This window comes from Serinus canaria, chromosome 2, assembly GCF_022539315.1.
Source record: "Serinus canaria isolate serCan28SL12 chromosome 2, serCan2020, whole genome shotgun sequence".
NCBI classification, from domain to species: domain Eukaryota; kingdom Metazoa; phylum Chordata; class Aves; order Passeriformes; family Fringillidae; genus Serinus; species Serinus canaria.
Window position 1 is genome coordinate 1,321,743 of NC_066315.1, and position 141,688 is coordinate 1,463,430.

Below are 141,688 nucleotides of genomic sequence, written 5' to 3' on the forward strand. Positions count from 1 at the left end.
TTCATCCCGCTTTTCTCAGACATCAGGGATACCCTGACAATGGGATTTCTCCCCAGGGTCATCCCATCACTGGGAGGAGAATCCTTCCAGCCACTTCCCACTGCAGATCTGGGCGTGTCCTTCAATCCATTGGTCATTCCCAGAACAAGCTGAGCCTGATTTAGGCACTTCAGGCCTGGCTGAGCTTGGGCTGGCTGTCCCACATCAGGGAATCATGGAATAGTTTGGGTTGGAAGGGAACTTAAGGATCACTCATTCCCATTCCTGCCATCTGCAGGAACACCTCCCACTGTCCGAGGTGCTCCAAGCCCTGTCCAGCCTGGCCTTGGACACTTCCAGGGATCCAGGGGCAGCCACAGCTGCTCTGGGAATTCCATCCCACCTCCTCCCCACCCTCCCAGCCAGGAATTCCTTCCTTCCCCAAATCCAATCTCAGTGCACTCTCCTTCACCTTAAAACCAGGGGAAAAAGGGATATTTAAGCCTCACATTCCCAGGTCTGGTTTGGAGTTTTCCAAACCCAAGCAAGTCTGGGGCTGATGAAAATCCAACATCCACTGGCATCTTCCCTTTGTTCTCCTCATCCCGGAGCTGGGAAATGCAGGGCTGCATTTTTTTTTCCCAGCCCTCGGTGCTATTTTCCAATCCCTATCCCAGCGGGAACGGCGCAAATCCTCCCAGCGTTCATTCCCAGCCCCTCCGAGACACGGCAAGAAGAGCTGGAATTTCGGCCGGTGGAAATCGAGCCGCCCCGCTGACGTCAGCTGGGGAAGGATCCCTTACTGAGACCCCAGCCCTGAATCCCGCAGCCACAATCCGGGGTTTGTGTCCAGGAATATCCCGACGGAGCCGGCTCTCGGCACGTGCGGGTATCGCGTTACTGGTGCCGCGGTTAGGAACGCTCGGAGCACCACCGGGAATTTCGGGGCGCGCCCAGGCCCGTGACTTTGGGGTGATGAATTTACTCCTGTCTGGGCCTTAAATTTAGCACAGACTCCTCTCCATCCAAAAAAAAAAAGAAAAAAAAAAATAGATTGGATGCCTCCCGAAAAAGAGATGGGGATCTAATCCGTGAGAAATGGGCTTTTTTCTGGAATAACGGCGGGAATTCCGTCTGGAGTTTTGTATCTAGGAATAGTTCACGCCAGCAAATCCGTGAGTAAACAATGGATGCAGGGAATTCCAGTTTATCCCAGCCTGGACTCTGGATGCCTCCCTGGCTAATAAAACCAAGGGCAGGTTTGAGCTTTAAGCTCTCAAGGTCACCAGCGGATCCATTTCTCTCCCCTCACTCCGGGGGGATTTTCCAGACTCTGACCAGCTTCAATACCTCAGCTAAAAATCAGATTGATTCCAAGTTTTCCAATAGATTCCAAGCTTCTGGAAAGTTAGAGTTGCAAGGGAAGGTTGTGGCACGGTCAGGGTTGGAAGGGACCCTGCAGATGATCCATGTCCAACCCCAGATGTGCAGGAACACAAAATGAAATAAATCCAATTCCTCTAGAGAGTTCAATTAAAAAACCTCAGATTTTGGGCTGATTAAAGACTCTCCGGGATTCTGGTTTTTATTCAGGAGTCAGAGGTTGGAAAATAGACACGGATGGAGGAGAGGCAGGGAAGCTACACCACATATTTTTACGATGGAATTTCTTCTGTATCTCCTAAAATGTGGAGTTTGGCCCCTTTGGAGCCAGGAATGGGGATGGAAAAGCCCAGCGGGGTTTAGCTGAGCCTGGGCCTGTTTTCCCTGGGAGAATTCCCACTGCAGTCCCCTGTCACCACCGTGGGACACCGGGCCCAGCTGTTCCCAGCGGGTGACAAATCCCGACTGGGAGCAAGGAGCACGGAAAGAGGGTCTGGAAAGGAGAAGGGGAAAGGTGGCCTCTGGCACCTGGTGTTGGTGACCCCGAAGCAAAGAGCTGCAAGGGGAAACCACTCCTGTTAACGCAGCCCAGACAGCCCAAAGGGCTTTAGTCCTGAGCCTGATCTAAGCCAGGCTTAGGGAAGCAGATGGAGGAGGGATGGAAGGAAAAGGCGGGAGGGGAGGGAGCTCAGGTTTCCCGGGACACAGGAGCTGGCTCAGGGTCTTGGTGGGTTCACAGCAGACCTGAGGGAAGCTCCTCCACCCCTTTGCCCACCCCGGGCACAAACTGATCCCTTCCCATGGGAATTCAGATGGAAATTCCAATGGGAATTCAGATGGAAAATGGATCGCAGCATTCTCTCTAGGCATGGATCCAAGAGCACTTTGCTTCCCCACACCAAATGTGATGGGATTCAATCCGTGCTGATGGATTTGGGCTTCTCTTGGAGGTTCCCAGCCAGGAGATCACGGCTCCTCATGGCTTCAGCCCATCTGGGGGGAATTCCTACGGCTAAGGAGGAGCTCCCTGTGCCAGGAGAAATCCTGAGGTACTTGGGAAGAGTTTCTGGACATTTGGAATTGTCAGAAAAGCAGTTCTGGAGTTCTGGGGATGTGGGGGAATTTTGGATCATGGTGTGCTGCCCATCCGCAGGAGGTGGAGACGTGTGCTGCAATGCCCTGAGGAACCAGGCAGGAATTCCTGGTTGGGAACAGAATATTCCGGAGTAAATTGGGATTTGGGCTTTAATTCCAAGCCATGGAGGTCCAGGGGTTTGGTTTCCTTTCCAAAACACCACGGCCACAGCTCTGATCTCACCTCACCTCCCAGGGCCCGAAATCGGGAGCGGAGTTTGTGGCAGGGATGGGCTCTGTGGGATGAGTCAGCCCAGCCCAGCCTCGGCTCCTCTTGGAAAAGCCCACAGTGCCTGCTGGGAAAAGCTGGATTTGAGCTGGACTTGGGAAGTTGTGGCTGTCTCATCCCTGGGATTGATCAAAGCCAGGCTGGACGGGGTTTGGAGCAGCCTGGGATAGTGGGAGGTGCCCCTGCCCTTGGAATGGGGTGGAATTCCTGAACAGAACCCAGAATCCTGAGGAGTCTTTAATCAGTCCAAAATTGGCATTTTTAAATTTAATTCCCTAAAGAAATTGGATTTATTTCGTTAAGGTTCCTTCCAGCCCAAATCATTCTGGGATTCTACAAATCCTGATGGATTTCTCCCTAAGGGCAGGTGTGAACTTTCCTCTTTCTGCTGGAATTTGGAGTCAAAATCCAGAGTTTCTAGAAAAACACTGACAAAATCATCGCTGGCCAGTTCAGCCTGGAATTCCTGCCTGGATTAGGGAGGAATTCTCAAGGACAATCTGGAGCCATCCACACATTTTGGGCTTGGCTTTTCTCGTGACAGGAATAAACCAAAACAACTTCCCAGCCTCCTTTGTGTCCCAAACAAACCTGACTGCTCCCTCTACACCTCTGCCAGGGGCAGATCCCGCTTTTCCACACCTTTTCCAGAGGTTTCGGGAGGAGAGGATTCCTCACGTGGTGTTTGGAATGCCAGCGCTTTCCTGTACCCCCACAGGAGCTCCTGGGGAGCTCCAAAGGTTCAGAGAACTTGGAATGTTGGACCTGGCAGGGATTTGGAGTTTGGAACAAGAGGATTGAGCTGCCCTGGTGGGATTTTATTCCAAAGGCTGCCTTTGGTTCCCCTGTGCCAGGACAGAACAATGAGGGTCTCGCTGGATTCTGGGAATATTTCCTGTGGAGCCAGAGGAATTCCAGCCCAGAGCTGATCCCTGAGCTTTGAAGGACAACATCTCCTGGGGCTGCAGAGCCTGGGAGCTTTGCCCAAGGCTTGGGCAGCACAGGGGGCTCAGAGAAACCCTGGAGCAAAAAATCCAAGGCTGAGGCAATCTCTGGGTGGTTTTCTTGGGAAAGAGGGAGAACTGATATTTGAGAGCCACGATTCCATCCCCAGACAGTGATCCCAGATACAGTCATCCCAGAATTCCCACACTGAGCAGGTTGGAAGAGACCTTCCAGACCATCCAGTCCAGCCCAGCCCCAACAGCTCAACTCAGCCCTGGCACCCAGTGCCACATCCAGGCTTTGTCAAACACACCCAGGGATGGGGACTCCACCACCTCCCCGGGCAGCCATTCCAGAACTTTATCACTCTTTCTGGAAAAACTTTTCCCTGCTCTCCAGCCTGTATTTCCCTGGGTGCAGCTGGAGGCTGTGAGCTCTGGGTGTGTCAGTGCTGCTGCAGACAGAGCCCAGCCCCAGCTGAGCACAGGCACCTTTCAGGAGCTGTCAGAGGGATGGGGGCACCCCTGAGTCTCCTTTTCTCCAGGCTGAGCACCCCCAGCTCCCTCAGGGCTCCTCTCAGGGTTTGTGTTCCCAGCCCCTCTCCAGCCTCGCTGTCCCCTCTGGATGTGCTCAGTGTCCCAAGGTCCTTCCCGAGCTGAGGGCCCAGAGCTGGGCACAGCACTCCAGGTGTGACCCCAGCAGTGCCCAGGGCAGGGCAGAGTGACCTCCCTGCTCCCATCCCATCCCATCCCATCCCATCCCATCCCATCCCATCCCATCCCATCCCATCCCATCCCATCCCATCCCATCCCATCCCATCCCATCCCATCCCATCCCATCCCATCCCATCCCATCCCATCCTATCCACAGCCCCAGGCAGTGGAAGGGATTGTCCAGTCCCTGAGACACAGGAATGTCTCCGTGGCTGGAGACAGGAAATAAAGTGGGAACAAAAATTTTCTGGGAGAGGAGAGCAGGGATGAAGCAAACTGGGAGAAGGGAGCAGAGCCATAAAGCTGGGAAAGGGATGAAGCCAAAGTTCAGTGGATCCTTTGCAGCTTGGGAGAACATTCAGGAACATTTCAGAACCGGGATCTCTCCTCTGACACAGATTCACGGGATGAATGGGAGCATTTTCCAACTGCAAACTCCCTGGAATAAAACCAGCCCTGTGGCTGGAATGGAGGAGATTTGGAAATCCAGATCAGGATGAGATGTGGAATGGAGAAAGAGGGAAATAAAGAAAGGGAGGAGCCAAATAAGTGAGGAAAGTTTGGGACTGGGTTTGACCCCACACCCTGACTCCGGAGTATCCCAATGTCCCAGGAAGGCAAAGGATCCCAACCCTGCACTTCTCCCAATTGGAAACAAATGGACGCTGTCCCTTTTCCATTCCCTGGTTTTACAACAGTTTGGAATTAGGCTGATGAGGAGTTTCCTTGCCAGCTCTGTCTATCTTGGGCTAATTACAGAGAGAAAACGATGGGAAAATTAAGCTAATTGTGGGACAAAACCTATGGAACCACAGCATTCCTGCTCTGGGCTAATTACAGAGATCCTGCTGATTGTGGGACAAAACCTATGGAACCACAGCATTCCTGCTCTGGGCTAATTACAGAGATCCTGCTGATTGTGGGACAAAACCTATGGAACCACAGCATTCCTGCTCTGGGCTAATTACAGAGATCCTGCTAATTGTGGGACAAAACCTATGGAACCACAGCATTCCTGCTCTGGGCTAATTACAGAGATCCTGCTAATTGTGGGACAAAACCTATGGAACCACAGCATTCCTGCTCTGGGCTAATTACAGAGACCCTGCTGATTGTGGGACAAAACCTATGGAACCACAGCATTCCTGCTCTGGAATTCCAGAGGGGATTGTATGGGGGAATCCAGACTCCTGCTCAGCCCATCTCTCCCCTCCCTGGGTGGTTCTGCTCCTGAGAGGAAAATGAAAGGAGAAGGGACCAGGCAGGAATCAGCATTCCAGGCTCTGGAGAAGAGCCAGGGGCTGAGCCTGGCTAAGGGAATGCCCAACAAAGAGCTGGAGGGGGAGAATCCAGGGATTTGGGAGAGTCAAGGCAAAGTGAGGAGCAGCAGGGCTGGCTCTCCTCGGTGGAGAAGGGATTGGGAAGGTGTTGGATTCCCTGCTTGGATGGGGCTTGGAGCAGCCTGGGATGGTGGGAGCTGTCCCTGCCCATGGCACAGGGCTGGAATGGGATGGGTTTTAAGGTGCTTCCATCCCAAACTATTCCAGGATTCCAGGGAACTTGGAACATGGCTCCACTCTGGAAATGGGATCCAGGGATCTCCTGGTAACTGATCCCAGACCAGAGGGATGGCTGGGAAACACTGGGAGCCTTCCCAAAATCCCTGGAGACGGGGCCCTGAAATGACAGCAGGGGTGGGAGAAGGGGAAGGATCACCCCCAACAATTCTATTATTCCTCTTCCCGAACACTTGGGAATACCCTCTGTGGAATTAGGGCCCTGGCTGGGCAGACTTTTCATGGAATCACAGAATCTGAGACTGGTTTGGGTTGGAAGAGACCTTAAAGCTCATCTTGTTCCAGGGACACTTCCACTGTCCCAGGGTGATCCAAGACCCAGTGTCCAACCTGGCCTTGGACACTTCCAGCTGCTCTGGGAATTCCATCCCAGTCCCTCCCCACATTCCCAACCAGGAATTCCTTCCCAATATCCCACGTAAATCTCCCCTTTCCCAGTCTGAAACTGCTGCTCCTTGTCCTGTCCCTGCAGGGCCATCCCTCCTGGATCAGCTCCAGGACCATTCCCAGGGATCTCCCCAGGCTTGGCTCCCTCCACACCCCCCAGTTCATCCCAGTATCCAGGAGCTAAGGAGCCTGGAGCTGCTGCCGGTGGTGCCAGAGCTGCTCGGGAGATCCCGGGATGGGAGCGGCTGTGCTCCCTCTCCCTTTGGAGAAGGGACCCTTCCCACACAGCAGGGGGATGCGGGAATTTCCCGGGATGCGGGAATTTTCCCGGGGATGCGGGAATTTTCCCGGAGATGCGGGAATTTTCCCGGCTGCAGCCAGCTCAGCGGGAAGCTCCGAGACATTTGCTGCCATCTACGGCCAATCCCAAATAATGCAAAAGCCGGGAGAGACCTGGCTCTGGCTCCAGGCTGGATTCTCCCGGGATGCTTGGAGGAGGCTGGGAACGGGGAATGGGGGAGCAGGGAGGAGCTGTCTGCATAGGAATTCCTAGGAATCCTTTTCCATGGAAAACTTCCCTCCCAGGATCCACACAGCCCACCAGGAGTGGGTATAAAGTGCAGGGTGGGAGAGGAATTTCCCGGGATAATCTGGGATTGGGAATGATGCTGCAAAGCTGGTCCAGAGGGGACGCAGCTGAAAGGCTTTGGAAAACATTCCTGCCCTTTTCCTTCCTTCTCGTTCCCTTTTCCCCCGTTTCTCCTGAGCAGATGCCTGGAAATCTTCCAGTCCTGACGGTGTTTCAGCAGCATTTCCCTGGGAATTTGCATCCCCCCATCCTGACCCAAATTCCGGGAGCAAGGGCTGAGTGAGCACCGGGATTTGGGATGGGAGCACGGAGAATTTGGGATGTGAGCACCAGGGTTTGGGATGCGAGCACCGGGATTTGGGATGCGAACAACGGGATTTGGGATGGGAGCACCGGGATTTGGGATATGAACACAGGGGATTTGGGATGGGAGCACGGGGAATTTGGGATGTGAGCACCGGGATTTAGGATGGGAATACCGGGATTTGGGATGGGAGCACTGGGATTTGGGATCGGCGCAGGGAGCGGGCGGTGCTTCCCTTCCTGCCCCCCTCCCTCCCTCCCTCCCTCCCTGCAAGGCAGGAGCGCATTCCCGGTGTGGAATTCCCGGGAATCCCGAGCGCCGCTGTTTGTCCTGGCAGGATCCCGAGCCCGCGGAGCCGCTTCCCTGGCAGGCTCCGCTTCCCGAGCTCGGGATCGGGGATCCCCCTCTGGATGCTCCCGGAGCCGCCTCCACCGCCTTCCCAGGGAGGCGGGAGCTCCTTTCCAGGGAATCCTTTTGGGATCCTGGGAAAGCCCAGCAGGGCTGGGACAGCCTTTGGGGACAGCGAAGGACCCCGGGCCGATCCCTTTCCCTCCCTTTTCCCTCTCCAAATCCAGGACCCTGGGACCCTCTGATATCTGGGAGAATCCTGTGGGAAGCTCCAGCCCTGGCTGGGAGACTCTGGTGTGGGATTGCTCTGTTGAATCCCAAAAAATCCTGGAAATGGGAATGGGATTGGGTGGCAGGGTGAGCTCGGAGCCCCAGGGAAATGTCCCATCCCTCCAGCTTCCCTGGAAAAGGCTGGATCAGGGATCAGCTCTAGGGAGAGACCAGCTCCTCCACAGCTGATCCCTGATCCAGGGGAATTTCCCACGGAAAATTCCCATAGAAAATTCCCTCGGAAAATTCCCGCATATTCCCGCTCCTGCTGTGCTGATCGTGGCGTGTCCAGCCCCAAACCATCCCTGGGATGTTTCCCTTTGTACGAATCCTAGAGGAACCAAAGGAAGGTTTGTGGATTCCCTGCTCCCGAGTTATTTCCAGGTATCCAGGTTTTTAACTCGGCTCGGCTCTTTATTCCAAGGGAAAAAAATTTGGGATGTTGAGTGTGGGAAGTGAAAGGAGCTCAGGCACAGCAGGGAAAAGCCAGAGCTCCAAAGGATCATCCCTGATCCAGGAGGATGTGTCCTGATCCCACCTGGAATTCTGAACACAATTCCTTTGGGAAAAGGAATTGGGATGCCCAAGCTTCCCCTGGGAAATCCAGGAATCAGCTTCCTCCAGCTCATCCCACCAGCCTGCCTGGGTGATTCCAGCTCTGCAGGAGTTCTGGGAAAGCTGGGAAAACTTCTGGGTGTAAAACCCTGTGGATGCCAAAACTTTATGGGAACAGATTCAGGAACAAACCACCAAAAATCCCACTCGGGTCCTGAATTCCCTGGGAAAAGAAAGCCTTGGGCAGGAAATGCCCCAGCTTTGTCTGGGATTTGGGAAGGAAGTTTTCCATTATCCTTGACCCGGGATTTGTTTCCAAAGCTCTTGGCCACCTACAGAGAGGAACAGAAATGTTTGGAATATTTCATGGAGCAGGGCTGGGAATTGTGGCATTTTCTGGGTGTTTTGGGAGCTGCTGCTGTGGAAACTCTGGGGTTTCCTTCTTCCCTGAGAGAGCCAAGTGCCGGAAAAGCTGCCCAGGGAAATGATGGAATGACTGTCCCTGGAAGTGTTCAATAAAGCTGGAAATTCATGGAATCATGGAGTGGTTGGGGTGGGAAGGGAGCTTAACGATCATTTAATTCAGCATTAATTAAATAATTAAATAATAATTTCATTCCTAACCCTATCCCAGGGTGCTCCAGCCTTCCCTGGGACACTTCCAGGGATTTGGGTGATGGATTTGTGGGATAAGGCTCCTGTGGGAAGGTTTCTGTTCAAGGAAAACTTTTCCCCCAGGGTTGGGATGGGGATTTCAACAGGGAACTGGAGCAGCCTCCTGGAATTGTGGCATTCCCTCCACTTTCCTGTCCTCCCTGCCCTTGGAATTCCCACATGGCAAATCCTCATAAATATCCCACAAATTCCCTAAAAATGAATATCTCCTAAATTCCCTAAAAATGAATATCTCCTAAATTCCCTAAAAATAAATGCCTCATAATTCCCTTAAAAGAAATACCTCATCATTCCCTAAAAATAAATATCCCACAAATTCCCCAAAAATAAATATCTCATAATTCCATAAAAATAAATATATCCTAAATTCCCTAAAAAGAAACACCTCAGATTTCCCTAAAAAGAAATCTCTCATAATTCCCTAAAAAATGAATATCTCCTAAATTCCCTAAAAAGAAACATCTCACAAATTCCCTAAATAAATACCTCACCATTCCCTAAAGGGAAATATTTCCTAAATTCCCTAAAAATACAATATCCCATCGGCTCCCACTCACAGAATCCAGGTGCAGATGGGATCAGGAAAATGCTGCTGGGATATCCCAGATTCCCAAACAAAGCCACCAGGACTCAGCATTCCCATGGGAGTGACTCCGTGTCTCTGGAGAGGGCATTGCTGGTAAAGGGATGCTTTGGAGGAGGTTTTTTCCTTGGGATATTTATCCCAGATTTTATCTATGGATAGGGAATAGCAGGGGAGCCCATGGAGAGGGAATTCCAGCTGTGCCTGCTGTGTGTCCCCATCGCTCCTCCCTCTCTCCATCCCTTCTCCAGCTGCTGCCTTTGGAAATCCTGGACCTGCCCTGCCTGGCGGGAGCCGACGGAGAAGGAAGGGGCTGGTTCTGCATCTCCTTTTCCTGCCTTGGGTCAGGGTCGGGATTGAAGCTCTCAGGATGGAATTTCGTGTTGGACTCAGGTGTTTATCAGCTCTTATCTCTGTCACAGCCTCACAAACCCTGAGCTCTGCAGCACTTCACTCTCACAAACTGAAAATGGAGCCCCAGCTCTCTCTCTCCAAGGCCTTTGAAGGATCAACTGCCCAATTCAGAAATGACACCTCAATTATTTTCACTTTTAACCCAATAACCAACACCCATGGCTGCAATGGGGACTTTTTATCCAATGACACAAAACCACCCAAACCCATGGAGGAGAAGGAGAAGGAGAAGGAGAAGGAGAAGGAGAAGGAGAAGGAGAAGGAGAAGGAGAAGGAGAAGGAGAAGGAGAAGGAGAAGGAGAAGGAGAAGGAGAAGGAGAAGGAGAAGGAGAAGGAGAAGGAGAAGGAGAAGGAGAAGGAGAAGGAGAAGGAGAAGGAGAAGGAGAAGGAGAAGGAGAAGGAGAAGGAGGAGCAGCCCCCACCCCAAAATCCCCACCTTGCTTTATATCCATCACTGCATTCCAAACCCTCAAACTCTGAGTTTCCCACCCTGGGATATCACACACTTCTATCCCAGCTCCACACCCACAATCCCAGTTCTGCCATTCCATTCTGGAAGCTTCTCCAGGCCCTCAGGTCAGTGCAGTGTTCTCCTGGGGGTCAGGGCCTGGCAGCACAGGAAGTCTGGAATTCCCAGCAGCCAGGGCTCCAACGGGCAGGAGCAGATTTTGGGATGGGAAGGATCCTGTTTATCCAGGGATATCCCACTCAAGGTTCTGCATCCACAGCCTGAACATTCCCTGTCCTTGCTACGTTCCCATCCCGTGTGGGAGAGGGAGGGATCCCTCCCATCACCACCGATGGAATTCCTTCTGTTCCTGATTTGTGGGAGCCAGAGCAGATCTCCCACCGGGATAAACACTGGATTTTCCACCAGTTCCTGACCTCAGTTCCAAGACCCTCTCTCAGCCTCCATTCCAGCCTTCCCAAAGGCTCTGGAGAGTCATTCCCTGCCTTTGGAGGAAGCCTTGGGATGAGGAGGAACAGATCCAGCTGGGACATGAATCCTGTCCCACGGAGCCCAGCATGGAGCGTTTGGATCCTGGGGCTGCTGAAGCTCTCTGGGAACTTCAGACTGGAACATTCCGTGTTTGTGATGGATTGAATTCCCTGCTCCCTCTGGAATTCCAGCTCCACCCCTGAGGAGCTGGAGTGGATCTGGGTTTTAAGAAGTGCAGCAAAGCCTTTTCCGAGGCCTATCCCATTCCCCAACCTTTTATAGGAAAAGGATTCTCCTTCTTTTCCCCCAGTTTAACTGAAACCTACAGTTCAGGCTTCCTTTATTCCCACAATTCTGGGAATTAGAATTCCCACCTGCCTCTTTCCAGCCTTTTGCCTCTTTTAGGTGCTTTGCACTCTGAGAGAAATCAGATGGAGAAGGGAAGGAAATGGAATTACAAATGGATCAGCTCTGGCTCCTGGGAATTCCAGGAAAAGCAGCATCCCAACATTTCCTGGATAGAATGGCAGGAAGGAGAAATGATATCCATTAAAAAGAGGGAAAGAGGAGTGGGAGCCTGAATTGGATTGGAAAAATCCATTGGTTGCACTTTCCATGATGGAGCACAGGATCATCCTGATCCATAACTGGGGATATTCCCAAAAAATGCTGGTGCCCGAGGGAGCAGGACTGGCACCAGTTTAGGCAGGCTTGGTTCTCCCTCTGGAGATTCCCATTCAGGAGATTCCAGATTTATTCCAGTGGAAATGGCGCAGAGTTGTCAGGAAATCCTGGCCTTTGGGGCTCTGGAATTGCAGCGCCTTCAGAGGGCCTGCACTTCCATGGAGATGAGTGGAAAATACAGATCAACCACCTGGAAAACAGGTCCAGAGCCAGAGGACACAGAATTCCTCTTGGAATTTCCAGAATTCCTCATGGAATTTCCAGAACTCCTCATGGAATTTCCAGAACTCCTCACGGAAAATGAGCAGAACCAGTGGCTGAGCCTGGTCCCAGCTCTGTCCGTGCTCCCAATTCCCACATTCCTGTGCTTTGCTGGGACATTGTGGAATCGAGTCTGCACATCCATGTGGATGCCTGGAAAATACGGATCATCCACCTGGAAATCAGCTCTAGACTCAGAGCGCAAAGATTTCCTTATAGAATTCCTGGATTTCCTCATGGAATTCCCAGATTTCCTCATGGAATTCCCAGATTTCCTCATGGAAAATGACCACCAACAGAGGCGGAGCCAGGTCCCTGCTCCCACGTTCCCACATTCCCACGTTCCCACATTCCCACGTTCCCACATTCCCACGTTCCCGTTCTCTCTGTGACACTATGGAATCCCAGGATCATTTCTGTTGGATGATCCCGTAGGATCATGGAGTCCAGCACTGCCAAGGCCACCACCCCGTGTCCCCAAATCCCACACCCACACTTTTAAATCCTGCTGGGATCAGGATTCCTCCACTTCCATGGACAGCCTGTGCCAGGCCTGACATTCCTTTTGGGAAAATCTTTTCCCTGTTATCCAATCTCCCCCTGTCCTGGCACAACTTGAGGATATTCCCTGTTATCCTGCCCCCATTCCTTGGGAGCAGAGCCTGACTGTTCCTGCCTGGAAAACCGGAAGTTGAAGCAGATCTAAATATCCTTGAAATCCCAGAAATATGGGAAACCCCGGGAATATTCCAGGGAAAGCTTTGCCTGGCCTGCATTAAGTGCTTTGCCGGGCTCTGGTGATGCAAAGCAGCTGGAGCTCGGTCATTCCCATGAAAAACCATCTGGGATGAGCCAAGCCTCACACGTGGGGCTGGGAATATCGGGAATGTGCTCCAGGGATTGCACCCTCCTCAGGTCACTGAGGGGTGTCCTCTGCATCCTTGGAATGCTGGAAGTGCCTGGCAGCTCCGGGCTGGGGATTTGCCATCCCATGCTCCGGAGAGTGCAATTCCATGGTTAAAACTCCGGGAGTTACAAAACAAAGGAGAAGCAGCCGGGCTGCAGGGGAAGCGCTTTTGTTCCGCTCGGGAAAAGGAGGATTTGTTGACAGCCCCGGGATCTCCTTCCAGCCAGGAACACTCAGAGAATCCCATTCTCCTTCCAGGAGATCCTTTCTCCAGCGCTTCCCTGTGTTTGAGGGCTGTCCTTCAGGGATGGAGAGATCAGCTCATCCCACCCCCCGTCGGTCCCAGCCTCTGGAAAACATCCCGGGGTTTATCCAGGATTGTGCCCTGCTCTCCTTCCTCGGAGCAGAGGGAATTGTTTGGGAGATGCTGCTGGCTTTTCCTTCGAATCCCAGAATTATTGAGGTGGGAAAAGCCCCTTGATCGAGCCCAGCTCTGCCAAGGCCACCCCTGACCTTGTCCCCAAGTGTCACATCCATGGCTTTTAAATCCCTGCGGGAATGGGGACTCCAGCACTGCCCTGAGCCGATGTGCCAGGGCTGGACAGCCAATTCCAGGAAGGAATTTTCCCAGTATTCCACTTGAACCTTTCCCTGAGGCCGTTCCCGTTCCTCCTGTCCCTGTTCCCTGTTCCCAGAGCCCAATTCCCCCCGGCTGTCCCCTCCTCTCAGGGAGCTGTGGAGACCCAGAAGGTCCTTCCCGAGCTCCTTTTCTCCAGGAACATCCTTCATCCTCCTTTTCTGGGAAGTTTCCTTCGGGCAGGAGGTAAAACTGGGCTGGAGGGGGGGTCTGGGATAATCCTGGCACTGCTGAGCTGTTGGAAACACGGATCTGTGGGAAGCACTGAGCCCGTTTGCCTAATTAAACCTGGATCAGCTCTGCTTTAATTACTTTGATGAGGTTGTGGAGCTGAGACCCCCCCGTGAGAACCAATCCCTCCCTTCCCAATATTCCAGCCCCACCATCTTCCCAGGAATCTCCTGACTTTTCACCCAGTTTCCTTCCCAGCAATCTGAGGTCATCCCAGCCGATCCCTGAGGGACTGAGGAAGGGTTTTCCCCTCTCCTTTCATGTGTTGGGAGTTGGGATCATGTGTCCCCTTGATCTCCTCCAGCCCAGACATCTCCCTGTCTCCTCTCTCCCGGATCATGGATCACGAGATCCCGGGGCTCCGGGGCCACCTCAGGACACAGCCGGCTGACCTTGGCCACGAGGAATTGATGGCAGCCAAAGAATCCCGGGATTCTCCACGTCTGCACCAACACTGAAAATTTCCCTGAAGCTCTGAATGGAAGGAGCGAGGTCTCGCCTTGGAATCCAGGTGGAAAACCCAAAGGACCTGGGATTTTCCAGCCTTGGATGCCTCCATGTTCTCAGGGAGGTGTAAGGGTCTGGAGGGGTTTCTCCAACAATTCTTCCCTACCTCTGGCCACGAAGGGATTTACGGGAAAGAAATCCAGGGATGGAATGTTCAGCCGTGGCCTGAGGGGGGCATGTTGGATCCAAAGGGAGCCGGGAGCTGCCTCTCCTAAATATTCCCCAAGTTCACAGGTTTTCCATGGGAAATAAGGAGAACCAGGAGAGAATTTGGGATAAAACAAAACCCAAACCCAGCATTCCCTGCTCAGCTGACCAGGAGTGTGGAACAATATCCAGGAGCGCTCTGGTGCAGGAGGAGAGGGAAAAATGGGGATTTTGGGAGGGATGTTCTCTCCAAAGGCTGCTGGAGGGAGGGAGGGATGTTGGATCCAAAAGGAAATGGGACCTGGCCCTCCTGGATATTCCCCAGGTCCACAGGTTTTCCATGGGAAATAAGGAGAACCAGGAGAGAATTTGGGATACAAAAAAAACCAACCCCAGCTTTTCCTGCTCAGCCTGAAGCAACACCCAGGAGCACTCTGGTGCAGGGGGGAAAGGGAAAATGGGAATTTTCCAGCGGCTGCGGAAGCCACGGCGCTGCCGGGCCCGGTTCCTGTCCTAATGATCCCTCAAATCCATTAGCTGGGATTCCTTTCCCCCCCTCCTTCCCATCCTGGCTCATTTGCAGGGAGCAGAAAGCTTCCCTGGCCAGGCTCCATCCAGCCCAGGGACACGGAGTTCTCCCCAGGGAATTCCAGCCCTATCCTTGTTTTTCCCTCAGATTCCCACTGTGTCTGTGCTGCTGTCAAAGCTCTTGGAGCAGGACTGGCATTCCCAGGTCCGCATCCACTTGGATGTTAAAGATAATAGTCCATGAATATTCCATGAGGAATATTCCCAATATCCAACCTGGCACAGCTGGAGGCTTTTCCTCTTCTTCCACCACTGATTTCTTGGAAGGAGGGACCAAACCCCACCTGATCACAGCTGATTTTAGGGAATTGTAGGAAGTGAGGAGGATTTGGCAGCTGGATCTCCGAGTGTCCCTGAATTCCACACCTGTGGATCCACCGAGGATCCTTCCCCACTGGAAATCATTCCTGCCCTGCCCTGAGCCACTGGATCCCCACAAATCCACAGGAAACGCGTCTGACCTGGGAGGAACTCCTGGCTGGGAAGTTGTTCTGGGGAGAATTCCCTCAGATCTCAGGGAGAACCGGGATGCTTCCAAAGCCAAGAGGGAGGGAGGAAGGAAGGGAAGGAAGGGAAGGAAGGGAAGGAAGGGAAGGAAGGGAAGGAAGGGAAGGAAGGTGAAGGAAGTTTCAGGAAGTGCAGGTAGCTGCAGGACGGCAATGAAGGCGGAATTAAGTCATGACGTCATGAATGAAGCTTACATGCAGGTAACTGAATTCCGTCCGTACCGAGGCCATCAGTCCGTAAGGAAGGCAGGCAGGAAGGACCGTGAAGTACCTGAAGGCAGGAAGGACAGGACTTCGCTTCTCAAAGCCACCCCAGGGCCTGAAATGATGAGCAGGGGTGGAGCCATCCAAAGGCTGAACATCCAGCCCAGGATGTTCCCATGGATCTCAGAAAAAAGCAGGAATGAGCAGCAGGACGCACAAAATCCCATGGGATGAGAACTCTGGAATGCCATAGGAAAAACCTCCATGATTTATAAGAGTTGGATCAAGTGAGATGAAATATTCTCATCCCTGTCCTCCTGCAGGTCACCTCCTGCTGCTCCCACGCCATCATCCACAACTGATCCCAAATTTCCCTCCAGACCCGGAGTAACCCCTGGGATTTGGAGCTAAAGGTTGGAGGTTTCAGATCCTGGTGGCCTGAAGGGAATATTGAGGATTAACTGTGGGCAGAGTGGAGGCTTTCAGCCTTTATCCATCATTTTTTTGGGAGATGTGGACCTTGTCTCACAAGCTGTGTCTATTAATGATGGATTTGGGAATTTTTATCCATCCTTCTCCAATCTCTGTGGCCAATGGAGCCGAGCTCAAGCCCAGGGAGGCAGCAGATTTTATTTGTGCTTCCAGACATTCCTGAGAATATTCCTGAAGTTCAGTCTCTGGGATTGGGCCAACCGCTCTCCAGAATTCCATGAAAATGCAAGGAGGGGACAGGGATGTGCCATGATTTTCCTGCTCCTCTGGGTGTTTTCCTCCCGCTCTTTGAATTCCATTTACAACCAGATAAATCCCTGGATTCCAGGTGTTTCTTTTCCCCCACCTAAATCATTTTGGACATTCGATCTCATGGAATCACCAAGGCTGGAAAAGACCCCGTTAAATCTGGAGTCCAATATTCGGGAGAGAAAGGAAGGATAAAATTCCCACCCGTGCTGCAGTCTCGGAGGAATTTCTACTGGGATAAAAACGGAATTGCCGCACTTTTGGAGCGGGAATCGGAAATCTTGGAGCAAAATCCCACCAAATCCGGAGCCGGCCCAGCTCAGTCAACAGAGAGAGACAGACCCTGCTTGTGAGGGTGCTGCTCCCTTTCCAGGGGCTGCCCCGCTCCCCGACCACAGGCGGGAAAATCCCGACTCCTGCTTTTCCAGAGGCGCGTGGGAGCGAGGTGTCGAGTGCTGCCTGACGCTCCAAGGCTTCCTGCTGGTCCCCAGCCAGCCCTGCCTTCCCTGGGAAGGTTTCCTGGACACCCCGGGTGCCTCTGGAGGACTCTGGGAAGGCCAAGGAATGAATGGAGCCTTCAGTGCCTCCATGGAAAGAACTGGATCCCTCCCCAAATTCCCACCACAGAGCCCAGGAGACACCTGGACATCCCAGGGAATCTCCTTCCCATGGGGTGAGCTGGGAGCAGGGCAAAAGGAATCTCTGCCTGGAAAATGTTCCAGCCAAGAGGAACCAGGAGCACCCGGAGGAGAAAGCAGCTTCCTAATTATCCTGGTTGCCCTAATTATCCTGATTGCCCTAATTATCCTGCTGGGAGATGCTCACACAGCTCCTTGGAATATCTGGGCTCACTTAGGCCGGGCTGGTCTCTGAAATCCCTAAAAAGCTCTGAGAGACAGCAAGGAGAGGTGGGATTTGGGAAGGGATTCCTGGCTGGGATGGAATTCCCAGAGAAGCTGTGGCTGCCCCTGGAGCCCTGGAATTGTCCAAGTGTCCCTGGAGCAGCCTGGGACAGTGGGAGGTGTCCCTGCCATGGCAGGGGTGGCACTGGATGGGATTTAGGATCTTTTCCAGCCCAAACCATTCCAGGATTCCTCGGCAATTCCATCCCTTAAAGTGCCTCAGTGGCCATATTCCCAAAGCAGGAAGGAAAGCTCTGAAATTCCAGAGTTCCATGGGAATATCTGTGAGACCAAAGGTGAACCAAAGCCTGGGGAGCTGCTGGGGCCGTTCTGGGAAGGTTCTCCTGATTTGTCACATCCAGACAGGGAATTCCTGGCTGGGAGGGTGGGAGGGAATTCCCAGAGCAGCTGTGGCTGCCCCTGGATCCCTGGAAGTGCCCAAAGCCAGGTTGGACACTGGGCCTTGGAGCAGCCTGGGATAGTGGGAGGTGTTCCTGCCCTTGGGAATGGGATGAGCTTCAAGGTCCTTCCAACCCAAACCATTCCAGGGTTTTCTGATTCCTTTTGGCTCTGGGGTTCTGACTGGAACTGTCCCCTTCATTCCCTTCAGGACCCATTTTTGGAATCTTTTGAAATTTAATTCACCCCCAAACTCAGCTCCTGCTCTTTCCAAAGATGTATTTCCCAAATCCGAGGGCATCTGGGGAAAATCCCACAAAAGCTCTTGGCACCCAAACCTTCCCACTGTCATCACCACAAATACAACAAAAACCCAAACTGCACCCAAAACACTGAACAAACCCAGCTCGTTCCCTGTTGAGGCTTTTCCGGGAGAATCCCAATTCCTGCACACGCAAATCCCCACAGGAATTAAAATGTGGATTTTTGGGATCCTTCTAATTTGCCCTGGCGCTTCCCTCTACCCCAGAGTGACCAAAGGGATAAGGTGAAATAAAAAAAATAAAAAACAAACAAAAAAAAAAAACCAGCAGCAAGAGAGCTTTTAATTCCAGGAATTCCCCCCAAATCTTTGGATATCCCCTTTGCTTCCAGAGGGGGAATTGCTGAAGGATGCATAGGAAGGAGATAACGGGATTTCCTCACTCCTTTACCCTTTAAGGACATGGGAATGCCAGGATTGTGGGCTCTCCTTCCTTTCTCTGCCGTGTTTTAGGAGGGGATTTCCTCCAGCCTCGACTTCCAGAGTTATTTATGGAGAGATATAAAATTCCCAACTGAAATTTACCTGCCCTGGCAACAGGGAGAAGCTGGAGATGAATTCCAGAGTGCCAGAATAAGGGGACACAGAGGAAAAGAAATCAAGGAAAAGGCTCAACAGGTGGCTTAAAAACCAGAGAGGCCTCCCAGAATCCTGCAGCAGAGCTGGGAAATCCATGGAAAATTTCCCTTTCCTTTCCCCTTTTCCTTTTCCCTTTCCTTTTCCCTTTCCTTTCCCCTTTTCCTTTCCCCCTTTCCTTTCCCCCTTTCCTTTCCCCCTTCCTTTCCCCTTTTCTTTTCCTTTTCCTTTTCCTTCCCCCTTTCCTTTAACTCCTTTCCTTTCCCCTTTTCCTTTCCCCTTTTCCTTTCCCCCTTTTCCTTTCCCCTTTTCCTTTCCCTCCTTTCCTTTCCCCTTTTCCCTTTCCCTTTTTCCTTTCCCCTTTCCCTTTCCCTTTCCTTTCCCTTTTTTCCCTTTCCCCCTTTTCCTTTTCCCTTTCCTTTCCCCTTTGTCCTTTCCCTTGTCCTTTCCCCTTTTCCTTTTCCCTTTTCCTTTCCCCCTTTCCTTTTCCCTTTCCTTTTCCCTTTTCCTTTCCCCTTTTCCCTTTCCCCTTCCCCCTTTCCCCTTTCCCGTTTCCTTTCCCTTTCCCTTTCCCCTTTCCCTCCTCTCCCACTTTGTCTTGTTTTCCCCTCTTTAACCCTTTCCCAGCTGGATTCCTGCCGGAATGCCGCAGCTCCCACTCCAGGAGCAGAGTTTGGTGTTCTGGCTCCAGCAGTGCCTCAAACCACAGGTATCCAACCCCATCCCGATCCCTGGAATGCTGCTTAATGTCCCGATTCACAACCCCCCGGCAGAGCCGGGACACCCCCCCCTCCCCTCTCCCTCTGCTCCCTGCAGACCCCTCTGTCTCCCTTTTCTTGGGAAGGGCCGTTCTGTTCCCAAAAAAAACCAGGCGGGAGCTGCCAGGAATGGGATTGGGATGTTCGGGACAACAAGGGCGGCTCTGTGCGGGGCATCAGAGCCCTCAGGGAATGCTCCACGTGCTCCTGCTCCAGAGGCACATCCAGGATATCCCTCACATCCCAGCTCCAGGGGCACATCCAGGGCATCCCTCACATCCCAGCTCCAGGACATCCCTCACATCCCAGCTCCAGGGGCACATCCAGGGCATCCCTCACATCCCAGCTCCAGGACATCCCTCACATCCCAGCTCCAGAGGCACATCCAGGACATCCCTCACATCCCAGCTCCAGAGGCACATCCAGGACATCCCTCATATCCCAACTCCAGAGGCACATCCAGGACATCCCTCACATCCCAGCTCCAGAGGCACATCCAGGACATCCCTCACATCCCAGCTCCAGAGGCACATCCAGGACATCCCTCATATCCCAACTCCAGAGGCACATCCAGGACATCCCTCATATCTCAGCTCCAGAGGGTACTTCCAGGGTTTCCTCACATCCCAGCTCCAGGACATCCCTCACATCCCAGCTCCAGAACATTTCACACATCCCAGCTCCAGACAATCAGCTCAAGGATCTCCTTCTTCTCCTGAATCCAGCCAGGCAGCTCTGGGATCCCCTCATATCCCAAATCCAGCCAACCAGCTCTGGGATCCCCTCATATCCCAAATCCAGCTGATCAGCTTTGGGATCCCCTCATATCCCAAATCCAGCTGATCAGCTCTGGGATCCCCTCATATCCCAAATCCAGCTGATCAGCTCTGGGATCCCCTCATATCCCAAATCCAGCTGATCAGCTCCCACATTCCCTCATCTCCTCACTCCAGCATTCCCTCATCTCCTTCTCCTTCCAGGCAGCTCCAGAATTCCCTCCTCTCCTCCCTTTCCTGGGAAAGAAGGGGAGATGCTGCTCCTGGAGCTGAGGGAAGCCCCAGGATAAGGCAGGAGAGGAGAAAAGCTGGATTGGTTTTTCCACAGGAGATTATGGGATGGAGAGGGAAAATCCCTGGGGAGAGAATACCTGGCTGTGACCCATTGGAAGAAGCCAAATCCAGGAAAGGAAAAGGAAAAGGGGAAGGGAAGGGAAAGGGAAAATCCAGGCTCAAAGGGAGTTCCCAGATCCAGCAGTCCTGGCCTTTCCAGGCAGAGCTGAGGAATATCCCACTCCAGGTCTGCTCCCAGCCCCATTCCCAGGTTTCCTGCAGGGAATGGATCCAGAGATCTCCTGGAATGCTGCAATCCTCACAGCCAGGTGGACAAATCCAGGCAAGAAAGTGGTTAAATCATGGAATTGTGGAACAATCTGGGTCGGGAAGGGACATTTAAAGGCCCCCCCTTATCCATCCCCTCTGGAACGAGCAGGAAAATCCCCTAAAAGTGGCAGAGACTCCTGAAATCCCACAAATGGCAGTTCATGGATCATTTGTCCTCTCCTAGGAGGGAATTCCCAATATCTGCTGAAATGACAGGGGGGATGGGAGAGTGGGGGATTCACCTCCGTGGGAGCAGGAATAGGAAAACCGGGAAGCAGAAGGACACGGGAATGTCCCTGCTGTGGCCTCTCCTCAGCCATCCCGGGGGTGACAGACGGGTCACCCTGGGGCTTTGTTGTCCTTATCGGACCCTTATCAGAGCCCTTATCACCCTGATAAGGGGTGCTGAGTCAGGGGAGCTGGCGCAGCCTGCATTATCTCACATGGAGATTCTCCCGGCCATCCCATTCCCTGGCACAGCCCCAGCTCCTGCCCCGGATCCCAAACACGGGAACTCTGCTGCTTTTCCAGCACCTGAGCTCTGGCCCCTCCCCTTTTCCAGCACCTGAGCTCTGGCCCCTCCCCTTTTCCCCTTTTCCAGCAGCCTGAGGCGCCTCGGGCTGGTGGCACAGAAAATTGGGAATACACAACACTGATTTCCTGCATCCAAACCTCCAAAATCCATGGAAAGGCAATTAAAATTCAATTTATTGATCACAGGGACTTTGCTGATGACACTGAGGCAAAATTAGGAAAAAATGTGGGGAGCAGAGAAGAAAAAAAAGTAATTTCCTGACCAATCTGTTTTAAATACTGAAACTCAATTTGCCCAAATTTCCAAGGTGATTTGGCAGCTCCAAATCCACAACAGGATCCTGTCCTGTAATTTGGAAAATCCACGATTCCAGCGTGTCCATCCTCATTCCCAGGGTCAGGAGGGACATTCCTGCCTTGCTGAGCCCCCACATGGCTCTGCTGGGAATTATTTCAGGGAAGTTTCATTGCCCAGGACAGGGAGGCACCACAGGAGGTGCCGGAGATCACCAGGGCTTGGAGATGTGGCTGGAAAACTGGGAGAATCCTCTCCCTTCCCATCCAACTGGGGTCTCTCCATTGGGAGAATCTTTTCCCTTCCCCTCTCCTCTCTCCTTTGGGAGAATCCTCTCCTTTTCCATCCAGTTTGGATCTCTCCATCAGGAGAATCCTCTCCTTTCCCATCCAACTGGGGTCTCTCCACTGGGAGAATCCTCTCAATTCCCATCCAAACCAGATCTCTCCATCTGGAGAATCCTCTCCCTTCCCATCACCCTCTCTCTATTTGGAGAGCTCCAACTTGGACCTCTCCATTTGGAGAATCCTTTCCCCACCACCTTCTCTCCATTGAGAGAATCCTCTCTTTTCCCATCCAACTGGGATCTCTCCATTGGGACAATCCTCTCCCTTCCCATCACCCTTTCTCCTTTGGGAGAATCCTCTCAATTCCCATCCAGCTTGGATCTCTCCATCTGGAAAATCCTTTCCCTCCCCATCCAGCTTGGATCTCTCCATCGGATTCTCCATCGGGAGAATCCTCTCCCTTCCCATCCAACTGGAGTCTCTCCATTGGGAGAATCCTCTCCCTTCCCATCACCCTCTCTCTATTTGGGAGAATCCTCTCCCTTCCCATCCAACTGGAGTCTCTCCATTGGGAGAATCCTCTCCCTTCCCATCACCCTCTCTCTATTTGGAGAGCTCCAACTTGGACCTCTCCATCTGGAGAATCCTCTCCCCACCACCCTCTCTCCTTTGGGAGAATCCTCTCCTTTTCCATCCAGCTTGGATCTCTCCATCTGGAGCATTCTCTCCTTTCCCATCCAACTGGAGTCTCTCCACTGGGGTAATCCTCTCAATTCCCATCCAACTCAGATCTCTCCATCTGGAGAATCCTCTCCCTTCCCATCACCCTCTCTCTATTTGGGAGAATCCTCTCAATTCCCATCCAACTCAGATCTCTCCATCTGGAGAATCCTCTCCCTTCCCATCACCCTCTCTCTATTTGGAGAGCTCCAACTTGGACCTCTCCATCTGGAGAATCCTTTCCCCACCACCCTCTCTCCATTGGGAGAATCCTTTCTTTTCCCATCCAACTGGGATCTCTCCATTGGGAGAATCCTCTCCCTTCCCATCACCCTCTTCCCATCGTGAGAATCCTCTCCTTTTCCATCCAGCTTGGATCTCTCCATCAGGAGAATCTTTTCCCTTCCCATCTAACTGGGGTTTCTCCATCTGGAGCATCCTCTCCCTTCCCATCCAACTGGAGTCTCTCCATTGGGAGAATCCTCTCAATTCCCATCCAACCCAGATCTCTCCATCTGGAGAATCCTCTCCCTTCTCATCACCCTGTCTCTCTTTGGAGAACTCCAACTGGGATCTCTCCATCGGGAGAATCCTCTCCCTTCCCATCCAACTGGGATCTCTCCATCTGCAGAATTCCTTTCCTTCCCATCCGACCCAGATCTCTCCTCCCCATCCCGAGCCCTGCAGGGACACCCTTGCACTCTCTTGGAGACACAAACACATCCCGGTTTGTACCAAATCCCACAGGTTTGTACAGCCACGGGAAAAACATCCCGAGGAAAACCCAGTCCTGGCCCTGTCCCAATCCAGGGGCTCTCCTGGACAAGCAGTCCTGGGAAATCAGGGCACAGGAAAACCAGCCATGTCTGTGTCACCCTGCAATGGTTTGGGCTGGAGGGGACCCTAACGTTGGAATGATTTTATGGGATCATCCCATCCCACCCCTGCCATGGCAGGGACACCTCCCACTGTCCCAGGCTGCTCCCAGCCCTGTCCAACCTGGCCTTGGACACTGCCAGGCATCCAGGGGCAGCCACAGCTGCTCTGGGAATTCCATCCCAGCCCCTCTCCACCCTCCCAGTCAGGAATCCCTTCCCAACATCCCATCCATCCCCCACCTTTCCCAGTTTAAGGCCATTATAGATCCATGGATCATCACCCTGGAAGTCCCACCTCTACCAGCTCCCTCCCACTTTTATTTTAGGGATCGTTTTCCTGTGTTTTTATTGAGCGGAGTCGAGTTGCAACCCACAAAATAAAAGCTGCTTGTAATGGATATTGATCCGAGTCTCGGAATAAACCTGGGACAAAGAGCTCGTGTCCTTGCTCAAAGTCCCAAAGCCACCCGGATTCCTCCCTGTCCAACAGGAAACATGGATTGGGATCAGAGAAGGAAGTCAAGGTGACGATGAGGAGAGCCAGGGCTTCAGGCAATTAAAGAACATGGAAATCAGTCCAGAGTTTTTGGGGAATTTCGGAATTTGATTTGTGAAATCAAATTCCGAAAAATAAGAGACACCTGAATACTGGGATGAACTTCAAGGTCCCTTCCAAGCCACTCCCCCCTGGAATTCTGGGATTCTGGGAAAGCAAATTAGTCCTCAGCTCTTTTGAGGTGCCTTAATTCAGAAGACCAAGTAATTAATTAATTAATTAATGATGCCATTGTTTCCTGCAGCGGAGCGTTCTCTGCTGTATCCCTAAACTGTGTTCCAGATCATTCCCAAGTTTTGGGGTTATGGAAAACGAAGTAACGGGGCTGGGTAGGGGTGAGGCTGAGGATGAGCCAGGGCCAGCTTTTCCTTGGGGAATTCCGTGTCCCACATGGATCAGGCAGGATTCAGCTCCGTGGCCCTTCCAGAGCAAAAACGTGGATTCTTTGTCCCCAGAACTGTGACAAAAGGCCCAAAGCCAGGGACAGGAATGCTGGAGAAGGGTCTGATCCCGATGGGAGATGGAGCATGGGAATGGTGAAGGGAATGGGACAAATCCAGGCTCAAAGGGAGTTCCCAGATCCAGCAGTCCTGGCCTTTCCAGGCAGAGCTGAGGAATATCCCACTCCAGGTCTGCTCCCAGCCCCATTCCCAGGTTTCCTGCAGGGGATGGGCCCAGGGATCTCCTGGAATGCTGCAATCCTCACAGCCAGGTGGACAAATCCAGGCAATAAAGTGATTAAATCATGGAATTGTGGAACAATCTGGGTTGGGAAGGGACATTTAAAGGCCCCCCCTTATCCATCCCCTCTGGAATGAGCAGGAAAATCCCCTAAAAGTGGCAGAGACTCCTGAAATCCCACAAATGGCAGTTCATGAATTATTTGTCCTCTTCCAGGGGGGAATTCCCCATGAACTGCTCATCCCCAAATCCATGAAAAGCAAGAGCTGAATTTTGGGTATTTTGGTAAAACACAGAAAAAAATCAAGTTTAAAAAAACCCAAACAACCCAAACTTCCAAAAACCCCAAATCCCGTTTCAGTCCCCAGCCGAAACTCAGGGAAGGGAAGAGAAGGTTTCCTAAGGACTCCGACATCCAATCCTGCCCTTCCAGACCCAGCTGGGGCTGGAGAACCCCTGGGAATTCTCAGAGAGAGGGGGAGGGAGCCAAGATAACATCGGGAGCCCGGATCAGCGCCGGGGCAGCCGAGTGGAAAACCAGATAAGGAGCCCGAGCTGCTGAGTCGGCAGTTCCTGACCCCTTCCCTGCCCCAGACACGGATCCTGGGATCGCTTCCCAGAGGCCAAGATTCCTTTGGATGAGTTTTTCTGGGAGAAGTTTGAACCCTTGGGATTGTTATGGTGGAAAGGCTCCAAACCTTGGGATTTGGGGGATGGTTTGCACTTGGGATGGGATGGGATCCATGGGATCCATGGGATGGGATGGAATCCATGGGATGGGATGGGATGGGATGGGATGGGATGGGATGGGATGGGATGGGATGGGATGGGATGGGATGGGATGGGATGGGATGGGATGGGATGGGATGGGATGGGATGAGATGGAATCCATGGGATCCATGGGATGGGGTGGGGTCCATGAGATCCATGGGATGGGATGGGATCCATGGGATCAATGGGATGGGATGGGATCCATGGGATGGGATGGGATCCATGGGATCCATGGGGTGGGGTGTCAGTGCCAGGACAGTTTTCCCCCTCACCCCACAGCCATAAAAGGAGCCAATTAAACCCCTACAATAAACAATGCACAAACCAATACAAAAACCAATAAAATCCCATAAAAACCAGGATTTCGGAGTGACCAAAGGGACCTTTGATTCCCAAATCCCTCTGCAAACAGGGCCTGATTCCAGCTGGCTTGGATGGAGGGAATTCTCCAAAGGATGGGAATCCTCCAGCAGGACAATCCCTTATCCTGGGAAGAGCTCTGGGATGTCCCTCCCAGGGAGGGACAGGGGGTGGCCCCGGTGGCTCCAGCTGTCCCTGCCCAGGGGATCCCTGCAGGCACAGCCACGCTCCAGCCAGGATAATCCCGCTGATCCCAAAAAACCCCTCCGGGCTATTTCTGGGACAACACAAACCAAACAACAACTGCCGGGACCCAGGGCCACCCTGGGCTTTCGTCTCCGTGGGCTCAGCTCTGCTCCTGCTCCTCCCAGGGACAGCAGCTCCCACGAATCCAGTGTGGATTTGCTGGAATTTTCTCGGCTGCTGAGGGCCCAGCTGCCAGGCCGGGCTTTGTCCCCAACCCAGGGGTTTGTTGGCTTTGCCTTTGCTGCTGGAGAGGGTCAGATCCAGGGATATCAGAGGTCAGATCCAGGGATATCAGAGGGTCAGATCCAGGGATATCAGGGGTCGACAGGGTATCAGGGTCAGATCCAGGATATCAGAGGTCAGATCCAGGGATATCAGGGGTCAGATCCAGGGATATCAGAGGGTCAGATCCAGGGATATCAGAGGGTCAGATCCAGGGATATCAGAGGGTCAGATCCAGGGATATCAGAGGTTCAGATCCAGGGATATCAGAGGGTCAGATCCAGGGATATCAGAGGGTCAGATGCAGGGATATCAGGGGTTCAGATCCAGGGATATCAGAGGGTCAGATCAGGGTACAGAGGGTCAGATCCAGGGTATCAGAGGGTCGATCCAAGGGGGATATATCAGAGGGTAGCAGGATAGGGTTTCAGACAGGGATATCAGAGGTTAGATCAGGGATATCAGAGTTGTCAGCAGGGGGGTATCAGAGGGTCAGACCAGGATGGGGCAACAGGAGGGGTCATCCAGGGATACAGAGGCAGTCCAGGGAATCAGAGGTCGATCCAGGGATTCAGGGGTCGGTTCTCAGATCCGGGATATCAGGGGCGTCCAGGGAGGGTCATCCAGGGATACGGGTTCGATCCAGGGATTCAGAGGGTTCAGATCCAGGGATATCAGAGGGTCAGATCCAGGGATATCAGAGGGTCAGATCCAGGGATATCAGGGGTTTCAGATCCGGATATCAGAGGGTCGATCCAGGGATATCAAGGTTCTGATCCAGGGCTATCCCGTGGTTCTGATCCAGGGATATCAGAGGTCAGATCCATGGTTATCAAGGGTCCAGATCCGGGATATCAGAAGGTCAATCCGGGATACAAGGGTCAGAATCCGGATATTCATGGGTCAGATCAGGGATATCAGGGGTTCAGATCCAGGGATAATCATGGGTTTCTGATCGCAGGGATATCAAGGGTCAGATCCGGGAATATCAGAGGTTCTGATCCAGGGATTCAGGAGGGTCGAATCCAGGGATATCAGAGGGTCAGATCCAGGGATATCAGAGTGTCAGGATCCAGGGATATCAGAGGTCATCCAGGGATATCAGAGGGTCAGATCCAGGGATATCAGGGGTTCAGATCCAGGGATATCAGGGGTTCAGATCCAGGGATATCAGAGGGTCAGATCCAGGGATATCAGAGGGTCAGATCCAGGGATATCAGAGGGTCAGATCCAGGGATATCAGAGGGTCAGATCCAGGATATCAGAGGTCAGATCCAGGGATATCAGAGGGTCAGATCCAGGATATCAGAGGGTTCAGATCCAGGGATATCAGGGGTTCAGATCCAGGGATATCAGGGGTTTTGATCCAGGGATATCAGAGGTTCTGATCCAGGGATATCAGGGGTTCAGATCCAGGGATATCAGAGGGTCAGATCCAGGGATATCAGAGGGTCAGATCCAGGGATATCAGAGGGTCAGAACCAGGGATATCAGAGGGTCAGATCCAGGGATATCAGAGGGTCAGATCCAGGGATATCAGGGGTTCTGATCCAGGGATATCAGGGGGTCTGATCCAGGGATATCAGAGGTTCTGATCCAGGGATATCAGGGGTTCTGATCCAGGGATATCAGGGGTTCAGATCCAGGGATATCAGGGGTTCAGATCCAGGGATATCAGGGGTTCAGATCCAGGGATATCAGAGGGTCAGATCCAGGGATATCAGGGGTCCTGATCCAGGGATTTTGGCTGATCCTGAGTAACAGTGGGAGAATCCCTTGGAAATCCAGGAGCAGGGATGGGCTCCTTCCTGGGAATGTGCTTGGGAAAGGGCATTTCCCATTGTTTGGGGCTTATCTTGGTTGGGATTTATGGGATTTTTATACAGAACTCTTTGCTATTTTAATTATTAATTTTTATTATCTTTATCATTTATTATTTATTTGTAAAATTTTTCTTGATTATAGTTTTTATTTTATTTTTAATTTTAATTTTTTTGCTTCTATTCTTCTTTTTTATTGTTATTTTTGGGTTTTTTAATTATTTTAATAGTTTTTAATTATTTTTACTAATTTTAAATTCCAATTTTAATTTTAATTATTATTTTATTTTTATTTTTATTGTTATTTTTTATTTTTATTTTAAACATTTTAATTATGGGTTGTATTCTGAGGACGAGCATTTTCATTCTTTCCTTCCACCCAACTTCACACCATTCCCTTTTCCCTGTTTCTGGAGATCTTTGGGATTGATCCATGCAACAAGGAACGAGCCCATCCAGCACCTCCTGAATCCAAACCTTCCTCAACAGCACAGAATTCCAGAGGGCTTTGCCTTGGAAAGGACCCCAAGGATGGTCCCATTCCAACCCTGACACCTTCCCCTATCCCAGGCTGCTCCCAGCCCCACCCAGCCTTTCCCAGGACACTTCCAGGGATCAGGGGTGGATGTGGAATGGGGAATTCTCTCCAGGTGTGCCAGTGCCAGGAGAGATTCCCAATCCCCCAAAGATCAGGACTGGAATTTTTGGGATCGTCCCAAAAGCAGAGGGAAATTCAGCATCACCCAAACACCCTGAGCAGGCTGGGATTGCAGCCAGGAAAAGTGGGAATGGTCCCTTCTCCCACCCTTTTCCCACCTGGATCTGCTTCCCTGAGCTCAGCCCACCACAGCCTGGCAGCTGCTTCCCAAAATCGGGATAATCTGGTCCCAAGTCCTGCAGGAAGCTGCTGATTTATAATTATTGATAATTAATTCATGGATTGATTGATCGGAATATCTGCTCCAGTGATCCAGGGATGGATGTGGAATGGGGAATTCTCTCCAGGTGTGCCAGGAGAGATTCCCAATCCCCCAAAGATCAGGACTGGAATTTTTGGGATTGTCCCAAAAGCAGAGGGAAGTTCAGCATCACCCAAACACCCTGAGCAGGCCAGGACTGGGATTGCAGCCAAGAAAAAGTGGGAATGGTCCCTTTTCCCACCTGGATCTGCTTCCCTGAGCTCAGCCCACCACAGCCTGGCAGCTGCTTCCCAAAATCGGGATAATCTGGTCCCAAGTCCTGCAGGAAGCTGCTGATTTATAATTATTGATAATTAATTCATGGATTGATTGATCGGAATATCTGCTCCAGGGACAGCAGGGCTGGGATCTCCCAGGCTGAGCAAAAGGAGGAAACAAAGGGAAAACCAAAAGGGTTGGAAGAGCAAAACCTTGGAGAGTTCGGCTCCGTGAATCCCAGGATTAGGCTGGAAAGTTTTCAGATCCCAAAGTCCAGCCTTTTAGGGCATGGGGAGGTTTTCCCTCTGCCAGCCCCTTCCCAGTAAAACCATTCCCACGTTTTCCCGTTCCCTGAGCTCGGCTGGTGTCGGACCCGACTTCCAAAGCTCCTTTGGACACAAATTCTCCTCAAGCCCATCCTGGCTGAGCTCTCTGCCTTAGGCCGGTCTTAATTCCTGAAACAGGGACTAAAGAGCAGACTGATCCCAGGTTCCCACCTCACCCTGCCGGATTTCAGCCACTCCATCCAGGTGGAATTCCACCCTTTGCCCAGGCAGGTGTTACTGGGCTGTTCCAGGGAAATGTTGGGAAGGTTTCTCTGGATTGTGGGGAGAGCTGGAACCAAGCCTGGCCTTGCCCAAGTCTGGCCCTAAAACCCCAGGATTGGGAAGCTGATCCCACAGGGATCTGAGCCTCAGGGAAGAGGGCCCTGATTTCCAGACTTTTCTCTCCTTCCCAGAGATTTTTCCTCTGCTGGATTTCCCTCCCTGCTTGGAATGCAGGGCCAGCCAAGGCTGCTGCAGAGGGATCCAGGGACCAGATCCCAGTCCTGGGGTATCCCAGGGACCAGATCCCAGTCCTGGGATATCCCAGGGACCAGATCCCAGTCCTGGGATATCCCAGGGACCAGATCCCAGTCCTGGGATATCCCAGGGACCAGATCCCAGTCCTGGGGTATCCCAGGGACCAGATCCCAATCCTGGGGTATCCCAGGGATCCAGCTCCCAATCCTGGGATATCCCAGAGATCTGGATCCAGCTCCCAATCCTGGGATATCCCAGGGACCAGATCCCAGTCCTGGGGTATCCCGGACCAGATCCAATCCTGGGGTATCCCAGGGACCAGATCCCAGTCCTGGGATATCCCAGGGACCAGATCCCAGTCCCTGGGTATCCCAGGACCAGATCCCAGTCCTGGGGTATCCCAGGGACCAGATCCCAGTCCTGGGATATCCCAGGGACCAGATCCCAGTCCTGGGTATCCCAGGGACCAGATCCCAGTCCTGGGATATCCCAGGGACTAGATCCCAATCCTGGGATATCTCAGGGATCCAACTCCAGCCCAATCCTGGTTCCCACAGATCAGCTCACATCCGGATATCCCAGAGTCTGGATCCACCCCATCCTGGATTCCCGGGATCATCCCATTCGGGATATCCCAGGGATCCAGCTCCCAGTCCTGGGTTATCACAGGGATTCAGATCCCAATTCTGGGATATCCCAGGGATCCAGCTCCCATCCTGGGATCCCGGATCCATCCAATCCATCCCAGGGACCAGATCCCACCTGGGTATCAGGGACCAGATCCCAGTCCTGGGTATCCCAGGACCAAATCCCAGTCCCATGGGGAAATCCCGGGACAATATCCCGTCCTAGGGTATCCCCAGGAACCAAAGATCCCAGTCACCCCCCTGGGATATCGCCGGGCTAGATCCCATTCCTCCTGGGATTCTCAGGGATCCACATCCGGTTCCCACATTCCTGGATTCCCACAGATCCAGCTCCCAATTCTGGGATATCCCAGGGATCCAGCTCCCAGTCCTGGGTTATCACAGGGATTCAGATCCCAATTCTGGGATATCCCAGGGATCCAGCTCCCAGTCCTGGGTTATCACAGGGATTCAGATCCCAATTCTGGGATATCCCAGGGATCCAGCTCCCAGTCCTGGGATGTCCCAGAAAGGATTTCCCAGCCCAGCTCCAGCGCGATTCCCTCAAGAAGTGCCTTGGGCACGATCCTCGGCGGCTCCAAGGGGAATTCCGGGAATGCCAGCGCCGGCTTAGGGACCCTCCGTGCTCTGCCCCACCCCAGCATCCCGGAGCTCAGAGACCCCGGCAATCCCGGCCCGCATTCCCAGGGCTCAGCCGGGAATTGCGCCCCGGAGCCGCCTCTGGCTGCGGGAATCTCCCGAGCCAAGCCCGCGGCTGAGCCTGGCTCTGCTGAGCCCGGGGGAAAGCTCGGGAATGCTTTAGGCTCAGCCCAGAGCCGGAATTAAATCCCTGCATCCCCATCCATCCATCCATCCATGGATTTTTCCTTGTTGCTCCCAGGAAAGGGAAAATTCAGGGCAGCAATTCCCTCAGAGCCAAATGTCAAATTTATTTCTGGCCCTCCCATAAATAACAACAACAACATTTATCGTAAATATTAATAACACTGCATAATAAATAATAATAACAACGAATTTTAGCATAAATCCATAAAATCTCTCCCTGCCCTGCTGACCACTCTGGCTCCCACCCCCTCTTTCCAAAGTCCCTTTAAAAATCCAATCAGCTGGAAAAAGAAGGAACAGCTCCGGTACAAGCGGGGCTGGAGGCGATCCTCGGGCAGGGGTGACAAGGGGGGACATTGTCCTGCCGGAGGGGGGACACTCGGGATGGCTGCAGCTCCCGGATGGTCAGGATGGATTTAGGAACCCCCTGGGAATTCCTTCTGCTCTCACGAATGGTTGGAAAAACAAGGGAAGTGTCTAAACCGGGAATTTAAGCCTGGCCTAACTAAACCCAGCGGGATTTGGAGCAGCAGGACCTGAAAGCAGCAAAATTCCGAGTGGGAAGGATCCATGGGATCAGCAAATCCAGGTCCAGGAGGGGTTTTAGGGACACTCCTGTGCCTTCCCAGCAAACCCCGAGGATTTCTCAGCCCTCTGGGATTTGGGAAGAGCTCATTCCCAATTTTTGCCAGGTCCAGCTCGCCCTGAGCTGGTGCTGGGGACATGGGGACACCTCCCAGCCTTCCCTTGGGATGGAAAGGATCTCTTGGGATGGGGGATCCCAAAGAAATCCCACTGTCAATTCCAGGCAGCTGACACTGGGAGAGGGGAGTGAGCCGGGAACGGGAATGGGAATGGTGGGAATGGGAATAGTGGGAATGGGAACAGGAATGGGAATAATGGGAATGGGAACAGGAATGGGAATGGTGGGAATGGGAACAGGAATGGGAAAAATGGAAATGGGAATGGGAATGGTGGGAATGGGAATAATGGGAATGGGAACAGGAATGGGAATAATGGAAATGGGAACGGGAATGGGAATAGTGGGAATGGGAATAGGAATGGGAATAATGGAAATGGGAACGGGAATGAGAATAATGGGAATAGGAATAATGGGAATGGGAGCAGGAATAGGAACAGGAATGAGAACAGTGGGAATGGGAATAATGGGAGTAGGAATGGGAGCAAGAATGGGAACAGGAATGGGAGCAAGAATGGGAACAGGAATGGGATCAGGAACGGGAATGGGAATAACGAGAATAATGGGAATAATGGGAATGGGAGATGCAGCCTTGCCCATGTTTTTTGTTTTTTGCATCCTGACATTTCCCCAGCTCCAGCCTGGCTGGTTCCCAGTCCTGATTTTCCCAGTCCCAAAGCAGCAGGAATTGCAGGAATGCTGGAGCAGGGGGCAGCAGGTGCTGCAGGACCTGGACACGGCCCCAGAGCCAGGAGATGCTGATCCAGCCCTGGAGTTTGGGAAAAGCCTCCTCCACCCCTGGAATCCCGACAAATCTCCAAGAGGTTCTCCTGATTTCCCCAGTTTCCTTTGGGATTTGGGAGGTTTCTCCACACGCTGAGCAGGGATGGGCTCAGACAGGGATGGTTTTCCAAGGGGCTGCTCCTTCTCCTCTAGTGAGGAGAAATTTCCCTCTGGAAAAGCTGGAAAACCTCCCCCAGCTCTGCACAAGATTCCAAGCTACCAAATCCAGGGATAAGGCCCAGGCTGGTGGATCCTGGAGGGTCAGGAAGGACCTGACTGGAGCCAGAGTGATCCCGATCCCAATCCCAATCCCAAATCCCATTTCCATCCCTCCTGGAGAGCAGATCCCACTTCCCATGGGTGTCCTGGCTCCCTCCTGGAAAACGCTGGGAAATGGGAGCAAGAGGGAGAATGCCAGGGATGGGGAAAGCCAGGAGAGCTCCTGTCACAGGGAATTCCAGCACTGGCTCCACATCCAGGGGCTGATTCCCGAGGAAATGTCCCTTCCCTTCTTCCTGGAATTTTGGAGCTGCAGGTCTCACACCATTTCCCAGTTTGGATGGATTCATCCCGGTTTTCCAGCCTTGGGAATCCTGGTGTGTGCAGGAAGGGGATTGGAAAGTGCCAAGGAGCAAAGGGTTCCTACCAGTTCCCTGTTTTTCCCGAATTTAATTCCAGAGGAGAGGATCTTTTTCATTGGGATGAAGGAGATTTGCAGGGAAAGGAGAATTGGGAATGAAATTGGCTTGGAGGGGGTGGAGAGGAAGGGAAAGGGAGGAGGAGGAGGAAGAAGAAGAGGAAGGGAAAGGAAGAAGGAAAAGAGGAAGGGAAGCAAAAGGTGGAGGGGAAAAGGGAAGGGAAAGAGGAAGGGAAAGGGAAGAGAAAAAGTGAGGGGAAAGGAAAAGGAAGAAATGAAAAGGAAAAAACGAAAGGAAAAGGAATAGGAAAAGAAAAAAAGAAGAAAAAGAGAAAAATTGGAAGATAAATTAAAAAAAAAAATAAAAGCGGAATAAAAAATTAAAAAGAGGAGAAAAAAAAAAGAAATAAAAATACGAAAAAGGAAGCGAACTCGTCCTTTCTGCACAGGCAGATCCCGGAATTCTGCCCCGGACGCTGTCCCAGATCCCTGTCAAAGCTCGCACGTCCTGCCCAGCGCTTCCCAAGCCATCCCAACTCCCGGGAAGCACAGACATTTTCACTGCAGCGCCTGCAGCCCCGCCAGCGGATCCCAACAACCCCAAACAGCTTTTGAATCCTTCATCCCCTCCTTTATCCCTCCTGGCGGCAGGATCCGCGCGGATCCTCCGGGAAAAACCATGGGGGGAAAAAAAAAATAAATATATAAAAAATCTAAAAAGCGGGACTCACCAGCGCGTAGACGGAGCTGAGCACGGAGCAGCAGAGGATCAAACCCAGGCTGGGATACACCAGATATGATCCCATATCCAAGGGGCTGCTCCCAGCATCCAGCCCCGCGCAGGGAAGCGGGAGGAGGCGAGCTCGGAATTCCAGCGGCGCGGGTTTCCCCTCGTCCTCCCTGGCGTGCCCCCGGGATCCGCAAAGGGATTTCTGCTCCTTCGGCTCCCCAGCTTTCAGCCCGAGAGGCACATGACGAGAGATCCCGGGGCTTTTCCTCGCTTTCTCATGGCTGGAGTGGCGGGCAGCTCCCAAAATTCCGCCGCGGAGCCCATGGGCAGAGGCAGCGGAGGCGCTCAGCGCCGCGGCTCCCGGTGCCGCTGGATCATCTGGGAGAGGGCTGGGAAATCACATCCATATGGGCCCGGCTGCGCCTCGGGATCCCGGCTCGCCGCGGCTCCGGGAAGTTCAAATCATTTCTTTGTCAAACGCAAACACGGAGAGGCAGCGGGAGAGGGAGGGAAGGAGGGAGGGAAGGAGGGAGGGAGCAGGGAGAGGGCTGGAAGGGGTGGGAGATGCCAGAGGGAGGGGGAACCTTTAACCACCGCTTTATTTTTAGCCGCAGTAATTTTATCTTTTCGCTCGCCGAGGGGACAAAAAACCCCAAACTCCCCCCCTTGCTCTCCGTCCCTTTTATTTTTGGGGTTTTGCGTGGTTTTGGTTGTTTTTTTTTTTTGCCTCTCCTCCTCTCTGCCGCACGCAAACAAATCCCAAATTTCCCAAAAGCCCCAAAAGTTGGGAATGTTTTCCCTCCGCAGTTGCCTTTGGGGCAGCGGCGGCACCGGGGGGGTTTTGCTTGGCTGTCCCAAGAAGTTGGTTCTGCCAGGCAGGGAATTCTCCGGTTTTAGGGGGAAAATCGGGAATTTTGTGCTTCTCTCTCCCTCTCTGCCTCCAAGGAGCTGCAGTTTGGAAAAGCCGATTGCAAACGTGGGGCTGAAAATTCCCGTTCCCTCCTTCCACCCCTTTTCCGTCCTTAATTTTAGCGGTTTTGGATTTTTTTTTTATTTATCCCCCCGGAGAAAAAGGGCTTTGCCTTCACTCCGAAATTCCCTGAAATCCTCGGGATTTGGGGCTATTTTAATTTTGGGAATTAATTTTTTTTTTCCACCCACATGGGCGCAGAGTTCTCCGGGAGATTCCAGGATCCCTGAAAACCGGGAAAAGGGTTTGGAACCGCCGGGATTGGCCCGAGCTGAGCCCCCCGATCCCATCCCGCTGCTCCCCCTTTCTCCCAGCCTGGATTTCTCCAGCATTCCCAACTTCCAGGGCTGGGATATCACTCCCAGCTCAGCCGGGAGCTTTCATTCATAAAACTCCGCTGCGAAAAAAAAAAATATTAAAAAATTCCAACCCACCCTCTCTTCCCCCAGAGCGAGCCGTGGGGGGGATAATTTGGGAATTGCGGCGGGATCCAGCATTCCCCGCTCGTTTTTCCAGGCTGGAGGAGAAGCGAGGCTGGGAAAGGGTTACAAACCCTGCCAGGGATGCACCACGCGGGCAAACACGGAGAGGCGCCGGGCTCGGGGCTGACTCACTCAACTCTAAAAATCAAACTCTGAGGGATCTTTTTTGTCGTTTTTCCCCCCTTTTCTCCCCTTTATTTCCCGCTTTTCTTGCGGGTATTTAGGAGCTGAGGGGCGAAAAATTCCAGTCTCTCCTCTCTCGGGGAGCAGACGGTAAAAACATCAAATTTTCGCTGCGAGCATTTCTGGGTTATTTTTTGGAGCGCCGAAAAAAAAAAAAAAAAAAAAAGAAAAAGAAAAGCGAGAGAGAGGGAGAAAAAAAAAAAAAAAAAAAAAAGAAGAAACCCCAAACTCTCCGCTTGCTGGGGTTGGGTTTTTTTTTTAATTCCCGTTTTTTTTTTTCCCAGCTCCATGGCCGTGAATGGGAGCCTTGAGCTGGGTTTATGAAAGGCTCTTTCCAAGCGAAGGTAGAGTTGGGCTTCCTGTGAGAGGGAGCGAGGGGAAGGGATAAAAAAAGGGCCGCTCTTGGTGCGATCTCTGCCTCCTCCTCTTCCTCCGCCTCCTTCTCCGCCCTCCCCGCGCCTGGAATCCCACAGGATCTCCCGGCTGCGGGGGGATCACACCGGGGTGAACCTGCCCCCCCCCCGCTCCGGATTGCAGAGGATCCAGGGCAGATGGGTTGGGAATGAAGGGGGGGGTTCTGAATTCATCCCATGGCATTCCATCCCATCCCATGGATCCCATCCCATTGCATCCCATCCCATTGCAGTCCATCCTGTGGATCCCATCCCACCGCATCCCACTGCATCCCATCCCATCCCATGGATCCCATCCCACTGCTTCCCATGGCTTCTCATTGCATCCCATCCCATTGCAGTCCATCCCATGGATCCCATCCCACTGCATCCCACTGCATCCCATGGATCCCATCGTGCTGCATCCCACTGCATCCTATTGCATCCCAGGGATCCCATCCCATTCCACCCCATCCCATGGCATCCCATTGCATCCCATGGATCCCATCCCACTGTATCTCATCCCATTGCATCCCACCCCACTGCATCCCATGGATCCCATCCCATGGATCCCATCCCATCCCATGGATCCCATCCCATCCCATGGATCCCATCCCATCCCATGGATCCCATGCTATCCCATGCCATGCCATGCCATGCCATGCCATGCCATGCCATGCCATGCCATGCCATGCCATGCCATGCCATGCCATGCCATGCCATGCCATCCCATCCCATCCCATGCCATCCCATCCCATCCCATCCCATCCCATCCCATCCCATCCCATGCCATCCCATCCCATCCCATCCCATCCATCCCATCCCATCCCATCCCATCCCATCCCATAGGTCCCATCCTACCCCATTCCCATTCCAGCTGGATCCCAAATCTGCTTTTCCAGCAGTGATTCCAAAGTTATTCTATAGGGAGAGTGGGGAAGGTTGAGGGAATTTGGGATTTTCTGGGCAGCTCTTCCCAGCTCTGTCAGGGATTTTGTGGGATCTGGCTGCTTTTCCCACTGAGGGAGGCCTGGGATTGGGGAAATCCTTCCCAGGGATTCCCAGGATTCAGGATCCAAGGCCTTGGGAAAAGGAGGGGGAAACTCCCCTGCAGCATTCCAGGGCTCCGTGGTGGATGTTCCTCTGGAGAGGGGGGAAGCAGGAAAAACCCCATTCCTAGATTTAGAGACATTCCAAATGAGGATTTCAGAGGGGCCTCGTCCTGAGATTCCAGTGCCAGGAGGGGACGGGAATAAAGGGGGATCTGGGATGGTTTGGGAATGGCCACATCCAGGATTGGGAATGGCCACATCCAGGTGTGGGAATGGCCACATCCAGGATTGGGAATGGCCACATCCAGGATTGGGAATGGCCACATCCAGGATTGGGAATGGCCACATCCAGGATTGGGAATGGCCACATCCAGGATTGGGAATGGCCACATCCAGGATTGGGAATGGCCACATCCAGGATTGGGAATGGCCACATCCAGGTGTGGGAATGGCCACATCCAGGATTGGGAATGGCCACATCCAGGATTGGGAATGGCCACATCCAGGTGTGGGAATGGCCACATCCAGGTGTGGGAATGGCCACATCCAGATGTGGGAATGGCCACATCCAGGATTGGGAATGGCCACATCCAGGTGTGGGAATGGCCACATCCAGGATTGGGAATGGCCACATCCAGATGTGGGAATGGCCACATCCAGGTTTGGGAATGGCCACATCCAGGATTGGGAATGGCCACATCCAGGTGTTCCCTCCGTGTCCAGTCCCTCCTGTCCAGGGCTTGATCCAGGGATTTTTCCGATCCTGTTTGCTTCTCTACATAATTTCTAATTTAGAGATATTTCATTATTTAAAGACATTTATTTATTAATAATTTATTTATTTATAATTAATTTATTTCAAGTGTAGTTATTTAGAAGTTTTTTCAAATTTATTGTTATTTATTAAAATTATTTAATTTAATTCATTACTATTTATTTATTTATTTATTAAATTTATTTTTAAAGCTTTATTTTAATATTTCCACATTTACATTTATTTTATTAATTAATCAAATTGATTTATTTAGGCTTTCTTTTAATATTTCCAAATTTACGTGTATTTCATTGATTAATTAATTTTTTTTGTTTAAACTTTCTTTTAATATTTCCACATTTACGTTTATTTTATTTATTAATCAAATAGATTTTTTTAAGCTTTCTTTTAATATTTCCACATTTACATTTATTTTATTGATTAATCAAATTAATTTATTTAAGCTTTCTTTTAATATTTCCACATTTATGTTTATTTCATTGATTAATCAAATTGATTTTTTTTAGCTTTCTTTTAATATTTCCATGTTTATATTTATTTTATTCCTCCCCTAAATTTAAGGGGTTAAAGGGAGATCACCCTGAACTGCTGGAGCTGCACAAGGAAATGATTCCCAGTTTAACCCTCGCATGAAACTGGGAATTTTTCCAGTTTAAAACTGGGGAAACTGGGAAATTTTCCCAGTTTAACCCTTACGTGAAACTGGGAATTTTTCCAGTTTAAAACTGGTGAAAATGGGAAATTTTCCCAGTTTAACCCTCACATGAAACTGGGAATTTTTCCTGTTCAAAACTGGTGAAAATGGGAAATTTTCCCTGTTTAACCCTTGCACGAAACTGGGAATTTTTCCAGTTTAAAACTGGTGAAAATGGGAAATTTTCCCAGTTTAAGCCTTGCACGAAACTGGGAATTTTCCCAGTTTAACCCTTCCACAACAAGGGAAATTTTCTCAGTTTAACCCTGACAAACAAAGAGAATTTCCCCCAGTTTAAACCTGGCAAAAACCTGGGAAATTTTCCCAGTTTAACCCTTGCACAAGAAGGGAATTTTCCCCAATTTAACCCTGGCAAAAAAGGGAAATTTTCCCAGTTAAACCTTTCCACCCAAAGGGAATTTTCCCCAGTTTAACCCTGGCAAAAAAGGGAAATTTTCCCAATTTAACCTTTCCACCCAAAGGGAATTTTCCCCAGTTTAACCCTGGCAAAAAAGGGAAATTTTCCCAATTTAACCTTTCCACCCAAAGGGAATTTTCCCCAGTTTAACCCTGGCAAAAAAGGGATTTTTTTCCCAGTTTAATCCTGGTACCAGAAGGTCTCCCGGGATATCTGCCCCTGACTCCAAGACTGAGAAATTCTGGATCCCTTCTATCCACAAAAATCCAAATTCACTCCTCAGGCTCCTCAGATCCAAAGTCCCCCCTGCCAGGGACAGCCAGGGAATGATTAATTCCCCCATTTCCTGCTGGAAAAATGGGAATTGAAGGGCCTGGAGTGGGATGAGCTTCAAATCCAATCCTGCCAAGTGGATTTTTCCAGGGAATTCTTTCCCCAAACACTCAGAATGAGGGAGGGTGGACAATTCCCACTGCTCTCTTGGATCCTTGGGAATTAAGGTTTGATTCCCAGATCTGCATCATTCCCGTGGATTTTTGCTATGGCTCGGGATGAGCTCAGATCCAGAGGAAGGATCCACCCTGCTCATCCCATTCCCTGTGCTTTGGGAAGAGTGGGAATGCAGCGCCCAGGCCTGGGGAGGGGCTGAGAGCTTCCCTGGAATCCCAGGGAATCCCATCCCAGTTCCAGAGGGGCCACGTGAGCGTCTCCACATCCACATGATCCCAAAGAGCCTCTCCAGCTCTTCCCCACATCAAAGGATCACGAGGAGCACAAATTCCGGCCCCGCGCTCAGAAACCTTTCCTTGGAAACTCAGATTCATTCCGGGAGCAGCCCCAGCCCCGCTGCTGGAACTTGGGATGCTCCAAGGATTCCGGCTTCTCCCATCATCCCAAAGCTGCTTCCAAGAGGAATTTTTCCCTCTCTGCAGCCTGTGGAGGGCAAGGGGAATTCTTCAGCGCATCCTGGCTTTGTTTGGGATGATGCAGCCGAGTGTGGGAGGTTTTTCCTTGGAATTCTTCCCCCTGGAGAGCTCCACTCCCTGTCCCAGCCTGGCATCCCTCCCAGAGGGAATCCAGACACTTGAGCTCTGCTTCCCTTCCTGATTGCATCCACGAGCAGGGATTTAGGGAGCGGGAAGGAATGCGGGATAAAAGGAGCGTTTGTAACGTTGTTGTTTTATGGAGCCTCCTGGGGATGCCAGGGCTTGGAATGTTTCTCCAACAGCTTCAAATGAGCCTTCCCACATGTTTGGAGGCTTCCACTCCTGGAAATCTGCATCCTGGGAAAAAAAAAAAAAAGAGGGATCATCCATTTAAGCTGCTGGAGTTTGGGCTAGGAATGGTCACTTTTAGGGATCAGCTCCGGATTGGAGGGAATTTTTATACAGTTTAAGGATCAAATTCTCCTTTCCCTGGATTTTTTAAATTGATTTCCAGCTGGAGGAACACTTCCCTCCTGTGGGAGCTTGAAATTCCCGCTCTGGATAAAAATCTCTTCTGCCCTCTCTCTCCTGGTCACTAAGGGGACAAAGGGCAGGGAGAGAGGGGAATTTGGGAAGGAATTCCCAAATGATTTATTATTTAGAGACAGACTCCAGCTAGGAGGCTGGAGAAGGGCTGGGATGGAATTCCCAGAGAAGCTGTGACTGCCCCTGGATCCCTGGAGGTGTCCAAGGAAAGGTTGGATGGGGCTTGGAGAACCCTGGGACAGTGGAAGATGCTCATGGCAGGCAGGGGTGGATTGGGATCATCCTTAAGTTCCCTTCCATCCCAAACTTCCAGGAATTCCATGGCAAACAGAACGGCCTCGTCTTGGTGTCAAACTGCCAGGGATGAAAAATTCCATCCCTGCTCTCCCTCCCTTGGCTCACAGCCCCAACCATTGGGAATCACCTGAAATATGGGAAAACTTCCCCTCTTTTGGTTCAGTTGTCATTTCCTTGCTGGTCCTTGCTCTTCCTCCAGCAGAATTCCTCACTCTGGGAGCAGGAATTCCCTGCAAAAGTGGGACAGGATGAGGGAAATTCCTGCGCGTTTCTCATCCAGCCTGGGAGAACTTCCAGTGGATCCTCCCAGAGAGCTGGAGTGAGAATCCAAGCTCCTAAAACTCTTCCCAGAGTTTTGTTTGCTTTCCAGAATTTTTGTTGTCTGGACTGGGAGAAGAAGGATGTGAGGAATGTGGGGTTGAGGGGGGTTTGAGGTCATGGATCATCTTCTGGAATCATGGAATGCTCTGGCTGGGAAGGCACCTTAATGATGATCCCATTCCATGGGCAGGGACAGCTCCCACTATCCCAGGTTGTTCCCAGCCATGTCCAACCTGGACTTGGGCACTTCCAGTTTTAATTCCAGTGGATCATTCCTTCCCTCCTGCTTCCTTCCTTCTTTGATTTTCCTGCTCCATCTTCCAAAACAGCTGGAATTTATCCATTCCTTGGTGTAATTTATCCAATTTCTTGGGAATTTGCTGCCCCAAAGCAGCGCTGGGGGCTGTGAGGCTTCACCCTTCCCTGTTGCTGTCCCAGCTGCTCATCCCAGTTTCTCCATTCCAGGGATTTCTCCACACCCTAATAAGGAAAGGAGCACCTGGAGCCTCCACATTTTTCTCCAGATTGAAAAAGTCCTTTATTCCCTCTTTTTTAAATTATTTTCCCTTTCCCCTCCCCTGCCTCGATGTCCCTGTCCTCACTCAAATCATTCTTTCATTCTTTCCCTTTTCCCAAACTCTGGCCAGAATCCACAGAAAAACTCCAGAGGCGAGCAGGAAAACCCCTTGGGAATGGTCAGGAACCAAAACAATTCGGGAAAACTCCTCAGGAGCCAAGTGCCGGCCCGGGATGAAGGAATGGGAATGTTTCTCCAGTGGGAGAAGCTCTGATTAGGGGATCATCCCTGGAGCCAGGTTGGTCCCAGCCAAGGAGCCCTTTCCTGGCTGCCCGGGAATCAGGCATGGAAAAAAGCGGGATAGAGCCTTAGCAGGATCATCCTGGAGCTCCAACAGCTGGAGAAGCCTGGAGAGAGCCGGGAATCTGACTCCAGACTGCTCTGGGAAGCTGGGAATGGCGATTCTGTGGGATGAGCCGGGTTTTTCCCATTCCAACAGCTCCAAACTCAGCCTTGGGAGCTGCCGGGACCTTGCAAACTTTGCTTGTGTCCAGTTGCTCCTTTGGGAGAAATTATTTTTTTCATGAGCAATCCCAATTTTTTTATGAGTGATCTCAATTTTTTGAGAAGCAATCCCAATTTTTGACCAGAAATCCCAATTTTCTGATGAGCAATCCCAATTTTTTGATGAGCTATCCCAATTTTTTGACCAGCAGTCTCAATTTTTTGATGAGCAATCCCAATTTTTTGGTGAGCAATCCCAATTTTTTGATGAGCTATCCCAATTTTTTGACCAGCAGTCTCAATTTTCTGATGAGCAATCCCAATTTTTTGATGAGCAATCCCAATTTTTTGGTGAGCAATCCCAATTTTTTGACAAGCAATCCCAATTATTTTATGAGTGATCCCAATTTTTTGAGAAGCAATCCCAATCTTTTGAGAAGCAATCCCAATCTTTTGAGGAACAATCCAAATTCTTGGAGAAGCAATCCCAATTTTTTGACCAGAAATCCCAATTTTCTGATAAGCAATCCCAATTTTTTTGATGATGAATCCAAATTTTCTGTTGAGAAATCCCAATTTTTTGGGGAGCAATCCCAATTATTTTATGAGTGATCCCAATTTTTTGACCAGTAATCCCAATTTTTTGACCAGCAATCCCAATTTTTTGATTACAAATCCCACTTTTTTTAATCACAGACACAAGGATGAGCTCCCAGAGGCTGGGAATGCTCCGATCCAGGAGGAAAAAGCAGGATGAAGGCAGCTGGAATCCCCCCTCCCCAACCGCTGACTCCGATAAGGGCACGGCCAGGGATGGGATTATTTCCTACCGGCTGAGCTCGGAACCTGTTCCCTGGGATCATAAACCAGGATTTACTGCCTGGCCCTCACAAAGCCGGGCTTATCCGTTGGGCTGAGCCTGTGGGGAGCACATGAGGCCCATCCCAAGCTGCTTCCAGGGCGGTTTTCCCGGGAGTTCACAGTCCTCCGGAGCTCCGATAAGCGCCCAAAGGTGGCGGCCCCAAACCTGCCGGGGCCACCGGGGCCACCGAGGTCCCTTTGTGGGGCTGCTGCTGGGGCTGGAGCAGGGAATGGCACCTTCATCCCATTCCCAAACATTCCAGGAGGATCCACAACCTTTGTCCCTGCAGATCTGGTTCTCCCTCCTGGAAAGATCGGCCCTGGAGAAGGGATGTGCAGCCCTGGGTGGTTTTAGGTGGTTCCATCCTGGTTTGGGGGAAGGTTTTCAAGCTGGAAAAGAATCAGTGAAAACCGTGGGGAAAATGATTTTCATGGAAAATGCCGCAGGGAAATGGGGATTTGGGACTTTTCCTAATAAAGTCTTGGAAGACAGCACTGAAAATTCCAGGAGTGTGAAGCAAAAAAAGGAGGTGGCTCCTTCCAGGCAGGCGCTGGAGCTGAGGAACTCCTTGCGCAGGATTTTGTTTGTGTGGATTCCAGCTGGGATTAGATAAGGAAAAAAACATTCCAGGCTTTTAAAACCTGGTGAAATGTCTGTGCCCTGGGAGGTCCCTGAGTTTGGAGTTGTTGGAGGCTGGGGAATTTCATGGAAAACCGTTGGGTGTTCCCACGGTTCTCATGGTCACGAGGAATTCTGCTCCCAGGAGTTACCAGCCTGTTGTTCCCTCGTTATCCAGCACAAGTGCTGCTGGTGATTCCAGGATCACCAGGAGATTCCAGAGGGTGGAATTTCCATCTGAGGTGGATCAGCAGTTCTGGGGTAAAGCAAAAAAAAAATTTAGGAAAAAAGGAATTTTGCAGGTAGAAAACTCCCCCTGGCCAAGCTCACTCCTCTCTGAAATTCCAGAACTGTGCGCAGGGAATGCTCCTGATTTTCCAAGCCCATGGAGCATCCACAGTCCCTCTGGGTCCCACTGGCTGCTTTCCTGGGAATTCAGGGCTCCCAGAGATGGAATATCCTGGAAATATTCAAATATCAGGGCTCATCCCTCTGTTTTCTCTCCCAGTGTTTTGGCGGGATCAGTCTGAACCTGGCTCTGGGAATCTCACCATTAAATTCTCCACAAATCCTTGGGATGGTTTTTCCAGGTGTTCTGGGATTCATGGAGCTGGTTCAGGTTGCTGGAGAATCTCCTGATTATCCCAGATTTCCCTCTTGGAGTGGGACAGAACAATCTGAAGGTTTTCCCATCCAACCCCTCTGGAATGGGCAGGGATACCTCCCACCATTCCAAATTTCTCCAAGTCTGTCCTTGGACACTTCCAGGGATCCAGGGCCAGCCCCAGCTCCTCTGGGAATTCTATCCCAGGCAGGAATTCCTAATTCCCAAGGTCCCATCCCTCCCTCAGGCAGTGGGAAGCCATTCCCTGTGTCCTTCATGCCCTTCTGCTCTCCTTTCCCCGGATCCATGGAAGTTTAGGTGCCCAAATAACGCAGAGGGAATATCTGGATGTGTGTCCATGGGGGGTGAATCTCATTTTCCATGTACAGAGCCAAGGATGAGCTGGGAAAAACCAAGGAAAACTCCATTCCCACAGTAAATTCCAGCCCAGGAGGGCTGAAGCTTCAATCCATGGTTTTTCCTTCAGAAAAGGTTTGATCCTGAACATCCCCTGATTCATTTTATCAGGGATAAAATCCGTGATTCCGGTTTAAATGTCCTCTCCACCCAACTTCCAGCTCCTCCAAAATGATTTATTTGACCAGAATTCTCCCATTTATTGCTTAAAATTGTATTTTTAATAAAGAAACTCCACAGATTTTTTTAGGAAAGCTCCAAACCCACCCCTGTCATGGATTTGTAGGAATTCAGGAGCCTCAAGAGATTCCAAGAATCCATCACTTTCCAACTTTTCCAAGTCAAGAGTTGGGGGAGAAACAATTTATTTTATTATATCCTATTAAAATGGAATTAAATTATTCAGCATTCCCATTTTTTACATTTCCCACTCTTTTAAGAACTTGTATTAAAAAGAAGCTGCAATTCCTAAATTTTTTTTTTTTTGGATAAAAACAGGCTTTAATAGAAAATCATGGATTTTTCCTTCTTTTTACAGAAATGGAAATATTTTAAAACAATTTAAAATTGTTCTGATATTTCCTTTTTATATATTTTTACATTCCCATTTTATTTTCACACCTGGCAGCTGGGAATTGGGATTTTCCTTAAATTCCAGATGGAATTTAGAAGGGATCCCTGTGCTTCCACACTTCCATGAACTGTGGGAAGGCCATCCATAAAATACCCCGGGATCCAGGATGGTTTCACTCCATAAAAATTTTTGCTGCCTAAGGAAAAGCTGGAAGTTGGCTTCTGCACATTCCAACGACTCAGCCAAGCACAAGGATAAAGGAGCAGAATGGGAATTAAAAAAAAGAAGAAAGGAAGAAAAAACTCCACCCCAGCCTTTGAACATTTGCTTTTTGCCAGGATTTCAGGAATTTTCACGGCAGGAACGTTTTCCGACTCATCCAGTAAATTCCTTGGTTTTAGACGGTGCTGCTTTAGCAGGAATGGGTGATACAGGAAATTTGGGATGATAATAACATTCCCAACTCAGGGGTTTTTATTTCAGCATCCAGGTAGTCAGATACAAGGTCTTGCCAAGGGAAAAATTTGGATATTTGCATCCAAAATGTCCTTGCAGGGATGACTTTGGATGACTTTGGGATCCCTCTCCATGTGAAGGACTGGGAAAAGAATAAATCCATGGGTTAAAGTGGATGGATCAAGCTTCATGTTGAGGATTAGGAGAGATGGAGGTGGGGCTGGAATTACGGAATTCCAGGACCACTGAGGCTGGGAAAGATCTCCTGGATCATCGAGTCCAGGCTGTGCCTGATCCCAGCAGAGCCCCGAGTGCCACATCCAGGAATTCCTGGGACACTTCCAGGGATGGGCACTCCAAACTTCCCTGGGCAGCCCCTGCAGAGGCTTGACCACTCTTTCCATGGAGAAATTCCTCCTGGTGTCCAACCTGAACCTCCCTCAGACGTGCTGGAGCTGGGAGTGAATTGTTTCCCAAAAAATCCTGAGGAGTTTGGGATTGAAGCCCAGGAAAATCCTCTCCTGGAGTTCCTCAGTTCACCTGGAGAGTTTTGGCAGGGCTGAGGAGGGGCTGGAGGAGGAATGGAGCTGGGAAAAGCAGCTCTTGCATCCAGGGAATCCTAAAACCACTGAGGCTGGGAAAGATCTCCGGGATCATCGAGTCCAGGCTGTGCCTGATCCCAGCAGAGCCCCGAGTGCCACATCCGGGAATTCCTTGGACACCTCCAGGGATGGGCATTCCAAACCCTCCTGGGCAGTTTCAATGTCTCACCAGGCTTTCCATGGAGAAATGATCCCAAATATCCAATTTAACTCCCTCTCCTCCTGTCCCTGTTCCCTGGCAGCAGATCCCAGCTCCCTCTGGCTGCCCCCTCCTGTCCCAGAAGGTCCCCCTGGAGCTCCTTTTCTCCAGGATGAACATTCCCAGCTCATCAACACCATCATGTTCATCTCAGTTATTTTTAATATGGAATTGCATTATTTTATTCCATGTGTTTTGTCCCTGGGATTCCCAGGCCTCCCGGTCCCCGCCCCTGGAACTTTTGACCCCGTTGCTCAATTTTAAATAAATTTCCCAGAAGGATGAAAGTCCCGTAAATATTTTGTGCAAATTCCGTCAAAATCGATTGCGGGAGGGGAGGGAAAATTCCAGGAGAAAAAAAACTCCTAAACAAGAGGCTGCAATGGAAAATCAGCCACCAAAATTATGGGACGGAGATGCAGGGATGAAGGGGTTTGTTCTGGGAAAGGGAAAGGAGAATGGGAAAGGGAAAGGGAAACGACGAGAAAAGGAAACAGGAGAAGAGGAAGATCGAGAGAGTGCTGAGGCTGCGAAGGAGAAGGAGAAGGACAGGAGACGGAGAAGGCTCAAGAGCCGGACAAAGGAACAGGAACACACGGCAAAACGCGACCAAGGACAAGGCTAAGGCCCACGACACAGGAAAGGACCAAGGACACTGACCCGTGCACCCGGACAGGACCCAGGCAAAGGAGAAGGAGAATTCCCAAAGGGTAGAGAAAATCCCAGGAAAGCTGAGCAGGAATCCCAGCACTCCTCAGCCAGGACGATGTGTTTGGCTCAGTGCTGCATTTATGGGGAGATTTATGGCTCCTACTCCAAGAATTTCATGGATGAGTCAAGGAAAAATGTCTCGTTCCCAGATGGTGAACAGAGTCACCCAGGAACGGAGCGACGCCATGGGATCATAAAAGCTGGAATTATAGAGCTGGGAGCTGATCCCAAATCCCATCAATCCTTGCCTGGAGACTTCAAAGGAGGCTGCCCATGATTTTTCTCCTGATGGAAGGGGAGTGTCCAGGGGAAATCCATGACCTGGATTTCCTTTTTCCCGAATCAAGGAGCAGTTGGAGCTCCAGAGGTTTTGTTTGACATCCATCCTCAGGTGGGAACACCCGGCTTGGAGTGATCCCTCTCCAGTGACTGGAAATAAGGATTTGGACATTGGGAAAAGGAAAAGGAACGTGGAAATTCGCCTTGAAGGGGTTTCCTGCCCCAGCACGAGCCCTTTTTATAAATAATTCCATGATGGACATTTTATGGAAAGCCAAATTTCCAATTTAAAACCAGCTGAATTATTAATTTTCTGATAGATACCCCAGGATGAGATTCCAGATAATATAAGATATTAAGATAAATAATTAAGATAAATAAATAATTAAGATAAATAAATAATTAATCCTCCTAATTAAGATAACGATATCTTAATTAGATTAATTAAATAAATATAAATTGTTTAAATAAATATATTTTAAATGGAGAAATAGATCTTAAATAAATATATATGGAAAAATATATAATAAAGATATATTAATTATATATACATATTTGAGTAAATAAAATAGAGAAATTAATAAGGATATATATTTAAATAAATAAATGATATCAAATTAAGAAATAGATGTTGAATATTCCCTGTTAATTCTGAATTCCTGCTCCCTCCAGTCCATGTTTGGACCACCACAATCCTACTGGACCAGCAGGAAAACTCATCCAGAATAAAAGGAATTCCATTGATTTGGGGTTGGATTTGACTCCAGAAATTCCTTGACCCAGCCAGTGTGGAGGAAATTTCCATGGGAATTCAGGAATGAGCAGGAAATTCCCACTTCCACAGGCTGGGGAGCAGTGCCAATGAAATATCCGTGCCCATGACCCTCCTGGGAGAGGAGCTTCAGCCTGGTGCTGGGCCCAAGTGCAAATATTTGGATCATGTGGGAATGTTTAACCCAAGACCAAACACAAAAATCCTGGAAAAAGGAATTTTCTTCCTTCATCCCACCCTCCTCCCTGTGGATAGCCAGGAATCAGGAAGGGAAGAGCTTCCATTCTTTTCCTGGAGCTGCAGGGCTGGGTCAGTGCCACTTCTTCCTTAATGATTCCCTAAATCCAATTATTCCTGAGCTCCTTATGCCAAAGTCAGCATTCCTCATCTGGAAGGAAATATTTGGATTATTTTCCCTCTCCTGTAGGATTTTCCTAGGCTTGGCCAATCATGGAATCATGGAGGTTGGAGAAGACCTCCAGGAGCATCAATTCCAGCCTTCAACCAAATTCCCACTAAACCACATCCCAAAGTACCATATCCAGTGTTTTTTAAAAATTCCAGGGATGGTAATTTCACCACTTTGTCCCAAATACCTTCCCAGGGAAAGATTTCCCTTTGGAATTTTTGGCTTTTCCTCATTAATGGAGACTTTAATTTTACCAACGTAAGGAATTTTTGCTGGCTTAGAGGCAGTGGGGATGAATTGTTTGGTGACTTTCCACGTGGAAAAATCCCAGGAAAACACCAAAACCTCATCCACGATTGCTGGAAAGAGAGGAAAGCAGAGCCTGGAGGGGAAAAAAAGGTGGAATATTCCTGGAATATCCCAACACAGGGGCTGGCTGAGACCTTCCAGGGGGATTTTCCTTAGGATTTGTTCTGTTCTTTTTCTGGAATGCAGGAGCAGAATTCCCACGTGACTTTATGGCAGTGACCCTTGGCCCTTCTCACCCCATTCCTGCCTCCCCTGCAATTCCGATGGAATTCCAGGAGCTGAGGAGGACAAACATGGGAAGGTGATAAGGAGAACCTGCTCCGCCACCTCCTCAGTTCGCCGAGTTCAAGGGTGGCAGAGGTCCCAGACAAACCTGTCTGGAGCTGGATTTCCAGGAATCTTCTCTGGGGAGGCCATTTGAAAACAGATCCCAGAGTCCTGGAATGCCAGAGTGCTGGGGGTTGGGAGGGAACAGCAGCACCAGCAGGAGAATTCCCAGGATTTGTCAGCCTGGGATGATTTGGGAAACGCTGAGTCCTCAACGACATCAAGGCCCAAAACCTCTCAGGAGGGTCGGGAGCCCTGGGAAGAGCCCACAGGTCCTGGATCAAAAAGGGAATCCCAGATTTCCTTGGCATGAGACAAGGGGAGAGTTTATGTATGTGCAATATTTAGGGATGCTGCAAGGCTGGGACACTTGGGAATGCTGTTTGGGGAAGAGAAGCTTTGGGCTGACCTCACTGTGGATCATCCCTTCCCACCCCATTCCATGGCAGGGACACCTCCCAGTGTCCCAGGTGCTCCAAGTGTCCAGCCTGGCCTGGGGCACTGCCAGGGATCCCGGGGCAGCCACAGCTGCTCTGGGAATTCCATCCCAGCCAGGAATTCCCAATTCCCAATCTCCCATCCATCCCTGCCCTCTGGCAGTGGGAGCCATTCCCTGTGTCCTGTCCCTCCATCCCTTGGAAATTGTCTCTGTCCCCATTTCCTGCAGCTCCTCCAGGTCCTGGAAGGTCACCCTGAGCTCACCCCAAAGCTTCTCCTCTCCAGGGGAACATTCCCAGCTCTCCCAGCCTTCCCTCCCAGCAGAGCTGCTCCATCCCTGGGATCCCCCTGGAGCCTCCTCTGGGCTCTCTCAGCAGCTCCAGCTCCTTCCCGTGCTGGATCCAGGGCTGGGGCAGCTCTGCAGGTGGGGCCTCACCTGAGCACGGGACACAGGGGCAGGATTCCCTCCCTGGACCTTCTCCCCACGTTCCTTTGGATGAGCCCAGAACACGACTGGATCTCTGGGCTGCTGCCACAGGCAGCTGGGTCACACCCAGCCTCTCATCCATCGGGATGGGCCAGGCTGGGATGAGTTTTCCCACCAACAATTCCTCATTTTTGAGGGTTTTGGTTTTTTTAATGCAAAATTCCAGCTGGACTAAAAATAATCTCAGTGTTTGGGACACGCAGAGGGTGAGAAAACTTCTGTCCACCTTTGGGATTATCCACCTTTATCCCTGTCATTAACATCCCCAAAAACCACTGGAATTGGGGTAGCACAGCTTTGGGGAATTTCCTGTCAGTTCTGGAGGTGCCGAATCCAGGAAGGCGAAGAAGGAAAGGTTCAGCTCCTTGTTCCTGCAGCGCTGAGGAGAAACTTCTCGTGCTGTCAGCCAAACCTGCAGGGTTCGGCTCCTGCAGACCTCAGCAGCTTCTCCTGTGCTGCATGAATTAATTGCATTAATTAATTAATCACGTTAATGACAGCCTAATTGATAAGATCAGCTGCAGAGCCGAGGCAAGGAGCAAAGCAGTGGAAGTGGCCGTGGAAAAACAAGGATTGTGCCTCCGTCTGGACTCTGAGGATGCCTGGGCTCGGCTGCTCTCTGGTCACCCAGCCCACGCTCTGCCAAGGCTGAGTTTAATTAATCCAGGCTTTATTAGAAGCCATCCCGCTGCTCCTGGTGTCCCGTTGCACTTTGCCACGGGCAAAGTTTGGGAATTGGCTGCCAAAACAAGGGAGGCTCAAAAAATGAAGTTATTGTTGATGCCTTCCGAGTTTTTCCAGCTTTATCAAAACACAAACACAGGGATTTTGTGCTGTTCCAATGATCCTGGCACGGCCAAAACTCTGATTGCTCCTAATTCCCATTTATAAAGCAAATAAAATCCCATTTTTGTATAAAAAGCTCCCGCTGTTTATTTCTTTTTCCAGAATTAATTGTGCGGGTTCCTTCCCTCCAAGTCATGGTTCTGCTAAGAGCTCCCTTTCTATATTTATTTGTTAATGTTTAAAAAAAAAATAATCTATTTATCTATTTATTCTTATAATTCTTGCATAGATTATCAATTCTAATTATAGATTAATCTATTTAATTCTCTCTTATCAATTCTAATTATAGATTATCGATTTTCATGTTTATTATTTTCTATATTAATTATATTACATTAATTACTTTATATATTTATCACTGTGTATCTTATTACAGTATATATGATTAATTTATATATTTATTATTTGATAGTAATAATTGTTATATTTGTTGGGTTATATATTTATTATTTTATCTATTATTGTTTCATGTATTAATATTTTATCTAGTTTTTTGTATTTATATTTTTATGTACATATTTTATGTATTATGTATTTTTGCATTTATGTTTTTATATTTTATGTATTATGTATTTATGTTTTTATGTATTTATGTATATTTTTATGTAGAAGTTTATTAAGAATGCTTTTTTGGGGGGTTACCCTAAAAAATATTTCCAGATTGGTCACTGGCACCGGATTCCCAGAGCAGCTGTGGCTGCCCCTGGATCCCTGGAAGTGTCCAAGGCCAGGTTGGACACTGGGGCTTGGAGCAGCCTGGGATGGGATTTAAGTTCCCATCCATCTCAAACCATTCCATAATTCCATGATTTCCTCTTCTGTGGAACGGCTTCTTTAGGAATCAACCCCCACCGACACAAATCTCAGCAATCCCGAGGTTAAAATCCAGCTGGGAATTGATGATTTACCCAGCGCCCCCCCGGGGTGGGTAATGAACTCCCGAGAGGGAGAATTTTCCAATTCCTTCGGGATGAGCCAGCCCGGGGTCAGCCGGACCCGGAGCGAGCTGCGGGCTCAGCAAAACAGCCGGGAATGGTCTGGGGGCAGGGGAGAGAGGGGAAAGTTCTGCCGGGCACAGGGACGGCCGGAGCACAGCGGAGGAACAGAGCAGGCCTGAGGATGCCAGAGCAGGCCTGAGGAGGCCAGAGCAGGCCTGAGGAGCCCAGAGCAGGCCTGAGGAGGCCAGAGCAGGCCTGAGGAGGCCAGAGCAGGACTGAGGAGACCAGAGCAGGCCTGAGGAGGCCAGAGCAGGCCTGAGGAGGCCAGAGCAGGCCTGACGAGCCCAGAGCAGGCCTGAGGAGGCCAGAGCAGGCCTGAGGAGGCCAGAGCAGGCCTGACGAGCCCAGAGCAGGCCTGAGGAGGCCAGAGTAGGCCTGAGGAGGCCAGAGCAGGCCTGAGGAGTTCCGGCCAGGCTTGAGTAGCCCAGACTAGCCCTGGCTAGCCCAGACTAGCCCTGGGTGGCCCAGACTAGCCCTGGGTGGCCCAGACTAGCCTTGAGTAGCCCAGACTAGCCCTGGGTAGCCCAGACTAGCCTTGAGTAGCCCAGACTAGCCCTGAGTAGCCCAGACTAGCCCTGAGTCGCCCAGACTAGCCCTGGGTGGCCCAGACTAGCTTTGAGTAGCCCAGACTAGCCCTGGGTAGCCTAGACTAGCCCTGAGTGGCCCAGACTAGCCCTGAGTAGCCCAGACTAGCCCTGAGTAGCCCAGACTAGCCCTGAGTGGCCCAGACTAGCCTTGAGTAGCCCAGACTGGCCCTGGGTAGCCCAGACTAGCCCTGGGTGGCCCAGACTAGCCCTGAGTGGCCCAGACTAGCCCTGGGTGGCCCAGACCAGCCCTGAGTAGCCCAGACTAGCCCTGGGTGGCCCAGACTAGCCTTGGGTAGCCCAGACTAGCCCTGAGTAGCCCAGACTAGCCCTGGGTAGCCCAGACTAGCCCTGAGTGGCCCAGACTAGCCCTGAGTGGCCCAGACTAGCCCTGGGTGGCCCAGACCAGCCCTGACAATTCCAGACCAGACCTAAGAATTCCAGACCAAACTTGAGTAGCCCAAAACAGACCTGAGAAGCCCAGACCAGACCTAAGTAGACCAGCCCAGCCCTGAAAAGCCCAAAACAGGCCTGAGAGGCTCAGACCAAGCCTTAGAAGCCCAGACCGAGCCAGAATAGCCCAGAGCAGACCAGAGAAGCCCAGACCAGGCCTAAGCAGTCCAGGCTAAAGTGCTCCACTGATCTTATCTACATTTGAACATTTCCTATTCCTTGGGGATGAATTTCCCCTTTTTTTCGGAAGCAGAGCCAGCTGCTCCAAAGCTTTTTCCGAAGGCTTTAGGCTGGGTCTGTTCTCAGCCATACACAAAACCGGAGTCAGGAATCGAAGCAGGAAAACACAAACAGCGCCTGGGTTGGGATCCAGGGAGTGCTGGGGGATGTGAGCACTGCTGATGCCTCAGGTTTGGCTTTTATATTTTCAGGTTCTGAGCTGCTTTAGTGTGTGGGTCTGAGCTTCCCATCAGGGCATGGTGAGCTCTGTGCCCAGAGCAGGGAGACAAAACAATTCCTGCTCCAGCTGGGCACCAAGGACAAATGATCCCAATCTCAGGCCAGGAGCACAAACCCCGTGGGCTGGAGAGAGAAAAACAAGCAGGGTGGGAGTGCCTGGGCTAAAGCTGGGCTGGGACAATGAACTGCAAGGTGGGAATGGAGCAGAGCTGATCCCAGGGAGAGACCCCGGGAGCGCTGGTGCATTTTGGGGCCATTTTGGGTCATCTTGGGTGCAGCCCTGGCTGGGCTCTGCTGCTGCCCAAGGTGCATCCATGGAGGAGATCCTTGGAATCAATCCCTGCTCTATCCTTTAGCTCTGCCCAGCCTCTGCTCTAGGCCAGCCTGCACAAGGCATCAGTGGAGGCCCCATTTGATGAGATTTAAGCTCCATCTCCTTTCCCATTTTTCCAGAGAATGCTGAGTGATGTCAGCGCTGGAGCCCCATTTGAAGGAGTTTAAAGTTCCACCTCCTTTCCCATTTTTCCAGGGAATGCTAATCCAGCTCAGGGTCAGATCTTGTGTATCCCAGCTTTCGCGTTTTCCAGGCAGGATGTGCTGATTTGATTTATTCCCCAGGCTTTGCTTTTCCCAGGATAATCAAGGATTTGCTTCATCAACAGCTCTTGTTCTTCTCGTGGCCAGATGTGGCTCCTCTTTTCCTTCATGGAAGTTTGAATTGGAATCTGAGGGAATCACTGGCAATTTTTGCTGCTTTAGCTTCATGGAATTGCTCTGGGCTTGGGAAGCAAGGATGGGACTAATTAAATTAATTTTAGCTCTTGTGAAGTTGGGATTTTTTAGGAATTTATGGAGAGAGATGGAGAAGGGAGAAAGGAATTCCTGGGGTCATCTGCAGCTCAGCACATCCATGGATTCCAAACTTTCCCTGAAAGGCAATGGGACCTGTTGGGCAGCAGGAAAAGTGAAAAATTTTGGGAAAAGTGAGATTCCAAATATGTGGAACCATAGACCCATAGAATATCCAGGCTTGGAAGGGACCCACAGGGACAATAAAAGTCCAACTCCTCCTTCAGTATGTTGGGAGTTTGACAAATTCCAGGTTTTCCCTGAGTGTTTGGCTCTCTGGGGAATCCCAACCCACTCCAAGAATTATTCCCTAGGGCTGGGAACAGCAGCTTTGGATTTGGGAGCTTGGGATGGGGGAGCTCCAAGAGGTGCTGGGACAGCCCAAAGCACTTGGAAGAGATTAAATTGGGAATTGAGGGACAAATTTTGGCTTAAACTGCCCAGAAATTGATAATGAGAGACAAAACTGAGCTTAAAAAATGGTGTTGAAAAGAAAAATCTCCAGATCTGTCCAGACTGAAGATGGAATTCCAGCTGTCCGTGGTATCTGAGTTTTCCTTCCGGGATGAGCAAATCCACGTGGAATTCAGGGTCCTGCCCAATCCCTGGCAGCTCTTGGATGAAAGTTGTGCCCTGAAAAATGGTAAAACTTCTTAAATTTCCATCAGCTGCAGTGGGGAGGCTTCAATAGATCCTGGAATATTGGATTTGCCTTCTGATTTGCAAAAAATGGGAAGAAAGAAGAATTCCAAACATTTATATTCATCCTGCAACCTTGGATTTGCCTTTTGATTTGCAAAAAAATGGGAATAAAGAAGAAATGAAAAGATTTAAACGCATCCTGGTGCGTTGGGTTTGCCTTTTGATTTGCAAAAAATGGGAATAAAGGAGCATTCCAAGCTCTTGGAAGCACTCAAGCTTTCACAGGAATGAGGAAAACGAATGGAAGGGACCTGAAATGGGGGAATTTCCCTTTCAATGATCCCGGATTGGACTGAAATTCAATTTTGGAAAGGAAAAGCTCCAGGAAAACATTCTTGGGTGAAGATTTCCACACAGGAGCTACAGATCTGGGAGTTCACTGTTCAGGAGGGGCTGGGAAACAGAGGGAATATCAGGGAATATCGTCCCTGGAGCAGCTCAGACCTGGATATTCCCATCTCAAACAAAACAAAACCCATGGAAAATCCCAGGTGTGCTTCTGCTGAAACAGAGATTACCAGTTTTTGTAGTCAGTGAGGAAAATTCAGTGGGAAAAATGTGGTGGGACCGAGACGAGGGCAAAGTTCGCGGATAAAGGGATGCGGAACATTCCGTTCGGACAGGAAGGTCCAACAAATCCCACCTTTATCCCCTCTGGATAAGGAGATGAATCCGGATTTTCCAGGTCAACAGCAGCAACTTTTACTGCTGCAGCTTTTCCCAAGCCCAGGTGTGGCTGGGCCTGGCCTAAAGGGAATTTGCAATCCTATAGCCGTGTCCTCATCCCGGAATTATGGGAAGCGCTTTAGGATCCCTGCACTCGAACCCCTGGAAGTATTTGTTGGAATGGGAGAGTTTGCATCGTTGGGAAAGGGCGGGGAGGCTGTGGAGGTGCTGAGCCTCATCCAGGTGATCCTGGGTGTGATCCATGCCCTCAGTCTTTGGGACAGAATTCCAGTCCCCGCTGGTGTATATTCAGAAACCTCAGGGAAAAGCTCTTTTCCAAAATCAGGGAATTCCAACATAAAGCAGAACAGAAATGGATCAAATCCCTCTAAGCCACCCAAAGAATTCCCATTAAAATCCCCTTCCTGGGATTTGCCTGACCTCAGCTCAGAGTCCAGCTTTAGAAAGGAATTTATTGCCGGAGTTTAATTTTAGGCCTGGCTTTTCCCAGCTGAGCTGGACTCAGTTCTCTTGCCCGGCTCAAGTTGAACTCTCCTTGCAGCTTCCAAAATAAAAATCTCGTTGGAAAGGATTTGGGGGAGTTGGAAGCAGCTAAAATTTCCATTTTTAAAATTGAACTATAAATGGTCTTTTAAGGGATATCCAGGAAAGGGAAATCCCAGTTAGGATTTCTTATGGAAGCAGCCACAACCCAGCCCATTCCCAGCAGGAATGTGAAACACACCCCAAATTCCTGTGGGTGGGAGATTCAAGTTCTGCCCTTCCTCCAATTTCTCATCCTCACACTTCAAAATTCCATAATTTTGGAATGAATTACTGAGGGATGAATTTTCCAAGCAGGACATTCCCAATTTCTCAGCTGTTTTCTGGGAATGCTGCCATCCCCACACGAGTCCTGCGAGGGTTTGAAGTGGTTTCTGTAACTTTCAGCCCATAAATTAGATAAAAAATTGTGGAGTTAGGGAATCATTCAGGAAGCTATTAAGGAAAAGACCTCTAGGACTGAGTCCAGCCATGAGCCAGCACCTCCAGGTCCACCGCATTTGGGATTTTTGGGACAATTCCCACACCTGACAGTGAAATATGGGACAGAGAGCCCTGAATATGGGACATGGACCTGGAGCTGATCCCAGCTGATCCTCCTGGAAGTGAGATGTGAGGAACTGCAGCTGGAAAAGTTGGGGGGGACTGGAAAAATCCATTCCTGGAGCAGGGAGCTCGGACCGGAGTTTGGGCTCTACTGTGCTCCCTTCCAGCCATTCCCATGGTGGATCCTGGGGTTCTGGGATTGTGGAATCCTGGGATTCTGGGACTCTGGGAGTCTGGGATTCTGGGATTTTGGGATTCCAGGATTCTGGGGTACTGGGATTATGGGATTCTGTGATTCTGGAATTCTGTGATTCTTGGATATTGGGATTCTGGGATTCTGAGATATTTGGATTCTGGGATTCTGTGATTCTTGGATATTGGGATTCTGGGATTCTGAGATATTGGGATTCTGGGATTCTAGGATTCCAAGATTCCTGGAGTCCGTGGTTCTGTGATTCTGGGATATTAGGATTCCAGGATTCTGGGATATTGGGATTATGGGATTCTGGAATTCCGTGATTCTGGGATATTGGGATTCTGGAATTCTAGGATTCCGAGATTCCTGGAGTCTGTGGTTCTGTGATTCTGAGATATTGGGATTCTGGAATTCTAGGATTCCAAGATTCCTGGAGTCTGTGGTTCTGTGATTCTGGGATATTGGGATTCTCAGATTCTGGGATATTGGGATTATGAGATTCTGGAATTCTGTGATTCCGTGATTCTGGGATTCTGTGATTCTGGAATTCTGAGATTCTGGGATATTGGGATTCTCGGATTCTGGGATTCCTGGACTCCGGGATTCCAGGAATCTGGGATTCCAGAATCACCAGGGAGCTGCAGGCAGGCTGCTGCTCTCCAGACTCCCTGGGAATGCCTGTCCCTGCTCCAGGTGTTATCCAAGTGCTCCCAGGATCCTGTTGAAAATGTCAGAATCTATTCCTGTGGCTTGGGATCACCTGGCCCGGCATCAGGCTCCGATCCCGGATTCCCCTCCTGTTTTCCAGCCTCAGCTCGGGCCGGGTCAATCTTTAACTCCTCTTCCAGAGCCAACAACGACCTTCAGGATAAATGAGTAACTCGTTTCCCCTGGAAATTCTTCCATGGATTTCTCTTCCCGCCCCACGCTCGTTTTGCTGGATCTGTTGGCCCAGCCTTTGTTTTGCTCTCCTGTCCTTGACTCCCGGCCGTGCCCGTTTTTTGGGATTAACCATTTTTCTGGCTGGGAGCTCAGTCCCAAGGTTCAACCCGTGCCCCTCGGAATGGAAAGAACAGGACGTTAATTAACGCACTTGGAGATAATTTATTCATGGCCTTAATCACCCCTGACAAACGAGGCCATCCCTGCCCACGGAGCTTTTTCCATGGAGTTATTTTTATCTCTTTCCATGGAGATTGGGAAGGCACGGAGGGCAGGAGGTTCACGCTGGGGAGTGTCCGAGTTGTTCATCCACATCCAAACGGAAAAAAATTCCTTAAAAGTCCCTGTGGGGCCAAGGTGCCCCTCAAGGATATTTGCAGTTGGACTCAATGATCCCAAAAGTTTTTTCCAGCCTTAATCTCCATCCCTGGAATTATCCAAGGCCAGCTCAGATGGAGCTTGGAGCACTCTGGGATATTGGAAGGTGTCCCTGCGGTGGGAAAGGGCTGAACGTTAAATCTTGGAAAGTTCCTCCCAATCCAAACCATTCCATGATTCCGTGATAAAAAGAATCCCAGATGGGATTCCCAGTGGGATCCTGGAGGCCCTGGAAAGGAGGATGTGCATTGCACAGGGAACAGGGAAAAATCCCATGGGAGGCTTCCTTTTGTATAGCTTTCATTTTCTGATGGACATCCCAATTTCCAGCTGGATATTGGGATCAAGGGAATAAACCATCCCAGTCTCCAGCTGGATATTGGGATCAAGGGAATAAACCATCCCAGTCTCCAGCTGGATATTGGGATCAAGGGAATAAACCATCCCAGTTTCCAGCTGGATATTGGGATCAAGGGAATAAACCATCCCAATTTCCAGCTGGATATTGGGATCAAGAGAATAAAATATTTGGATTTTCAGCTGGATATTGGGATCAAGGGAATAAAACATTTGGATTTCCAGCTGGATACTGGGATCAAGGGAATAAACCATCCCAATTTCCAGTTGGATACTGGGATCAAGAGAATAAAATATTTGGATTTCCAGCTGGATATTGCAATCAACGGAATAAAACATTTGGATTTCCAGCTGGATACTGGGATCAAGGGAATAAACCATCCCAATTTCCAGCTGGATATTGGGATCAAGGATTTTCAGCTGGATATTGAGATAAAGGGAATAAAACATTAGGATTTTCAGCTGGATATTGGGATCAAGGGAATAAACCATCCCAATTTCCAGTTGGATATTGGGATGAAGGGAATAAAACATTTGGATTTTCAGCTGGATATTGGCTTAAAGGGAGTATTTGGATAAATATGGATATTTGGATAAAATACTTGATCCATTGAAGCAGGATCCTGGAATCCCTGAACCAAGAAACTGATCCCAGGGATTGATTTATTCCTTCATTTCTTTAGCGCTGTCACTTGTGAGCAGGAGAAGGAGAATTCCATAGGGATATTCTTGGGAAGCTGGAAATGAAGCCCAGCCTCAGATGAGACAGAGATGCCTCAGATCCAGATGTTTTTATCTCCAGAAGGAATTTCACACTTCCGATATAGCGGCTGGAAAGACAAATTCCAATGGGATGTGGAACTGGGGATTCCCCCCCTTTTTCCCTCTTTTTCCCTCCATTCCTTGATTTCTTGTGTCTCCAAGATGCCCAAATCAGGCAGGTTTCCTAAGGAAGGGAGGAAAAATATAAAAAATAACATTAAAAATTCTCCACAAAATTGATCTGAGAGCTGCAGGACCAATCCAAAGGCCGATATCCCAGGAATTTCAATCCATGATCCTGCTGAATTCCATGGATTTTGTCCCTGTGCCCCGTTTAGGAAGGGCAGTGCCACAGGAACCCTTCACAAAACATCGCTCTCCTGGCAACATTCCACAGGGAGCTGGGAAAGCCTCAATCCTCACTTAAAACATTCCCAAATTTTTCCTCAGTGGCTTGGATCTGTTTTGATAAGGCCCCCCCTGGGAGGAGATAAGAGCTGGTCCCTTATCAGTCCCGTTATCCACCTTATAACGGATGGAAGCGTTTCCTTCCTGGATCTCTCATGGATTTTAACTCAGGAACAGAATTTTATCCTCAACCTGGCCTTGGGTTTCTTTCCCCAGGACCAATCAATTTTGGGAATCTCTGGAGCTCCTGATCAGCTGAAATTTCAGGAATCCCTGGAGCTCCTTATCAGCTGGAATTTTGGGAGTCCCTGGAGTTCCTGATCATCTGGAATTTTGGGAGTCCCTGGAGTTCCTGATCAGCTGAAATTTTGGGAATCTCTGGAGCTCCTGATCAGCTGAAATTTAAGGAATCTCTGCTGACCAGCTGAAATTTTGGGAGTCCCTGGAGTTCCTGACCATCTGGAATTTTGGGAGTCCCTGAAGTTCCTGATAATCTGGAATTTTGGGAATCCCTGAAGTTCCTGATCATCTGGAATTTTGGGAGTCCCTGGAGCTCCTGATCCTCTGGAATTTTTGGAGTCCCTGGAGTTCCTGATTGTCTGGAATTTTGAGAATCTCTGGAGCTCCTGATCCTCTGGAATTTTGGGAATCCCTGGAGTTCCTGACCAGCTGAAACTTTGGTAATCTCTGGAGCTCCTAATCAGCTGAAATTTTGGGAATCCCTGGAGCTTCTGATCAACTGAATTTTGGGAGTCCCTGGAATTCCTGATCAGTTGAAATTTTGGGAATATCTGGAACTCCTGATCAGCAGAAATTTAGGGAACCCCTGGAGCTCCTGATCAGCTGAATTATTCCGGAATCCCTGGAGCCCCAGATCAGCTGAAAAGCCCCATTTATTTCCGGCCCCCAGGAGTTTTTAAAGCTCTTTTCTTCCCCCGGGAGCATTTTCAGGATGAGTTTCCCTCCTGGCAGCTGGAGCTGAGTTATCACTTCCAGCCAGGAATGCTGACAGTGCTCAGCTCCGTCCCTTGCCAGAATTTTGGGAGAAAATAAAACTTTTGTGTAACTCCTGGAGCGGCCGACTCCAAGTGACTCATCCTGAGGGAAGGACTGCACAAGATGATCTAAAAATAAGGACCAGGAGAAGCTCCAGCAGATCCGTCACGGCCGTCTTGGAGCCTCAAATCCTGGCTGGAGGTGGAAAACTGATCCCGGCTCATCCCAAATCATTCCTAAGGCCAGAGTTCCAATGGAAAAAGTCTTCTGTGCCACTGTCCCCTCCCAGATGGTTTTGAGGGCGGTTTGAAAATTTGGAGATTTTTTTGGTTCATCTTCTGTCTCTCCACAGCTGGATGGGAGGGAGGGGATCCCCTCTGGAATTCCTGATTCCCTCGGCTGGGAATTTTGGTACATGCTGGATTTTATCCAATCACCTGCTGGGAATCTGGGATTCCTTTCCCTCCATCTCAGGTGCATTTCCCTCATAATTTTTGGGAGATCTCCCTGCTGGGCCAAAATCTCCCTGATGTATTCCTTGAATCCTTCAGGCTGGGTAAACACCATTCCATGATCCTATAGGATCCAAATTCCCTGTGTTCCTGGCTTTTCCTGGATCCAGAGGGGAAAGGAAACTCTGCCATTCTGGGGTCCCATCCCTGTGGTTTTGGTGGATACCATTCCATGATCCTACAGGATCGGAATTCCCTGTGTTCCTGGCTTTTCCTGGATACAACTGCAGTGGGAAGAACATGGAAGAGGGAAAAGGGGGCTCTGCCATTCTGGGGTCTCATCCCTGCGGTTTTGGTGGACACAGTTCCATGATCCTATAGAATCCAAATTCCCTGTGTTCCTGGCTTTTCCTGGATAAAACTGCAGTGGGAAGAACATGGAAGGAGGGAAAGGAGGCTCTGCCATTTTGGGGTTCCATTCTTGTGGTTTTGGTGGACACCATTCCATGATCCTACAGGATCAGAATTCCCTGTTCTTCTGGCTTTTCCTGGATCCAGAGGGGAAAGGAAACTCTGCCATTCTGGGGTCCCATCCCTGAGGTTTTAGTGGATACCATTCCATGATCCCACAGGACTGGAATTCCTTGTGTCCCTGGCTTTTCCTGGATCCTGCTGCAGTGGGAAGAACATGGAAGCAGGGAAAGGAGCCTCTGCCATTTGGGAGGTCTCATCCCTGTGGTTTTGTGGGATTAGGACTCAGCAGGTGACGGAATTGATGGAACAACTCCACACCCACCCACAGGGAGGGAAAATCCTTTGTGTCCATCCAAAGATGACTTTTAAACAGCACCAGGAGCATCCCAAATTCCCCACCCTCCTGTTCCATCATTTCCCTCCAACAGGGGCTCGGAATTGTGTCCCGAAATCTGCCTCCATTTCCTACGGCCATTGTTTTAATGGGTTGCTGAATTTGGGATTTATTATCCCAGACATGGGGCCAATGTAAATGTTTCCTTTCCTTAAAGCCAGCAAGGATTTGTAATATTCCTACGGATAATCCTCCCCTCCAACCACATCAAGGAGAGGGCAGCAAATTCCAGGGAGGAACAGACAATTCCCACCCTGGGAGAAGCCCTTGTGAGTAATTCAGTGTTGCTCCTCTCAGTCAGATTCCAGCTTTTATCCCAGCCTCGAAGTGTCCGTGACATCCCAGAACTTGGAATGATAAATGTCAGTCCCTATGAACCCTTATCCTGCAATCCCTGCAACTCCCAGGAATGATCTCATCTGGGAGCAAAATGTTGTTGTCGTCGGGAACAGGAAGTCTCCTTTCTGGGAATCACGGATTTGGCATCTCCGAAAGGTTAACTCTTCACTGCTCCCTTTTCAAGCTGGTTCATATCCCGGGAAAGAATTTTTTTTAAATGGAATTTCTTGCTCCTTGATGGTTCTTTGATATTTTCTGGGATGGTGATCCCAGAAAAGGGGAAGGGAAGGGATCCCACGGAGTGCTGATCCTACCCCACAAAAATCCAGTTTAATTTTGAGGAGAAAAAGGTCGAACTCAACAGTGATTTCAGTGAATTTTATTCCAAGGCAGCAAGTTATGGAAATTCCCAAAGACCAAATGGATGAATCCCATTTTTCTGGGCCCTGGAATTAAGTGAGTCCATCTCCACTTTATCCTTCCCTTTCTGTTTGCTTTTATTAAAAATCAGCCATTTTTAGCTAAAAAGACCTTTCACCTTAAAGGATTTAAGGGAAACACCTGGAATTGGGTGGTGGTGGCCTCGGAAAAACACCTGGAAAACCCCAAAACGATCTAAAATTATCCCACAAATAGCAGACAAATCCATTTTTATGCCCAGTTCAAACCGGTTTCACATCTGGGTGATTTGGGTCACCAGTGGGAGCTGCCTCTTTCTCCAGGTTCCTCTGGAGCTGGGACTGGATTCTCCCAACAAATGAGGATGATTTAGTTGGAGCCTCCATAAATCTTCCTCCATGAGATCTCGCTCATCCTCATCAAGTTGGAATTCTCCTCCTGGTTTTTCTCAGGAGCGAGGGATGAGTGCCACAACCTCCTGCAGGGTGCTGGGAATCACGGATTTTGTGTCCATAACATCGGAATTCTATTACAGTCCCAAATCCAAATTAAATTCTGAGTGGTTTCGGGACCTCCAAGTAAAATGATCCATCCTTTTTAGACCTGGATTTATAATCCAGGCTGGAATCTCTGCGGAGAGCTCAGTTCTGCTCCTCTTCGTTTTTCCAGATGGGCCTTTGCTCTCCACGGAATTCCCTTGGATTTGACATTCCCATTAAATCAGCATTCCCATTAAATCAGCATTCCCATTAAATCAGCATTCCCATTAAATCAGCATTCCCTTTAAATCAGAATTCCCATTAAATCAGCATTCCCTTTAAATCAGAATTCCCATTAAATCAGCATTCCCTTTAAATCAGCATTCCCATTAAATCAGCATTCCCATTAAATCAGCATTCCCTTTAAATCAGAATTCCCATTAAATCAGCTTTCCCTTTAAATCAGCATCCCCATTAAATCAGCATTCCCTGACTCTCAGAGCAGGCAGAATTAAAATTCCTGGAATATCTTCTCCCAGCCTCTGGAATCCACCCCGTGCTGTGGGAAGAAGTTTAAGGGCAGGAGTGCTGGTTGAGTTTCCCGGGATTTAACCCACCTTTGGGATGAACCACAGCCCTCATTCCCTTTTTTCCCTTACTCTGCATTTGCACAGCCCATAATTTCTGTAATTTCCACAATTTCCATAATTAGAAGCCAAAGGATCTGTGTGGGACATTGGGATTCGGGGTTTGGAGCTGGGAATTTGAGGAATCTCCTCCCCAGATGAGGGTTTTTCTGACATGGAATTAGTTTAAATGAGCAGTTCAGTTTAAATTAGCAGGTTGGTTTAAATTAGAGAGCAGTCTAGTTTAAACTAACTGTTCAGTTTAAATTAGGCCAGCAGTTTAAATTAGCAGTTTAGTTTGAATTAGCAGTTCAGTTTAAACTAGACAGCAGTTTAGTGTTAAACTAACAGTTTAGTTTAAATTAGCAGTTTAGTTTAAATTAGCAGTTTACTTTAGTCCAAATTAGCAGTTTGATTTAAATCAGCTAAAAAAAGCCACCTCTATTTTAGGTACCTGTAATCCCTGTAATGCCGGAGGAACAATCCCAGCCCAGTTTGGGGGGAATGTGCTGGAAAATACAATCTCGTGTCCCAGACTGGAATCTGAGGCTCTCCCAAGGGCTATTCAGGAGTTTGGAATTGAAATCCAATTCCTCTTTGTCTCCATTGAGTTTCTCTGTGTGAGAAACCTCAATCCTTCCCTTCCCTTCCCTTCCCTTCCCTTCCCTTCCCTTCCCTTCCCTTCCCTTCCCTTCCCTTCCCTTCCCTTCCCTTCCCTTCCCTTCCCTTCCCTTCCCTTCCCTTCCCTCCCTTCCCTTCCCTTCCCTTCCCTTCCCTTCCCTTCCCTTCCCTTCCCTTCCCTTCCCTTTCCCTTCCCTTCCCTTCCCTTCCCTTCCCTTCCCTTCCCTTCCCTTCCTTCCCTTCCCTTCCCTTCCCTTCCCTTCCCTTCCCTTCCCTTCCCTTCCCTTCCCTTCCCTTCCCTCCCTTCCCTTCCCTTCCCTTCCCTTCCCTTCCCTTCCTTCCCTTCCCTTCCCTTCCCTTCCCTTCCCTTCCCTTCCCTTCCCTTCCCTTCCCTTCCCTTCCCTTCCCTTCCCTTCCCTTCCCTTCCCTTCCCTTCCCTTCCCTTCCCTTCCCTTCCCTTCCCTTCCTTCCCTTCCCTTCCCTTCCCTTCCCTTCCCTTCCCTTCCCTTCCCTTCCCTTCCCTTCCCTTCCCTCCTTCCCTTCCCTTCCCTTCCCTTCCCTTCCCTTCCCTTCCCTTCCCTTCCCTTCCCTTCCCTTCCCTTCCCTTCCCTTCCCTTCCCTTCCCTTCCCTTCCCTTCCCTCCTTCCCTTCCCTTCCCTTCCCTTCCCTTCCCTTCCCTTCCCTTCCCTTCCCTTCCCTTCCCTTCCCTTCCCTTCCCTTCCCTTCCTCCCTTCCCTTCCCTCCCTTCCCTTCCCTTCCCTTCCCTTCCCTTCCCTTCCCTTCCCTTCCCTCCTCCCTCCCTTCCCTTCCCTGCCCTTCCCTTCCCTTCCCTTCCCTTCCCTTCCCTTCCCTCCCGTCCCTTCCCTTCCTCCCTTCCCTTCCCTTCCCTTCCCTTCCCTTCCCTTCCCTTCCCTTCCCTTCCCTTCCCTTCCCTTCCCTTCCCGTCCCTTCCCTTCCCTTCCCTTCCCTTCCCTTCCCTTCCCTTCCCTTCCCTTCCCTTCCCTTCCCTTCCCTTTCGCTTCCCAAACCTTCCCAAACCTTCCCAAACCTTCCCAAACCTTCCCAAACCTTCCCAAACCTTCCCTTCCCAAACCTTCCCAAACCTTCCCAAACCTTCCCAAACCTTCCCAAACCTTCCCTTCCCTCTCCAAAGGGATTTTCTTCCCAGGGTCATGGAAGGGGCCTGGGAAAACCTTTTTATGGTTTAGTTTGGGTTTTTTTCAAAGAAAATTTGGGATTTCAGGGTCATCCTGCTCTGAGGAAGCCAGGACTGTAATCCCAGAGGAAATACAGAACTGTAGGGAAAGGAGACTCAGGGAATCCTGGAATGGTTTGGAAAGGACCTTAAGGATCATCCCATTCCACCCTTGCCATGGCACGGACACCTCCCACTGTCCCAAACTGCTCCAGCCTGGCCTTGGACACTCCAGGGATCCAGAGGCAGCCACAGCTGCTCTGGGAATTCCATCCCACCCTCCCAGCCAGGAATTCCTTGTCTGGATGTGACAAATCAGGAGAATCTTCCAGAAAAGCCCCAGCAGCTCCCCAGGCTTTGGTTCACCTTTGGTCTCACAGATATTCCCATGGAACTCTGGAATTTCAGAGCTTCTCCTTCCGCTTTGGGAATGTGGCCCAGTGAGGCACTTTAAGGGATGGAATTGCTGAGGAATCCTGGAATGGTTTGGGCTGGAAAAGATCCTAAATCCCATCCAGTGCCACCCCTGCCATGGCACGGACACCTCCCACTGTCCCAGGGTGATCCAACCTGGCCTTGGACACTCCCAAGGCTCCAGGGGCAGCCACAGCTGCTCTGGGAATTTCATCCCAGCCAGGAATTCCCAGTCTCCCATCCATCCCTGCCCTCTGGCAGTGGGAGCCATTCCCTGTGTCCTGTCCCTCCATCCCTTGTCCCCAGTCCCTCTCCAGCTCTCCTGGAGCCCCCTCAGGCCCTGGCAGGGCTCTGAGCTCTCCCTGGAGCCTTCTCCTCTCCAGGGGAACATTCCCAGCTCTCCCACAGGGAAGTGCTCCAGCTCTCCCAGGGAAGGACCCTGGGTGAGCTCTGTGGGTGCTTTGGGTGCCATCCCTGCATTTTTGGATGGAGTTGGACAGAGAAGGAAAAGAGGGATCCAGACCTGGCTAAAGCCGGGATTTGGATTCAGTGCCCAGCCCAGGCCAGGTCCAGGTGAGCTGTGCTGTGATCCTCCCCGAGCAGGGAATGATGGGTTTGGCCATTCCCAAGGCATTCCCAAGCCATTCCCAGCTTCCCTGCATCCCACAGGGATCCCAAGCTGCATTTCTCTCCCAGCACTTGTCTCTGCCTGGAGTCTGGGAATGTCCTGTGCCAGCTTTTCCCAGCCATTCCTGCAGGAACAGCACCAGGACAGGCTCCAAACACCAAGATTTCTTTGCAGCTGGACCTCCATAAATTGATCATTAGAGAAATAATCGGAATATTTCCACCCAAAAATCTGGAATTCCTTCTTTTTTTCAGCGTCCCTCCCGATCCCCTTCCCATTTTAGGTGTTCCCCTCTTCCCTTGGCACCTGAGCCGGCTGCGGGCGCTGCCCACGCCGCGGGTTTGGAATCCTGACATCACCCAGACAATGAATTCTTCACTGAACTTGGCCCCGGGCCCCAGCAGCTCCCCAAATCCCGGGATAAAGTTGCCGGTGAACGTGGCCAGAAGAGGAGGGAAACCAGAAAAACAAAACAGAACCCGAGCCTGAGCCATTCCAGAGGAGCTGCAGCCACCCAAAAATGCAGGAGCAGCACAAAAAGGAGCCACGCTGTGCCCTCACCAACTCCCACTCCGTAATTTAAGGAAAATGCTGAAGGTTTGGGATTTTTTGAAGCCCTTCTCTGGTTTCCTCGGGGCCGGGATAAAAAAAGGAGGAGAGGAAAAAAATATTCCTGGTGTTCTTTCGCTGGGTAAACAGCGGAGCTCAGGGATTAATTTGGGGCTGGAGGATCCTTTCCCTCGGTTGGTTTTTCTCCCTGATTTCTAATTTTGTTCTCTGGGAGAGCAGGAGCTCCTCGTGGCACAGGGATGGGATATTTGAGCTGATCCAGGGGAAAATTCCTGGTGTTTTGGAGGAGAAATGGATGAAATCGCAGTGCTGGGGAGGGAAGGGTTGTCCTTTAATCATTCCTTTAATTATTCCAGGGAGACAATTCCTGTGCTGAGGAATTTTCCTCTTCCCTGGGGTAGGAATGAGGAGAAATAAAAAGGAAATTTCTGTGCTGGGTTATGAGGGAAGAACAACAAGCAATGAGCTTTTCCTGGGGAAAATGGGATTGGGAATAATGTTTGGGTCCCATGGAGAATCCCAGTGTGGCTGTGGAGCCTGAGGGACTCCAAAGTTCAGGGGTTCCCATTTTTCTCCATGGGACCGATGGAATTTCCCATCATTCCCCACAGCTTAAAGGGTAAACAAACCCCACAGGATCCTGGGAAATGTAGTTAACTTTGGGAATTTTCCAGCGCTGGAAGGGATTCCATCAATTTTTCTCTATAAATATATTTTGGTGCTTGTCCTGAACATTTTTAAAAATCAGTTTTTAGTCTGGGGGGGGGCAAAAATTCCATTTTTTTTTTAATTTCCATTTTTTTCTTTAAAACAGTATGCATAAATTAATTTTCCTTTCAAAAACATTGGGAAAGCCTGAGGAGCTGACCATGTCATTCCTAATTACTTTAAGGATGACTTTTTTCCTTCTTTTAGAGCCGCCTATTGTGATTATTCTTTAAAAATGAAATTGAAAATGGGAATTAAATTGAAATTAAAAATAAAAATTCCTTTAAAAATGCAAAGAACGGTCCTGGCTGCTCAGATTGGGAATGGGAAGGGAATTTTGGTTGCCTGTAGAAGATGGAAAAAAAGTTTTGGGATAGGAGAAGAGAATCTCCATCCCAAATCCTTTGTGAGTTTCTGATGGGCAGTGATGATTTCCTTGGAAAACCATAGGAAGGATTTAGGGGAGGAGATGCAAAATATCCAGGAAAAAATAAAACACAGGGAAGCCATGGGCTGATCCCAAGCCTTTTTTCCGTGTTGGGATTTGATGTCCAGCAGTTCCTTCAGGGTAAAAGATGAGCTCCACTTCCAGTCTGGCTTTGGGGTGATTTTCCCTGGATTTCGGGCACTCCAATTCTACCACGAGCACCCTGAGGGGAGAAATTCCCAGCTGAGGGAGCTGGGAAAGGGGCTCCAGAGGGATCTTCTGGCTCTGCAGAATTCCCTGGCCAGAGGGGGCAGCCCAGGGGGTCCCTGGGGCTCCCAGGGAACAAGGGATGAGATGAGAGGGAATGGCCCAGGTTGTTCCAAGGATGGGTTTAATTGGATATTTGGGATCATTTCTCCATGGAAAAGGTGCTCAGGCCTTGGAATTTCCCAGGAGAGTTTGGAGTCTCCACCCCTGGAGATGTCCAAGGAATTCCTGGATGTGGCACTCGGGGCTGTGGTGGGAATAGGGCACCGCTTGGACTCCATGATCCCAGAGATCTTTCCCAGCCTTGATAATCCTGGGATTCTCTCTGCTATGATTCCATAACCACAAATTTCCACACAAATACAAATATTTCCTTGCCCAATCTCTGCAGGATTTTATCCATCCTTTATCCTGCAATCCCTGCTGTGCATGGGGATCTTCATGGCCGTGTTGGCGCTGGGATTTTTAGGGACGTGGACATCCCTGTCTCTGTGGACCTGCAGGACCGCAATTCCCAGTCCCTTTCCCAATTTTTCCATGCAGGTGAAGCTCCCAAGTGGGGCTGGATGAAACTCTGGGGTGGGAGAGTGAGCCTGGAATGGAAGCTGGATGAGGAGACCCAAACACGGCACTGGAGAGGGTGGAAGGAGCATCCCAAGGAAGGTGGGAATTCTCCCCTCTCCTGAACAATTCCAGCTGTGCCATCCCGGTGTCACAGACATATTTTATGACAAATCCTTTTGCCAGGATATTTTCTCCTGAGGGGCTGAGAGGCCTCAGGACCGAAATGTGACCAAAGATTCTCTGCTGCTGTGGGATGCAAGGGGTGGATCTGGGATTGGTCTCGTGGGTTGTTTTTAATTAATGGCCAATCCCAGCCCGGCTCTCTCGGACTCTCTGGTCAGTCACAAGATTTTATCATCATTCCTTTCAAGCCTTCTGATGAAATCCTTTCTCTTTCTTTAGTGTAGTTTTAATTTATCATTCTCTTTTTAATATAACATATATCATAAAATAACAAATCAGCCTTGTGAAACACGGAGTCAAGTGTCCGGACCCAGCACATCCCTCGGGCTGTCCTGGAGTGCCAGGACCCTGCCAGGGGCTCAGGGACCCTGGCACACAGCCCAGGCCCCCTGGGGGTTTGGTTGTGACCCGTGGAGCGAGTTACCAACCTTGGGTGAGGATCTGCAAGCCACAAAAGTCCAAGTAGAATAATAATTAATTTGTCATGGGGTGAAAAAAACAGATTTTGGGGTTTTTAGAATGGGGTTCAGGGGGCAAGATGGAGGGATCTGGGCGTGCCCAGCCTTTCTCCTTCTTCTTCTTGTTCTCCAGCTCCTGCTGGGATGGCGGCACTTTGGGATGGGTTTGGAGCGGCAGCTCAGTGTCCGACAGAGGTGATGGGGATTGGGAAGGGATGGTCAATATTGCACAGGTGGTTTTGGGTACAAAGAGATCCCAGCACCGCCCCGGGGCAGGCAGAGCCTCTGTCTGTCCTGCTGAGCGACCTCGGCTGGGCAGGAGAAGGAATTTTATAGATCAGGAACAATGAACAGCCCTGAGACCGAGAGATGAAGAGCCCTGGCTCCTTCTCCAGTGCCAGGCTGGGAAAAGAGAGTTTGGGACACAGCTTGGGGTCACTGGGAGCAGCCAGAGCCCTGACAGTCAAGATTCCCATCTCTTCCCTCATCCTGGGACCCCTGCGAGCACCTCCCCAATCCCGGGTGGAGAAAAGGCTCCCAACACTCAGCTGAACTCTCCGGCCTTTTTAAGGAGAGGCCACTGCTTTATTTACTGCTCTTGGGAGGGCGGGAGAGCTGCGGCTCCCGGCCAAAATCCAGATGGGAATAACGTCTCCAAAGAGCACATTGAACTTGGAGGAGCCTCTTCCCTCCCATCTTTCTCCTTTCCTGGAGCTGAGCGCAGCCGGAATCCGTCAGAATCCCTGGCACGGGTCCTTATCTTTGCCATCGGCATCCCGGCCTTTTCTTGCTGACAAAAGAGGAATATTTGCCCAGGGAGGCTGTGGGAACACGGCATTCCCTCCGGCACTGATAAATCATGGCACAAACATGATCTGGGATCTGCAGGGAACGGACAAATCCATAAAATTCCCTGGATGGAGAGGGTCAGACCCCAGGCTGCCAGTCTGGGCTGACACAGGGAACTGGAGGATTTATTCAGAGAACCTCCTGAAGCTCCCAGCTCCCAGTCCTGCTCCTGAGGAAATATCGGGATTTTTGGCATTGATTGATAGAGAATTAATTGCTGTCGTTATTGTGGATCAGCTGCAATTTCAGCATGGCTAAAGCAGATTTTATTCCCTTCCCAAACGGAATTTTTAACCCCTAAACATCACATTAAATGATCTAATTCATAATTATTAATTAGACCATTATTAAACTTATAAAAATACGATTAAAATACCATTTAAAGGTGCAGAATGCGATTTTCAGGGACAAAGAGCTGAAAATCTGGCTGTTGAAAATTCCAAGCCTTTCAAGCCTTGCCAATCCCAGAAGTCAAAAAGAAGGAATAAAGGCTGGCTTTGGGAATGTGTGTGAAGCCATTGTTCTCTGGCTGTCAATCAGCAGCCTGTGGTTCCCGACAATGGAGTTGTTTTCCAAAGTTTCCCAAAGTTTACTCTGCAGAGTCATCGCAGCCTCGTGAAATCCGACTCCTGCTGTTGCTGTGGTTGGGAAATAAACCAGGGAGAGTTCTCCTTGTTTTCCTCATGGCTGCAGCTTCAGGATTTGCCCTTGGTGAGCGCTCGGGGATGCAGCTTTAAGAACCCCAAATCCTGGATCTTATTAAAATTCACCTGAAGGCTCATCCTTTGTCAATCCATGGAATCCATGGATTCCGTTGGATATTGTTCTGTGAGAATCTAAAAAAAAAATATTTAAAGTTCTTGTGCCCAACTTTTCCATCAGAGGGGGTTTAGCTCAGGAGTATCCCACCACTGGAACACAAAGGAGAGCTTGGAATAGGAATGAAATGTAGTTTGGGATCATCACAGTTCATCATTCCTGTCATAGGATCCCAGAAAGATTTGGGTGGGAAGGGATTTTAAGGATTATCCCAATCCCATCCCATTCCGTGGGCAGGGACACCTCCCACTGTCCCAGGCTGCTCTAGCCTGGCCTTGGACACTCCCAGGATCCAGGGGCAGCCACAGCTGCTCTGGGAATTCCATCCCAGCCAGGAATTCCCAATTCCCAGTCTCCCATCCATCCCTGCCCTCTGGCACTGGGAGCCATTCCCTGGGTCTTGTCCCTCCATCCCTTGTCCCCAGTCCCTCTCCAGCTCTCCTGGAGCCCCCTCAGGCCCTGGCAGGGCTCTGAGCTCTCCCTGGAGCCTTCTCCTCTCCAGGGGAACATTCCCAGCTCTCCCAGCCTGGCTCCAGCCCTGCAGCAGCCCCGGGGCCTCCTCTGGATTCACTTCCAGCAGTTCCAGGTCTTTCCTGTGCTGGGAGCCCCAGAGGAGGTTGAGGTTCCCCCCATAATTTTTTTTTCTCTTTTTTTGACTGACCCTGACTTATGGAAACCAAAGTTTTTTGTGACTCCACAGCACTTTTCCCAGACTTTCCATGGGATGTAGTGGGAATAGTCTCAGTTTGGGCTGGAATTCTCTGATGGAAGCACAGTTGGATAGGATGAACATTTGGAGCCAGCAGCTGATTCCTGAGGAGCCCACAGGGAGCTCGGAGCCACTGGATGAACTCTGCCCACCTTTTACATCCTCTGGGATTGTCCAGCCCAAATTCCAAACACTCCCGAACCTCCCCTGCTGTGGAGCTTCATCCATGGAGAAAATCCAGCATTTCAGAGGATCACAGACCCCATTCTGCTGGAAAAGGCCTCTGAGATCCTGGAACCCAAGCTGTGGCTCCTTTTGTTGCACGTGGGAATTTTTGGAAATGCAGGGAATTTTCTGGGATCAAAGGAAGATTTGCCTGAACTCTGCTTCCAGGCCAAACATCTCAGGAATAATTCCATTTTCCAAAGGGGATTCAGGATGGGAATGTGCCTGACAAGGAGGAGGTTTTGTTGTCCCAGCAGTGGCAGGAATTCCAGGGAAAGCTGGCACTGCACTCCCACATTTAAATATTCATGGAGAGGCGACAGGAGGTCTCTGAAAACACCTTTGGCTTTCCCCTCGCCTCATTAAACCCTTGGCATTCCCTGGATTCAGCCCAAGGTGTTGCCAAAAGCCTGGAATGGGGGGACAGTTGGGTGGCTGGGTGGGATCACAGCGACCTCACTGCCCTGAGGCTTCATCCTCATCCTCAGGAATGATTGGGAAATCTCCATGGTCATCTCTTGGTCAACGCTGGGAAAGTGGAGCAGAAGGAGGCAGGAAAGGTCTGGCCAGTGTCACTTCCTTGGTTTAGTGTCCCCTCTCAGAATAAGGAATGCCAGGATCCCCTTCCCATCCCTTCCCACCTGCACCAGAGAATCTGGGAATAAAGAAGCCCCTGAGGGGCCCTGGAAAGAGAAAACCAGGAGGGTTTTCCTCCAGTCTGACCTGGAATTGTCCAAGGCCAGCTTGGACAGGGCTTGGAGCACCCTGGGATTGTGGAAGGCGTTCGTGCCCATCCAGGGGGTGGAATGGGATGATCCTTACAGGCCCTTCCCACCCAAGCCATCCTGGAATTCTGGGATCCTCACTGCCCTGCAGCCGTGGGTTTGGTGGAGCACCACAGACCTGGCTGCCTCCAGCACAGCAACCCCAAAACGCAAAGCTTAAAGCGGTCAGAAGGGTTGGGATTAGGGGGGGTTAAACTGCCTCCCATCCCAAACCAGCCTGGGATTGCATGGATATCTTGGGAACAACCCAGGACACAGATCTGGTGTGGCAGGACTTTTCTTATCCCTGAGACTTCATCAATGATTCCTGAGGGACAGGAAAATGCTCCCGAAAAATTCCACCGCGAACTCCAGCCGGGTCCTGGAGTTTAACATTGCCAGAGGTCGATGTTCTCCAACTCTGCAGGATCACAGCTTGGAATAAATGGAAAACCAGGAGGATACTGGGGAGGAAGTCCAATCCTGAATAAATGCCGAGGTTCTGGCTGTTCCATCCGTGCAATCCCCTTGGGGACGGTTAAACAATCCCTTTGTCCCGCACTTTTCTGCTTGGGGCAGGAATTTTTAATCAGGCATAGCTGGCACGGAGTTAATGAGTAAAGCAGGGAAAATTAACTTCCAGAGGCTGGGGTACAGCAGGGACAGGGCTCCCAGCCTGGCTTACCTGGTCTCAGTCCCAGGGAATACTGAAGGAGAAAAATCAGGAATAAAGCGTGCCTAAGACACCCCTTGGTTGTTCTGTGCCTGGAAGTGGAACTCGGAGCTTGGAGCAGGAATTTTTCCATCTCTTGGTCTCCTCTGCCTGATACAGGCAGGGAAAAAGTTCGGATTTCTCAGGAGCCTGGTGCAAAGACAAAAAGCAGGGTGTGAAAGGAGTTGGTGATCCAAGTGGGCCCCAGAATCATGGAATGGTTTGGGTTGGATGGGACCCTAAGGATGATCCAGTGCCACCCCCTGGATGAGCAGGGACACCTCCCACTATTCCAGATTTCTCCAAGCCCCATCCAGCCTGGCCTTGGGCACTTCCAGGGATCCAGGGGCAGCCACAGCTTCTCTGGGCACCCTTTTAAAAATTGCATTGAAACCCTGTATAAAACAGATTTTACATTTCCATTTTTTATTTCATTTCTGCCCTCTTTTATTACGAGAGGGTAGAAAAAGGACAATAAATTGTAAAATACCCCCAAGTTCACACCAAAACAGCTTATTTGTTTTTTTACATCCACATATTTAAAAATCTGAAAGAAATAAATGTCTTATTAATATAAATGTTTTAATTTGTCCTAGCAAGACACTTTAGAGGATGGAATTGCGAAAGAATCGTGGAATGGTTTGGGTTGGAAAAGATCTTAAAGCCCATCCAGTGCCACCCATGCCATGGGCAGGGACACCTCCCACTGTCCCAGGGTGCTCCAGCCTGGCCTTGGGCACTGCCAGAGTTCCAGGGGCAGCCACAGCTGCTCTGGGAATTCCATCCCAGCCCCTCCCAGGGAGGAATTCCTCCCCAGTGTCCCATCTCTGTCAGCCTGAGCCCATCCCTCTGTCCTGTCCCTCCAGTTCCTGAGAAAAATTCCCTCTCCAGCTTCCCTGGAGCCCCTTCAAACACTGGAAGTTGCTCTGAGCTCTCCCCAGCTCCTTTTCCTCCCCGGGATGAGCATTCCCAGCTCTCCCAGCTCCACAGGGAAGTTGCTCCAGTCCCTTTATCAGCTCCATGGCCTCCTCTGGACTGACTCCAACATTCCCAAGTCCTTCTTAAACTGGGATCCTTCCCTGGAGGCAGCTGCACACCAGCCCCTCCCAGCAGAGAGGGAACAGGGAGCAGCTGGGAATGGCACTGGATCCACGTGTTCCCCTTGGATCCAAACACAGCTCTGCCTAAAATCCCTCTGGGAAGCACTGCTGGGATCACCGGAACTCAGTCCTTATGGTGGGACTTGATTGTGCTCAAGGCGAGCGCTGTGAGCCAGGTTTAGTTAGTCCGAGCTTAAACACACCCTGCCTCAGAATCATTCCAATGCACTGTTCCATGAACACCCCAGAATTCCCATCCTGAGCAGCTCCACGGGGCAGGAAGGATAAATCTGAAATCAAAGCTCGCAGGGCTCCCGAGGGCAGATGTGCAAATGTGGGACACTGAGAAGATTTTTGGGATCTCTGGGATGGCTTTGGGCTGCAACAAGGAATTTAAAGTCGGACTTAGTGTGGGAAAAGCGGGAGAAAATGTGGATAGCAGGGGGACAAGAGGAAAGAGAAAGTCCAAGTGTCTCCTTTTCCTGTCAGGAATCCTCACCTGGATCCAGCTGCTGGATGTGGCAGGAGGTGTGGAAAGGGTCAGAACAGTCTGGGAACATTTGGGATACCTGGGAATAAATTTCCAACCTCACCATTTGCTCCTCAGGGCACACAAAATTCCCTGGTTTTTCTCCTTCCCCACTTAATCTTCGAGGACAAAACCAGTCCCAAGTGTCACTGAAGGAAAATTCCAATAAAACCATGGATTTTTTCCTTGGAGGAGGGAGGAGAAACCAGGATTGGGTTTTCCACACCCAGGAGGGTGAGGGCCTAAAGCAGCAGGGATTTGAGGGAAAATCCTGCAGGATGGGATTTTTCTGGATGTTTCTGCATCCTGTAGGATCTGATCCTGTTCTTCACACACCGTTCATGGATGAACTCCCTGGCCTGGATTTGGGAGTGGAACGGGCACAGCCACAGGCAAGTGGGAAATGGAAGCTCAGGGATGAATCCGAAATTCCCAATCTTTTTCCTGCCAGGTCTGATCCTCCCCAGGTTCCTGAGCAAGAGTTCCTGAGCCAGGGGGAAGGGTGGGAAGAGAATGAGGAGCTGGAATACCAGTCCTGGAAAAATCCATGTTGGGGAATCTGAACCATCCACGCACTTCCAAGGGATTTTCCACCAGCGGGAGGAGGGATGAGATCAGAGCCTGGCCGAGGCTGAGACAAGCAGGAATAGCAGGAGGTTTTTAGGGAATAATGAAAACATTTTGGGATCAGGTGAAAATTCTGTGATTGGGAGGGAAGGAGGGAGGGGTATCCAGCAGAAATGGAGAGGGAAGATCCCGAAGGAAGCTGGAGTGGAATCTGGAATCACACAAGGTGGCAGTGCAGATTGTCAGCAGGGGCTTGGGGACATTGGGAAAAGGCTAAAAATATTCCATGGGATCAGATGCAACAGGAGACTCCAAGCATTGGCTGCTGGTGGAATTCCAGACAGGAATTCTGCTTGGGTGACTCCGCTGCGTTTGGAGCCCACAGGACAGCACCTGGGTTAATTCCTAATTGTTCCCATGGATTGATGAACACCAATTCCTGATCCAGTTGGGTTCCACCCAGAATTTATCCAACTTTTCCATCGTCACTCTTTGGACACCACCACTCTGATGGGGCTGAGGGCAACTGGGACCTCAAGGAACAGAGACAAATTCCAAAAATCTTGGATCCATTGCTTGGATCTGATGGCCAGGGGCTCATGGAATGAGCTCCGTGCAGGAGAGGAACATCCAGGTGATTCCGGGTAAATCTGGACACCATGGAATCCCAGAATCCCACCATGGTTTGGGTTGGAAGGGATCATCTCATTCCAGCTCCTGGACATTCCAATTGCCTTAGGTCGTGAGGAGTTTGGAGCTCAGCTGGGAATGTTCATCCCGGAGAAAAGGAGCTCCAGGGGGACCTTCTGGGACAGGAGGGGGCAGCCAGAGGGAGCTGGGATCTGCTGCCAGGGAACAGGGACAGGAGGAGAGGGAACGGCCTGAAGCTGTTCCAGGGAAGGGTTAAATTGGATATTTGGGATCATTTCTCCATGGAAAGCCTGGTGAGACATTGAAACTGCCCAGGGGGGTTTGGAATGCCCATCCCTGGAGGTGTCCAAGGAATTCCCGGATGTGGCACTCGGGGCTCTGCTGGGATCAGGCGCAGCCTGGACTCGATGATCCCGGAGATCTTTCCCAGCCTCAGTGGTTTTAGGATTCCCTGGATGCAAGAGCTGCTTTTCCCAGCTCCATTCCTCCTCCAGCCCCTCCTCAGCCCTGCCAAAACTCTCCAGGTGAACTGAGGAACTCCAGGAGAGGATTTTCCTGGGCTTTAATCCCAAACTCCTCAGGATTTTTTGGAAGCAATTCGCTCCCAGCTCCAGCACATCTGAGGAGGTTCAGGTTGGACACCAGGAGGAATTTCCCCATGGAAAGAGTGGTCAAGCCTCAGCAGGGGCTGCCCAGGGAAGTTTGGAGTGCCCATCCCTGGAAGTGTCCCAGGAATTCCTGGATGTGGCACTCGGGGCTCTGCTGGGATCAGGCGCAGCCTGGACTCGATGATCCCGGAGATCTTTCCCAGCCTCAGTGGTTTTAGGATTCCCTGGATGCAAGAGCTGCTTTTCCCAGCTGCATTCCTCCTCCAGCCCCTCCCTCAGCCCTGCCAAAACTCTCCAGGTGAACTGAGGAACTCCAGGAGAGGATTTTCCTGGGCTTCAATCCCAAACTCCTCAGGATTTTTTGGGAAGTAATTAACTCCCAGTTCCAGCACGTCTGAAGGTGGAGCAACTTCTGTGGGAAGGAGGAGGAAGGAATAGTGGGCAGCTGGGAAAGGATTGATGGGAATGATCTTGCAGGGACACGAGGAGCTGCCCAAGCAGGAGATGTGTGAAAATCCACCGGAAAACACTTGGAAAGACAGACCCAGGACAAGTTTACGTGATCTTGGTAATTTTAATATTTATAATTTTAAGGCTCAGCTCCTACAGAGGGTCCTAAAGGAAGATTTCCCCCTGAATGAAAGATCTTCCCAGGTAGTTCTCCAAAATTTTGGAATGCTGAATGAGGGAGAGGATGATGGTAAAATGATGGGAATGATCCCTGTCGGGGATGTGTCACTGATGCCGTCACGGTGTCATCCCATGGGAATGGGATGAAGGAGAGCAGAGAAAAGTTTCTCCTCTTGGAATTAACAGCAGAACCCTCAGTTCTTCATTCAGAGCTCCAGAAATCCAGGAAAGACATCAAAGAGGGAATAAAAAAATGGAAAAAAACACCTTTAATTCTTCCCAGATTTTTATTTCTTCTCAGCATTGTCCCAGCTTTGGAACTCAACCCCCAGGATTATTTCAGGGCTGTTTTCCTCCCGTTCCCATTCCTGGCTCAGGATAAATCCCTAATTTGTTGAAATCTGGACGGACAAATTGGAGCAGCAGCAGCAGCAGCACAAGTCGAGTTTTTGGGAGGAGCTTGGGAAAGCTCCAGCAGCCCTGAGAGATTCCAACATTTCTGCTCCGCTTCTGGAAGTGGAGCTTCACTTTTGGTCTCTGGCTCTGGATTTCGCTGCCAAAAAACCGCAAGGAAAATAATAAAGAAGCAAAACAACTGCGAGGGCTCGGGTTTCTGGGTGGTGACGAGGCCAATCTGCGTAAAGAGTTTTGATCCCGCGTCGTTCCTTGGGTTTGGGCCACGGTTTGTGCTCGGAGAGAGCTCCGAGCGCTGCTCCAGAAGCGTTCCCGCAAGGGCCGAGGTGGAGACAGCCCGGCACACAAAGGAAAGGGAATTTGTAGGGAGAGCCGGCTGCTGGAAAGGAGGGAAAGAGCGATTCAGGGAGCTCGGAGGCGCTGCCAGCAAAAAGGGAGGTGAACAGCAGGAAAACCAGGCTGGGGCGCTTTTCTTCTGGCTGATACCGGACTAGAATAGGAAAAAAATTGGGATTAATTGGAATGGAATCAGAATTAATGGGATTAATTGGAATGGAATCAGAATTAGTGGGATTAATTGGAATGGAATCAGAATTAATGGGATTAATTGGAATGGAATCAGAATTAGTGGGATTAATTGGAATAAAATCAGAATTAATGGGATTAATTGGAATGAAATCAGAATTAATGGGCTTTTATCAGGGAATCAGTTCCAAGGGCTAAAATAGGATCAGGGTTTGTGGAGGGAGTGGCTCCTTCAAGTGGGATTCAGCCCCGGGAAGTTGGAGGGAGGGAGAGACGGATGGATGGATGGATGGATGGATGGATGGATGGATGGATGGATGGATGGATGGATGGATGGATGGATGGATGGATGGATGGATGGATGGATGGATGGATGGATGGATGGATGGATGGATGGATGGATGGATGGATGGATGGATGGATGGATGGATGGATGGATGGATGGATGGATGGGGATTTGCCAGGATCTGCAGGTCTCCCTCTGGATAAAACCTCCTTGTGGTCAGGACACCTCCCACTATCCCAGGATGATCCAGCCTGGCCTTGGACACCTCCAGGGATCCAGGGGCAGCTAGAGCTGCTCTGGGAATTCCATCCCAGCCCCTCCCCACCCTCCCAGGGAAGGATTTTTCCTGGTACAAAATTTCCTTGGTTAAGTTTTATTTTGCCGCATTTTCCCTGTTTATCCTTTTTTTTTTTCCCCCTGTAACTTTTTTTTATTCCGTGTCCATCCAAAAAGGAATCCTCCCACCTTGGGACTGGAGAGCCCCACAAACGGATTTATACCCAAAATGCCCAAAGATCTGAGTTTTTCCATTTCCTTAAATGAAAAAGAGTTACAAACAGCTCAAAGGATGTTCTGGGAGTTTTACAGGATTATCCTGTTCTCTCCAGGCAGGGGGAACATTCCCTTCTGCTGGCTCCTTGTCCATTTTCCAATCCCGTATTTAATTGCTGGGGAGCCCAGATAAGATCAGGTGAAGCTGGGAGGGCTTGATTTTATGGGAATTTCCAAACCAGGACCGTTCTGCTTCCAGGTTTGGAAGATAAGGGATATTTCTGGACATTTCATTCCAAGCCCTGGCGTTCCGTGTGCCGGGACAGGAGCACATGGACTGGGAAGTGCTCTGCACACACGCAGAGGATTTATCTGAGCATGGGAAAATTGAGGAGTATTTTCCTCTGCCATCACTTTGGAGGAGACATTCCCAAAGCTGGATCCCAGCTCCCCAGTGCCCCATCCAGTCTTGTTTTCCCTGGTTTAGTCCTTTTCCCTAAGCTGGATCCCAGCTCTCCAGTGCCCCATCCAGTCTTGTTTTCCCTGGTTTAGTCCTTTTCCCAAATCTGGATCCCAGCTCCCCAGTGCCCCATCCAGTCTCTTTTTCCCTGGTTTAGTCCTTTTCCCATGGATCCCATCCGTGGGTGGGATTCTGGCAGCTCAGTTATGATACGGGAACAAAATGTTTTGGGACAAAGTTACCAAAAAGAAAAATTCCCTGTGCTCTTCATCCTTCCCTGCTGCCATCCCAGGCTTCCAGGAATTGTCCCATTCCTGAGTTTTGACAGGGACAAAGAACTTTCCAGGGATTTGGAGTCTGGGAAATTCTGACCACTATCCTCAAAGTTATTTATGGAAAGTTTATTTATTTATTCATTATTTATTCTTATCTATCTATATCCATATCTAGATATAAATAAAGGAAAATATTTTTTATATTATAAGTATAATTTTAATTATTCAAATATATACCTATATTAATTATTAATTATATATTATGATTTATAGTATATTTACATTATTTTATACTATTTCTATGTGTATATAATTATTTTTATTTATTATTTATTTTATTTATTTTTATTTATTATTTATTTATTTATTTATTTATTTAAAGAAACACCCAATATTTCCAAGGATTGGTCCCTTTGGTTCATACCCATTCCCTACTTTTGACAAAAATAAAAACAGGGAAAAATTGAATTAACTGGAATCACTGAGGGGAATGGGAATGAGGGCAAAGGATTCAGGATCCAATCCCTCAATTCCTAGAACTGGCTAAAAGGTGCCTTTGAATTCCCTAAATGTGGGAATGTCCCACAGGAATATGAGGTTTTTCACTGATTATTAACAGCTCAAACCCTTGAGGATGTGAAAAATGAGGGTGGAAATCCATGGAAAACTCCCTGTTTCCAACTGTCCATGGAAAGCCACTCCAGCTCGAGCTTTTTGTTGTCCCAAAAAGGGAATATTGCACTTTTCCACCTCATTCTGAGCAGGGTTTTGGGAATGCTCAGCGGAATCATGCAGACACCTTCAAACGTGATCCCAGAGCAACAATCGGCTCCTTCCAATGGGAACTGCTGGCAGATGGGAAGGAAAAACAGGAAAGGGTCAAACTCGGGGGTTTTCCCTTTTTTCTCCTCTTTTTCCTTTTCTCCCTGTTTTTCTTCCTCCTCAGCACTGATAGTTGGTGCTGCTGAAGGGAAAACGCTGAATTTGGGGGAATTTGATCCTGCTCTTCTCCAAGACCCAAAGCTCCATCCCTAATCCAAGGTTTCTCAAGGATTATTGGGAACAGGCCACCCTTTATGGACCAATCCCTAAAAATAGTCCAAGGCCAGGCTGGACAGGGTTTGGAGCAACCTGGGATGGAGGGAGGTGTCACTGCCCATGGCACTGGAATGAGGGAATCTTTCAAGTCCCTTCCAACCCAAAATATTCTGGAATTCTCTGCTTTTCCATGTGTTTTCTTTCAAGGCTTTGTTGGAGCATTTTCCTGTGTTCTTTATGCTGATGGATCTGTTGTGGCTTCCAAACTCAAGGCAGAGTCCTGGGACTCCCCAGTTCCAAGGAATTTTCCTTTTGCCAGGAGCTGCAGTGGGATGAAGCCAGTCAGGCTCTGACCCTCCCACTCTAATCCCCCCTGGATACCCTGGGAAAAATCCTTTGGAAGTGTGACATGGAGGTTGGAAGGTCGCCTCTAGATTTCCGCTCCTATGGAGTCACAAGAAGAGACAAAACCCCTGTGTTAGACACCACAAATCCATGGAATTCCATGGAAAAAGGAATTATCACCCTCAGGACCCTGCACATGCCATGGATGATTTCCCAGGTGAATTTCCATTGCTTCCCATTCACTGTTCCCTCTTGGAATCTGGGCAGTTTCTTGCCTGCAAGGTCTTTGAGTGGTTTTCCTCAGTAAGTTTAATGGCAAAATCTGCCAATAAAAAAGATAATTCCAAAAGATATTCCCTGTGTTTATTCCCTGTTTATTTCCACACGGTTTTTCTTTAACCTGCACTGCAGCTCCATGGTGCCACTTGTCACCTGGGAGCCCTGCAGCCTCAGGATTTGTGGCTGGAAAAAACCAGGATCCAAACCAGGATTTAGGCAGGGAGGGAGAGGAAAGAACTGTTTAATGAAATCTGGGATCTTGCAGAAGGAAAGGGAACTTCAGGATGTGTGGGCAGAGGAGGGGAGAAAAGAGAAGGAGGAAGGAAAAGAGAAGGAAAACTTATTCCAGGCCCAGGTAAAATATATTTCCTGCTGGAACTTCTTGGAAGGAACAATGCTGGGCCAGCTCCAGTTCCAAACCAGAAAAAAAGGGATCAGTCAGGGATAAAAACAGAGGAATGTTGTCTGGAAAAGTCCCATGTGGCATTTCCCTGCGGATGCTCCAGGCTGACCAGGGCCAGGCCGGGTCCTGCAGGAGATGGAGGCAGGGTGACAGCTCCACGTCCCCGCCAGCCACTCACACAGGGACACTCTGGGAATTCCCGGCAGCCCTGGAATGCCCTTGGGAACTGCTCTGGCCACTCCACTCCATTTGAATCCAGGTGATGGCCTGGTTTTCCCTACCCTCGTTGTTCCTGGTGTTTTCTTTCAGTGCCTGGGCTGTTGCCCAGGGGGTGTTGGGCCAAGCAGGAATTACTTTGGAGATCCACCCCGCTGCCTTCAGGAATCCAGAGGGAAATTCCACGCTCTGGTTTTAACTCATCCCCAGGGATGGCTCCATTTGCACAGGTGGGACTCTGGGATTTTGGGGAGCTCAGGGGGAAAACCGGGATCACCCACCCAGGGAGCACCGAGAGGCATCAGTAGGGTCTGGGAATTCCTGGTTTTTAGAAGGATTGGGATATTCTTTGGCCCTGTGGATCATGGAGGGATCTCCTCAGGATCAGTGGGATCTCTTCAGGGATTGGGAGGGCAGGAGCATCTCCAAACCTTGGTGTGATCCAGGCAAGACGGCTTTGGAAATATCCATCCTTTTGTTCCTGGTTCCTCCACAACTTCTCCCTCCTCTGGGGAGGAACAAGCCCTGCTCTCCTTGGAAAGGAATTCCTCAGGATTCTGTAGGACACAGGGACAGCTAAGCCCACAAAGCCCCTGAACGCTGAGAGCTGGGAGATAAAAGATAAGAAACTGAGGACAGGAGAGATTCGTGTGGCTTAGGATGGGCACAGATTTATGGAGTGCCAGGAAAGATCCCTGAAATCCCCTCCCAGTGTCCCCAAGCAGCGGGGATTCGGATGGAGACATCTTTATATGGATTTGGATTGGGACATTTCCATCTGGATTTGGATTGGGACATTTCTATCTGGATTTGGATTGGGATATTTCCATCTGGATTTAGATGAGGACACTTGTAGCTGGATTTGGATGAGGACATCTCTGTCTGGATTTGGATGAGGACATCTCTGTCTGGATTTGGATTGGGACATTTCCATCTGGATTTGGGTTGGGACATTTCCATCTGGATTTGGATTGGGATATTTTCATCTGGATTTGGATGGGGACATTTCTATCTGGATTTGGATGGGGACATTTCCATTTGGATTTAGATGAGGACACTTGTAGCTGGATTTGGATGAGGACACCTCTGTCTGGATTTGGACGAGGACATCTCTGTCTGGATTTGGATTGGGACATTTCCATTTGGATTTGCATAGGGACGTTTCCATTTAGATTTAGATGGGGACACTTCTACTTGGATTTGGACGAGAATGTTTCCAATTGGATTTGGATGAGGACATTTTTATCTGGATTTGGAAGTGGACATTTCCATTTGGATTTGGATGTGGACATTTCCATCTGAATTTGGGTGAGGACACCTCTGTCTGGATTTGGATGAGGACATTTTTATCTGGATTTGGATTGGGACATTTCCATCTGGATTTGGATTGGGACATTTCCATCTGGATTTGGATTGGGACATTTCCATCTGGATTTGGGTTGGGACATTTCCATCTGGATTTGGGTTGGGACATTTCCATCTGGATTTGGGTTGGGACATTTCCATTTGGATTTGGATGTGGACATTTCCATTTGGATTTGGATGTGGACATTTCTATTCTGAGCTTGGCCCAGCCCAGGTAAAAACCCTTTGAATTCCCCTTTATGTGATGGAATTTTTGAGACTCCCTGGCTGGGAATAACCCTGAAGTGAGGAGAGAGTTTATCCAACCTGGAATGAGGAGGGAAGGCCCAGGCTGGCTCCGAAGTCAGGTTCTGTTCCTTCCCACTGCTCTTTCTGGAATGCCTTGGAAGAATCCCAGCTTGGGCCAAAACAATGTGTGAGCCTCAACTCCCCTGAGGCTGGGAGAAGGATTTGGGGGAGCCGGGAGAAAGGCAGGAAAATCCAACATAATCATCCCCGAAAGAAATAATCCTGAGTGGATTTGTGCATAATAAAGAAATCTAAATAAAACAAAGAGAAAATCAGAAATGTAGCAGGAGAAGGGAATAAAAAAAATAAACATAAATTAAAATATAAATAACAAAAATGTAAGTAAAAATGTAAATAAAAATTTAAATAATGCAAATTTTAAAAATCACAAAACACAAATGCAAATACAAATAATTAAAAAAAAATTATAAATCATGTAAAGGGTTTTTTAGATGTCACTCCAAAGAATGTCCCTGTTTTATTTATGGCTTTCCAGCTGCTGGGGCACGGAGCAGAGGATTTATCTGCTCTAAATTTAGCCCCCCAAATGCTGGCCAGCCGGAATCCCAGCTATTCCAGGGATTAGCCTGGATAAATTGTGTTTGATATATGCTTGAGACAAGCAAAATATTCCCAGAGATAATTCCTAATCATAATGGAGGATCTGGAGGCTCAGACTTGACTTCAGAAGAGCAAAGGGAGGAAATAAATCCCTGTGGCAGAACGTTCCTTGCCACCCAAGGGTCTGGGAAAGGAACTTGCTCCATGCCTGCGTTCATTTCCCACCAACATTCCCAGACAGGCAACCAAGAAATGTCCTGGTTTTTCACTCCAAGGGAGAAAACTTTTCCTGTTCTGCTCTTTCCACATGGGAGCAGAACAGGAAAGAAATCCTTGGATCAAAATTCAAAGCCTGAGGAATGGAGGTTGTGCAAAAGCCTTTGGTTGACATCTGTGGGAAAGGGTCTGGAAAATCCAGCTCCAGTTGGGAATGGCGTCTGATCAAACTGGGATGGGGCTACTGGTGAGGGCAGGGAATTAACAGGGATCTCTTTTCTTTTCCAAGGGCCTCCACCCACACTGGGACAATCCCTGGAGTCAGCATGACCAGGGGGATGGAGGGAGTGGGAAAAACCCCTGGAGAAGGGCTGGGAGTGCTGGTGGGGGAGGGATGAACACGCCCTGACCTTGGGCTCCAGCAGCCCCGAAACCTGGAGGTGTCCTGGGCTGATCCCACAGTTTGGGCAGCAGGAAAAGGGGAATTCTGCCCCTCTGCCCCTCAGGTGAGACCCCACCTGCAGAGCTGCCCCTGATCCAACAGCACAGGGAGCTGGAGCTGCTGCAGGGCTGGAGCCAGGCTGGGAGAGCTGGGAATGCTCCCCTGGAGAGGAGAAGGCTCCAGGGAGAGCTCAGAGCCCTGCCAGGGCCTGAGGGGGCTCCAGGAGAGCTGGAGAGGGACTGGGGACAAGGGAGGGAGGGACAGGACACAGGGAATGGCTCCCACTGCCAGAGGGCAGGGATGGATGGGAGAGTGGGAATTGGGAATTCCTGGCTGGGATGGAATTCCCAGAGCAGCTGTGGCTGCCCCTGGATCCCTGGAGTGTCCAAGGCCAGCTTGGAGCAGTTTGGGACAGTGGGAGGTGTCCCTGCCATGGCAGGGGTGGCACTGGATGGGCTTTAGGATCTTTTCCAGCCCAAACCATTCCAGGATTCCTCGGCAATTCCATCCCTTAAAGTGCCTCACTGGGCCACATTCCCAAAGCAGGAAGGAGAAGCTCTGAAATTCCAGAGTTCCATGGGAATATCTGTGAGACCAAAGGTGAACCAAAGCCTGGAGAGCTGCTGGGGCCGTTCTGGAAGATTCTCCTGATTTGTCACATCCAGACTTCGTATCCAGCCCAGGAGAGTGCTCTGGCACGCCCAGTATTTGGGATTCAGGAATTATATCCATCTCACCATTCCTGGTGTCTCAAGGAGTGGAAGAATCTCAAGGGCAGCGCAGGGATCTCATTCCTGCTTTATGGACAGCCCCTGGAATTTCACTTTTCCCATCTGTTGTATCCATACCAGGGAGGCCCCATTCATGTCTTTCGATTTTCTTCCCTTTAGGAAAGCCCCAATTCCAAGAATTCCCTTTTCTCCTATGGAAGAAATGGCCAATAAACAAAACTTGCCCACTTTCTCCTCGTTTTTGTGGAACTTGGATTCTTATTCCAATATTATCCAGGCTCTCTCATCCTGTTAATGCAACTTTTAATTAAAATTGCTTAATTAAAGTCGCCTCTTCTCCACAGATACGAAAATGGGGTGATTTGGCCTTTATTAATGTGTTCTATTCCCAGGAAATGCAGAGGGAGGGAATCCTTCACCTTCCCACAGGGAATCCTGGATAGACTTCATGAAAATATCTCCCATCCCATCATTCCCTTACGGACTGTGCAGGCAACTTGGAAATTAACGGGAATTCTCCGAGGTTTCCTGGAAATCCAAATGGGTTTCCCTTCATCCTGAGGTGTCTCCATCTTCATCCCTGTCCTCCACCCCACTGATTCCTTTGGGGTTTCCTGGTTTGTGTCCTAAAAAATGATCCATTCTCGGCTTTTCCCAACGTTTCAGTGGAGTTTGAGGCAGCCCAAGGAAGGGAAGATGGGGGAAATTCAGGGATGGGAAGACAGGGAATTCAGGGATGGGAAGATGGGGGAATTCAGGGATGGGAAGATATAGGGGGGATCCAGGGCTGGGAATGTGGGGGAAATTCAGGGATGGGAAGATATAGGGGGGATCCAGGGATGGGAAGACAGGGAATTCAGGGATGGGAAGATTGGGGAAATGCAGGGATGAGAATGTGGGGGAAATTCAGGGAAGAGAAGATGGGACGATGCAGGGATGGGAAGATGGGGAATTCAGGGATGGGAAAACAGAGGAATTCAGGGATGGGAAGACAGAGGAGGTATCCAGGGAAGGGAATATGGGGGAAATTCAGGGATGAGAAGATACAGGGGGGATCCAGGGATGGGAAGATGGAGGAAATTTAGGGATGGGAAGATGGAGGGAATTTAGGCATGGGAAGATATAGGAAGTTTCCAGGGAAGAGAATGTGGGAGAAATTCAGGGAAGGGAAGATGGGGGCAAATTTAGGCATGGGAAGATGGGGAATTTAGGGATAGTAAGATGGGGGAATTGAGGGAAAGGAAGATGGGGAAAATTCAGGGATGAGAAGGTGGGGGGATTCAGGGATGGGAAGATGGGATTCAGGCAAGGGAAGATGGGGGAAATTCAGGGAAGGGAAGACAGGGGGATCCAGGGAAGGGAAGATACAGGGGGGATGCAGGGAAGGGAAAATGGGAAATTCAGGGAAGGCAATATGGGGGAAATTCAGGGCAGGGAATATGAGGGGAATTCCGGGAAGATCAAGGTCTGATCCCTCTGTTTCACCCTTCCATTTCCCATCCCCAGGGCTTTATCCCGAATTCCTTGATTAGCAGGAGCCAATCCCAGGGAACATCCATCGGCTTCTCCCCTTGAGGGAGGCAGGGCTGAGCTCCGTTCCTTGACAGCTCAGCCGGGATTAAGGAGCCGTTAATCCCGCGGGAGGGATTTGTGAGCAGAGCCCCGGGAGGTGATCCCTTGTAAACAGCTCATTAAGGACTTTACATCTCCCAGGTTTTTTTCCCTCTGGCTTTTCCCTCCCACACTCCCAGCCCGGGTAATTCCCTCCATCCCAGGCGTTGTAAGAGGATCCCGAGGGCATGCCCGGGATATTTTTAAGCCTCCACAGCTGCCAGCCCATTTTAAAGTCCCGTTTTGAGGCTGGTTCATCCTTGGCCTTCATAACTTTGCATAACCTGTGGCCGGAATTCTCTGCTGTTCCCTCTGGGATATGAGAGAGACACGGAACTGATCCAAGGGCTGGAGCCCCTCTGCTCTGGAGCCAGGCTGGGAGAGCTGGGAATGCTCCCCTGGAGAGGAGAAGGCTCCAGGGAGAGCTCAGAGCCCTGCCAGGGCCTGAGGGGGCTCCAGGAGAGCTGGAGAGGGACTGGGGACAAGGGATGGAGGGACAGGACACAGGGAATGGCTCCCACTGCCAGAGGGCAGGGATGGATGAGAGATTGGGAATTGGGAATTCCTGGCTGGGATGGAATTCCCAGAGCAGCTGTGGCTGCCCCTGGATCCCTGGCAGTGCCCAAAGCCAGGCTGGAGCACCCTGGGACAGTGGGAGGTGTCCCTGCCCATGGCAGGGGTGGCACTGGATGGGCTTTAGGATCTTTTCCAGCCCAAACCATTCCAGGATTCCTTGGCAATTCCTGTCTGGGATGGAATTCCCAGAGCAGCTGTGGCTGCCTCTGGATCCCGGCAGAGCCCAAGGATCACCCTGGGACAGTGGGAGGTGTCCCTGTTTTTCTGATCCATGGCTGGAACCAGCCGACTTTTAACCTTCCAGGCCAAACCATTCCCTGGTTCCACAATAAAATCCCAAATGGAATGGATAATCCAGCAATTCTCACTCCTTCCTCTGGTGGTATCACTCTGGGGTCACACCAGGACTGGGAATTTTGTCCTTGCCCTGCTGGACTTTTCCATCCCTGGATTTTCCTCTCTTGGAAGGAGCTGCTGAGCTTTCCTAGGCACAGCCAGGCTGCCTGCAGTGGGAATAACGTGTTTTATGGAAGTTAACTGCCTTAAATAAACACTCCCTGGGATCCAGGAGCTCCCAGCAGAGTCTCTTCCCCAAAATCCGCCAAAACAACACCGAGGCAAAAAGAGAGCAGGAAACACTCTGGAAAAACGGGATAAACACTGTGAAAATGGATTTTCCTCCTGTTTGATTGAGGGAATGGGTGGGGATATTGCCCAGCCCAAACTGCTTCCCATCCCTCCCCTCCATTTTTCTGCAGCTGGGATTTCCTTCCACGGGATTCTGGAGAATTCCTGCTATGCTAAGTGCTCTCCTGGCATGGAAAAGAGGAATCCCAGGGGGATTTTTGTTTGCAAACATCCCTGGGCTGTTGGAATAACGTTACAGTGATGGATTTCTGCCAGGTGTGAAAAACGCCCGGCACAGCTGGAATTCCATGTGGAACTCCACGTGTTTCTCCCTGCTTTGGACTATTTTCTTTTTCAGGAATATCCTCTGGAGTAACAACCCAGGCCTTCACCAGGAATTTGAATGGCTTTTCCTGGATGATGCCAACGTTATCCCATCCGGGATGCAGGGATGTGGACTTCAAAGTGGGGACAGAAACAGCTGGATGCACTTTTATCCCAAAGGAATTCCAGTCCCACCGACTGCCAAACTCTCCCAGGATGTGGTGACTCTCCTGGGCTTCCTCTTGTTGGAGCCCTGGTTGCTGAGAATTTTAGTTTAAATACTAAAATTTCTGGAATTTTAGTATTTAAACTAAACTTTCGGAATTTTAAACTTTCGGTGCTAACAGACGCTGACCCCCGAGAAAACAGAAAATTTACCTTAAAGCCATAAAAAACCTTCTAAATTAAATAAAGAACTAAGACTGTAAGTGTGGAGTCTAAATAAAAGTATATCACATCACATAGCAGCAGAAAACTTGAAATTTGAAGTTTTGGGATATGGTAATATATATAAACCAAGAGAGAAGTTTAAAAACATTAGCTAGTACTTCTTCACAAGTTTAAATTGTATTATCTAAATAAATAAAAAAAGTCCACATTAAGAACTGCAAGTAGTTAGTTATTAAGTTAAAAGTAAAAATAATTGAAGTATCAGTTCTTAATTAGATAATTTATCCTTAAAAAACCTTATGGAGAAAAAAGTACAACTCCATTTTTTAATTAAAGTACTATAAAACTCCCAATTTGAAAAACTGCAACATAAATAAAAACTAATAAACATCCAAGTCCAAACAAAAAATACCAAAACCACAACCAAAAAACCACACATTCTCTAAAAAACTGACCCGAAGAGAGGCCATGCAAAATAATTCCTAAAATATGTAAACTGATTAACAGAAAAATATGAATGTGCTTAAAAGTCTATGAATATGCAGCGAGATAATGTCATGAAAGAAGCATTTAAAGAATATCTCCAAAGATCCCAGCGCTCCTGGCTGAATTCCCAGCACCCGGCCCTCTTAACCCTTCGCTTTAGTTCTGCCTCCTGCTCTCTCTTCATTCGTCTTTTTAAACCTTACCAAGGAAATAAATCTCGTTTCTCACCCTTGCTTGGTGTGAATGCAGCATCAGGCAGGTTGTTTTGGATGAAAATTCATCCCCAAACACCAGAGGTTGATCTCCAAAAAGGAGACAGAGCAGTCCTGGAGCTCTATTCCAATCAAGGCAGAGGCCATGGGGCATTCCCTGGGATCTCTCCCATTTTTGGAGGACTCAGCCTCCTTTTTATCCCAGTTTTCAGCCACATTTCCCTTCTCTCTTTCCCCATTTCTGAGCTACTGGAGAGGTTCAGACATCCCAGAACACCTGATCCCAGAGATTCCCATCTAATGTACAACCCTCCCTTTTCATTTTTAATTCTTATGGAATTCAGGGGTTTTTATTCCCCGTTGTTTCTTTCATCCTTCAATGTTTGTTTCATTTCTCAGCAAACCCAAAGTTCATTTGTAAAAGCAAATCTCTTTTCCCATCCATCAATCAGTCGAATCCTTCCCGTTGTTTCTTTTCTCTCCCAGTGCTGGTTTTATCCCCCAGCAGCCCCACAGCTGCTTTGGGAACACAAATCCCCCGTTCCTCTCAAGGTCAATGCCCCTCCAAGGATACAAACGGGGAATCCCTGCAGAGAAACTTCCAGAGAGGCACCAGCAGTGGCAGTGACTCAACCTCCCAAAATCTCTGCAAAGACAAAACATTCCGAGTGCCAGAGCCCAGGACATCCCTCTGGCTGCCCTGGGTGACTCCAGACCCTGGCAGGGGGCTCAGAGACCTTGGCATGGAGTCAGAAACACCTGAGCCTTGGATTTTAGCCCATGGAAACCATTCCCAACTTTGTGTGAGGAGTTACAAGGCCACAAGGGTTTGAGTAGAATGACAGTGAATTTGTCACAGGTGAAAAAGTAGAATTTTGGGGATTTAGAATGGGGGTTCAAGAGGCAAGATGGAGGAATCTGGGTGTGTCCTGTCATCCTTGTCCTTCTCCTTCTTGTCCTCCATCTTCCGGGTGATGGTGACACTTCTGGGTTGGTTTAGAGACAGACTGTCTGACACAGGTGACAGGGATTGGGAAATTATTGTAAATAAAGCACAGGTGGTTTTTAGTCTAAAAAGCCAACAGCACCCCAAGGGCAGGGACTGAGCCACAGCCCGACCTGCTGGACAGAGCTCAGCAGGGCACAGAGAGAATGGAACAGACAAGAGAAAATAAACAGCCTTGGAAAGCAGAACCAACCAATCTCCACTTCTTCTTCTCGGGAAACAGAGACTTTTAAATACCTCGGGAGCCATTTCAATCACAGAAACCCGAGATCCAAGAGCTTCGATGGGATCTGCACAGCCGAGCCCAGCTCGGTTTCAGGATCACCAGATCCTCGGGATCAGGTGGCAGGAGCTGCCCCCACTGCATCCCAAACTCTGCCTGTCACGGGAGGGAAATGTCTGGAACGCTCCATCCTCGTGCTCCACAGGGATGGGATTGCACTGCAGGGATCCAATAAACCCGGACGTGTCACAGTCACATTCTCTGAAAAATCCCTTTGCCCAGGATTCTTTCTCCTGGGAAGCTGAGAAGCCTCGGAGAAAAAGGAAAACAATTCTGATCTCATTGCTTCTCCTGTGTTTTGCTGCTTTGGAATGTGGTTGGAGATTGTTTATCCAACAGGTGATTGTTTCATTTGAGAGGAACGGGAGATTTGTGTTCCCAAAGCAGCTGTGGGGCTGCTGGGGGATAAAACCAGCACTGGGAGAGAAAAGAAACAACGGGAACAATTTGACTGATTGATGGATGGGAAAAGAGATTTGCTTTTACAAATGAACTTTGGGTTTGCTGAGAAATGAAATTAGACATTGAAAGATGAAAGAAACAATGGGGAAGAAAAACCCCTGAATTCCATAAGAATTAAAAATGAAAAGGGAGGGTTGTACATTAGAGAGGAATCTCTGGGATCAGGTGTTCTGGGAAGTCTGAACCTCCCAAGTAGCTCAGAAATGGGGAAAGAGGGAAGGGAAATGTGGCTGGAAATTGGGATAAAAAGGGAGGCTGAGTCCTCCAAAAATCAGAGAGATCCCAGGGAATGCCCCATGGCCTCTGCCTTGGTTGGAATAGAGTTCCAGGGCTGCTCTGTCTCCTTTGGGACATCAGCCTCTGGTGTTTGGGGATGAATTTCCCTGACACTTTGGTTTTTGGTGTGAGTTGTTTGGACTCTTTGGCCAATCAGGGCCAAGCTGTGTCGGACTCTGGAGAGAGTCAGGAGTTTCATTTTCATCCTTTTACCCTTCAGTCTGTATCCTTTCTCTATTCTTTAGTGTAGTTTATTATTCTTTAATATAATATAGATCATAAAATGCTAAATGAGCCTTCTGAGCACACGGGGTCAGACCCATCATCCCCTCCCTCACCTGGGAACCCCATAAATACATCAGGGATGGATTTTGGCAGCTCCGTGGCCCCTGCCAGAAATCCCTGCTCCGATTCCTTTAGGGATGGCTGCCTTGGGACAATCCTAATTAAACCCAGCTGGCCCTGACTACATTTAGGGATATTTATTTTGGGGGGTTTTGTGTTTTTTGGGTTTTTTCCCTTCTGTTTTATCCATAGGGCTGTAAGGAATTTCCAGCCAAGGAGCAACAGGTGTGTTTGGATCAGGTAATGGGAACAGGGGCAGGATGAAGGGATGGAAAATCAATGGAAGGGGCTGAAATCCCAAAAAACTGACCAGGGCAATGTGGGGATTTATCTGTTGTAGGGCTGTGACTGGAAAGGAAATCCCCAAATTCTCACAGCTGTGGGAATGAGAGGTGGGAATAGTTCTGATTCCTGGTGGGAATTTTAACACCCTGAGTGTCCATCCAATCCCAAGGCGGGAATAACGACATCCCTGCTTTTCCTGACAGAGGTTTATGTAAACCCAGCTTAAAGCTTTCCAGCAGGCCCAAGTTTTCCATCAGACAGATTCCAGCAGCTGGGATTCATCCCAACACGGAGCTTTCCCAAACATTTCAGCAGGAAGATGAAGTGCAGGTTAAGCTCTTCTCACAACCACTGGGAACGGAGTTTTGTGGGCTTTGAGCCACAGGGAGGGAATTTTTACAAGGATAGGCAGTGATGGGATAGGAGGGGATGGCTTCAAACAGAAGGAGAGTGGGTTTGGATGGATATTGGGAAGGAATTCCGTACTCCGAGGATGGTGAGGGTCTGGCACACTTTTCCAGAGAAGCTCTGATGCTCTTTCCCAGCCATCCACGCTGTGCCAAATGATGGCATTGCAGTTTCCTTGGCAAAGCCAGAGGGGCAGGATTGGTGGATCCATTGGAAAAGAGCCCCAGGGATCGCTGATTCCAGGTAAATCAACAAACTCCATCCAGCTGGGAATAACGGTGAGGATTGTGGGGATGAGGGAAGAGTCCTGGAGAGGTGTTCTCTGGGTGAGGGGTGTCCGTGGTTATCCCTGCTGCCCTCGGGCCAAAGGAAAAGGTTTAAATGATCCCTGGAGAGGACAGGGATCCTCCCTGGGGAAAATGCACATTAAGAATGGAATCAGAGAATTCCAGGATGGTTTGGGTTGGAGAAGAACTTAAGGATTATCCAATTCCATCCCCTGCCATGGGTAGGGACACCTTTCACCATCCCAGGTTGATCCAAGCCCTGTCCAACCTGGCCTTGGACACTTCCGGGGGGCATCCACAGCTGCTCTGGGAATTCCATCCCAGCCAGGAATTCCCAGTTCCCAATCTCCCATCCATCCCTGCCCTCTGGCAGTGGGAGCCATTCCCTGTGTCCTGTCCCTCCATCCCTTGTCCCCAGTCCCTCTCCAGCTCTCCTGGAGCCCCCTCAGGCCCTGGCAGGGCTCTGAGCTCTCCCTGGAGCCTTCTCCTCTCCAGGGGAACATTCCCAATTTTCCCAGTTTTTCCTTATGGGAAAGCTGCTCCCTCCCTGGGATCACCCAGAACTGGCTCATGACAAGCAGCTTTCCAGCTCCCATGAATCTCTGCCCTTCTCGTCCCAAATGAAATTCCATGGATGTTCAAGGTGGATCAGCTGGGCTGTCACAGACCTCATGCAGTCCTCAGTCCTTGGGTATGTATCCCAATCTTGTTCCAGCTCCTGGAGCCTGGATGTGGGAAACCTCTCCTGGAAGAAAGGGGAAAGAGAGGGGGAAATCTATTTAAAAAGGGGGAAAGGATGGGTTTGAAGGACAACGAAATTTTAATTGGATGTCAAGGCTAAAATGCCGGGTTTGTGAATGCCTTACTAAAAAAGATCCCGAAATCTTTCAGAAATGGAATAAGAGGATAAGGTGGAGCTGAGGCAGAGAAATAAAAAGTGACTTGAAGCCCAGCCTGGGGCAAATCCTGGGTGAGAATTCCCGACCCCAGGATCCCATTCCCTGCTCAGGGGCTGAGCCGTGTCTGTCCCAGACAGATCCAGGGGTGCCTTTGGATGTTCCCTTTGACCCCCAATCCTGCTCCGGAGCTCAGCTCTGCTCACGCCTCCCAGGCTTCTCCAGCCAAGCCGGGCGGAGCATTCCCAGGAATTCGGGAGCTGAGCCCTCAGCCCTTGATCCCGGGACATTCCTGGCGTTCCTACGTGTCCATTGTTCCCCAGCCGGTGGCTCGGGTTGGGTTACAGCCCCACAGGGAAGGGGGGGGAGCGTCACAACCGGAGCCCAAATTCCAGCCCATGAAAAAGGCAGGAGAGTATTTTGGGAAGTGACATCGATGTTCCACCTGTGGCATCCCAAAAAAAGGCTCCGTGTTCCCTTTGGATCTCCCCCCTCCTGGTTAAAATACCAGGATAAACCAACTCCAAGGAAATGAAGGAAATCAACTTTTAAAACATTCCTGTGGGAGTTTTCCCCATCCTCTTTTCCTCCTCTTCCCGCTTACATTTAGGCTTCATTTTGGTGTTTTATTCCTTTTTTCCCCCATAATTTCAAAATTCCCTTTCCTCCCCATGTTTAACTGGGATAAAAGCTGGAATTGTGGTTCCTGCTGCAACTTCAAGGGAATCCCAGGATTCAAATCCCAGTAAAAAATAATGGCAAGGTGCAAATTCCTTGGATCACCACTGTGAAGTGGTGATCACCACTTGGATCACCATATCCATGTTTATGGATACAGTTGAAATTTTAAATATCTCTGAGAAAAAACAGGAGGAGGACCGGGATAATTTTCCAAAGAGAACAAAAGTCTGTCATTAACAGAAACAGATTATCATGAAGTCTGAAGAAATATTTTTTAATTAATCCTTTTAATGATTTAATTAATCCTTTTTTTCTTGCCCAAAACCCCTGAAGGATCCTGCTGATTTTTTTTTTCCAGGCTTTTGGAATTTTTTTACTGGCTTTGCAGCGATGGAACGCCCAAAACCAGATCCCTTCTGCTCCTTGTCCCTTGGTGCTTCCCCATCCAAGGATCCATCAGGAACTGGTTTTCCATGGAATCCCACACGGCTCCGTGAGGAAGAGCACGTTCTCCCTTGGATTGTGCTGCTTGGGACCTTCAACGTTCCATTTTCCGTAGAAAAGAAACTTTTGATTCTGATTTTGGATCCTTCTTTTCTTGTCCCAGGGAGGAGCCAACATGTGCTGTCCTGATCCCAGAAGTTGGGAAGGAATGGATGGATCCTGCTCCCTATCCACAGCTGGGATAAATCAGCGTTTTTCCCTTGAAGTTTTGGAAGCGGCTGATTTAGAGCAGCTGAAGGGTTGGGCCAAAAGTGGGAGCTGGCTTTTTCTTGGGAGCTGGAATTCCTGTAGGAAACAGGGATAACACTGGGCAAGCACCCCATGGGATTTGGGAAGTGGGAATTTTCATCCAGGTGGAAATTCCCATTTTTCCCCATATTTCTGTGCCCCCCAGCAGCTTCTCAGCAGGCCAAGCCCCTCTCATGGTCCCACCTCATCCCTTTTTCCATGTGGAACCAACACCTTCCCATCTCCCTTCCCTCCCTGTTTTATCCATTCTGGAGTTGATGGAAAACCTGGAAGATCTGGCAAAAAAATTGGGAGAGAAATTGAGAATTCCTCTAAATTCCCCATCTGGCTTTCTTTCCTTTTTTTTTTTTTTTCTATTTTTTTTAAATGGATAATTTTCCTTTTATTTTTAAACCGCTTTGTATTTTTTCTTCCATAAATATCCTGGAAATGCCAAAGCCTTTTGGAAAGCTTGGAATTTCTGTTTTAAACAGGGTTCGCTAAAGGGTGAGGAGCAGATGTGGTTTGGAGCTGGTTTTCCTCATCCAACATCTGTCAGGAACATCTGGGCCTGAGAAGCCCCCCAAAAAATTCCTCGTTTTTGGGTCACAAATCTTCTAAAAACACTTTTTTAATGCTCTCGGGGGAAGGCCTCAAGCTGTGTCCGTCTCCCAGTTCCAAGGGCAGAATTCCTTAGTGGGAGAAGTTGCACAACCGTTTCTGGTTGGAATGGGAACATCTTTGACGCGTTTAAAGACGTCTGGAGCCCTTCCAGGGATGTTTTGGAAGTGAGAATTGGAGTTTAAAATCCCAAATTAGTTCGGTTTTTATTTTGAACTCAGATCCCGAAACGTTCCAGAGGGGGACAAATCAAACATCTGGAAAAGGATACATTTTTTTTTCTCCCCAAATAATTGAATTTTAACAGCCCACAACAATATTCCATGGGAATTGGTCCCCTTCTCCCAGGTTTTTGTTTTCCTTGGAAAAGGGGGGTTCACATTCCCTCTCCAGTTTCCTTTCCTGAGGGGGAATGTGGCAAAATGCAGGAAAAGGATGGGAATTGGGAGATAACCTCATCCAGGTCCCTTTTCCATGAAATGTGGCTCCAGATATTTTGTGTTCCCTTTCCAAGCTGATTCCAGCAGACATTCCAGCATTCCATTCCATGGGACAGCCAGACTTATCGAGGATCATGAGGCACTGGGGCAGCATTCCCAAATTTCAGTCATCCGGATTTTGGCTGGAATGTTTTGTTTTCACTTCAATCCCGATTTTCTGGTCCTTAAATCCAGTTGGTTTTGGGTTTTTGGGTTTATTTTTGGGTTTTGTGGGAAATGTCTTGCTGAGTCCTGGAGAAACTTTCCCTACCCTGAGAATCCAGGGAATTTTAGACAATTCCCAGCCATCCCAGTTTCTCCTATGGGACTCTGGAATGACTTCTTGGCACAGAAAAGTTGAGGAGGAATCTCCACCCTCTGCCCCAAATCCATTCGTAGGAAAAGCAATTTTTGGGCAGGTTTGGGGTTTTTTAGGGAGCTGCTGGGATTCCAGGGATCTTCCTGGAAGAGCTGGATGAAGGATTTAGGAAAAGATTTGGCTGTTGGCAGAAGGACTTGCAGGGCATTGGAATGTCTTGAATCCATGGAATTGGTCCAGGCAGAGGTTCGGTGCCTGCAGGGATTGAAAACCCATCAGGTGCTTCCCTGGTTTGGGTGGATTTGGGATATTTAAAATAAAGATGAACTCAGGAAATCTTGGGATCCTGGAATGGTTTGGCTTGGGAAGGACCATCAGACCATCCTCTTCCAATCCATGGGCTCCAAGCTTTGTCCAACCTGGCTTTGGACACTTCCAGGGATCCAGGGGCAGCCTCAGCTCCTCTGGGAATTCCATCCCAGCCCCTTTCCCACCCTCCCAGCCAGGAATTCCCAATATCCCATCCATCCCTGCCCTCTGATTGTTTCCTGAAAAATCCACCTGATCTGCTCAGGGATTTTGGCCATCCACAGATCCTCGCCAATGAACTCCCCAAAAATCCGTGGATTTACCCTGGATTTAGGGGAGGAGCAGGAAGGAGGAAACAGAATCAAATCCCAAAGGATTTAACTGGGATCTTAGCCCAGAATTTTCCAATCCAAGCAGAAGTGACTTCCCATAAAATGTCAGGAAACGAGGACTTTTTGATGTTCACAGAAGTGCAAAGGATCATTCCTGAATATTCCTTACCATAAATATATAAAAATATTGTGGACAAAATCTTGGATAATCCAGAACTTTGCCTGGAAATCCAGCTGAGGTGATTTCCAGCCCTTTCTCCTGACCGTTTTCCCTGTTATTTATTTTCAGCAGGAAAAAAGCTGAGGAGGAAAAAAAAGAAAAAAATCCCAAAAAATCAGCCAATTTCCCAAATGTGGCTGATTTGTGGGATTTGGGAGAGAAGGGAAACCTGATTTGTGGGATTTGGGAGAGAAGGGAAACCTGGTTTGTGGGATTTGGGAGGAAAGACAAATCCATCTTTCCTGGTTTTTCTGGGCTCTTCTTATCTGGCAGAGGTGGAGGCGACGATCCCAAGCTGCTGCTGAGATCCTGCTGGCATCTTAATGGCCTGATATTTTCCAGGGCCGTTTTCCATCCAGGAATGCAGCCTGGTGGCTTTGTAAACGTGTGAAACCTGCCCCCGTGGCTGCAGCTGATCCCAAATCCCAAATTAGTTTTCACTGGAATTTTGCAGCTCGAAATGAGTAGAATTCAAAATTCCCTGGATCTGTGCTGATCCCAGAAATGTGGATTGAGGAATTTATAGTGAACGTGGTGAAATAAATCCCTGGGATTGCTCGGGATCTGTAAAAGCTCCCCCAGTTCTCCAGCCACGACTCATTCCAATGCAGGAATTAAAGAGGGAAAAGCTTTTCCAGGACATGAAAACAAGGAATGATTCCTGTTATTTCTGTTATTTTTCCCAGTTCCAGGGAGTTTTCCAGGCCAGGCTGGAATACCCTGGTCTAATGGAAGGTGTCCATTACATAAACGGGATAAACGGGATAGGTGGGATAAGTGGGATAAATGGGATGAATGGGATAAATGGGATAAACAGGATAAACGGGATAAATGGGATAAATGGGATAAATGGGATAAACGGGATAAACGGGATAAATGGGATAAATGGGATAAATGGGATAAATGGGATAAATGATCTTCCAGGTGCCTTCCAACCCAAACCATTCCATGGATTCAGTGATCCCACGGTTCTGTTTCTTCCCCAGGATATCTCCAGCGTGCAGAGTTTGTGGGGATCCCTTCTGATCCCAGAAACCTCCCTGTCCTAATCCCTGTTGGGCAGAAAATGGGGAAATGGGAAGGAGAAACCTGCAGGAAAACTTTTCCAGTGGGGCTTTGCCACCTGAAGGATATCCGGGAAGAGGGAGGATCCAGGAAAAGCATGGAAGGGGTTTGGATTGTGGATATCCAGGATGACACCAAAAGGAGCTCCAAGAGATTCATCCATCCACTGATATTTATTGGAATTCCAGCCTGGATCCCCTGACAAGTACACTGTGACTTAGTGGGTGGCTGCTTTGTTCCAGGTTTTTGGGAAAATACAAATAATCCAAGGAATGTTCAAGCGCCCCTCTGCCAAAGGGTGCTCCTGGTGAAAAAAAAAGGACCTGGAAATGGAAAACATCCTGGAAAAACGACAGGAATCTGGGAATTATTCCCTGCATTTTGCTTTGAGGGGAAGCATTCCCAACCCAAGTGAGTCTGGAATTAGGAAAGCTCCAAAGGGAGCTCTTATCTCAGTCCTTGGGACAGGAATTTGGCACTCGAGTCCCTAAAAAGGGCTGGAAAATCCAGGATGAGGCTGCACTTCCAGCGGGGGGCTGGGTTCTCCCTGCTCCTGGATGCATTTTCCTCAAAGCCATCCCGGTTTTTGGGCCCCTTCCCAGGAGAAGGGCAGCGTGTGATCCGAGACGGGAATTCTCCCTGTGCCAGCTGACACCGCGTGGATGCTTCAGCTTCCCTAAAGCCCCATCCTCAGCTCTAAATATAAACCTGGGCTTATCTCTGCATGACAAAGGCCAGGGGGGCCATCCAGCCTGGAAAAGCGAGCTGGGAATGTCACTCAGGAGCCGGGAATGTCACTCGGGATGGGCCTGGCAAGGACCAAACCCATCGGAGCACCTGGATCGTAACCCAGCCTCCCCCTCGTCCCTGCCCAGCGAAAATGTTTGAGCCGGTGCCAGGCTCGGCCTAAACCCCCCAAAATCTCTTTTCCATGGAAGTGTTAATTGGGAACAATGCCGGATCCAAAATAGCCGGGGCCAGTCTTGTCCTTTTATAGCCGTGGCCCCATTGTGAGCGGTGGCATGTGACAGGTCTGGGAGGGACAATGTGGCACTTCCCCAGGGGATAAAGGCCCACTCCAGCCCGGGATTTTTCCTGCGGCAGCTCCTCTTTCCTGCCTTTCCCACCCTCTCCGTCTCTCCTTCCCAAATCAGCCATGGCTCCCAAGAAGCCCGAGCCTAAGAAGGCCGAGCCTAAGAAGGAAGAGCCCAAACCGGCGCCTAAGCCAGCGGAGCCAGAGCCCAAGAAAGAAGTGGAGTTTAACCCAGCTTCAGTCAAAGTAGGTGGATCCATCCTGGGGTGGCGTTGGAGCTGCTGGAGGAGTGGGATACTGGGAATTGATATCCTCAAAAATCAGCTGGGAATTGGGTTTGGGCCGAAATGTGAATGAGCCAGGAGGGATGAACTCTGCAAGGCACAGGAGGATTTCTTTGTGGGGCTTTGTCCTTTGGGAATTGTCCTGTGGGGAAAAAGAATGTCCTTTGGGAATTGTTCTTTAGGGAAAGGGATTGTCCTTTGGGAATTGTCTTTTGGGGAAAAGGATTGTCCTTTGGGAATTCTCCTTTGGGGGAAGGGATTGTCCTTTGGGAATGGTCTTTTGGGGAAAAGGATTGTCCTTTGGGAATTCTCCTTTGGGGGAAGGGATTGTCCTTTGGGAATTGTCCTTTGGAAATTGTTCTTTAGGGAAAAGAATTGCCCTTTGGAAAAGGGCATTGCCTTTGGGAATTGTCCTTTGGGGGAAAGGATTGTCCTTTGGGAATTGTCCTTTGGGAATTGTCCTTTTGGGGAAAAAGAATGTCTTTTGGGAATTGTCCTTTGGGGGAAAGGATTGTCCTTTGGGAATTGTCCTTTTGGAATTGTCCTTTGGGGAAAGGGTTTGCCCTTTGGGAATTGTCCTTTGGGAATTATCCTTTGGGAATTGTCTTTTGGGAATTTTCCTTTGAGAGAGGGCATTGCCTTTGGAAAAAGAAGAGGAGCTTTGCAGGATCTCTTTTTAGTGGGAATTTGGAGCAGACAATCACAGGATCAGGGAATCCCAGAATCCTGGAATGCTTTGGATTAGGACAGACCTTCAATCCCATCCAGTCCCATTCCATGGGCAGGGACCTTCCACTGTCCCAGCTTGATCCAAGCCCCAACGTCCAGCCTGGCCTGGGACATTTCCAGGGATCCAGGGGCAGCCACAGCTGCTCTGGGAATTCCATCCCAGCCTCTCCCCACCCTCCCAGCCAGGAATTCCCAATTCCCAATCTCCCATCTCTCACTTTGAAGCCATTCCCTGTGTCCTGTCCCTCCATCCCTTGTCCCCAGTCCCTCCCCAGCTCTCCTGGAGCCCCCTCAGGCCCTGGCAGGGCTCTGAGCTCTCCCTGGAGCCTTCTCCTCTCCAGGGGAACATTCCCAACTGATAAATATCCCTGGATCCCCAAAAAGCAGTTTTCCCTCAGGAAGACCTGGGAATTATGTGAGAAAGGGAAGAAGCTGCTTTGTCTCCTCATGGATCAAATCCTTCCCCTCTTCCACGTGGTCCCAAGTCCCACAGCTCAGGATTTGGGACAAATCCTGGAAGGGGCGTTTTCCTGCCTTGAATCCCAAATTCCCAGTAAATTTTTATTTGCTGGTGAAAAGAAGCAAGGATTTGTAACATACCGAGAAATCAAGTCCCAAGGAATTTATTTTTGGGGAATTTTTGAAGGGAATAACTCCAGAACAATTCCATGACCTTGAAAGAGAGGTTTGTGATGGGATCCAGCTCCCTCCAACAGCTCCATGCTCAACATTCCAGCTCTGGAAAAGGACAGGGACAAAGGGAATTGCTTCCCTTGGTGGCACAGGGAGCTCCAGCCAGGACGCCGTGACTTTGTGGGAATATCCATTGGGATTCTGGGACATTATGGGATCAAGGGCAGCAGGGATGAGTTGTCATTAAAAAAAACCCCAAACCCAAATTGGCATCACTCAAAAAAAAATCTTTATTTTTTAATCAAAACAATTCCACACTCCACGTATTTATTTTTCGTCTTGGAAAAAAAATTAATTCCTGTTTTTTTTTTTTTTAAACTTACTCTGCACAGTTCTTTGGGAAAATTCTTATTTTTCATGGAAACGTTTGTTTTTCCCTTTGGCACAATTTGGAATGTTGAAGGTTACATTTATGTGATAAACATTAAATAAATTACAGAGTTCTTATCCCATTTTGAAGGTGCTAAAAGTTGGTCTGGAATTCCCAAACAATGAACAAATCCCAATTTCTGCAGGGAATATCCCATTCCCAAATACTGGATCAGGGAAATTGGGAAATACAGAGTTGGAGTCTGGGGCATTTTTTTCCCAACCTCAGAGAGAGGGGAGGGGATATTTCCCAGAGAAGTTTTCCTGGGAATTCTTTCATTTGGTCAGGAATGCCCTTGTCTGTTGGTGCAAATTCCTGCTCCATAAATCCAGCTCTGCTGGAGCCCAGAATCCCTTCCCAATGTTTGGAAAAAAATGCTTTAATAAGGGTTGGAATTCTCCAAATATCCCAATTTCTGCACTGCAGGATGAAATCCATTCTCATTTCCACCAACTGTGGATAAAAAAAAAGCAGGAAAAACAACCTGGTATCCAAACAAAATGTTCAAAGTTCTTCCTTTTATGGGAATGTCTCAAATTATTTCTATTTATTCCCAGATTTTATTGGTTGTGTTTGGAATTTTGAGAGGTTGTTTTTTTTTTTTTTCTTAACCACTAAAGAGTCTCAAAATCAAAATATTCCTGGGGTAGGGCAAGGTGCTCCTTGTTGGAATTTTCCCACCTCTCCCAGTCCTGATGATGATCCCAGGATCTTATTTGGCACCTGGAATCATGCCAGATTTTCCCTTTTTTTTTTTTTTCCCTCTCACCTTTGGATGCTCCAGGTCTGGTTTTTGGTGTGTGTTGGGATTCCAGTTCCAGGGGCCTAAATGTGGGATCCATCCCTTACCTGAAGCCGTGATCCCAAATTTCTGGAGTTTCTCTCCTGCACGTTCCCATTGGATTGGAGCCAACGCTCCGACATTTTCGACATTCCAAAGATTCCCCAAATTTCCAAGAGTGGGTGCAACTAGATGCTGTTTACAGCTCATCCAAAAGAATTTATTTTCCAGAAGAGTTGGGCTCATTCCTTGGAAAATATTTTTTTAAGGAAGTGTTTTTCTAGGATGATCCCTGAACTTTTTATTTTGAGGAATAAATTGTCCTGCAAAGATTTGGTACCAAAAATTGTCATTTCCTTACATTTAATTCATTCCCACCCGGAAGCTTTTTAAGAGGGAGGTGCATTTTCCCAGGAATATGTTTTGCTTCCATGAAAAATAATCTGAAAAATGGGATTAATTAATGATTTTTGGGGGCACAGAAAGTGGGAATGGCTCCTAGAGCTTTAACCACGGGAAAATGGATCATTGGATTTAAATCCTAAAAAACAAACAGGGAGAAAATCTCTGGAGGTCCATCCCTTGGGATGGTGCCAAATTCCTAAATCTGGCTGGGCTGAGTCACCCTTGGGAGACGCTGAGCTGGGATAAAGGGAGATGAGAGGGGATTTTGGGAATCTGGGGGCCGGCATTTCAGTGGCTAAAGTTGGATCAGGTGACGTTGCTCCAGGTCTGGTGACTGGGATCAAAATCCACGTGGAGACAGCTGGGATACGTGAGGACCTGGAAGGGACACGCTTTTCCATAGAGAGTTTTCCACGTTTTCCATGTTTACCATGCTTTCCCAGGGGAAAAGCAGCCAGGAATTATTTTTGGGGGAGCTCTGGGATCTGTTGTCCCTGCTAAGCCCTGCTGGGATACTGGAATGGAAAAAGCTTTTTCCCTTTTTCTGCATGGAAAAGCATCCAGGGTGGGAGCAGCCAGGGAAAACAGGGATGGTGCAGCACCAGGAATGGGGAATCCTGCTGGATTTGCCTGTTCAGCTCCAGAGCTGGGAGCGTTCCACAGGCAGAGGGGCTGCACGTGAGGCTGGGAAAAGGGAAACTTCCCTTGGGATGAAGGGGCTGATTCTGGGAGAGATGGAATGAACTGTCCGGTTTCATCCCACCCCAGGGATGGGACAATTCCAACTGCCAGGCCCCAGCAAGTCCTTCCATCCCTGGGCACTTCCAGCTCCTTAAAAATCCAGCTCTGGGAGAAATGTCCCGGCCTTTGCCCTGGAACTGTCCTGGACAATGAGCAGGAATGAGCTGCCCAAGAGGCACTGGGATAACAGGAGAGTGGGATAACGGGATAATGTGGTGACAGGAGAGCTCTGCTTTTGTTCCCCATCTCTGGCAGGCTCAGCATTCCCAAAATAATCCCTCTCTGACCCAGGCCCGCTTCCAAAGGGGCCAAAAACTTCCCTGTGGAAAATGAGAGAATCCCAGGAGTTTTGGGTTGGAAGGGACCTTAGGGATCATTCCAATCCATCCCTGCCATGGGCAGGGACACCTCCCACTGTCCCAGGCTGCTCCAAACCCCAACATCCAGCCTGGCCTTGGGCACTTCCAGGGATCCCGGAGCAGCCACAGCTTCCCTGGGAAATCCTTTCCACTTCCTCCCCACCCTCCCAGCCAGGAATTCCTTCCCAACCTCCCCATCCATCCCTGCCCTCTGGAATTTTAAGAGCAAACAGGAAAAAAAAAAGGGAACAGTTTTGTGGGGATTTCATGCAGCAGCAACCTCTGCATGACCTTGACAGAGATTCTGCTTCGTATTCCGGTTCCTGAAGTGGAATTTTGCTGTGGAATTAAAGCTGGAATTAAGGGTTGATTTCTGTTTTTGCTTCCCTTTCCTTGGGAGGGCTGGAGCTGCTGGAGACGGGATCGATGTTGGTCCCAGGGCACTGGAGGAGTTTATATCCATCATAATTACTGTGGAAAGTGATGGGAGAGGGGATGATGGGAACGTTGTGTATTAACAGGATTAAAAAGGTTTTAGTGGAAGAAAAAGCCCCACATGATGGTGAAATCCAAACGTAACCTCAGCCCCAGGATGCTGATCTTGATGGTTTTCCTGGCCTCTCTCCAGCTCCTGCATTTCTGTCTCCCGAAGCAGTGTCCCAAAGGAACAGTAAAAAAAACCCCAAAACAACAACAACCAAAAAACCCCAAACAAACAACAGCCCGTCAAAAAACCCCCAAAAAACCCCAAGCTCCCCCAAAACCCCAGTGAAATAAATAAATTTTAAAAAACCTCTGAAATCCAACCTCCTCTTCCTCCCAAACTATCCTGCAAATCCTGCTGCTCATCCCTGGATCCCTCGGTGTCCTGTGAAAAACCAGGAATGTTGTTTCCCTCTTGGAAGGGCTCCATTGTCTGAATGCTTCCCCCAGCTCAGCTCCTGACTGCTGGGTGACAGCAGATTTATTCACAGGACTGATGTCAGGCTTAGCTATGCCTGGCTTAGTGCGGAGTGACGGGGTTTGTTGGGATTGATAAAAATTCCAGGAGATTGGAATCTGTGAATGGCGTCAGCAGGGCCAAGGGTGGAATTAATCCCTCCTGGAGCCTCCAGGAAAAAACCAGGGAAAGGATCCAGCAGGATCAGGATGCAGCTGATGCCATCAGGTGATGGTTCCATGAAGGCAGGAGTGCTGGAGATGAGGAAAGCTGGAATCACGCTGCTGGAAAGGTTTGGATTTGGAGGTTTGATATCCTCACGGATCGTGTAGCCTCGTGGCAGGACAAAAATGGGATCTTCTCTGTCTCCCGTATGGATTGGGAGCAAACCTCAGCACTGGGAGCCTTGTGGAGAGGGAGGCCTGGATGGGAATGTCCTGGCTTTAAAACCTCCATTCCCAACGGAAAAAATGCCAGGGAAAACTCAGTTCCGAAGAAGAAGATTCCTTTTGACAGGGTATTTCCCAACAAAAAATAAATCCCAAGGGAAACCATCCTGGTGTCCTTCCAAGGAAAAGGGGAATGAGTCATGGACTCATCCAGGGTGGAGATCCTCAAAGATCATCAGATCCGACCATTAATCCAGCACTGCCAAGGCCATCATTGTCCCCGAGTGCCACATCCACATGGATATCAAATCCCTCCGGGAATGGGGCCTCCAGCTCTGCCATGGGCAGCTGTGCCAGGATTTTTCTGGGAAGATCTTTTCCCAATATCCAGCCTGAACCTCTCCTGTGACCAAGTGACAAGGCCAGGTTGGGCAGGGCTTGGAGCAACCTGGGGTGACGGGAGGTGAATCCTCCCAAACCCCCCGGATCATAAAACTGAGACTAAACCAATTTATTCTTATCTGAGTCATTTCCCCCCTCCTTATCAGTTCTCTTATCTTGTTTTTGTCTCGTCCAGGTGGAATTCAGCCCCGACCAGATCGAAGGTGAGGAAGATTCTTCTCTTCTGGGCTCAGTAAATCCATCCCTGGGAAGTGCCGGGATGAGCAGGGCTGGGATATTGGAACAACTTTGGGAAGGCTGAGTTTTAATTCCTGGTTTTGCTTCCTCTCCTCCTCAAAATCCTCCCCTCCAAAAGAAATCAGGGAATTTGTGTCCCATTTCCAGGAGTTATCCCCCCCCCCCCCCAAAAAAAAAAAGCCCAAATACAGGTTTTTCTTTAGGGAAAAATCCACCAGTACCAAAATTTTCAAAGCAAAACCCTCAGCCCTGCTTCAGATGATTTTTCCTGCCTTCCATCAGAACTTAATGTGTTCCAGCTCTCCCGAATCCAGCAAATAACACCAGGCATGGAATTTCTTTATCCTTTCAAAGCCAAACATCAGCATCAGTTTCCAAACCCTTTGTCCCAGCTCAAGAAACTGATCCCAAAACCTCCTGCCTGAAGTCCTGGGAACGCTGGGACTGCAGCTGTCCCCTTCCTCCTCAGAAACCAGCCCGGCTTTTATGGGATAACTGATGGATGGAATCAAACATCTGGCAGGATTTGCCTTTGGTCCTCAAACCCTTGGGAGAGCCCCTAAAAGACGGGATCAGGGAAGGGGTTAATTAGAGCAGGGGAAAATCAATCAGAGAGATGTTTAATTATCACCTCCCTTGGTCATTCTCTGCTGACCCTGGAGGATCCAGGGCTCTCAGCAAGATTGGATGTTTCCCAACTTGTCAGCTGATCCCAAAGCTGACAAATTCCTTTGGGATTCCCAAATTCCATCCTCTGGGTTGGATATTCCTGGTCTATCACCACCGACTGGGGCACTGGCAGCTGATTCCAAATGGAGGTGGTGGGGGAGAAACAGAAGCTGCAGCACCTCGAGGGCTTTTGGAACTCCCCAAATTCCTTCTTTTTGCCAAGGAAAAGGCTGTGTGGAACAAAGGATTCCCTGAAAGGTTCCGTGGGTGATTTGGTCCCCAAAAAGTGGCTCCAGGAGAAGAATTGATGGTCTGGGGTGAAGTTTTGTGGGAAACCCCCATTTTTAGGTGTTCTGCTCCTCAGCAATGAGTGAAACCCATCCCTGGTTCTGCTTTGAACGCTGGGTTTGGGCCTCTTCAGCTCCCAGAATTGCTGGAAAAGGGGGAAAAGGAGCTGCTCCAGATGGGCAGAGAGGAATTAGGAATCTGAAAATATCCAGGGGGTTCCTGGCCAGAGGGAGGGCAAAGGACACCCAGGTGGTTTTGGTGCATGGGTGGGAATTTCATGGAGTCAGCAAATGCAAATGAAAAGATTAAAATAGCAGAGAAAAAAAACCACAAAGAAACAAAAAGGAAAAAACCTTGAAACCTTGGAAATGGGAGCTGTCAGGAATTTTGCTGGATTGGGAATCTTCAGGAGATGGTGCTCAGCACTTGGTCCCAGGGAGTCAGAGAGAGGTGATGGATGAGGAGCTGAGGGAGATGGGAATAATCCCCAGTTTTCCTCACCCTCCTTGCCTGTGGGAGCTTCGGGAAAGGAGCTGGGAAGGGGTCTCTGCCCCCATTCCACGGTCAGCAAGGAGCCCAGGAAAACCCTCGATTGCCCTCTGCTGGAATGAGGGGCTGGAAAGGGATCGGGGCTCTGCCAGGGACAGGAGGGAAAATCAGGAGAGAGAGGCCGGGAGAGGAGGGAAGAGAGGAGAGTGGAAAGAGGAAAACGAGGGGATGTTAATTAGCCCCAAATGAGGAGGTTCAGTGTTGTTTGGAAGTGCTGGATGAAGAAGGAAGTGAGGAAAATTGGGAGTGGAATGATCAAAATGGGAAGGGAGGGAGAAAGGAGGAGAGGAAAATCCAGCAAAAGTCAAAGAAGGAAGGGCAGAGGGAAAGAAGCAAAGGAAAAGACAGAAAAAAAAGGGGAGATGGAATGAAGAGAAGGAATTGGGGAAGATGGAGAAAATCTGGGGTGCAGGGTGTGTGGCTGAATGTTTGAATGGATCAGGATTTAGGGAAAAGAGGAGAAATTCCCAGAGTTTGGAAATAAAGATGTGGGAGGGAAATAAAGGTGGAAAAGTAACAGCAGATCCAGGGATTTAAAGCCAAAGGGAATTTTGGGATCAGTTGTGGAAGGTGCACTGGGAAGTCAAGGATAACTGTGAAGTTAAAGGATCAAGGATAAAGTTAAAGGATAAAATCAAAGGATAAAGGATAAAACCAAAGGACAAAGGATGAAGTTAAAGGATAACAGTAAAGGATAACTGCCGCTCCCTGGGATCCTCCTCTGACCCTGCAATTCCAGCAGGGAAAGGAGAGCCTGAGGAACTGGAGTGTCTGGGGAAGTGTCTGCTGGATCCTGCATGAGAATCATGGAATCACTCCATTTGGAAAAGATCCTTAAGACCATTGATCCCCCACCACTGCCAATGCCCTCAAGCACCACACCCACATTAAATCAGTGGTGGAAAGGAGAACCTCTCCCACGGGAATGCTCTTACCAGGATCCTGCTCCTCCCAGGAGTGAGGGATTCCATTTGGGGAGATGGGAAACCTCTGAACCTCGCAGGAGATCCGGCCTGTTCCCTGTTCCTGAGGGAACAGCAAACCCTTGATCCTCCCCTGGGGGCTCCTCTGGGTGCTGTGTCCAGCTCTGGAATCTCAGCACAGCAGGGACAGGAGCTCCTGGAGCTGAGCAAGGGCCTGGAGCATCTCGGTGCCCGGGAAAGGCTGAGGGAGCTGGGGCTGCTCAGCCTGGAGAGGAGCCCCAGCTGAGAGGGACCTCAGCCCTGGGTGTCCCTGGGTGTCCCTGGGTGTCCCTGGGTGTCCCTGTCTCTCCCTGTATGTCCCTGGGTATCCCTGAGTGTCCCTGGGTGTCCCTGGGTGTCCCTGTATGTCCCTGGGTGTTCCTGAGTGTCCCTGGGTACTCCCGTGTGTCCCTGAGTGTCCCCGTATGTCCCTCTGTGTCCTTGTGTGTCCCTCTGTGTCCCTGTCTGTCCTTGGGTATCCCTGTCTGTCCCTGTCTGTCCCTGGGTGTCCCTGGGTGTTCCTGAGTGTCCCTGGGTACTCCCGTGTGTCCCTGAGTGTCCCCGTATGTCCCTCTGTGTCCTTGTGTGTCCCTCTGTGTCCCTGGGTGTCCCTGGGTGCCCCTGTCTGTCCCTGTGTATCCCTGAGTGTCCCTAAATGTCCCTGGGTGCCCCTGAGTGTCCCTGGGTGTCCCTGGGTGCCCCTGAGTGTCCCTGGGTGCCCCTGAGTGTCCCTGGGTGTCCCTGTGTGCAGGGAGGGTCAGAGCAGGGTCAGGCTCTGCTCCGGGGCCCAGCGATGGCACCAGAGCCACCGGCAGGGGCTGATCCCAGCAATTCCCCCGGCACAGGAGGCAGAACTTCTGCCCTGGGCAGAGTGCCCAGCCCTGAGCAGAGACCAGGGAGGCTGTGGGATCTCCCTCACCGGGGATATTCCGGACCTGTCAGGATGTGATCCTGTGCCCTGTGCTCTGGGGTGGCCCTGCTGGAGCAGGGAGGTGCCACCAGTGACCCACTGGGGTCCCTTCCAACCCATCCTGGGATCCTGGGATAAGGTTTTCCAGACACCTTCACCCTCCCCCACCAATACCCAGCTTGTTGGGTGACAATCCCAGTATTTTTCCCTGGCATAGCTCATTTCCAGCTCCTAGAGGTGCTCCTGGAGCTCCAGCACTGGCTCAGGGCTCTCAAGGTATCCAATGTTTAATCCAAGATCCGGTTCTCCCATCAGCAGAGCCGCTGATGAATCCTGAGCCTTCCTGAGCGCTCCTGAGCAGCTGGGAAGCTCCCAAGGCAATGATTTCTCCTGTTTTCCAAACTTTCTGATGCTAACTGAGACAGAAATACCACGGGAGAAGCGTTTGACCTCTCCCATTCCATCCCGCGGCAGAACCGGAAAACGCGGGGAAGGAGGAGCACAAACATGGGAGATAACAAAGCTCATCCCACATTTTTCCCAAACCACAAAACGAAACGGTCAGGCAGAGTCAGCAAGGGAAAGGTTTCGGCTGGGTTTATCTCTTATCCGACCGAGGGAGCACGGAATGAAAGCCTACTGACCTTTTTCCCTTCCAGAATTTAAGGAAGCGTTTTCCCTCTTCGACCGGACCCCCAAGTCGGAGATGAAAATCACCTATGCCCAATGTGGAGACGTCCTGAGGGCTCTGGGGCAGAACCCGACCCAGGCCGAGGTCATGAAACTGCTGGGCAGGCCCAAACCTGAAGGTTGGTGCCCGGCTCTCTTTGTTTTCCCAGAATTATTCCTCCATTTTCCAAGTGCGGTGTAACTCAGGATAAGGAGCAGGGAATTGCCAGCAGAAACGGGGAAAAATTGGTCTGGGAGTCGAGATAATTGTCCCAAATTGAGGGGAATTAATTAACAGCCCTGGCCATCAATGGGTTTTAAAAGGACAAATTTTTTGCCTTTTAAAATTGCATTTATGGAGGGATTCAAGTGTTTTTCCTAAAAACACGTCCAGAGAAACAAAGGGATAACCTGGATGTAAGAACATGGATTATTCCACAAAAGATGGCTGGGAAGGCCTGTGATGATTGCAGTGACATCCTTCTGTATTCCATATTTCCATGTTCTCCTCTCCCTCTTATCCAATGTTTATCCCCACATTATGCTGGATATCCCATGGTTATTCCCAACACTCCCAGAATCCCCCCAAAATTCCATTTCCAGGCTCTTCTCTCCCTTTATCCAACATTTATCACCACAGGTCTTCCCCTCATGGAAGGTATCCCATCATTATTCCCAACACTCCCATAATCCCCCCAAAATTCCATTTCCAGGCTCTTCTCTCCCTTTATCCAACATTTACCACCACAGATCCTCCACCCCACCGCGGGTATCCCGTCGTTATTCCCAGAATCCCTCCCAAACTACCATCTCCCCTGGGTTTTCCAGAGATGAATTCCAAGATGATCGACTTTGAGACCTTCCTGCCCATGCTCCAGCACATTGCCAAGACCAAGGACACGGGGACCTACGAGGATTTCGTGGAAGGGCTCCGGGTGTTCGACAAGGAGGGGAACGGGACCGTCATGGGGGCCGAGCTCCGCCACGTCCTGGCCACGCTGGGTGAGGAAAACCTTCCCTTGGGAATTCCCATCCCTGCCTTTCTCCCTCCCTCTTTTCCCTTCATGTTTTAGTTCTCCTATACATACCTCCTTCCCATCACCATAAAATTATCCCAAGATTTCCAATCCCACCAATTCCCTCAGATTGTTCCCATTTTTCTGGGCTTCCAAGAGGCGCTCCCATCCCTCCCTTCTCCTCTCCCTCCTTCCCGCAGTGTTGGATTTCTCCAATGATTATCAAATTCCCTTAAATCACCCCAAAATTGCCAATCCCATCCCCTCCCTTCTCCTGTCCCTCCCTCCTTCCCGCAGTGTTGGATTTCTCCAATGATTATCAAATTCCCTTAAATCACCCCAAAATTGCCAATCCCAACGATTCCCTTGGTTTGTCTCCTGCTTCACCAAAATGAAGACTTACAAACCAATGGGCAACAAATATTCAAATAATAAAATTAAATTTAATTAACCCCATCACTGATCCATACCAAAGATCCCAAATTTGACCTTGGAATCTTCTGGAACCTCAGACTCAGATGGGAACTGAGTTTTCATGGAGAGTTTTTTTGTCAGGACTTGGTTAAAACTGACCCAAACCTTCAAGATTTGGCACTTAGACCAAGCTTATTCTTAGGAAAATGAGTTGTGCCCATCATATCCCGTGGATTTCCACATTTTCCCTCTCTTTCTGGATTCGGGATCAAATTTACTCTCAAATTTGGATCCAGATTTGGGTCAAGTTTGGAACTCGGATCAAGTCTGCAGCTCCAAAATGAGCTTTTCCAACAGTCAGCGCCCCAAATTCCTCCCAGCAGAAATGTCCCCCTCTCCTCTCTCACTCCCATTTGTCTTCTTCAGGAGCTTCCTAAATTCCAGAATTGGGGATTTTGATGCAGGGATTTTGTTTTCCATGCAGGGGAGAGGCTGACTGAGGAGGAAGTGGATAAATTGATGGCTGGGCAGGAAGATGCCAACGGCTGCATCAACTACGAAGGTGGGTGGGACCCCTGAAAGCCTTCTCAACATATTCCCAGGAAAGTTTGAATCCCTGGAAAATGTGGAGCAAAATTTCCAAATTTTAGACAATTCTAAGTCCATAACTGATGAACCCCATCCATGAAAGGTTAATTATGTGTTCCACAGGATAACTGATCCTTCTTTCCCTCTTTTTTTCCAGCTTTTGTGAAACACATCATGGCTAACTGAGCCCAGGTGAGTCTCCTCTGCCTTTCTCCTGGGTTTCCAAGTCCTCGTTCCTTTGGGATTGACTGGAAACTTCCAAGAAAAAAAATATTCTCTGGGTGCATTTACAAATCCCTGCTCCCAAACTCCTAAAAAAGCAAGGAAATAGAACCAAGCTAACAAGAGAGGGGAAAAAAAATGAAAGGAAAAGAGATAAGAAGGAATCAGGAATGTTCACACCCCTGGCAGTAAAATTAGTGGTTTTCCATAAATCTTGCTCCCACCATCCCCTGACAATGGATCGGGTTTCCAGGAAGAGGCTGAAGCTTTGTCCAACACATCCAAACCACGGCACCACCGAGGGCATCTCTGTCCACCCTCACAAAGGAGCCGGGCTTTGTTTCCAGGATTTCCTGGGCAGGGTTCATCCCACTTTTACTGGAAAAGGTGCCCGCTGCCTTTGTCTGGCATTCCCTGGGTTTTCTCCCCGCTCAGCTCTTGGGGGAGGGGTTGACCAATCCATGGAATCTGATATCCCGGGAAAAGCTGCACTCAGATTTGGTCTGGGTGCTTTGGGTTTCCTTTGTTTGTTTTTAGTCTTTTCCAGCGGCTCGGGTTTATTTTTAGGCCTGGTTTTGGTTTGGTTTTGAAGCTGACCTGGCTGTGCTGTGGTGACTTTTGTTTCTGGGTTAAGTAGGAGTCACATCCAGGTTATTCGGGAATTATGTTCCAAGATAGAACTTAACAAAATATAAACAAGCTTAAAAAAGCCCCAGATTTGGTTTGGTTTGTTATTTTTTTTTTCCTTTATTTCTATTTTTTCCCTATTAGAATCCTTTTTTTTTTTTTTTCTGTAAGGCATTTACCTTTGAACTTGGACTTTTCCAACTGGTCCCAAGTTTTGATCCCAAAGATCAGGAGCCTTGGTGAAATCCCAATCCATGGTCCCTGCTTGCTGTTCAGTGATGTTTTCAATCCTTAATCCAAACCCACTGCCCTGGGAAATTCCCATTCCAATGGGAACCAAGGTCAGCCACCAGAAAAGACAAGTGAGCATGGAAAGCTTGGTTTGCCACAGGAAAAAAGTTCCAGTTCCATAGGGAAGCTGGAAAACTGGAACAGGACTGGGAAGTAATTCCGAGGGTCTTTGATGGGTATGGAAAGGGAGCTGGGAGCTTGTGATTCCCAGGAAATCAACATTTCTGGGATTTGCCAATGAGCTTTGGTGATGTCATCCAGTGGTGCCCCTCCCACCCCTGATGGGGCTCTTGGAATGTTTGAGGAAGGACAAATGGAATTAATGAGTTGTGCAGGCTGGCCCGGAGCAGAGGCTGGGCAGAGCTAAGGAATAGAGCAGGGATTGATTCCAAGGATCTCCTCCATGGATGCACCTTGGGCAGCAGCAGAGCCCAGCCAGGGCTGCACCCAAGATGACCCAAAATGGCCCCAAAATGCACCAGCGCTCCCGGGGTCTCTCCCTGGGATCAGCTCTGCTCCATTCCCACCTTGCAGTTCATTGTCCCAGCCCAGCTTTAGCCCAGGCACTCCCACCCTGCTTGTTTTTCTCTCTCCAGCCCACGGGGTTTGTGCTCCTGGCCTGAGATTTGGCTCATTTGTCCTTGGTGCCCAGCTGGAGCAGGAATTGTTTTGTCTCCCTGCTCTGTGCACAGAGCTCACCATGCCCTGATGGGAAGCTCAGACCCACACACTAAAGCAGCTCAGAACCTGAAAATATAAAAGCCAAACCTGAGGTGGATCAGAATGTCCGCCCTGGAAGGAGCAAAGATCCTTTGCCCCGGGATCTGAACTCCATGGGAATCTGGAGCTGAGCCCAAACATTCAGGAACGACTCCATCTCTTGGCCGTTCCCGTGGGATGGAGGGAAGATAAAGCTGCGTCTCCGGATCAGGATGAAACTGGGCCTTTCCTTTTCTCCTATTTCCTGTGGGAATTGGGACTATTTTAGATGGAATTTTCTTACCTGGATCAGCTCCAGGTGTTAGGGACTGCTTCCCATGTTTTCTCCATCGCTGAGCATGGGATGGTGGGACTGGGATCATTCCTGGTGTTTTGGACTGGGATCATTCCTGGTGTTTTGGCAGCTCTTGTTGTTGATAAGCTGAGAACGATCCCTGGTGGAATTGTTTGTTCCTTCTTTTTTCCTCCAATTCTAAAAAAAAAAAAAAAATCTTTATCTTTCAGGACAAGATAAGCACTGAGAATTCTGGATACAGGCCTTGGATTCCCACGTGCTGGAATTTCTCCTTGTTTTCAGCCCAGACTCCCATTCCAGAGCGCCAAAATGTGCCTAAATCACTACAGATATTTGGATATTTTTGTTTAGTTTCCCTTCTTCCTCCGTGGGAAGAGGGTGGATCCTGTGGAGATCCAGCAGAAGAAACTGGAATGTGAACTATGGATCCCTGGGAATTTCTTTAGGAGGAAGGATATAAACAGAGATACAAAGCTGAGGAAAAGGGAGGAATTATTCCCATTAATAAATTGATCAAAAAATGGTTGATCCTTTTTCCATCCCAAACTCCACCTTTTCCCTGTGTTTATGGGACACCAGTATAAATCCCAGGAATGTCCTTCAGCCTAAGGAAAAAACTCTGGAATTCCCAGAAATTAGCAACAAATTGAACCTGGCTGATGTTTTTTCCTCTGCTTTGGAGGACAGAAAATTAAGGATATAAAAGCAAAAAATCCCAAATTAAAGCGAAATTTGCTAAAATCCATCTTTTTTTTTTTTTTTCCCATGAGGATTCCTTCCCATTCCAATAATTTCCCTAGGAAACAAGGAAAAATCTTCCCCAAAGTAAAACTGGAAGTTGTTCCAATAAACACACCTTGGTCCTGGAGTTTTTGCAGTAAAAAATGGGATTTTCTGTGTCTTTGTTTCCTCGTTGTTTCTGTGTCTGTGTGAGGGAAGGGGAAAAGGGAAAGAAATCCTGAGAAAAACCCCAGCAGAGGCCAAGGAAAGTTGAGAAGCATGGAAAAATCCCATGGATTAGGAGGGATCATTTTCTGGGGAATAATAATTGAAAAAGTAAGGGGAAAAAAAAATCCTCTGGGGCTGGAAAAAGGAGAGGCCAGGAGCTGGTGGAGTTTTTTAGGGAATGCCAAAGAACCTGGATATGCAAAAGTCCAGGAGCAGAAGGGGCTGTTAAAACAGGGAAACTCCGAGTTTGATGGAGGGAAGATCAGGGGGGCCTCAGAATTCTGGGATACAAAAGGATGGGAATGACTGAGCTGGCCAGGTCATTCCAACAGAGGATGGAAATGAGAGCACAGACTGCCCCAGGATGTGCCAGGGAATAGCCAGAAAGGAAAATCAGCAGGGAGAGTAAATTGGAATAAACAAGGAATGTCCCTTCCCTTCCCTTCCCTTCCCTTCCCTTCCCTTCCCTTCCCTTCCCTTCCCTTCCCTTCCCTTCCCTTCCCTTCCCTTCCCTTCCCTTCCCTTCCCTTCCCTTCCCTTCCCTTCCCTTCCCTTCCTTCCCTTCCCTTCCCTTCCCTTCCCTTCCCTTCCCTTCCCTTCCCTTCCCTTCCCTTCCCTTCCCTCCCTTCCCTTCCCTTCCCTTCCCGTCCCTTCCCTTCCCTTCCCTTCCCTTCCCTTCCCTTCCCTTCCCTTCCCTTCCCTTCCCTTCCCTTCCCTTCCCTTCCCTTCCCTTCCGTCCCTTCCCTTCCCTTCCCTTCCCTCTTCCCTTCCCTTCCCTTCCCTTCCCTTCCCTTCCCTTCCCTTCCCTTCCCTTCCCTTCCCTTCCCTTCCCTTCCCTCCCCTTCCCTTCCCTTCCCTTCCCTGTCCCTTCCCTTCCCCTTTCCCTTCCCTTCCCTTCCCTTCCCCTTCCCTTCCCTTCCCTTCTCCCTCCCTTCCCTTCCCTTCCCTTCCCTTCCCTTCCCTTCCCTTCCCTTCCCTTCCCTTCCCTTCCTCCCTTCCCTTCCCTTCCCTTCCCTTCCCTTCCCTTCCCTTCCCTTCCCTTCCCTTCCCTTCCCTTCCCTTCCCTTCCCAAACCTTCCCTTCCCTTCCCAAACCTTCCCTAACCTTCCCTTCCCTTCCCAAACCTTCCCTTCCCTTCCCAAACCTTCCCTTCCCAAAACCTTCCCTTCCCAAACCTTCCCTTCCCAAACCTTCCCTTCCCTTCCCAAACCTTCCCTTCCCAAACCTTCCCAAACCTTCCCTTCCCAAACCTTCCCTTCCCTTCCCAAACCTTCCCAAACCTTCCCTTCCCAAACCTTCCCAAACCTTCCCTTCCCTTCCCAAACCTTCCCTTCCCAAACCTTCCCTTCCCAAACCTTCCCTTCCCTTCCAACCTTCCCTTCCAACCTTCCCAAACCTTCCCTTCCCTTCCCAACCTTCCCTTCCCTTCCCAAACCTTCCCAACCCTTCCCAAACCTTCCCAACCTCCCAACCTTCCCAACCCTTCCCTTCCCAAACACTTCCCAAAACCTTCCCAAACCTTCCCAAACCTTCCCAACACGTCCCTTGCCCAAACCTTCCCTTCGCCTTCCCAAACCTTCCCCTCCCAACCTCCCTCCCTTCCCAAACCTTCCTTCCCTTCCCAAACCTTCCCTTCCCTTCCCAAACCTTCCCCCAAACCTTCCCAAACCTTCCCAACCTTCCCAACCTTCCCAAACCTTCCCTTCCCAAACCTTCCCAAACCTTCCCAAACCTTCCCAAACCTTCCCTTCCCTTCCCAAACCTTCCCTTCCCAAACCTTCCCAAACCTTCCCAAACCTTCCCAAACCTTCCCAAACCTTCCCAAACCTTCCCTCAGGAATCTCCATTCCCACACCACTCCTGCATGGAGATGGAGCCAGGAATATTGGCTGGAATTTCATTGCCCTCTCCTTGATCCCATCCCAGCCTGGATTCCAGCAGGGAGTGAAGTCTGGGAATTCTTTTATCCAGGAGAAAGTGAATGTTTTAATATTTTTCCGGTGAGATTCACAAGAAAATAAATTAATTAATAAAAATCCTTATTTTAATTAATTCCTAATTTAAAATCCTTTGTCCCCAAGGTCAACGTTTGTATTTATACATCCCTTGGGAAGCTGTTTTTAATTAATTAATTAATTATAATCAACCTGCATCTCCTTGAAATTTAATATTTTAACTTTTCCAGCAGTTTCCTCTGGCAGGGACATTTTTACTAATTTAAAAAAAAAAAATTGTTTCCAAAATTGTCCCTGATTTTAAACCCAAATTTTCTCCAGAACTGATCCCAGGATTAATTCTTCTCAGCTGCCCTATTCCATTTTCCATGTTTTATTTTCTCAGGGATTAATCACCCCTTAGAATCCCTGTTTTCCCCTCCACTGTGGATAAAACAACTTTAGGAATCAGCGATTTGAGCTCAATTCCCAGTTTTATTTAACACAGAAATTCCTGGAATTCCCTGAAGTTCCTTACGCAGCTCTGTCCACCTCTCCTTCTTTAAGGCAGAGTGGCAAAAAGAACTTGCCTGTATCCCATAAAATCCCATAAAATCCCACAAAATCCCATAAAATCCGGTAAAATCCCAGGAACTGCTGTGGGATAACGGGGTGCTGGAATTTTCCAGGGCGCTGCATAGTGGAGCAGGGACCTCCAGGCTGGACTTTCCTCCCTTCCCTCCCCTTCTGCTGACTCCAGCAAGCCCCAATTCCCTGAGGGATCTTCCATTCTCACACAGATAATCCATAAATTACCCCAAAACCTCGTGAAGACGGGAAGAGTCTGGAGCCAGGGCGGCACAGCCAAGGAAAACAGCTCCTGAAGATCCCAAAAATGCTTCTCCAGCCCCTCCCCAGTGCCACCAGCAGGGCTGGGCTGGGAATTGTTGCCAGTGGGGAAGGTGCTCAGCCCATCCCGACCTTCCCTGGATAAACACAGGACAGAGCCCTTTCCCTGGGACTTCCCACAAATCCCTCCAGGAGCAAAAGGAACAGCAAACAACAGGGATAAACCAGGAAAAGCCCGTGGGGATGTGGTCAGAGGGACGAGCACGGAGTGTCCCCAAGGCTGGATAAACAGTCCAGACTTGGAGGGAATTTTTGCAATCCCATTTTACCTCCGGGCTTCCTTTAACCAAGAAATCCCAAAAAACCCCTCTGGAAGCCCCTCCTGGGCAGGGCTCCGGTGGGATAAACGCAAACAGGAAATTCTGGTTTCATTTGTAGCTCCTATAGACAATTCCTTATTCCAGGTTTCCCTCCCCAAAAAAAAGTCCAGGTGTGACAGTCCCAGCCAAAATATCCCAAAAAGCCCTGCCAGGTTCAGCTCCTGCCTTTCCCACCTTTAGAGCCTCATGGTCCTGTCTATCCATATCCATGGATCCCAAGGATCAGGTGCAGCTCCTGGGCTTCCAAGGATCCATTTCCGTGTTGCTGGCTCCATCTCCCAACAGCCCTTGATGAGCCAGGGATTCCCAGAATTGTTTGGGTTGGAAGGGAGCCTAAAGATCCTGGAATTCAGGCACCAGGGGTGTCCCTCAGGGCTCTGAGCTGGTCAGTGTCTTTATTGACCACAGGGATGAGGGGTTGAGTCTCTCACCAGTAAATCTGCAGATGACCAAGCTGGGAGCTGTGTCCGTCTGTGGGAGGGCAGGAGGGCTCTGCAGGGACACCTGGAATGGTTTCAGGGATGGGCAGAGTCTAACAAGGTGAAGTTTAATTAAAGTCCAAGTGCCCAGTCCTGCATTTTGGCCACAACAACCCCTGCAGTGCTCCAGGCTGGGGACAGTGTGGCTGGGCAGTGGCACAAAGGGACCTGGGGGCACTGGTCAGCAGAGACTGACCACGAGCCAGCAGAGTGCCCTGGTGGCCAGAAAGGCAAATGGCTCCTGGCCTGGCTCAGCAATGGAGTGGCCAGCAGGAGCAGGGAGGTCACTCTGCCCTGCCCTGGGCACTGCTGGGGTCACACCTGGAGTGCTGTGCCCAGCTCTGGGCCCTCAGCTTGGGAAGGACCTTGGGACACTGAGCACATCCAGAGGGGACAGCGAGGCTGGAGAGGGGCTGGGAACACAAACCCTGAGAGGAGCCCTGAGGGAGCTGGGGGTGCTCAGCCTGGAGAAAAGGAGACTCAGGGGTGCCCCCATCCCTCTGCCAGCTCCTGAAAGGTGCCTGTGCTCAGCTGGGGCTGGGCTCTGTCTGCAGCAGCACTGACACAGCCAGAGCTCACAGCCTCCAGCTGCACCCAGGGAAATACAGGCTGGTGTGAAACCCAGGGCCCTGGGAATATTTCTGTGCCTGCTCTGGGGTGCCCTGACCCCCAGGGCAGCTCTGACTCTGACCCTCACTCATGGAGAAAGTTTCCCAGACTCCAAGACAGACTGGAACCCACACAAGTGTGCAATGGATTCTAGAGAGCAGTGCAGGTGTGTCACTGGGTGAGAAATTGAGGGTTTGGGGTTTTTAGGGTGTTGTGGATGGCAGCAAGATGGAGGGCACAGGGTGTCATCCTGGGCTTCTTCTTCATCCTTCTTCTTCCTCCTTCTCCATGGGTTTGGGTGGCATTTTGTAATTGGGCAGACAAGTCTGCACTGGGGGCTCTGTGGGATCAGTTATGGGGTTAAAAGGGAAAATAATCCAGGTGTCAGCTCGGAATTGGATGGTTCAGTCTTAAAGCCCTTGGAACAAGAGATTGTGGCCATTTTGTGCCTTCTGATGAAAAGCTGCTGAACTCCCAGCAGTGAGACTGTTTTAGTGATAAGGAATAATAAACACCTGAGTGTGAACATGAACTGCTGTCTCAGTGCCTTCAGTGCAGAGCCAGAGACACCCACAGCTGGAACCACCTCAGGCTGGAGAGCAGGGAAAAGGTTTTCCAGAAAGAAAATAATGATAAATAATGATTAAGTTCTGGAATGTTCTGCCCAGGGAGGTGGTGGAGTCCCCATCCCTGGGTGTGTTTGACAAAGCCTGGATGTGGCACTGGGTGCCAGGGCTGAGTTGAGCTGTTGGGGCTGGGCTGGACTGGATGACCTTGAAGGTCTCTTCCAACCTGGTCATTCTGGGAATTATGGGAATTCTGTGAACTCCAGCATCTGAGGGACACCTGCCACAATCCCAGGTTGCTCCAACCCTTGTCCAGGGATAAGGGCTGAGCTCCAGCCTGGGAATGTCCCCAGGACAAAGAGGTTTGTGTATATCCCATAAAACCCAAGCTGGAATCTGTGAATGGAGTCCTGCAGAACTCAGCCAATCCTTCCTGGATTAACAATTCCCAGAAATCCTGCAGCATCCCACAGGAGATACTTTCCCCCTCTACCTCCCTGAATCTGGGACAATTCCCAGCACTGAATCCCACGGCACTGACAGAGCCCCCAGGGCAGTGGCTCGGGTGACATTTTTATGGATCCTGCATTTCCTTCCCAAGGATCGGCTGCAGAATGGAATTGGATTCCAAACTGGGATATTTGCAGCCCCATGGATGTGCTGAGGATTCTTTCCCTGCATCATTTGGATCCCCCCCAGCGTAAATTTAGAGCCTGAGCTGCATCCCTGAAATCCAGCTCCCATTTTTAGGGATTCAGTGAAACCACCCCGATTCCCCCTTCACAGCTGAGGGAGTTTTATGTCCTCTCCCAGCGTTTTTTCCACATTTCCCTCCTCCTCTTTTTTTTTCCTAGTGGAAAATCGCTCTCAAAGCGCCCTGAGAGCAAAACCCATCAATTCAAACCCCCTCGTTACCAAGGGTGGAACTCCACAGCCTCGAGTTTGCAGCTGGAGAGGAGAGGAGAAAAAAAAAAAAAAAAAAAAAAGGGATTTTTGAATTCCTTGTTTTTGAAATTCCAGGGTGATCCGACTCCAGGGCTGCTCCATCCTTAACGGGCCATTAAAAGCAATGCTCAAAAAACAAAGGACATCATCCCCTCAGGAAAGTTAATGGAGCAGAACGTTCAGCTCCGAGTTTTCCTCGTGTCTGCCCCGGGAATGTTTGTTTGGAGAGGCTTTTAATGGAGAACAGGTGCTGGAGGCAGAAATTTGGGAATAAATGGAGTGGAAAAAAAGGGGCCAAAGCGGAGCAGGCAGAGAGCAGGTTGCAAATTCCAGGGAAGAATAATGCCGCTGCTTGGGTTTGGGGGAGAAATGGTGTTTTTGAGATTTCCTGAGGGTTTGAAGCTCCTGGGATTAGGCTGGGATCGGGCATGAGCATCATTCCCTGGAATCAGTGTGGGTTTTTTCCTTGCAAACGGTTCAAAGAATGAAAATGTTCTTTCCAAAGGGAGTATTTCAGCCTTCTGTGTTCATATCCTTATTTCTCTTTTTGGTCTCGAGAACAGATGGAATTTTCTTTCCCAGTTTTTTCTCCTTTCCCCACGTTTTTCTCCTCCAGTGCCAGCAAAAGAAATCGGTGGCAGGAAAGCTGGAAAAAGGCAAAAGGAGGAATATTTTTTTTTTAATCTGTTATTAGATTGGTCAGAACTGATAGGGCAACAACAGGAATTGTTAAGGAATTATAAAAAAGTCTTCCTTATTCTGGGAAAATCCTCCATAGGATGAAATTCTGGGTAGAGCTGGAGGAATACCAAGGACAGCAAAGCAAAAAAGCTGCAGATTTTGGCCCAAAAATCCCCTCTTGTTACAAAAGCATCACCAAGGGATGGATCCTGCCTGGATCCAGAGGATCCAGACCCGTTTATTCCAGGAATTTGAGGAGCAAACATCAGAGCACTTCTTGGAATATCTTTTTTTTCCCCAACTCATTAACAGTTTGCAGGCAAATTTGGGATGGTGAGAGGGCAGGGAAGAGAGACTTTGGCAAAGCAAAGCCTTGTGGATTATCTGGGATCTCTTTGGAACTTGGCTCTTTCCCGGAATATTATTAAGGACCAAATTGTTTGGACATGAAACCAAAAAATTCAGACAGGAATTAGAAGTAATTTTCCTTTTCCAGAATTTTTTGCCTTTTCTACTCCCGGGGAAGAATTAAGATAAGTTTGGGATGCCCATTCTGCCTTCTCCCAGAGAACTTTGATTTTCTTGTAAATAAAAACCCCTCGGCCGTGGCGTTAATTCCCTCCTCCAGCCCTAAACCTTGGGAACAACACCAATTTTCCAAGTGTCTGGGAGGAGGAGTTTGGAGCAGAGGTTCTGGCACGGCCTCATTAATCTCAGCCTGGGAAAGAACCACAGCTCACTCCCTGAGCTCATCCCGGCCCTCCCGAATTCCAAGTGTCCGTGGGTGACGTCAGCTCCGTGTGCTCGGATCCAGTTTGGCTCCCGGAGCTGCCCTGGCCCAGCAGCACCTTGGCTCCTTTGGGAATTTTCACACTTCCATGCACTTGACCTTTGCATTGCAACACTTGGCCCCAACTCTTTTATTTTTCCCTTTATTTTATTTTATATTTTATTCTATTTTATTTTATTTTATTTATTTTATTTTATTTTATTTTATTTTATTTTATTTTATTTTATTTTATTTTATTTTATTTTATTTTATTTTATTTTTTTATATATATATTTTTTTTTTTTTTAGGATTTTGCTCGCTGAAGGAAAAAAAAATCCCAATGTAAGAAAGCTGCCAGGGAAAGGATTGGGAAAAACTAAAATTATATTAAAAAAAAAATACTTGTGGCGAGCTGTTGACATTCCTGGGAACTCCAGAGGTTCCTCCTGTGTTGGGAAGCAGATGTTTCCCAACAGAAAACACAATGATGTCCAAATCCCAGGAAAAGGAGGGGGGGGGGGGAAGGGGAGAGGTGTAGGAAAAGCAATTCCCAATGGGAAGGTTTCCAGCTTGGCTCTGGAATTGTGCTGAAGGTGGAGATGGCTCTCCTTGGATCCCCATCCCTGGAAGTGTCCGAGGCCAGGTCGGATGGGGCTTGGAGCAACCTGGGATAGTGGGAGGTGTCCCTGCCCATGGGGTTGGAATGGATGGATCCTGATTATTGGGGGATTGGGAACTGATGGAGACGGGAGCTGTGAACTGGAATAAAGACGGGATTCTCATCATGAGGATTTACACAGGAGAGGTGGAATTAGGGAAGGGCAAATTCCAAATAATTCCAGCCTGGCATGGTGGAAGGTGTCCTTGCCATGGCAGGAGTGGGAGGAATGGTCCTTAAAATCCCTCCAATCCAGCTCATTCCAGAGTTCCCTGCCCCAGGCTCAGGAGAGCTCATTTGTCTCCAGGGATCACAAGGAGCCATCCTGTTTTCCAGCCACACCCTTCCCTCTCCTGCTGACGCCGCAATTCCAGGTGCAATTCCCTGCTCTCCCTGTTCTCCCTGCAATTCCAGGTGCAATTCCCTGCTCTCCCTACACCATAATTCCAGGTGCAATTCCCTATTCTCCCCACAATTCCAGGTGCAATTCCCTCCTCTTCCCACAATTCCAGGTGCAATTCCCTCCTCTTCCCACAATTCCAGGTGCAATTCCAGGTGCAATTCCCTCCTCTTCCCACAATTCCAGGTGCAATTCCAGGTGCAATTCCCTCCTCTTCCCACAATTCCAGGTGCAATTCCAGGTGCAATTCCCTCCTCTTCCCGCAATTCCAGGTGCAATTCCAGGTGCAATTCCCTCCTCTTCCTGCAATTCCAGGTGCAATTCCAGGTGCAATTCCAGGTGCAATTCCCTCCTCTTCCCGCAATTCCAGGTGCAATTCCCTCCTCTTCCGCAATTCCAGGTGCAATTCCCTCCTCTTCCTGCATTCCAGGTGCAATTCCAGGTGCAATTCCAGGTGCAATTCCCTCCTCTTCCCACAATTCCAGGTGCAATTCCAGGTGCAATTCCCTCCTCTTCCCACAATTCAGGTGCAATTCCAGGTGCAATTCCCTCCTCTCCTGCAATTCCAGGTGCAATTCCAGGTGCAATTCCAGGTGCAATTCCCGCCTCTTCCCGCAATTCCAGGTGCAATTCCCTCCTCTTCCACAATTCCAGGTGCAATTCCAGGTGCAATTCCCTCCTCTTCCCACAATTCCAGGTGCAATTCCAGGTGCAATTCCCTCCTCTTCCCACAATTCCAGGTGCAATTCCAGGTGCAATTCCCTCCTCTTCCTACAATTCCAGGTGCAATTCCAGGTGCTCTTCCCACAATTCCAGGTGCAATTCCAGGTGCAATTCCCTCCTCTTCCTGCAATTCCAGGTACAATTCCAGGTGCAATTCCAGGTGCAATTCCCTCCTCTTCCCACAATTCCAGGTGCAATTCCAGGTGCAATTCCCTCCTCTTCCCACAATTCCAGGTGCAATTCCAGTGCATTCCCTCCGTCAATTCCAGGTGCAATTCCAGGTGCATTCCCTCCTTCCACAATTCCAGGTGCAATTCCAGGTGCAATTCCCTCCTCTTCCCACATTCCAGGTGCAATTCCAGGTGCAATTCCCTCCTCTTCCCAGCAATTCCAGGTGCAATTCCAGGTGCAATTCCCTCCTCTTCCGCACCAGTGCAATTCCAGGTGCAATTCCAGTGCATTCCTCTCTTCGCAATTCCGGTGCAATTCCCTCTTCCACCGGTGCAATTCCAGGTGCAATCCCTCCTCTTCCCGCAATCCAGGTAATTCCTCTTTCCCAATTCCAGGTGCAATTCCAGGTGCAATCCCTCCTCTTCTGCCCACAATTCCAGGTGCAATTCCAGTGCAATTCCCTCCTATTCCGACAATTCCAGGTGTCACATTCCCTCCTCTTCCACCAATTCCAGGTGCAATTCCAGGTGCAATTCCTCCTCTTCCCACAATTCCAGGTGCAATTCAGGTGCAATTCCAGGTGCATTCCAGGTTCCCGCAATTCCAGGTGCAATTCCAGGTGCAATTCCTCTCTTCCACAATTCCAGGTGCAATTCCAGGTGCAATTCCCTCCACTTCCGCAATTCCAGGTAACCCTTCCACAATTCCAGGTGCAATTCCAGGTGCAATTCCCTCCTCTTCCCACAATTCCAGGTGCAATTCCAGGTGCAATTCCCTCCTCTTCCCACAATTCCAGGTGCAATTCCAGGTGCAATTCCCATCCTCCTTCCTTCCTTCGCAATTCCAGGTGCAATTCCAGGTGCATTCCCTCCTCTTCCTGCAATTCCAGGTGCAATTCCAGGTGCAATTCCAGTGCAATTCCATTCTCCCGCAATTCCAGGTGTAATCCCTCCTTTCCTCATTCCAGGTGCAATCCAGGTGCAATTCCGTCCTCTTCCTGCATTTCCGGTCAATTCCAGGTGCAATTCCAGGTGCAATTCCCTCTCTTGTCCACAATTCCAGGTGCAATTCCAGGTGCAATTCCCTCCTCTTCCTGCAATTCCAGGTACATTCCAGGTGCAATTCAGGTGCAATTCCCTCCTCTTCCCACAATTCCAGGTGCAATTCCAGGTGCAATTCCTCCTCTTCCCACAATTCCAGGTGCAATTCCAGGTGCAATCCCTCCTCTTCCCGAATTCCAGGTGCAATTGCCAGGTGCAATTCCGTCCTCTTCCTGCAATTCCAGGTGCAATTCCAGGTGCATTCCAGTGCATTCCTCCTCTTCCCGCAATTCCAGGTGTAATCCCTCCTCTTCCACAATCCAGGTGCAATTCCAGGTGCAATCCGTCTCTTCTGCAATTCCAGGTACAATTCCAGGTGCAATTCCAGGTGCAATCCCTCCTTTCCACAATTCCAGGTGCAATTCCAGGTGCAATTCCCTCCTCTTCCTGCAATTCCAGGTACAATTCCAGGTGCAATTCCAGGTGCAATTCCCTCCTCTTCCCACAATTCCAGGTGCAATTCCAGGTGCAATTCCCTCCTCTTCCCACAATTCCAGGTGCAATTCCAGGTGCAATTCCCTCCTCTTCCCACAATTCCAGGTGCAATTCCAGGTGCAATTCCCTCCTCTTCCCACAATCCAGGTGCAATCCAGGTGTAATTCCCTCCTCTTCCTGCATTCCAGGTACAATTCCAGGTGCAATTCCAGGTGCAATTCCAGGTGCAATTCCAGGTGCAATTCCCTCCTCTTCCCACAATTCCAGGTGCAATTCCAGGTGCAATTCCAGGTGCAATTCCCTCCTCTTCCCACAATTCCAGGTGCAATTCCAGGTGCAATTCCCTCCTCTTCCCACAATTCCAGGTACAATTCCAGGTGCAATTCCCTCCTCTTCCTGCAATTCCAGGTGCAATTCCAGGTGCAATTCCAGGTGCAATTCCCTCCTCTTCCCGCAATTCCAGGTGCAATTCCCTCCTCTTCCTGCAATTCCAGGTGCAATTCCAGGTGCAATTCCCTCCTCTTCCTACAATTCCAGGTGCAATTCCAGGTGCAATTCCAGGTGCAATTCCCTCCTCTTCCCACAATTCCAGGTACAATTCCAGGTGCAATTCCCTCCTCTTCCCACAATTCCAGGTGCAATTCCAGGTGCAATTCCAGGTGCAATTCCCCATACTCCCAGCTGGCTGTTCCTTTCCTCAGACATCCCCCTCAGCTAAAAATTCCTACAGGGATCAGCCAAGGGAAAATGGCCTCAAACCACGCCAGGATGCCAAAGGAGCAGTTTTCATTTCTTCCCCTTTTTTGTATCTTTCTACCCCCGGAATTGACAGCAATGGATTTTCCAACCATTCCCACTCCCTTCCATTTCCTGGATGATCCTAACACGTTATTCCTGCTTCCGAAATAACCAGAGTGGAGATAATTTTCCCTCTCCCTTCATTCCCAAAAATCCCACATGCAAAACTGGGGGTGTGCTTTGGGCTTGCTGTTTTTTCCCAATAAAAATGTTTGGAATGTACTTTCCCATTATTCCCGGTGGCATCAACATCAGGATACCAGAGCAGAAATGAAGAATCCATCGGGAGAAGCTTGGAATATGGAGAGGAAAACGTTCCCAGCTCATGCTTTGTGCAGCTCCAGCAGCCGCACCGAAGGCGGAGGTGGTGACATCAAAACCCTTCGGAAGCGGGGCCTGGGATTTGAGCTTCCTGCAGGTAAAATTCCATCTAATCCTGGAATGCTGTGGGTGGAAAGGACTGTGGAAAAATATCCAAGGGGGCAGGGACACCTCCCACTGTCCCAGGTGGATCCAAGCCCCAGTGTCCAGCCGGGCCTTGGGCACTTCCAAGGATCCAAGGGCAGTCACGGCTTCTCTGGGAATTCCATCCCAGCTCCTCCCCACCCTCCCAGGGAAGAATTTCTTCCCAATATCCCATGGAAATTCCCCCTCTTTCCGTTTAAATCAGTTTCCCTTGTCCTCTCCTTCTCTTCCCATACTAAAACCCGCCCTCTCTCCTCAAACCCTGGAATTTGGAATGTTCTCCACATCCCAAACCCTCCCTTTCTGCAGCCACAGTTTGGGACCTGTGGCAAACACAGGAATTCCAGAGAGCCCCTAAATCGGGATCCTGGGACCAGCAGCTTCTGTTAAGAATGGAGAACACCAGTGGCTCCTTAAAAAATCCCTTTGGGAAGGCTGAGGAGGAACAGGGATCAGCCTGGGCTCCTCCTTCCCGAGCTGGCTGGACCAGCCAAGGCCTGGCCGCCCTCGGTGACTTTAATCTGTCCTATCTCGTGTCCTTGGCCGCAGCACAGGCCTAAAATCATCCCAAAATTCACTTCCCGAGCGCCATAAAAACGTCGTTCCCAAAACCACGACGGAAAAGGACCAAAGTTATTGATTCCTCACAAATATTCCTGCAATTCTCCCGTTTCTGGGCCGAGGGGGAAGTTTCGGGCAGGAGAAAAATGACGGGGAATTCAAAATGTAAAGCCTGAAGGTTTAAACCCGGGTGGGATATTCCAAACGTTCCCTAAGGTGCTAAAAACACTTTGGGATGTGGGGTTTGGTTAAAAAAAAGGGTCGTGAAATACTCCAGCCCCGGGGCTCTCCCACCTAAAACCGCTTTTCCCGTCTGATCCAAAATGTGCTGCCAAAAAAGAAAATTCTTGATTGATCCTAAATGGTCTCCGGGGTCAAATTTGAGTTTCTACGGAAAAATTGATTTAAATTGATTTATTTAAGTCAGAGAGGAATGGGATCCCACAATTTCTAGGGAATAAAGCTGCCGTGCACAAGAGGAAAAATCTCATTTCTGTCCTGCCTAGGAAATATTTTCAGGAATATAATTAAAGAAATGAAATGGAATTAAATAAATAGTAAATATGTGAATGGGTAGAAATAATTAATTAAATAGTAAATACATGAATGGATAGAAGTAATAAATTAAATCTAAATAAAGAAACATTAAATACTTTAATGAATACACATAATAAATCTAATGAAAGAAATATTAATTATTTTAATGAACATCATCTAATCAGACAAATTTCCAGCCTGGAGCAGTTCTCAGCAGCCTTGGCCCAGAGGGAAGGAAGAATTCCTTAGGCTGGTGAGAAATGAAAGAAAAGGAGAGGAAACTTCCAGGGGTGGAGATACTTTGGATAACCTGCAAACACAGGGTCGGTGTTTGGGAGCTCCCAGGGAATCCCTGTTCCCTCTAAAAGCTGGGAAAGTTGGGTTTTCCAGGAAAGCCAGGCTGGTGCCACAGCTCCTGACTGGTGCCTGGGATTCATCCAAAGTTTTGGAATGGAGAAGTCTCCACAGGAGGGGAATTCTGGGAGCATCTTCTGGGGTAATTTATTGGAGCCCTGGCTGCTGAGAGTTTCAGATTTCTGTGCTGCCAGGCACTGACCCCCAGGAGAACACTGCACTGACCTGAGGGCCTGGAGAAGCTTCCAGAATGGAATGGCAGAACTGGGATTGTGGGTGTGGAGTTGGGATAGAAGTGTGTGATATCCCAGGGTGGGAAACTCAGAGTTTGAGGGTTTGGAATGCAGTGATGGATACAAAGCAAGGTGGGGGTTTTGGGGTGGGGGCTGCTCCTCCTTCTCCTTCTCCTTCTCCTTCTCCTTCTCCTTCTCCTTCTCCTTCTCCTTCTCCTTCTCCTTCTCCTTCTCCTTCTCCTTCTCCTTCTCCTTCTCCTTCTCCTTCTCCTTCTCCTTCTCCTTCTCCTTCTCCTTCTCCTTCTCCTTCTCCTTCTCCTTCTCCTTCTCCTTCTCCTTCTCCTTCTCCTTCTCCTTCTCCTCCATGGGTTTGGGTGGTTTTGTGTCATTGGATAAAAAGTCCCCATTGCAGCCATGGGTGTTGGTTATTGGGTTAAAAGTGAAAATAATTGAGGTGTCATTTCTGAATTGGGCAGTTGATCCTTCAAAGGCCTTGGAGAGAGAGAGCTGGGGCTCCATTTTCAGTTTGTGAGAGTGAAGTGCTGCAGAGCTCAGGGTTTGTGAGGCTGTGACAGAGATAAGAGCTGATAAACACCTGAGTCCAACACGAAATTCCATCTCACACATTTAATCCTGACCCTGGCAGAAAAAGGAGCAAAGACTCGGCAGTAATTTAGCCAGGAAGAGGGAGCAGGGCTGTGTTCCCACATCCCAATTTTCAGCTGGAACAACAGCCAATGGCCTGCTGGGCTGAGGATCCATGGACTGGGAAAAGCTCGACTTTGGGCTGTCCAAACAGCCTCAAATCCCAGGATGGGTCGGGTTGGAAGGGATCTTTAGGATCATCCCATTCCCACCATCCCAGGCTGCTCCAAGCCCCATCCAACATTTGGACACTTCCAGGGACCCAGGGCCATTGGCAATTTTGGGGGAATAGCTCCTGAAGTGGGATTGGTTGCAAACTTTCCGTTATTTCTGCCGGTCGTGCGGGTGAGGGAGGAGAACAAAATGGGAATCTCCATCCCAAACATTCCTGGGCCAAAATCCACCCAAAAATCAGCCCCGGCGGTGCCGCCCCGGGTTCAGCTGCACCCACAGCAGGGCCCCTGAAACGGCCAAAATTCACCCAAAAATGGACCCAAAAATGGGAAAAAATGGAGAAAAAATGGGGGAAATTGAACCAGAAATGGAAACGAAAGTGGGGGGAAAATGGGAGAAAATGACCCAAAAATGGAGGCAAAATGGGGGAAATTGAACCAAAAATGGAGCAAAAATGGGGAAAAATTGACCCAAAAATGGAGCCAAAACTGGGGGAATAGCTCCTGAAGAGGGATTGGTTGCAAACTTTCCGTTATTTCTGCCGGTCGTGCGGGTGAGGGAGGAGAACAAAACGGGAATCTCCATCCCAAACATTCCTGGGCACCTCCTGCTCCGACAGACACTCGGGGAGGGGACGTGGCACCGAATTCCCAAGTATTTGTGTGGATCCTGGTGTCCAGAAATGATCTCCCACGGGATTGTGCCATGGCAGAGAGCCTGGGGCTCCAGGACATCATTCCAGGTGCTGCTTGCAGCGGCCTCATGGAAACAAAACTGCTCTTGAGAGGCGCAGGTTTTCCTTGGCTCTGTCTGGCCTAAGGCATCCCAGGAGCCAGGCCTGGCTTAGCCATCCTTATGGGAATGCTGGGGCTGATCCAGAGCCTCCCAAGTCAAAGGGGATCTCTCCACTGACTCCAGCAAAGCTTGGATCTCACCCAACGTGCAGGAGCACCCTTGTCCATGTGGGAATACTCTTTTCCTTTAATTCCTTGGTGTAGAACAATTCCAAATTTCCTGCTTTTTAATTTCTCCCTCCCCTCCACTCTTTAATTTTTTCTCCTTGTTTTTTCTCTCTCCTTTGGCAGCAGCTGCTCTGGAAAAGTCAGAGGAGAAACACGATCAGGATGTTTTCCTCACTCGTGGCTGCCCTTGGCATTATCCCGAGGAACTGGGCTGCTCCCTATTATCCATCATTCCCTACTTCATGTGGAATTGTTATCTGGAGCTCCAGGTTCATCGGGAAAAGGCTTCTGATTGGATGGCTGGGATTGATTTCCCTTTTTGAAGCCGGCTGGGATTGAAATCCAGGCCCAAATCACCGCAGTATTCCACAGATTTCCATAGCTGGAAGCATCCAGGAGTTGTTATGGATAAACACGGGGTGGATTCCACCAGCATCCAGCTCAACGAACCCTCCTTGGTTCCACATTCCTCACCCTTCCAACAAGGAATGTGAAGCCAAGGAAGTGTTTCCTCTCCAGATCCCCTGGGAATTAAGAGGGAATGGGAAGGGAGGTCCGACCCCCTTCGGATGCTGAGCTCGGCCTCGTTATTTGTGAAAAGGTCTTAAAGAAATTCCAGTGGGGAGTGGCCTCCTCTCCACAGGTTTTTCGGGAATTCCGTGGTATTCCAGGTGGGATTTAGGACCTGGTCTGGAAAACTGGGGTAAATAAAACTTCCAAGCTGCCTTGCGCCTGTTCAATCCAAAAATCCACTTATCCATCAGATTTCTTGGAAATCCTTGGCTTACAGCCCCTGATAATTAATGGAGCAAGGGAATTAATTTATGGCAATTAAACAACACCCACAGTCTCCTCTCCTGGAATGACCTTTCAGTATTTTATGGAAAATCAGAGATGGTTCCTTATCAAATTCTTATCCCCCTGGATGGACATCCCTGGATAAGTTCAGGCTCTGGAAATAAACCACAAAGGGGTTGTTCTTATTTATCTCAGGGAGGATCCCAAATTCTCAGCTCTGCAAAGAGGAATCCTGACAAGTTTTAGGATTCATTTCTTCTTTGCTATCATTTTCTCCCCGAAATAATAATAATAATAATAAGAATAATAATAATAATAATAATAATAATAATAATAATAATAAGAATAATAATAATATAATAATAATAATGGGTTGGGTTGGAAGGGATCTTTAGGATCATCTCATTCCCACCCCTTATAAATAATAATAATTTTATATAATATAATATATAATAATATATTAATATATATATAATATACAAATAAGTATATCCTATCACTCTATATCTATTATATTATACTATATATTATATTATATTATCATCTATACTTACCTTACACTACATTACATTACACTACATATAATAACTATAATATAATCTAACTATCATATAATCTAATATAATATCATATAATCATAATCTCATATCATCTAATATACTCTACTACTAAATATCCAATATCATCTCATCTACTATATACTTATCTATATTTTTATATCTACATATATTAATATAATATTCTGACCATATATAATAATAATAATAATAATAATAATAATAATAATAATAATAATATAATAGTAACAACATCAACAACTGTGTTTTCTAGAATTCCAGGGGGGTTTTGGTGGGAAGGGATCTTAAAGATGATCCCGTTTTACCCATGGATGGGCAAGGACACCTCCCACTATCCCAGGTTGCTTCAAGCCCCATCCAACCTGGCCTTGGACACTTCCAGGGATCCAGGGGCACCCAAAACTGCACAGGGAGAATTCCTTCCCTATTTCCCACCTAAACCCACTCTCCTTCCGCTTAAAGCCATTCCCACTTTTAGTCCATGTTTACATTACAACTATTTATGGGGGAAAAGAATCCAGCCCAATTCCCATCTTTACCAAAAATTTCCTGGGATATTTGGGGGCACCAGGCAGCTCCTTTCTGTTGGAAAAGGCACCAAAATGGTCCTTCCATTGTTCAGGGGGAAGGGTGTGAATCCCTAGGGATAAATCCATTCCAGCCCATGGATCACTTGGCATTATTGTCATTTAGTGACTTCTGCAGCAGAGATTCGGAATTTTCCGTCTTTTTGCTCGGAGCCACGGTCATCCCAAAACATCGAGTCTTAGCCATGTTTTTTTTTTTTTTGTGGGATAAAAACCATGAGGAATTCCATGAAAAATCTCCCACTGCTTTGTCTCCATAACTCACAGGAGGAGGAACATTTTAACCTCCCTGAAATTAAAATGTTCTGCTTTGACTTGCTGAAATTGGGCTTTGTTTGGGGTTTTTCCTCATCAGACTCCGTTCTCTGATGTGGTGTGGGAGAGCCGGAGCCTCCGACGGCTTTGGAATCTCGTCCCTTTTGTAGGATGAAAGTTTTATGGCCAAATTACACCTCTGGTCATGCCCCAAATCAATCCCTGTGAAAGAGTCCGTGCCTCAGAATGAGCACGTGGGCAGCAAAGGCTTCCAGGCCACTCATCCCACAAGATTTCCACTACAATTCCCCAAAAGCTGTGAACTCGTAGGACAATGCTATGGAACTGACTGGGAATCAAATCCCTCACACCAGAGGAGCAAAGTGAAATCTTCAGGATGTGATTCAACAATTCGTCATTGATAATTTCCCTCGTTCCCCAGCGTAATTTAATTTTACAGAAATTTTACAGAAATTCTGTAATTCAGTTTTACAGAAATTTTCAGTGCAGAAAAATTGTAGGTAGAAAATTCCTGAGCATTTCAATCCATTGATCCTTTGGAGCATTGAACTCCCAGGAAAACTGTTAGTGCAGGAATTACATCCAGAAGTTCAGAGAACCTATACCGTAGAAATTAGACATTGGATTGTCATAGGATCCTGGAATGGTTTGGGATGGATGGGACCTTAAAGCCCATCCAGGGCCACCCCTGCCATGGGCAGGGACACCTCCTACTATCCCAGCTTTCTCCAAGCCCCATCCAACCTGGCCTTGGACACTTCCAGGCATCCCAAATTTCTCTGGACAATGAAATCTGTACGTTTGTGTTGCACCTGGCAGGAGGAGATCACAGTCCTGAGCCCCAGGAATCCCAGTGAAAAAAAAACGACGGAATACTTGGAAAACCCAACTCCTTCCCCTTCCTGGCCAAGAAGCTGCTCCTTATCCAATGAATTTGCCTTTGCACCAGGACTGGGGGTGCTTAGGCAGGAAAGATTTCCCTGGGCATGGTGGGATTTGAAGGTTGGACTTTGGAGGTCTTTCCTGAGCTTAAAGATCCCAGGATGGAATCCCAGATCTCTGGGATCACCAGAGCACTGAGTGCCACGTCCAGGAATTCCTGGGACACCTCCAGGGATGGGAACTCCAAAGTTCCCTGGGCAGTCCCAAGGCCTGAGCACCCTTTCCATGCAGAAATTCCTCCTGGTGTCCAACCCTGGCACAGCCTGAATCCGTTCCCTCTCCTCCTGTCCCTGTTCCCTGGGAGAAGAGGCCAATCCCTGCCTTGCTGCAAACCTCCCTTCAGGGAGTTGTGGAGAGTGAAATTTCCATGAAACGGGACAGAAACTCTGTCCCATATTCTGGGTCTTGGATCCTTCATTCTGTGCCTTGAAGCAGCTTTGAACGATTTGGAAGCAGTTCTCTTTTAGAGGGAAAAGATTCCTGGTCTGAGGGACAGCTACTGGAATTCCGCCTTCACTCTGGGCCGTGTGTGTGGGAGAGCAGCACAGCTGGGAATTTCCTCCAGACTTTGTGTCCCAGGCTAACTCCAGCCCCTGCCAGCCTGCCAGGAGCTCGGGAAGCAGGAAAACAGCAGCTCCAGGGAAGTTCCTCTCAGGTCACTCCATGCGGAAAAAACGGGAGGCTGGGCAGGAGGACGGGAGATCCCGGTTCCAGCAGAGCCTGGAGGGTTTCTCCTCGAGCCGTGCCAGGAGCAGGAAAGGGAGCTGGGTCTTGTTCCTGTCACAGAAGTGAGAGCACAAGGCTTGGAATCCCCATGGAATTTCTTGAGGGAAAAACCCCTGTGCACACCGAGCCGTCCGGGCCTTTTTTTAGGCGCTGGAAGTGAGACTTTCATCTGGATCAGATTTCCTCTTGGCTGGAGCTCCCATCCCAACCTGCTGGCCAATGGCAACAAAACTCCAGCCTGACTCCACTCCTAATTGGGCTTCCTTGTTTTCCTGCTGCTGGCTGGACTGGATTTGCAAACGACACCCGAAATATTCCAGGACAGCAAATCCACACAAACAGGGCCACGCTTCCCTGTGTTTGTCCAAGCCCAGGAATAATAACGATGATTACAATAATAATAAATCCTGGCTGATTTATAAATAGGAGCTGGAGAGCCCTTTGGAATTGACTCCATATCCGCTTCCAGAGGATGGATGCAGTTTATTCTTGCTGGAAGCTAAAAATTTAGGAATATTCCAGGAGCTGAAGCAAAGGAGAAGAAAATGGGAGGAAAGGGGGTCCTGGATAGGGGGAAATATTCTGGGGCTCTTCCAACTGCTGCTGCCATAGCTGGGAACACCTGGAAAGAGGGAATGGGGATTTGCCAGGGAAAGAGAAGGAAGGAGAGGAGCAGTAGGAGAATGAGAACCCTGAGGAGGCTTCAAGGTGATGGAATCCGAAAGAAGGGGAGATATAATTCCATAATTCCCAAATATCTTGGTACAAGTCTACACATTCATCCCATACTCACCAACACCAGAATTCCTTCTCTTTTTAGGGGAGGGGATCTGACATGCAAATAAGGAGAAAGGAGGAGCTTGTCATGCAGAGCAAAGGGAAATGCACTTGGTGAAGAAATTTTTGGGATGTGTTGGAGCAGGGTGATGTCTCCCAGCACAGGAGAGGGCTCAGGGCATTAGGAAAGAGGAGAAGGAGGATCCCGAAGGCTCGAGGAGGGAATGGGGTAACAACCTGCAGGGTCAGAGGGTCCTGAATTCCTCTGCAGTTCCACAGGTGACCCTGGTGGAAAAGGGGAACGGTGGGATGGCTGGGGAGCCAGGAGAGTCCGGGATGCAGCAGCTGCTTCCATTCAATTCCTGAATTCCTCTTGGATGCAGCAGCTGCTTCCATTCAATTCCTGAATTCCTCTTGGATGCAGCAGCTGCTTCCATTCAATTCCTGAATTCCTCTGCACTTCCGCAGGTGACCCTGGTGGAAAAGGGGAGTGGTGGGATGGCTGGGGAGCCAGGAGAGTCCTGGATGCAGCAGCTGCTTCCAGGCAGGATGGACAGAGGGCTGGAAGAGAGGTGACAGGACAGGTCAGACCTGGAGATCTGCGACCACACCAACACCAAATGCCAGGCCATGGGATTTATTTCCCGTGAAGGATCCCCTTTCCTTCCCTTTCCCAAGAAACTAGACAGCAAATCAAACACTCCAGGCCATGAAGTTAGTTAGTTCCTACACGAGATCCCCTCTCTTTCCCTTTCCCACCTAATTATGGAGCAAATCAAATACTCCAGGCCATGGATTTAGTTCCTACACAAGATTTCCCAATTAATTATGGAGTAAATCAAACACTCCAGGCCATGGATTTAGTTCCCATCCATGATCCCTTCTCTTCCCCTTTCCTAATTAATTATGAGCAAATCAAACACTCCAGGCCATGGATTTTATTCCCATCCTCAATCCTCTCTCCTTCCCTTTCCCACTAAATTCCAGAGCAAATCAAACACTCCAGGCCATGGATTTCGTTCCTACGTGAGATTTCCCAATTAATCCTGGAGCAGATCAAACACTCCAGGCCATGGATTTAGTTCCTACACAAAATTTCCCAATTAATCCTGGAGCAGATCAAACACTCCAGGCCATGGATTTCCTTCCCATCCATGATCCCTTCTCTTCCCTTTCCCAATTAATCCTGGAGCAGATCAAACACTCCGGGCCATGGATTTCCTTCCCATCCATGATCCCTTCTCTTTCCCTTTCCCAATTAATCACGGAGCAAATCAAACACTCCGGGCCATGGATTTCCTTCCCATCCATGATCCCTTCTCTTTCCCTTTCCCAATTAATCACGGAGCAAATCAAACACTCCGGGCGCTCTGTCTGGCCCCGAGGCTCAGTCCCATGTCCTGACTCACATCCACACACAGGAATTCTTTCCCTCCCCACCCTCTAAGGAGAAAATGTCCAGATCCCAACTTTCCTTTGGGAATTGTCCCTGGCTCCTGCTGCCTCCCGACCCAGGGATCTTCCCAAGCTCCCAGGATCCTGGTTTATTTGTAATGGATCTGTGAGCATTTCTGGATTGGAAGGAGCTGGCTGAACCCTGAGACAATCTCCCAGTTATTCCAGCTCAGAGGTGTTCCAGTGTTCCAAAAACAAGGAATGAGCAAACGGAATTGTCTCAATTCCATGGCTGGAATCCACCGAGGGCAGAGGGATTGAGAGACTCGAGCCAAATAAATGGATAGTGATGGAGCAACGCTCGACTCCTGGATAAATCTTTATTTGGGAAGTGTGTAAGAACTTCTGTCAGCTCCATGATTCCCTTCCAGCTTCAATAAATATCCAGGCTGAAATCCCAGACTTCCTCTTTTTTTTTTTTTTTTCCCCTAAAAAAATGCTCCTCTGCCTACACCCCTCCTATGAGTGAAGGTAAATATTCCCACATTTATATCTGGTGGAGAAAATTCCAGGTATCAAATTCAGGATTAGCAATTTCTGGCACTGCCCTAAAGCTCCGCTGTGTGCAGTCCAAACGCAGAGCGTGTAAATGTTTTAAAAATCTTAAATAAAGATGAACGAATTATAAATTCATATTTAATATCATGGTTTTCTGAGGAGGACCAGCCCATTCCCTAGGGATCAGATAACACTGGAGAACCTGATAAGCATCTGGGACAAAACGCTTGATGGCGGAAAAAACATCTCCCAAGCCAGCAAGGAGTAAAGAAATCCCAGTGACCCAAAGGATCTGCAGGAAGCCAATCCTTGGAATGTCTGCAACAGGGCAGAACCACAAAGCTGAATTTTATTTTTATTTTGGAATTATGAGAGATGAGAGCAGCTCAAGAAAAGCACTGAAAGATGGATTCCTTTTGGGAGAACATCCGTTGATTTTTATCTCCCCCCAGCTGGAATTTCCCTGGATTTTCCGTGGGCTGGCTGACAGCTCCGTCTGAAGCTCTGTCAGACCAGCCCCGGAGCTGCTCCTGGGCATGGAACCACAGGAAATATCCTGGGAAGAGCGTGGCCTCCCTGACTCCCCCTCCTGCTGTCATTTATCTGCTGATTAAAATCTTCATGTCCTCTCCACCCCTCTCTCCCAAAAGCTCCACGGCTCGGAGCCCGTCCCTCGCCAGTGTTCCTGAATTTTCTGTCTTTTCCTCCACATTTTAGGAGGCTCCAGACCTTGAGGGTGGGGTGGTCCTGGAGCAGTTTTCCCACAGAAGCTGTGGCTTCCCCTGGATCCTGGGAAGTGTCCAAGGCCAGGCTGGATGGGGCTTAGAGCACCCTGGGATAGTGGGATTTCCCCTTGCCCATGGAATGGGATGATCCCGAAGGTCCTCTCCAATCCATTAACCAAGATGGAATTTCATTGAACAAAACTTTTCCTTATTTTCCTGATTTTTCCTCCCACTGGAAGTGGTTCCATTTCTCCCAGGTGCTCCCAAAATTAGGGATTGATGCCCTGGACACAAACATGTATCACATTCCACGTGTTTCTCATGGAAAGTTTTCTCTTTGCTTGAGACCAGCAGGGGATTAAATTTTACAAAATCCAGGGAAAATTTGGGATATTTTTTGTCTTTCTGCCTTCTCTGGAAAGGAAGAGGGATTTGGGACAAAGCCTGGAGCGCCAGGACAAGAGGGAATGGCTTTAAACTGAAACAGAGTAGGGATAGATGGGATTTTGGGAAGGAATTCCTGGCTGGGAGGGTGAGGAAGGACTGGGATGGAATTCCCAGAGAGGCTGTGGCTGCCCCTGGATCCCTGGCAGTGCCCAAGGCCAGGCTGGACACTGGGGCTGGGAGCAGCCTGGAACAGTGGGAGGTGTCCCTGCCATGGCAGGGGTGGCACTGGGTGGGCTGTGAGGTCCTTTCCAACCCGAACCATTCCGGGATTCTCTGGAGATAAGGAAGGGTTCCAAACGGCTCCAGAACTGACGTTTCATTTGTTGCCTGCGCTTGTACCACGTCCAGCATTCCAGGATTGCGGAAGGTCCCCCTCCCGAGGCAGCCGCTCCTCTGAAGCTCTCCAGAGGAGACAGGGGAAGCAAATCATGGACATCAGGACAGCAGAGGAAAATTATTTCCCAAAAACCACAAAGTGGGAGAGGAAAATGTCAAAATCAGAGAATATCCTTAATTCCAGGGAAGCGCAAGGATCATCCAGCTCCTACGTATCAGTTCCTCCATGGCCCAAATTCTTTGGGGAATGGCCTTGGGATCTTCCAATCCTTCATTTAGACCTGTGAGCATCGGCCCAGCTCCAAAGCAAAGCTGCTGCTGTGTTTTCTCCTTCAACCACACAATTCCAGTGCTCCGGAGAAGCTGAGCAGAGCAGGAAGGGAAGAGCAGCAGGAATATCCCGGAAAATCAAGCACGTGGATCTTTTTTACAGCTCTGGAGAGAAGATGATTCAAAATCCTGATATTGTCCAAAAATGAAATCATTTAAAAGGCCACTACACCCCGAGCTCGCAGCATCCTTGCTCCAAGTCTGGGTGTGTGTCAGTCCCACCTCCCTGTTTGTCTGGAAACAACAAACTCTGGAATTGGAAAGGGATGACACGATGAGGTAGAAAACCTCAATCCATGGGGAGAAGTCAGGGATAACTTTTAGCTGCTGGGGTGACGTGAGGGAATTTTATTAAGGAATACAAAAAACTTGGAGCAACCAGGAAATGCATAAGACACCAACAACAGTCCTGCAATTCCCAAACAAGGCCTGGAAAGCTCCCTGATGTTCCCAGCATGGATTAGTCACCCTGCTGGGAAGGCCTTGGCAGTTCCTCTTGGTGGGCAGTCCAACAGGTGGGGCTGAAATTCCAGGGGCTTTAATTCATCTGCCGCTCTGCCAACGCTGGGAATATCCTTCCTGGGAAACGGGGGGGTAAGTCACACAAATATCCAAAAATATCCCAAAATTCTGTGTCCAGGGTGTGAAAACACCCTCCGACCCTCCTGCAGCCTGGAAATATTCCTTCATTTCTCTGCTTATCGGGGATTTTGGCTCCCCAACTTCTTTATTATTTTGTCAAAGAATGGATGATAATTCCCATTCTTTTGTTTGAATTCCAAATTTTTCTTACTCCTCCTATTGCCATTTGCCAAAATCCTGGTTTTTCCCCCCTTAAGATTACTTTTAAAGATTCCATAGGGCATTCCAGCAGGGAGCAACGAGGAGACAAACTCTAAACTCAAGTAGAAGGCGAACACAGGGAGCCAAATTTCATTTTTTGGGAGCGGGTGTCCAATCGGTGACTTGGTTCCCATGTTTGTGCAAAGGAGACACCAAACTCCTGCAGACCAGGAAATCCTAGGAAAAA

At 49.4% G+C, this 141,688-nt stretch overlaps 2 protein-coding genes and 3 long non-coding RNA genes across 8 annotated transcripts in view; 2 read left to right on the forward strand and 3 right to left on the reverse strand.

Moving 5' to 3' along the window:
* Positions 1–35,371, reverse strand: part of PTH1R (parathyroid hormone 1 receptor) — a 105,427-nt gene extending 70,056 nt beyond the window's left edge. Inside the window, exon 1 of the mRNA XM_050970862.1 lies at positions 34,449–35,371. Coding sequence (XP_050826819.1) covers positions 34,449–34,523 — 75 coding nt within the window. The 5' untranslated portion in view covers positions 34,524–35,371. The remainder of the gene's footprint in view (positions 1–34,448) is intronic.
* On the forward strand, positions 25,601–28,039 carry LOC127059228 (uncharacterized). 4 transcript variants are annotated; one of them, XR_007776860.1, is made up of 5 exons: positions 25,601–26,422; positions 26,574–26,642; positions 27,432–27,477; positions 27,821–27,912; positions 28,028–28,039. It is a non-coding gene; the product is annotated as an uncharacterized LOC127059228 (long non-coding RNA). The 4 variants fall into 4 exon arrangements; XR_007776859.1 differs by lacking the exons at positions 25,601–26,422; positions 26,574–26,642 and adding an exon at positions 26,483–26,573; XR_007776858.1 differs by lacking the exons at positions 27,821–27,912; positions 28,028–28,039 and having other exon boundaries at positions 27,432–27,573.
* A 30,725-nt stretch (positions 35,372–66,096) lies between the features above and the next one.
* On the reverse strand, positions 66,097–120,199 carry LOC127059230 (uncharacterized). The gene is made up of 4 exons (XR_007776862.1): positions 120,092–120,199; positions 118,497–118,714; positions 117,965–118,014; positions 66,097–66,211 (listed from the first exon to the last, which is right to left on the reverse strand). It is a non-coding gene; the product is annotated as an uncharacterized LOC127059230 (long non-coding RNA).
* Positions 101,308–116,705, forward strand: MYL3 (myosin light chain 3). The gene is made up of 7 exons (XM_009085745.4): positions 101,308–101,502; positions 107,525–107,552; positions 111,624–111,773; positions 112,462–112,635; positions 113,548–113,625; positions 113,809–113,843; positions 116,016–116,705. Exons 1-6 carry the CDS (start codon positions 101,380–101,382, stop codon positions 113,835–113,837), a joined length of 582 nt encoding a protein of 193 aa, XP_009083993.1. The 5' UTR covers positions 101,308–101,379; the 3' UTR covers positions 113,838–113,843; positions 116,016–116,705.
* LOC108961448 (uncharacterized) lies at positions 113,850–116,740 on the reverse strand. The gene is made up of 4 exons (XR_001989749.1): positions 116,663–116,740; positions 115,560–115,983; positions 114,680–114,810; positions 113,850–113,962 (listed from the first exon to the last, which is right to left on the reverse strand). It is a non-coding gene; the product is annotated as an uncharacterized LOC108961448 (long non-coding RNA).
* Positions 120,200–141,688: the final 21,489 nt, after the last annotated feature.

Bases quoted from the DNA above. Each gene is read 5' to 3' on its own strand.
- MYL3 (XM_009085745.4), top strand. From the start codon at position 101,380: ATGGCTCCCAAGAAGCCCGAGCCTAAGAAGGCCGAGCCTAAGAAGGAA. The intron at 107,553-111,623 runs GTGAGGAAGATT...TTTCCCTTCCAG, and splicing joins CAGCCCCGACCAGATCGAAG to AATTTAAGGAAGCGTTTTCC. The intron at 112,636-113,547 runs GTGAGGAAAACC...TTTTCCATGCAG, and splicing joins CCACGTCCTGGCCACGCTGG to GGGAGAGGCTGACTGAGGAG.